This window comes from Camelus bactrianus, chromosome 21 (genome assembly GCF_048773025.1).
Source record: "Camelus bactrianus isolate YW-2024 breed Bactrian camel chromosome 21, ASM4877302v1, whole genome shotgun sequence".
Classification (NCBI taxonomy): domain Eukaryota; kingdom Metazoa; phylum Chordata; class Mammalia; order Artiodactyla; family Camelidae; genus Camelus; species Camelus bactrianus.
The window spans coordinates 6,889,126-7,003,449 of NC_133559.1; the positions used below are offsets into that span (position 1 = coordinate 6,889,126).

The following is a 114,324-nucleotide window of genomic DNA, read 5'->3' on the forward strand; positions in this document are numbered from 1 at the left end:
TTCTAAGATGTGGAAGACTTTATAGCAGTCCTTGAGAAACTGTCATTTTAGAGACAAAATTTTATATGAGAAATTCTTAATATGGACATTTATGAAAAGGTTAAAGATATGTCACAAAGTCTCATGAAATACAAAGTGGCAAAATGGGGGTGACAAGATAAAGGAAAACAAAGGCCCCTCTGCCCTGTTGGTCACAGCTGTACCCCAGTGTGAGAAGAGTGCCTGGCACACGGCAGCACCCCCAGGGATGATTTGCTGAATAATAAGATGGGAGAAGGTGGTATAAAATGAAGATATGCTTTAGACCAAAAGAGCAGCATATTTCAAAAAACATTTGCATCTTTACTGAGCATTTGAGACAGGCTGAGTTCTCAGCGGGGCCTGACTTTCTTTTTGAGGGAGGGGTCTCCTGCCAGCTCTGTGGGCGACTTAGGGAAGGGGACAAGGCTCCTGACCCTGCCTGGGCAGTTCATGTTCTGACACTGATACATGCCATCTGGGGGTACCCTGGGCCCCCTCTTCTCTCCACCCCTCCAGTTTAACTTGGGGCCTGCTTAGTATGCCAAGTCTTCTTAGCCCTGATACAGGCAGACCTCAGAGGTAGTGTGCATTCGATACCAGACCACAGCAAATATGGTAATAAAACGAGTTACATTAAAAAAAAAAAAGTCAAATTTTTTTTGGTTTCCCAGTGCATGTAAAAATCATGTTTACACTATACTGTAGCCTATTAAATAGCATTATGTCTAAATAAACAATGTACATGCCTTTTTTTTTTAAGTTGATTGCTAGAATTGCTAACCATCATCTGATAACGCAGCGTTGTTGCATACCTTCAATTTGTAAAAAGCAGTACCTATGAAGCAAGATAAAACGAGATACCTGTACTTACTGCCATAGGACCTTGGGCAGGTAATTTTCTTAATCTGTAAACTGGAAGTAAAACAGCAACCGCTCTGAGGTCTGGTCACTCGAGGACTAGTAGGGGGCTCCAGAAATGCATCCTGGGTGCAGGGGGAGAGTCCGTTTCTTGATCCCCTCAACTTGCTGTTTCCACCTTGCAGTGGGAGCCCCGCGGCTGCTGCAGGAGCCAGAGATCCTGTCCGGGCCACAGAACCTGACGCTCGTGGTGCACCAAACAGCAGTGCTGGGATGCATCGCCACCAGCCACCCACGGCCACTAGTCTCCTGAAGCCGCCTGGGTGGGCAGTCACTCTGCCTCCCAGAGCCCCCAGTCCTTTGCCCTTTCCCAGCTCTGACCCCTTGCCTCCCTGCAGACGGCCGCTCCATCGGCGTGGAGGGCATCCAAGTCCTGGGCACCGGGAACCTCATGATCTCTGATGTGTTGGTCCAGCACTCGAGCATCTATGTCTGTGCAGCCAATCGGCCGGGTATCCGGATCCGACGCACAGCACAGGGTGTCCTGCTCGTGCAGGGTGAGCCCCAAGGGCCAGCCAGGGAGGGTCCTCACCCCATGGGAACCTGGATGGGGAGAGGGGCAGGGGCAGGAGGAAGACAAGAGGCCAGGCCTCATCCACCTGCCGTTGCCTGCCCAGCTCCCCCCGAGTTTGTCCAGTGGCCGCAGTCCTTGTCCAAGCCTCCAGGCAGCAGCGCCATCTTCACCTGCGTGGCCCAGGGCGTCCCTGAGCCCCTGCTGGTCTGGCTGAAGAATGGGAAGGGGCTGAGTCCTGGGAATAACATTCGGCTGACCCACAACAACAGGTACCCGAGGTACCGCTGTCCCACCCCTCCACCCCACCTACACAAAACACTCTACCTCTACTCTCTGCAGCCCACACAACCCCCTGCAATACCCCCACCCACAGGAGGCTCTGTCCTGCCTGTTTCATACAAGCAATACCCACACACAGGTGGTGTGTCCTGTCTCCGGGCAGGTCTGTGGGTCTCGCCGCCCCCCTGGGGGAGGGGGCTCGGCGGGAAGGAGCCCCCAGCGGCTGCATGTGTCTTTCCCTAGCACACTGATGCTGGCGGAGCTCTCAGCCAAGGGCGAGGCCATCTACCAATGCGTGGCAGAGAACAGTGCAGGCTCCAATCAGGCCAGTGCCCGCTTGGCTGTGACAGGGGACCCAGAGCCACCCCCTGTCCCCAGGGCCTGCAGGCAGTGACTCTCTCCACCTCTGCCATTCGGGTGTCCTGGGAACCACCCACCTCTAACGGGGACGTCATCGGCTACGTGCTGCACCTCCAGCCTGTGGGAGGTGGGTGTGGGTGGCTGGATAGGAGTCCCTGGACCTAGTCCACTCTGCCTCCAGCTGGGGGTGTCTCTGGGTAAGTTCCTCTCACTCTTAGTGACCCCCAGACCTGTCTGGGCTCTGGCCGGGCCTCTGGGTATGTGGTCCTCTGCTACTTCCTTCTGCTCATCAGCCCCTTTCTCACCCTCAGCCTTTCTTATCCTGGCTCCAACTTCTGCAGCCCCCTTCCCTGCCCTCCTTGGAGGCCTGGCTGGGGCTTCGTGCCCACTTTGTGGGGGTGGGGGATGTTTGTAGTGAGGGAAAGGGATGCTGGTTGCCAAGCTGCTCTGTTCCTCAGAGCCAGCTGGCCCGGAGCTCCAAGAGGCCGTGGGCAAAGGCACCTTTGAGCATGTCTTCTCCAACCTGGAGCCTGCCACAGCCTACTCCATCCACTTGTGGGCCTACTCAGCAGAGGGTTCCAGCCAGGACTCTGTCTCCATCCACGCCTCCACCATGGGCAGCAGTGAGTGACCACCTCTCCAGCCCTGTAGAGCCCTGGCCTCAGGCCGGCAGGGATGCAACCACCTCATCCCATTTCCTCTGCAGCTCCTGCCGCCCTGGGCTTCTCCACCAAAGTGCTCAATGCCACCTCTGTGCAGGCCTCCTGGGAGCTGCCACCCCAGATGGGGCCCATCCAGGGCTTTAAACTCACTGCAAGCTGCTGGCTGCCCACTTTGAGGGGCCCCTGCTCCCGGCTAGCACTGTCAGTTCCTTCCTCTACACAGATCTGGGTGAGGCCTCCCTCAGTCCCCCTCCTCAGTGTGGTCTCGCCCCAGGCACTGAGCTTCCTGGCCCACACAGGCCTGTTTGCCTCACACTACCCTGCTCCCCCCAGAGCCAGCCGCCCTCTATGAGATCAAGCTCCAGGCATTCAGTGGCAATGGGGATGGTAACAGCAGTGCCCGCTTTGTCTTTCTATGTGATGTGCCTCTGGTCAGCCCTGCTGAGTGGGGTCCAGTAGGAGGGTAGCAGGCCTGGGGTCAGAGCAGGCCCCTCCTGTAGGACCCACGGCTGTCAGTCTTTGAGGAGGAGGAGGGGCTGGGCTTTGCCTTTTGCCTGGTCCTCAGATGGCACTGTGTCCACAGGGTCCAAGGCTGGGTGCTCTTGCAGCCAGGATGAGAGCAGCTCACTGCCTGGGGTTGTGGTGGGCGTCCACGTGGGCCTGGCTGCCCTCATCGTTGCCTCCTCTGCCTCCTTCTGGGCTGGAGACACAGGTAAGGACCAGATGGCTAATGTGGAAAACGGCTAGGAAGACAGTCTGCACTATGGTGGCACAGGCCCAAAGAGTAAGAGCTTTTTATCCATTACTAATCCATTTTACAAAGAAGGAGACTGAGGCAAGGAAGGAGCACCAGTTCTTCTCAGAGGTGCATGGTACCAGGAGCGGGAGGCGGCCGAGTGGGTTGCACGAAGCCGGGTAGAGAGCACCGGGGTTCACAGGTGGCAGAAGTGGCCAGAGCCAGATCCCTGCCATCCTGCACACAAGGCGAGGCCCCCAGGGGAGTGTGGAACAGGATGAAGGGCCGGGGCCGATGGATGCTAAGCCAGAGGGACGCCTCAGACAGGTCGTGGTGCTGACCCTTCCTATCTGGGCAGCCTCTTCTGCAGACAGGGGTCTCGGGAGTGCTGGGTAGTGCCTCAGACTGCCATGGACAGAGCTGCACGCCACAGACGCCAGGCTCCAAGTGGGAGAAAGCCGGGGGAGAAGACTGAACTCATCACCCAGGTGAGGGGATTCAAGTGAGGAGGAGCAGATGAGGGGGAGCGGTGTGCTTGAGGCCGAGGCCTGACCGTCTCCTGACCCTCAGGTGACTGTGGAGCAGTCACCCTTAACCCAGGGCTCTCCAAGTTGGGTCCCTCCCAGATGCCACCAACTCCAGCCCCACCAACGAATCTACCTCCCTCACCTTTCCCTGCCACCCCGGAGTCAGAAAAGAACCAAAGGTCCCTCAGCCCGTCTGGGGAGGGGTAGCCTGACCACAGGGCGAGAGGAAGGTGTGGCTTCTCTGCTTCTAACTTTTCCTCAAGAAATGGGGGAAACTGTCCTCCTCAACAAACCACATAACCTCAGACTAAGCCGTGCTCAAGTGGGCGTTCTCCCCAACCCGCTACTCCTGCCTCATGACTTCACCCAGTAAATCCTCTTGATCCAAACAGGAACCTGCCCAAAGACAGACAGCTTTCAGGGCTCCCCCAACAAGGGGAGGCAGGGCGAGGGGCTCTGTCATCACCTCCATCTTCCAACTCAAACCCCCCTGTCTGAAACCCATTTCTGTCTCCTCATGCCTAAGCTGAAGTGTGACCCAGGGACAGGCGACTGGCCTTCCTGGTGATCTGAAGAAGCAGGTTTGCAAAGGGGCTGCTGAGTTCCTTGCCCCCTTGTCCCAACAACAGAAGAGCACTGAACATCTGAGTTCACATGTGCTGTTCCTCTGAGTGACCAAATGCCCATCTCCCCCTTTCCAGCATCGGTCCCTTTTCAGGGGACATTCCTCCCAATCTGGTTTCTATTTTTGTATGGAGAGAATAGCTTGAGCTGAGGTTTTGGCGGCCTTGAACCCCCTGTCACATGAGCACAGAGGCTGTGGAACACCCCAGCCTCTATTCCCCTCAATTCTAGGTTTGCACAGAGCACCTCTTTCCCACTCTTCCCTCTGCTGACCTATGGCCCCCTGGCCCCCTGGTCTCTCCTCATCCAGTGCTACTATACCCTAGAACCAAAACCCGAGGCTCTCCCTCAATCTGTCTCTCCCTCTAGGGCTGTCTGGTATTGTGCCAAAAGTGGGGGAGGGTCTTGGAAAAAGGAAAACCTAGGGCTTAGGGGACCCCAAACTCTGTCCCCTCTGTGCTCCTGTAGGATGACGCTAGTACCAATGACAAGGCTCCAGCAAGGCTGGGCCCTGCCCCTCCACAAATGCTCCTTCTGCGTAAAGGGCAGAAGCAGCTGTAACTCAGAAATGTGGCAGGGGTTCAAGGGGTTAAGAACAGCCCCAAACTTCAAGTCATCGAGGAGATGGTATCCTCTCCTCTGGGTGGGCCTGGTCTAAGTGCTTTGTTGGAAATAAACCAAATGGAAAAAATAAATTAGGATCTGGTTAATGTTCTAGACTGAAAGGAAAATGTGGGGTGTCGTGGTGGTAAGACAGAGCAGTTCCAAGTTCTTCAGGGGATGCTGCCTTCAGACTAAGAAACTATATTCTGCAGTTTGCTAAGAAAAGAACAGTGTGAGCCATTGTTTAAGGTCCTCACCTGGAGAAACCAGCAAGCTATAAAGGATTTCGTTTAGAGACTAGAGCAGTGTGATGGGAAGAGCCAAGGATGGCTAGGGGACACCTCTCCTTAGTACAGAATGGAGATCTAGCATCTGGGTTAAATGCAGCCTCCTTCCAAATGCCTTTAGACCCCGAGTCATCAGGTAATTAAAGTGGGTTCAGTGGCTTCCAGAACATTGGATCTACATAAAGGTGGACAGGAACAAGAATACAGACGTAGGTAAAGACTTAATCATCCCAACTGAAGAAAAGTGTACAAAGTAAAGGGTACTCCATTGACTGGAGGGAGTACGAGCCATAGGTCATCTCCCAATCACCCCTTAAACTCTCCCACCAAACTGACGCCCCCACCCCTACCAAGACTAAAGCACAAGCCACAGGAAAGTTTAGAAACCATTCCTTTCTTTATTAAACATAGCTTGCAAGTGATAAATATTACAAAGTTTTTTTTTCTTTTAATCCTTTCTCCAAAAATTAGCTTATTATTTGACTCTGTCACTGCTGAAATGCTCAGCAGCATCTGAAACAGATGGGAGTGTATTTGCCTTTTTGAAAACCAGTTTCTATTGGTCTTAGTTTTTTTCATTTTAATTCCCAAACACAATGCAGAAAATTAGAATGAGTTTTTTTTTTTAAAAAAAGGAAACTTAAAGAGAGTTGTGCAAAAGGGTCTTGTTCCCCTCCCACCCACCCCATTCACAGAAGGCCATTCCCCATCCCACCTCCCTGCTCCCCACCCCCCACCCCCAGTCTATCCTTCCGCTTTCACCAGGGCTTCACCCATCATCCTGTTTTCTCTCCAGGCTTTACCAGCCAAGAACCTAAAGAGTATGGGAGTACTCAGCCCAGGCTGTGGGGACTTGGGCCCCTGAAGGTGACAGCTGTGAGACAGCTGCCTTAAGGGGGTTCCGATGAGATCTGAGGGAAGGAGACAAGATGTGGACTCTATCTGAGCTCTCCTCAGATGGGGGAAGTTCTGCATCCTGTAGCTCACAAAGGGTGTGAGTGCCACCGCCTGGGCCTTCACTGGTCAACCACCCTCCAGGGCAGCTGTTTGTGAGGTGGGTTTGCAGCCTGGTCCCTGCTCTTGGGATGACTAGAGGCATGAGGGCAAAGATGTCACAGGTCTGACTGATGTCCTAAACATCACTCTGCTGCCTTTCCCAAATCATAATCATAGCAGGGGCCTGGCAGCTCCCCAAGGGCACTGTCACACACACACCCACTTCAACACGAGTCACTTTGGTTTCCTCCCTGGGTTTTCAGCCCAACACTTTCCTCACCTTAAGTTGTTTTGTTTCGTTTTGTGGGTTGGGAAGGAAGCACAGAATAATTTTAAACTTGGTGGCCAATGATCCCCCCTGTCTGCCATCACTTAACAAATAAGAAAACTGAGACCCAGAAAATTAACTTTACCAAAGGTCACATGGCAGGTTAGCAGGAGAACTTGGGGCTAGACCCCAGGTCCCAGGCTGTGCTACCACCCCACCCCTTTGTGCTATGGTCCTCTTTCCTCTCCACAGTCTGGACTGGAGCCTTAGCTTTCACAGTAACCCAGCCTGACCCCAATTTACAAAGCCTAAAACTGTATGCAGATGGATATGGCTCTCCCTTGAGGAGACTTTCTAAGGATGACTTGTTAAAATGATTTCTATCATCCCCTGACAATCCACCTTCAAAGGCCCATGAAACTAGGTTCTTTTTTGGGGGGTGGGGGAAATCCCTTGCATAAGAAAGCTTGACACTGAATTTTGTTATATAGGTATATTGTATATATGCTGATGCAATCAGAGGAAAAAAAAAAAAAACAGTGCAAATACAATTACAATTCATAATAATACTTGGTTTCAATGCCCCCGGGAACTGCCCCATTCCTCGGCTACCTCCCAACCCCCAGCACTTCCCCACAGTTTCAACCTAATGCTGGGGGATAGGGAGGGTGGGCAAGTTAGGGTAGGGAGTGGGCTCTGCCAAGGCAGTGCTGGTGACCCGGAGGGACTACTCCAGGGTGGGGAGGCAAGGCACAAATTAGGGGTGGGTGGTGGGGGAGGTGGCATCTCTAAGGAGGGATGGGGTTGGAGCAGCTGCCAGTCTCAGTGTGCTGGGCCCGGCCCACTCCCCTACCCACCCTCCACAGCCCTGCCTCCCTACCCCCTCCCCTTCCCCAGAAACCCTTTTGCACGGATCATACACAAACGGGCACATTACAAAATGACGTAACACAGTTTCACAATATCCATGGCTAGGGCTTTTTTTTCTCTTTTTCAGGTTTTTTTTTTTTCTACACAATGTACAATTCTTTTTAAATGGATCAAGAAATAGCTTATATACACGAATGAGTCCTTGTTATAACATCTCGGCAGCAAATATCATAAGCTAATGAAGGTCTTGTTGGAGGGGAAGGGAGCCTAGGACTGGGGTTGGGGTGGGGGGTGTGGAAAGAAGGTTATGCCTTCTGGAGGAGCGGGGAGAAAAGGAAGTGGTTGGGGAAAAGGAACAAAAGTAAAATATCAAGAAGCATCTTTACAAAGCAGTTCTATAGCTAATTCCTTTTAAAGGGGAAAGGAAAGGTAACCAAAGCAGGAAAACATTTATCTCTGTGTCTTAAAAAAAAATTGTCTACCATACATACATCCAAAAATGTGGAAAAAATACTTATTCCAGGGATGAAGGAAGTCCAGATGCTGTGGTCAAATGACAAAAAATAAAATAAAATAAAATAAAAAATAATAAAAAGAAAGAAAGAAAGAAAAGAAAAAAGAAAAAGAAAAAAAATTTGACAAATAAGGACCTCTGTCCCTCACCTTTACCTAAGCCTTACCGCTCATCCACCCCTGTTTCAGGCTTCTAGGGAGTAAGCCACTGTCCATAAACTATTCTTAAAGCCTCTGGGGATGGAGGAAGCCAGGCAGAGCTGGTGGGATGCTCACTCTAGTATCACCTTGAGCTTCACTGCTCTAGGGATAAAGGAAAAAACTCTGAGCAAAAGGTCTTTCCTCCAATCTTTAGGGCATGAGGTTTAGTGTCTATAGGGCCCAAGACCTGGGGATGGACAGCAACAGACTTGGAGGGACACGAGGCAATCAGTGATGAAAACAGTAGAGAAATGAGGAAGACAGAAGGACAGGGGAGAGGGGTGAAGGGGAGGAGGTGGAAGGCTAATACTTTACCATGATTAGGGGAACCTCACCCCATCACTAATCCCTAGGAAAGGTGTGAAAATGGGGAGAAGAGAAGATAAGAAATCAAACCTCAGTGACTGAGCAAAGGGTCATGGAGCTATACTAGCAACAAGCAGCCTCTACGTAGCTGACCCTGAGGGGATAAAAACAGGGAAGACTCCACCCTCTCCCCTCAGTACCCTGGCAGGCACTGACTACAGGCCTTCCTTCCTCATCATCCCCATCTCTACACATCTTAACTTCCAAACCCCATTCAAAGGTGGCCTGGCTCCCAGGGAAGGGACTCAGCTCAGGGCAGGGACAGCCCCCAGCCAGACGGTATTGCACATTCTCTGTTCCTTACTTTTAATCTCAACTGACAAACTTGGGCACCTTGTACCTCTGAGCACCTCTGAGCTGGGGGAGGGGAGACATAACAGAAATGGCACTTCATCATGGGTGGGTGGGGCGGTGAGGAAGAGGCTAGACAGACATGCCATAAGGCAAGATGACTTACAGGGAAAACATTTTTAAAAAAAGCTTCCAATTTCGTGGAAGAGAGAAAAGCAAAACCAAACGATTTCTCCAGTGCTTTCAAAGCACAGAGGGCAAAGAAAAGATGTAAGAATATATCTTTATATATATATATATAATTTTAAAATAATCCCAGACCCAGTTCCATTAACCCCCCCTCCCTCTCCCACCACTTACAGTCAGGGGTTCCACATTCCCCAGAAAAATACTCGAAACGACCCCATCACTACCTGTTACTAGCGTCTCGCTTCCACATCATTTCACCACTGAGGGAGCCCAGACACGGGCTGCATCTCTACTCCTTTTTAAGTGCTCAATGAATTTGGGGGAAGGGAGGAAAGAAAAAAAGCCAGGAAGGCCCGTAGGGCCAGTATAATCACCCACAGTGGCTCTGGAGTATGGGGAGTAGAGGCCAGTGTCAGGGGAACTGAGCCTGATTCCAGCTCCTTCTCCCATCCCATCCCCAAACTTTACGGGGAAGATGTGCAGTTTGTATGTGTGTTAACTTTAAAAGTGCCTTCTTACTTTAAAAAATTATTTAATTTTAAAAAATAAACGTGGGGGAACTTCCCCAGGTGGCTTTCAAGGGCAAAATGTTAAACTCCTCTTCACACCTCGCTGCTGAGAGTATCCCTTACTCAAACTCTGGCAGCTTCTAGAGCTGAGAGGCAGGTGGGTGTATACTATGAGGAGAGCAGAAACTCCTACCTTTAAGGGGCTTCGCTTACCTCAAAAACAGCCTGGTCTCCTCCCCCTTCCCCCACGGTGTGGGCAAATGGGACGCTAATCTCCCCAATCCCCAGAACAGCAACATTGCACAATTCAATTCATTCTCTACATTAGTAGCACTTAATTAAAAAAAAAAAAAAAAAAGCACGATTAATAGAATTCTGGGGAGAAAAAAGACAACTACTTTCATAGCAGAGGTCCAGGACTGGTTTTGACATGACTTGTTTGGCTTTGAGCAGTTGGCTCTGCAGTTAGTGCAGCAGCATCAGGGCAGGGCTTCAACCTGACCAGGTGCCCTCACCCTCATCTCCTGGTACTCAGAGGGTGAAGGGAGAGATGAATGAGAAAGTCTCAATTGTTGGGAGAGAAACCCCTCTTCCTTCCTTTAAGTCTGTCTCCTCCCTTTGTCATCTGACTCATGCCCATTCCAGAACATCCAGCAAAATCAGGCTGGGAACCACCACTCCTCTATATTACAGTGGGCTGTGGTTACTGAGGGCAGGCTAGGAGTTCAAAAAAAGAAAAGAAAGAGGTGCAGGCAGGGGAGAATTTTACAAAGAAAGCAAGACAAAATAATTTTGGGCTACTTGGCCTGTAACATACTTCTCTGTCTCCACTGGGGTTAGGAGACCAATCTTCTTCCCCAGCATCCACAAGGCCAGGACCTGGTCTCAGTCCTCCTTGGTTCAACAGTATGCTCATCGGCGTGCCCCCTTCTCCCCCTTCTTCATGGATCAATTCCAGGGTGGTTAACTTCTAAAGCTTCTCCTTCTAGGCTCTTTCCCCTCATCCTTAGAGAGCCCAACTTCAATACTAAACACTGCCTCCTGAACTGTCCAGCCAAGAGATGCTCCACAGCTGGTGTGCTATTCCTTCTTGTTTGATGCCGCCCCCCGCAACCCTGGGTTAAGTGCATTTAAAATTTCTGCCCCTAAAACTCTCAGTCATGTCTTACTTGGCAGTTGGGGACCCTACTGCAATGCTATCATTTAACTGAATGTTATTTGTGTTTAAAAAAAAAAAAAAAAAAAAAAAGACTAAAGAGAAAAAGAAAAATACTGGGGGGGAAATAAAAAGGTTTAACCGTCCACTGAACAAAGGGAGGACACACAACATCATTAAAAAAGATAATAATTATAGCATAAAAACGAACTTTAGACACACGTCAGAGGGCTTACATTTCTCCCCAGGACCTCATTCTGACCTCTGTCAGAGGCAAGGGTCCACCTCAGTGTTAAAGAAAACTGAAGAGAAGACAGAGCGGCAGAAGAACAGATCGCAGCAGTGTGAAACAAAGGGGAGGTGGCGGGGCAGGGCATGTGTTTTCTTGTTGATTTCTACTTTTTGTCTTCTGTTTTTCTGTTTTGTTTTCCGTGTATGGTAGGCACCAGTACAGGCACTGCATGCGACGGAAGTTGGGGACAATGGGAGAGGAGAGGGGTAAAGGATTCAAGGTTGGGGCAGTACAAGTGGAACAGGCGTTATTTCTGTCCACTGATGGACTGCGATATAGACCGGGGAGGGATCATGTCTAAAAGATATTCCCGCTGTCGGTCTGCCAAACTGGGGGCTTTGTGTCCTCCGATGCCAGTGTTCAAGTATGCAATGTTGACACCTAGACCCAGGAGACAAAAGTGGAGGGCAGGTATTAAAAGAGGAAATGACCCCTTCTTCTGCATTACCCTGGAGCTGCAGAACTGGCAATGAGGAGGAAACATCAGAAATTATCTACATCTGTCCAGACTCAGTTGAGATTTATTTCAGTAGCAACTACCTCCCTGCTCCCAAGCTTTAGGAAAAGAGGTCTTTCCAAAACTTCAGTCCTACCAAGAATAATAAACATGGACTGGATGGTGTAGAAGAGTCAGAGAAAATAGTGGTGAGAAGAAAATAATCAAGACAAAGAGAGAATTACTGAATCCGCTTTGGTTTTGCAGCTGCTGACTGTGGAGGAGCATCCTTGGATCATTCACAGGATTAGAACAGTTAACCCTTCATTATGGCCAAAAGAGATCAACAATCACATGCCCACCGAGAGGGCACACTAGATATTAAATTTATAATGGCAGGGACTATATCATTTTCACCACCAAAATCCTAGTGCACTGTGCCTGGCATGTAATATGGATTTAGCGAATATATGCCGAATAACAGAAATGAAGGGAGCAGGGCCTAAAGAAAGCAGAAAACAAAAGAAAGAACAATTCGCCTGAAGGGGCTGCTAAAGAACAGCATACTAACTTGTCAATCCCTGAGAAAGTTCTCAGATCAGCCCTTCTTACCTGGCATACCAAGGAGGCCACCTGGCACAGACAGCTGGGGTGCCTGTGCGAAGTTGGAGAGCATGGAACGGGCAGATGTGGGTATGCCACGCTGGAGGCTGCTTTGGGGCTGTGGAGCCTGCAACGATGAGGGACAAGTAATCATAACTTTGCCATGATGGAAGGTGAAAAGGGGAGGTAAGGGTGTGGGAGTACAGAAGAACAGTATGATTTCCCACAGAAGAAAGGACAGATTGGAATACATGGCTGACAAACCCTCAAGAGAAATCCTCACCTGCCGAAGCGTGTGATGTCTCATTATGGTCTCTTGTTTACTGACACTGGACACAGCTGGAGCCGTAGTAGGGGAAAGGGCTGCCTGCTGCTGTAATCGCTGTTCAATTTCCTGTTGGGAGTCATCAGGTCAAGTTGGGCAGGACAGCACCCAATTCCCTAACCAAAACCTAGAGGTCTTCTTACCTCTAATGTTGCGAGCTAGTCAGAGGGATATGGAAAAGGCAAGAGTCCGGTGGGGTAGGTGCACTAAGATCTCTGGGTACTAGTAATCTACATGCTTCACTGATTAAGGAATCCCTCTGTCTGAAAAAGCTGGCTCTCAGAAGTTGGCTGGAGACATCTGGGTGGTGGTACCCACCCAGAGCTGACTGATGTAATTAAGCCTGATGAGTTACTGAGGTTTTATTTTTGACTCTTGTCTATCCATTTTCTAGAAGGCCCATGATGTTACCCTAATGGGTCTGATGGGTGGCGGGGTGGGAAATGGGATAGAGGAAAAGGATCTGAGATTCCCAACATATCCTCCCTTCTCCGAGAAACTCTCATTCTATTAATACTATAGGAGAGTTCACACACTCCAGTAGCACTCATCTTCACTCTTCACTAATCTCACTTTTATAATCTACCTTCTCCTTTGTTGTTTCTTTGTCAAATATGGACTGCAGATAATTACTTCTCTCGAAGAGATTTCTAGTACAAATATAAACCCCTTCCACCAAAATCCATTTGTTTGAGGAAATGAAGTCAAGAATAAAGGAACTTCTTGAGCGCTATCAGGGAAAGCCAAGTGTCAAGACTTTTGTCCCTTTCCTTTAACCTCAGCCATTATATGTCACTATGCTCGTACCCAATCAGAAAGAGTCAAATGGAAATGGGAAAGACAGGCTGGTAAGGAGGGAAAAAAGGGATCCCAGGCCTCTAGGTTCTAAGAACTTAGATGAGAAACCTAGATCACCTGGGCTGCGGGGATCACACAGACAACTCTTGTAAACTAGAAGGAACTACGTTTTGGGAAAACCCAACCTAGGCAGGTGGCTGGTAAGAAGTCAGAGTTCTTACCTGTTCCTGCTGTAGGGCTTTAACAAAAGCATTTTTCAGCCGGTTGGTGTGTTCTGCCTTTAGAGCCTTCTTCTGGTTGGAGGTCATACATTGCTCACACAGAATCTTACCATTCTTTTCTTGCTTCCAGTGAGGGGTGAAATCTGTGCGGCACTGGGCACAAACAAATGGTTCAACCCGCAGAAGTGAGGCACAGCTTTTCCCTAGATGCCAAACAAAAAGAATAATCAGCGGTTTCACATTTCCTCTCTACCTCCTGTTTCTCATCATCAGATGAATCTTTTTCTGAGAGTTTATTCTGCTGAATTGAGAAGACAACATCCACTGTCATCTATATGAACCTTGCCTCCCATATCCAACCCATATAGAGGGTTTGGATTTATAAAATACTGTAGTTTATAAAATACTTTTATTTCATTTGATTGCAACAACATTAGGGAATTAGACTGTACCATCCCCATTTACAAATGAGGAAACTAAGTCTAAGAAACACAGCTCCTAAATGACAAAGCTGGGACAAGAACCCAAGTTTTCTGGTTTCCTATTACATTACACTAAGAAAATAAGTGTCAATTCACAGCCAAAGGGTCCATGTAATCCAGCTAATACCTTTGCTTCTTAGCATCTCTTTACCTCAGACTGCACTTACCCCTATTTGTAATTTTTACCTATCAGTGTCTGAATTATTCACTTCACGATCTATTTATAGTCAATACTGAGCCCTTTAGGCACTTTACTATTAGGTGTTCCCTTAAATCCATATGTTTAGAAATTCAGGCTTGGGGGGAGGGTATAGCTCAGTAGTAAGAGTACCTGCCTACTATGCACAAGGTTCTGGGTTCAACCCTCAGTACTTCCACTAAAAATAAATAAATAAATAAATAAACCTAATTACCCACCCCCCAGAACAACAACAACAAAAAAAGAAATTAAATTCAGGCTTAATAACTTCCGTATGTATAGACTGTATGATGTTAATACTCTGTAGTCTGGTTCAGTGTTGTTTTACAGCTTTTATGTGGTCATAGTTATCCAAATCAGTCTATTATCTCAACTATAAGCATTCAAGTGGCAGGGACTGAATATAATAATGCAGCACAATGCCACATAAACACTGACATTAAAAGTAAGTGTTCTAGTCTTCAAATTATGCATGCATCATGCTAGGCATAATTTTAAAGAACAATATGTTGCAAAAAATTGGCAAGATATACAAAATACACAATAAAAAATAATAAGCTTAAAATATACATACAAAAAGGTTTTTGATCTGTTGCTCCCAAACAGCCTCCAAATAAGGGATAGGCGGTAGTTTGGCAATAGTAAGGAAAGATTATTTAATATTACCCAGTGCTCTGTGATCAACTCTGCCCATATCAGTCAGGTTTGGCAACCTCTCGCTTAGATAAAAAGACTGACCAGAAAAAACAGTCTTACCTTGACTGTCGATGACACTCTGTACGACTTCTTCCAAGCCTACCATGTAGATGAACTCGCTATTGGCTGCACTAGGCAGGAAGTGAAGCAAGGGAGCAGGTGGTTTAGGGGGTGGAATCTCCAGGAGTGTCTTTTCCAGCTGTTTGCGAAGGGCCAATTTGGCTGCAGCCTGTGAGTTGGCAGCATCAGTCATGGCGCTGGGGCTAGGAAGTGGTGAGGACACTCTGTTCACGGTCCCTGGCTGGATATGGGAGGCAAGGTTCATATAGATGGCAGAGGATGTTGTGCGCTGACAGGGAACAGAAGAACTTGACTGCTGAAATAGATTGATTATAGGGGTCAGTGATGGTATGTGGGAGAAAGGATCAATTCTTACTTTCATGGCAGAGAATACTATCTGATTCTAGTCGAAATGATTTAGCTTCCCCCAAACTCAGAAAAAGACAGGAGGTAGCCAACTTCTTCATTGAAAAAGAACTCTGGCACACAGGAAAAAAGAATGATACCGGTCATGAACTAAAGCTGTTAAGAGATAACTGAGGATGTAGGCTGCTTTGTCATACAACCTTATGCTACTTACTCCCTAAATTCCTCTCTTTCTCCTAGGCAGATTTTAGCTTACTGCTGCTCTGCTGTATATAACCTCTCTTCACTATTATATTCACATAATTCCTCAATGCTTACACTTCTGGGATCACTATCAACCCACTAAAATTACCTTTGTTGTCCTAGGCTTTCTCAGTGTTCAAAACTTAAAATCTATGGTCCCTTCAACAGGGAAAGCAAATAAAAGACTTCTCTGTTTCCACATTAGGGTTCCCCCTTACCGGCTGGTAATTGATGGCGGGATTCATATTGGGTGTTGTGGTGCGTACAAGGCCAGGCTTAGGTGGGCCCCGCTGACCCTGTAACTGGGCTGGGTTTGGTGCAATCACACGTTGAGACATCAACATGTGTGGGAGGGTGGTATTGGTCGCTGAACGGATGACACTGTGACCCTGAAAGAGACGAGGAGCAAAAAGTACAGTCATAGGTGGTAAAATGCCCCACAAAATGCCAAAGGGAAAATACATAGCCAAATGGAAACACAGAAAAATAGTCAGACTTGGTAATTCTACCTTACTGATCTATGAGATGAATCTACCATCACTGTAAAACCTGATTAGTGGTTAGGAATTCCCTGGCTTTTTTGGTAGAAGCTATCTAACCCTACATGGAAAAGGGCCAAGCTGGAAACCTATAGAGTACAAAGACTAGAGGGAAAAGATTAGTTATTTGTCCTATTGCAGACTAAATCATGCCACAAAGGATCAATAGGACTATCTATAGTAGTAACACCTCTATTAAAGCCAGGTTCTTCTATAAACCTCACAAAAGCCCCAAAACAGAGATAGGATAACAGAGTCCCCTGACACTAAGATTCCACTATGGGTCTCATACCTGTAATGTTCTCAAATTCTGAGGTTCAACCCCTTGGGCCCCGGGCCGAGAGGGAAGCTTGGATAGACCTTGCTGTCCTACATGGGCAGGAGATGGCTGAACAATAGATGCTGCATTCTGTACAACTGGAGTCTGGGAGAGAAGAGAAAATGAGACAGTGGAAAAGGCTAGTAATCACATGTAGCAATCTGGTCTACTTCTAGGCTTTTAAAGCTCCTTGTCAGTCTGAAGCTCCTGTTGACCAGGAGGGAAAATAAGAGTATCAGAATCAAGGTTTTCTCGAATAAGGCCCAAGATTAAAAAAAAAAAAAAAAATCACTGTTCTTGGAGACTAAAAATCATGGAACCAGAGAAGAACGAGCCACCCAGCTCCATCTACCTGGGGCGGCCCATTCTCAAACCAGTTTTTCTTCGCTTTCTGCTAGTCCCTTATTTGTTGGGCATATTACCTTCTGGACCACGTTCTCTTTCTGTAGCTGACTCTGTCTCAGTTTCTTTAACAGCACCAGTCTAGCTTCTTCCAATCGCAGCTCATCCCTCAGCTGCTTGATGAGCTGCTGCCGTTCCTCAATGCCTTTCCCCTGAGGAAACACAGAGACTTATCAGCTATGGTAGCAGGTACTCAGAGTCCTTTCCTGCAAGATGATCTTCTCTTTTAGGTCTGAAACCTTCATCTTCCACAAGCACAAGTGGCCATGGGGTTGTTATCTTTCCGTTCCTACCACACAGTATGGTACAGTGTCTGGTATAGAGTAGGTGCTCAAAAATTGCTTACAGAATGAAAGGAGAGACCACACGTAAATGCTAATTAACCAGATTCCTGGCAAAACAGAAGTAAGGCCAAAGGGGGCTATTGTTTTTCTTTAAAATAATGTTTCTAAATCTTTCATGAAGTTACGTTTCCTTCAGAAACAAATAAAAACTTAGGAATTCTTCTATAAACTGAAACCCAGGACAGAGTGCAGAAGGTATCCTTTCAGCCAAGAGTTGAGTTTACATGATTTGGAAACATGAAGTTTTCATTTTCCAAAGATAAATTATATTGAATATGCTTTTCAAACTCTCTTCTCCACTTAATTCTAACAGTCCCCCTTAAAAGGGCATATCTTTGAGTTGAGAATCACTTATGAATAGTTTCATCAATAAGTAGTTATTTAGATCCAAAACTGGGAAATGGGATTCTCAGCAAATTAAAGAGAATAGCAGAAGCAAGAAATTAAGAAAGAAATCTTTTTTTTTCTTTTTTTTTTACCTTAAACATCTCTAGGTTGGCTGCTTTGAGTCTTTCTTCCATTCGGGAGCTGGAACGGGGACTGGAAGCCTCATTATCAGACAAAACAATGATGTCTGGGGAGGGAGTTAGCCTTCCTCGGTCTGGCTCACTAGAAAAGAAAAGGAAAAATTAAGGTATTTCCAACAGTGACAGTTCATAGAAAAGTTAAGAAAACTTATTCTCTACACTGAACAAAAAAAATCCAAGGGAACTTAAGTCTGTCCTGATTCACCCAGAGAAAGACAGAGACACCCAAATCCTAAAATAAAGGAGACATCAAGATATTGAGTGACGATGAAACCTCAGCAAAAGTACTTTCCCATCTAAATTCCTTACATAGGATGTAGACAGAAAGATACTGATTGGCTTTAGAAATGCAAATTAAGAGATGAGTGTTTTTTATCACATTGATTTTAATCAAAATTCCAAATATCTTCCACACATCTCACTCTCCTTTGGGGTGTTTCATTACTTACACAAAAGCTCAAGAAGGAAAGGGTTAGCTTGACAAGGGAAGAAGGGCAAAGGCAGTAGAGCCTACTTGTCCAACCAAGGTACACATGACACGCTGCTAAGGAACCATTCATGATACTGATATAACAACATGGTACTGGCTATCTGAGGATTTACAACAGAGGAGGTTATGTGACAACTCCAGTGACAGTCTATCTTGTCAAGAGTAAAAGCAAAAGAAGGTACTGCTGTCAGTGGCTTGAGAGAATGGACAGTCCTAAATAAAATATCTGTAACTTCCTGGAGGACTGAAACTCTAAAAATAAATATATGGGACTTGCATGTACTTGCCAGAGTTCTACTTAACATCTTCCTTCAGAAGTAAACTATCTAGAAATGACTCTGAAATCTAAATCTTTCACACTGGCTCCCCCTATGCCCTATCTTATTTACTACACAACTCTAGTTTTGGTCTTTCTGGGACTAGCCTTAAAAGCATCATACTTGTCCCTCTAAAATAATGAAAAATAGCACTCACTGCTTAAGACCTGGAATAATAAGACTCCTGTAAATACTAACTGCATTAGGTTCCCGAAGCAATGACCATATCCTCTAATTCTCCTTTGATTTCTTAACTCAGAGATATCTTCTCAGATCCTATTTCTCTAAGATCTATAATGCAGTCAGGAGCACTGCAGGTCTGAAACAATGTGTTCTTAGGTCTTATTTAAACATGTAACTCAAAACCTTAACTGCAGATCTTTAGTCCTAAAAGCCTCTCTATCATTTCTCAGGGTTTCCTGTCTCAGGTGTTGTTGGGACTTAGATGCCTTCTGAACAAGGCACCCTGGATGGTGGGGATAGGCATTTAATTTCTCTACAGGGTAAAACTGAGTCACTAGAATTAACCAAATTTAGCTCAGGAAATAAAATAGGGAGAGAGAATGATAATGATGACTATCTTGGGAACTATTAAGTTTGTCTGGGTCGCTCTATAACCACTGGTCAGAGACACAGCAAGCTGAGAATGCAGAGCTATAGGAAAAAAAGCCACTAGAGGGAGAAAAGAACCTTTCATTCTCTAACCCCAAGTTCCAGGAATGTCTGAATTAATTTTGGGGGTGATTTTATTTATCATTTCTGTATTCCTTCAAGTCCCTCATCCCTAACACTAAAGTGCGTGAACAACTTTGAGGTCTGGTAGATTTCTACTTCTATTTGATACCCTAATGTTTACATCAACAGTCAGAAGCTCTTTCCATTCTGGTCCTGGCTGGATACATACATCACAGATTATTTCTAAGATATGGAATTCTTCCTTTCTCAATCAAATGAGTGCCACCTACTGCTTATGGATTGTCCAGCAACAGAATAGGGACAGACATTCCTGGATGGAGATTTTGAAACTGAGTGAGATTTATCAGGAAGTTGTATCTGAGGAAAACCTAAGCGGTATTTTTTCCCAGATATAGTAAGACCCACATTAGATAGCTAGCACAGATAAGGAAAAGCCCAAGTCAAGATTCATTCCTCGATTTTTTCAAAAACTTGAAAAAAAAAATTGGGGGGTAGGGCATGGTAATTAGGTTTATTTATTTATTTTTTTAAACTGAGGTACTGGGGATTGAACCCAGGACCTCTTGCATGTTAAGCATGGGCTCTACCACTTGAACTATACCCTCCCCACCCTGATTTTTTTAAACACTTTTGACCTGGGATTCTAGCCTCACTTATTAAACTTTCCAGGGATAAAAATTATGTTGCTACTTTCCCAAACACATATGATTTACAATATTTGGTGTTCTTAAACATGAAACTCTACCTATTAGATATTATTAAAAGCCTGACTTGCTGCTGACATCACTTTGTGACTCAGACTGGCAGATTTCCAGAAACTATAAAATTCCTTATCTTTATCCAGGTAGTAAAAACAAAGCCGGAAGAGAACGAACTGCCATGTCTCACTAGCATTCCAAAACACAAGCAATGCTGGTTTCACATATACCTCATTTCACAGATATCATAACTTGTCCAACTGATGGCACACAGACAAAAAAAAAGATATTTAGGCAATTAGGCAATTATGACTATCATGTCAAGAGCCCTTCCTTCTCTCTACTTTTAAATTATCTCCTCCTTTTATCCATATCAAAGAAACCATTGTTCTCCATATAGAGCAATCTATCAATCTTGTTCACTCTTTTAAAAAGCTTGAGGATAAATGGAAGTAGCCGTCAGTATATCTGGTCTGGTGAAAGGGAAGAAGAGTGACAGGGCCAACAGGGCCTGTTTTCCATGCAGACTGGAGATCTAGATGGTTTACATCAAGCTTCTTTTCCTGTAGGCCATTAAAACAGTTCCCAGTTTCCAAAAGTTCATCCCTCTAATAAAACTAAACACAGTGGTATGGTTGTCAGGGTAGTCTTAATTTTCAACACAGAATTATCTGAGATATAGTACAATTCCAACAGCACTAATCAGACCTTACCAAAGAGTGTAACAATGATTCTATGAAAAATATATTCAATTTCAATTTGGGATGTGAGGAATCCAGCTAACATGCTTCCTCTTCTTTGTCCCCAGTGAAGTAGAATTAGACAGTTGCTCCAGAAGTGTAAGGGTGATTATGGGGCAAGCAGGTTACTCAGGTGCATTATCTCATTCACCCACTTTTTTTCTATAAAGGATCTAAGGATCAATCTACTTTCATAACATTCTGCTGACACTACCTACAGCTCCCAAGGATTTTTCTCTTCTTCCACGACCACTAGAGAATTATACCTGAAATTTCCTAAGGGTTTTTTCATGCTATTACCAAGAATGTTCCCCCATTGGGTGTAGTTTAAAAAAATAATCCTGGTACAATACTAATAAGTAAACATTAAAAGGCAGAGAAATAAACCAAGGTAAGATTTTAACATTCCTTTCTTTTGCCTTCTTTCATCATCAGTCCACCTTAAAGATCCTGCTTTGGATCACTCCTAGGACAAAGTCAGCAAGGTTAGGTGGAGGGCAACTGAACACTGAAGAGTAATTCTCATGTCTATTATCTGTCTCTGAACCATGAATAAACTAACTGTTCTTAAAACGAGCATTGTCTATACTGTGATTCACTATTCAGGTAGGCTCTACCCTCAGCCAGTTCTAGGTACCTCTTCTTATTGCGTTCTCCAGAGCTCCAAGTACTCAACCTTGACAAAGGCCTGTGAAAACGTGTGCATGTGTGAAAAAGAGAGAAAGAGCACAAGCTTGGGGGAGGGTATAGCTCAAGTGGTGGAGCGCATGCTTAGCATGCACGAGGTCCTGAGTTCAATCCCCAGCACATCCATTAAAAAACTAACTAAATAAATAAACCTACTTACCTCTCCCTGCAAAAACAAACAAAAATTTTTTTAAAAAAAGCACAAGCTTAAGTGTACATGTACAAGTGAATGTGTATGCGTATGTGAGGGTTGGGACGAGTGGCACAACTCAAGTAAGAATATAAAGAATTGGCACATGAATTTCTTTGTTGACACAAGGAAAGACAGGCCACCCATGTTCTCTGATGTAATAAAAGCTGGGACTCCATAATAAACAGATCCTGAAACTCCTGGGATGATCTGAAGAAGACTTTTTCCCACCATTAAAATGGCCATAAGAGTGAAAGTGTACATTAACTTACTTCTAATGGGGTATCAACTCTATAGTGCCTCCTTTATCCAGAAATGGCCACTTTATCTTAAGGATAGTAATTACAATTTTCTGTATGCTAGTAAGCAAATTTTGGAGGCACCTAGCATCATTTGGAAATGCGAGGAATTCACGGTCAAGCCAAACAGCACAGGTATGTCTTCCTTCAAGAAGCTTTAGGATGAAAAATACCCTCCTCTCACTGGAATTCATTCCTTTTTCATAGGCTTAGTTTACGAGAACTAAGGAGGCAGCTGAACCAAGCCATACCTCCGTCTAGCACTCATATCCACAGGCTCATCATTGATGTTTTCTTTGCCTGGCCTTCCAGAAGTCCTGCTGTCTCCATGAGGCCTGAGATTCCCATTAAGTTTCTCTTCATAGCCCTTGACACCACTGCCATCCTGTTTGGTGGGCAAATCATGTGGCACCTCCAGATTTGCCAAATCCTTCCGTTTGAGCAGTGCCAACATTTTCAGACGTTCCATGGCCTCATGCCCCTCCATTTTGAGTCGCTTGGCCAGGACATCATCTCGCTCATCGGCTGGGTCCAAGCTCCGCTTCAACAGATTCAGGCGAAGAGCATCTTCTGTCATTCTATCCATTCTATGGAAAGAAAAATACAAGTGAGATCAGAATAAAGTCCCTTAAAAAGTCTATAAGAAAAAAGAGGATAGGGTGGTAAAGGTACTAAGAAGAATCACAGATATATATACATGGAAGTTCAAAATTAACTGAGCTAACATTCTACCCTGTATCTTCCTAGATGATCTATATTAAAGGAGATTTCGTCACTCAAGCTCAGCAGTGAAAGTAACATTCAAATGCTTTCCAGTCATCAAGGTCCCAACTGTATAGATGCTTGAAACCAAACACCATGCTCACCTGGATAGTCTATTAACAGTCTACAGCTCTCAAAAAAATAAACATTCTTTTATGACTGTTGGTTTGTACATGTATGCACAAAGTCAGATGCTTTGGTCTGAACTCTCATATCAAATTCTTCCCCTGGTAAAGACTCTTATGAATGGGAAGTTCTTCAGGTCACTCATGCATATCTTCAACTGGCCTCTTATTGATGGAGAAATATGAGAAAGATGAATTACATAAAGAACATCCAACAGGAACCTCAGTTGTCTAGATACAGCAAGGGTCAGAGGGACCCACCGTTATTGGCTCTTAATTCTATACAGATGCAGCTTTAATATCTTAGGATATTTGGCTTTGTTTAATGAAGAACTCAGGTGCTTAGGATGATAAGAAATAATATGTTCTTTTCTCATATAGCAAAATTATTACAGGCAAGCTAGTTATCATTTTTCCTTCTCATTTTCACACTAACAAAATTTTTCACACTAACAAAATCTAGATGCAGAATTTCTTCAACACTTCTAAATCCAGGGTTGTCTTCCTAGTATGACAAAGTGGCACTGGAAAGAAAAAATTTTGAGTCACAGAAATACAGGATTAAACTGCTACTTACTTTTTACAAGGTCAAATATTTAATAAGTTACTTTACATCCCCAAGTCTCAATTTCATATGTAAAAGTGGACACTCAGAAGAGTCTCAACAAAACTTAATTCCTATATCCTAAGGAAATGACTTCCACACCTAAGACATGAGATCATGCTTGATAACTTGTAGACTCAAGAAGTAGGACAGAAGACTTCCAATGTTAACTGGTGTTCTTGCAAAGATAAATATGTATGTGCTTGAGGCATCTTCCTGTGGTGCAGAGCAAAGCAAGAGCTGTCTGATTCTCTGCTAGTTATAATGAAGAAAAAGAGTAACCAACAAAAGAATTTCCAACAAAAGGAAACAGACCTTTTGGAGACCAGAGAAAAGCTGTAACTCAGATCTCTGAATTTTCAAATAATGTTTCTTAATTCTTTCTTTTTTAAAGAACAGCTCTGTTGAAATATAATTCACATATCATTGTAAACTGACTACACTTCAATAAAAAAATTCACATATCACACAATTCACCTATTTAGAGTGCATAACTGAATGGTTTATAGTATGTTCACAGAGTTGTGCAACCATCACCACAATCAATATAAGAACATTTTCATAATCTCCTCCCTAAAAAAACCATGCCCCATTAGCAGTCACTCTCCCCAATATACTTTCTGTCTCTAAATTTGCCCATTCTGGACTTTTTATATAAATGAAATCATATAGTATGTGTTTTTTGTGACTGACTTCTTTCACTTAGCATTATGCTTTCAAGGTTCACTCATGTTATAGCATGTATCATATCCTTTATGGCCAAATGATATTCCATGGCATAGATATATAGTATTTTGTTTATTCACTTCTCAACTAATAAGACATTTGGTTTTTCCTACTTTTTACTATTATGAATAATGCTGCTACTGAACTTTTATATACAAGTTACAAAACATATGCTACAAAACATATGGACATATGTTTTCAATTCTCTTGGGTATACACCTATGAGTAGAACTGCTGGGTCCTAAGGTAACCCCTCTTTTTAACACTTTGAAGAATTGTTAGGCTGTTTTCCAAAGTGGTTGTGCCATTTTACATTACCACTAGCAGTGTATAAGGGTTCTAATTTCTCCATTTCCCCTTAATTCTCTCGTAACAGCTTCAAATCTGAATCATATTACAGCAGATATAAACATTCTTTAGCTACAGGTCCCTCAAAGATTTGTTATTTTGACATGTGTTACTTCTGAAGTGGTTTACCTTTGAAAAATACCCCCAGTTAAGAGTGACTGTAAAGCTGAATGCTACAGAACATCAAAAGTTAAGCCCTAACTTCACAGTAACAATGTCCTGGGTAACTCTATCAACACCTCATATTGAGAATGACTGAGAATACCATGGTGAGTTACAGAGGTTGAAAAGTTTGTCACTCAACTAATTATACACCTAGATGCAAAAAGTACTTCAGAAAAGTACACAGCAAGATATACAAATATCTATTAACACAGTACAGTGTTCCAAGTTCCAAGATAAATTATATTCATGAGCACTGAAAATGTATGACAAAACGACAAAATTCAATAACCTGGAGCTAACTTGAGTTTGGGATGCCATCATCTTGGTTTTTTCAACTGAGTTTGATACAAATAGTTGAAATCAATTCAAATAAATTCCCTTTATTATACTCTGTCATAAACAGGTACACTGGAAGTTGGAAGAAGCCAGAGCCAGATATGTGAATGTCTGAGGTAAATAATCTTTCCCCATAGATGGCTTGAAAACTTTTGACCAATTTTCCTTGCCCACTCTTGACTTCACTATCTAAAAGGCACAACTTTATGTACTCAGAGCCATGCCTGTCTCAAAAGTCAATGAAATATGGATCAATCCTGAAAACAGCATGCTAAGTGAAATGTCAGACACAGAAGGACAAATATTTTATGGTTCCACTTATATGAGGTACGTAGAATAGGCATATTCACAGAGATAGAAAGTAGAATAGAGGCTGCCAGTGGCTGGGGGTGGAGAGAAGGTAATGAGGAGTTATTTAATGGGAACAGAGTCTCTGGGATGAAAAGAGAGTTCTCAAATGGATAGCAGTGATGGATGCACAACACTCTGAATGTATTTAAAGCTGAACTGTACACTTAAAAGTGGTTAAAATAGTAGATCTTATGTTATGTATATTTTGCCATAATAAGAAAAAAATCCAATGTAATTGAGACTGATTTTAAAAATGGGCACAAGAGATCTTTTTGGGGTGATGAAAATGTTCTAAAACTGGATTGCGGTGGTAAGTTGCACAACTCTGTAAATTTACTTTTAAAAAATTACTGAATCATACACTTACACTCCAATAACGTTGTAAAATTAGTATTCAATGTAAGTGTGTCACATAAAAATTCCTCTCCAAAAAAATAACACAAAAATTCTGTAAAATGAATGTTGCATGTTGCTTTTTAATGTCTAATCAAATTTTTCTGATTCTTCTAGGCTGCAAATAATAACAGCTAATATTTCTTAAGTACCTACTTAAAAGCCAAACATGCTACTAGGCACTATCATGTGTTCTTATTTAAATCTCCTCAACAAGTCACGTAAGTAAGTGATATTATCCCTACTTCAGAGGCAGAAAAAGTGTCAAATCAAGGATCCCAAGACTGTAAAGCTTTGGATTGTGAATCTGGAATTCCAACGCAGGTCTAGCTTACTTCAAAAATCTATTATATAGTACATCTCCTGGCTCAGAGCTAGATAATCTTAAGAAGCAGTGTTGTGTATTCATGTATTTATACATGCATCCAATTCTTCCATCCCCCACAAATATTAAGTATATATTATGTGCCAAGTTCAGGGCTAGGTACTAAGAGTAAAGATTAAAAAAGACTAGGTCAACGTCTTTAACAATTTCATTTGATAGGAGACAGATGTGCATATAACTAAAGTAAGTACTTAGATGTTTACATGAACTCATTTTCTCTGCCTTCCCTATATTCTGCTTTTCTCCTTCCTATCTCAGTGAAGAGAAATCAATTCATCCAGAGGCAAAAGCCAGAAGCCTGAGAATCACCCTTGACTTTTCCAGACTCTTAAATCTAAGTCACCAAGTTCTATCAATTCTATTCTTTTCCTCTGAATGAAAAAATATATAGCCCTGGAGTGTTCCTGCTGGCAGCCACCTTGTGACCATGAGGGAAGGCAGCCTGCAGATAAAGCAGACACTGTACACAGCAGAGCATTTAAACAAGAGCTAATAACATAGCTGTGCCACCAGATCAGACTACTCTGAAGCTAGTGTCTGGATTCTTGCTACACAGGCCAATAAATTCCCTTAATGTTTAAGCCAGTATGAACTGTGTTTTCTGTTACCTAAACTGAAAATATCCTAAAGGATAACTGTCAGAAGTGCTGAAATGAAATCAAGATGGAGATATCCAATAAATAGGCAGATACATGGCATACAAACAAGAGAGCCAGAGTTCAGGCCAGAGTCAGAGATAAATATTTGAACAGGTAAAGGAGGTAATTAATGAATGGGGCTGAGTGAAACTGCCCGGGGGGAGGGGGAAAAGTATATAGTCAGAAGGAAAAGGGTCAAATATAGAACCTTGGGCAATATCTACATTTAAGGATTGGTTGGTCAGAGAAAACTAAGAGTGACGAGGGGGAAACTAGGAAAGCATAACATGTCAATAAATTAAAGGAGAGTTTCAAGAAGAGTAGTTATTTGTGTCTAAGAATTACAGCAGAAGAAATGCAGGCAGCTTTAAATTTTCTAGGACTGTTGTAAAAAAACAAGAATGGTCAGATAGTAACACAGCTCTAGATTCATATTTGTCAAGTTTTTGACTCACTGTTACCCCCAAACCAAATTACAGGTCTGCAACAAAGACAGGATCTTGAGACCAAAGAGGATGAAGGGATAGAGAAGGTGAGCAAAGTGAATTAACATCTACTGAGTTGCCTGCTATTTACTAGGCAATGTATAAGGTCCTTTATATTTATTCCCCCATTTAATCATATTAGAGAATGATTTTAATTTCCAGCTAAGTCTGAAAACCTCCAATTCTCAAAAATGATGAAATTTAAACCTATATATAGTTATATAACATGACTTTTAAGTTTAAAGTAGCAATAGCCTAAAAGACTGTAAGATGGTTTTTATTTAATGAAGAGTTCCTAGTATTTATACTGAATGAGACAGCAGTCCTTACAAAGCAAAACAGTATTTCTTTAACACATAAAAAAAGTTTAAAAAAGTATTCTGGTTTCAAAATTCTAAGTAGGGATGTAAGGACTTTCTTTAAAAAAATACACCTTTCTCACAAATTCTAGTAAGTGTTTACCTTCTTAAAGTCTAAAGACTTTTAAATGAATATTAATAAGTGAGGGAAATTATTTTCATTTCTGTTTCTACTATTTTTATTTAGTGATTTCTCTCCCTCTGACCCAGTCTTCCAAATGGTCAAAATACAGAGCTGAAGAGAATTTTAGTGTTGTACCCAATGAAGAGAGTGTGTTCTCTTTATTATGAAACATCTCAATCATGGATATAAGCATAGAGAATAATAAACAGAAAATATTTTATCTGTATTTAATTTTTATTCAATTTTTAAACTTTGAGGTAATTGTAGACTCATATAAAATTTTAAGAAATAATACAGAAAGATTCCATATATCCTTTACCTAGTTTCCCTCAATGTTAACATCTTGCAAAACTATAAGATATCACAACCAAATTATCAACACTGACATAATCTACAGATTTTATCCAGATTTCCCCAGTTATACTTGTATTCATTTCTGCTAGTTCTATACAATTTTATCACATTCATAGGATCATGTATCCACCATGGTCAAGACAGAACAATTCCATCACCTCAAGGATCCCTCATGTTGCCCTTTATAACCACATTTACCTTATTTCCCCACCATCCCCAGCCACAACCCAAATCCTGGTGAATCTGTTTTCCATATTTAAACTTTTATCTTTTCAAAAATATTATATAATTGAAATCATCCAGTACTTTGGGACTGGCTTTTTTCATTCAGTGTAATTCTCCTGGAATTCATTCAAGTTGTTGCATATACCAATAGTTTGTTCCTTTTTTACTGCTGAGTAGTAGTCCATGGTATGGATGTACCACATTTACTTACCCACTGAAGGACAGCTGAGTTGTTCTTAGGTTTTTTAGAAAACAGTTATTTATTTATTAATTAAATAAGGCTGCTATGAACATTCATATACAAGTTTTCATTTATCTGGGATAAATGCTCAAGAATGTGACTGCTGAGTCATATGGCAAATGAATATTTCATTTTATAAGAAACTGCTAATCTATTTTCCAGAGTAGCTGTACCACCACAACCACATATTCCCACAATGCTTGAGAAGTTCAGTTTCTTCATATTCTGGCTAGTATTTGGTGTTGTCATTATATTTTAGTTAAGCATTCTGATAGGTATATAGTGATATTTCACTGTGGTTTTAATTTACATTTCCCTAATGGTTAATGATATTAAACATTTTTTATGTGCTTTTATTTGCCATTTGTAAATCCTCTTTTGTGGAACTTCTGTTCATGTCTTTTGCCCATTTTCTAACTGAATTGTTTGAGAGTTTTGTTTTTTCAGTTGTGTTTTGAAAGTTCTTTACATATTCTAGATACTAGCCATTTGTCATATATATGACTTCCTATTTTTAGTGAATTAAACATCACAGATAGTTGAAGCACCCCATGTAACCTCACCCCCAAACCATTCTCTACCCTCTTCTTCCCTCCCCAGAGAAAGGCATTATGATGGATTTGTTATCATTCTACTACACACATACGTATCCATAAATAATATATAGTACAGTTTGTGTTTTTATAAATTATATTTTTAAAAGTTGCTCTTGAATATATCTTTTCATTTTGCTTTTCAATATTTCATTTTTTAATATTTAAAATTTATCCAAGTAAATGCACAAAGCTCCAGTTCATTTAACTGCTGTGTAGAACTCCACAGCAAAAATATATGATTTAGTAATCCATTCTCCAGTTCACACTAAGGATCAATTTGTTGATGTTAAGGATGCTGTGAATTCCACTTCTGGCCAAGATGGTGTCAAACAGGCCAAATTTACCACCCCCCAACTAAAAAACAAAAAACCTCCAAACAAAATACATGAAACAAGAGTTTTCAAGATGCTGGACATCAGGCAACAAAGGACAGTGATATCAGAGGGACAACAAACAAACGAGGTGAACTCTACAGCTGCACTCATTTATTGCCAAAAGAGTGTTTCTGGGACATGATGTGGTCAGGGGGAAATGAGGTAGAGCCAGGCAGACTCTTGAGTTGAAGAGATGGAGATGAGAGTAAAAGGGTATAGAGAGACAAAGGCAACTAGATTTCAAAAAGGACAAAGTATCATAGAAGTAACAGCTGCAGAAAAATGGTTATCATAAAAAAGACAGATAGCACTGAATGTGTAGAGAAACTGGAAACTTCATACACTGCTGGAAGGAATGTAAAATGGTACAATCACTCTGGAAAAGAGTTGGCAGTTCCTTACAAAGTTAAACATAGAGTCACTATATGACTCAGCAATTCCATTGCTAGGTATACACCCAAGAGAACTAAAAACATTATCTCCACACAAAATCTGTACAAGAGTGCTCACAGCAGCATTATTCATAATAGCCAAAAAGATGAAACCAAACATCCATCAACTGATGAACAGATAAACAAAATGTGGTATATCCATACAATGCAGTATTATACTGCCATAAAAAGGAATGATGTGTTGATACGTGTACAACATAGATGAAACTCAAAAAGCATTATGCTAAGTAAAGGAAGCCAGTCACAAAAAGCCTTATATTATATGATTCCATTTATATGAAAAGTCCCAAAATAGGCAATCTATGGAAACAGAAAGTAGACAGTGGTTGCCTAGGGCTGAGGAGAGGGGCAAAATAGTGAATGACTGCTAATGGGTATGGGGGTTCTTTTTGGAGTGATGAAATAGTTCTAATCTAGGATTGTGGTGACAGATGCACAACTCTGTGACTAAAACCACAAAACTGTACACTCTAAAAAGGTGAATTTTATGGTTATGTGAAATATATCTCAATAAAAGTTTAAAAATACAATGAATGATCTTAAGAGCAGATTAGATATAGGAAAAAAGGCTAGTGAACCAGAAGACATAGCAATAAAAACTCTAAAATCAAACAAAGATAGAAAAAAGAAAAAATAAGAAGAGCTTCAGGGGACTGGGAAACAACTTTAAGCAGCCTAGTATACAGATAATTGGAGTTCCTCAAAGAAAGGAGAAAGATGAAGTGAGAAAAAATATATGAAGAAATAATGGCCAAAATGAATGAAAACCATAAACCTATAAATCCAAGAACCCCAACAAACCCCAAACACAAGAAACATGAAAACTGTACCGAGAAACATCATAATCAAGGTGCTCAAAACTACTATAAAATCTTAAAAGCAGCCAAAGTGGGAGGGGAAAAGACATCATATGTAAAGATAAATTAGATTTCTTGTTGGAAACAATGTAAAAGAGATGACAGCAACACCTTTAAAATATTGAAAGAAAAAAATCTGACAATCTAAAATACCACACCTGTCAAAAAATGTCTTTTAAAAACAAAGATGAAATAAAAACCTTTCAGTTATTTTAAATTTCCTTATCAATCTTCTCCTTTACAATTTATATTTATTTGCAGATTAAAAGTTCCCCTAATTAATGATCTCAAAGCTTACTTTGTCTGTTATTCATACGGAGACATAACTTTCTGGTCAATATTTGCCTGGAACATCTTTTTCCATTCGTAATGTCAATTTCTTTGACAGTATTTACCTGAAACTGTTTTTCCATTCAATCTGATAATCTGTTTCTTTATCTAGTTTAGCCCATTTATATCTATCATGATTCCTAATATATTTGGTTTTATTTCTACCAGCTTCTGTTCTTTTATTCCTTCTGTTGACTGGATTTAAGTTTTCTTTATTCATTTTTCTCTTTTATTTCAGTCTTAATTTATTTTTAGCTCCTATCAAACTAGTCATTAGAGCATTATATATAGTCAAAGCTAGTTTAGATTTACCCACATTTTTTCCCCTGCCATTCCTACTGTATTCAGTTCTTTCTTCCCAATGCATATCCTTTATGTTCTTTTAATATAATACTTAAATGGTAAACTTGCTCATGTCTGCCTAAAAATGTTTTCATTTCATCCTCTAAAAACAGCATATAGTTCTAGCTGACTTATTTTCTCTCCATACTTTGAAAATATTATTTCCTTGGTATCTTGTTGTTGAGAAGTTTTAAGTATAATTTTCATTCCTTTGCAGTAATCTGTTTTTTCCTCTCTGGTTGCTTTCATAAGTTATTTGTCTTTATTTATTTATTTATTTTTTGGCAAGGGGAGGTAATTATAAGTTCTTTGTCTTTGATGTTCTACAAAACTATAGTATCATTAATGTGTTTAGTTTTATTTATCCTTTCAGAATTCACTGTTTATTCCTCAAGTTGAAGAAACATACATTAAGCAATTTTAGAAAATTCTTGGCCATTATTTCTTTGAATATTGCTACTCTTTCCATTTTCTCAATTCTATCCTAGAACCCCTGTAAGAGGTATCCTGGACCATTCCATTCTGGTCTCCATGTCTCAGTCTTTTTTTTTTTTTTTTTTGTATTTTCCATTTCTTTGTATCTCTATGACGCATTTTGCATAATTTCCTATTGCTCTTTATTCTCTCTTCAGTTATGTTGAATACACTGTTGAAAAAACACATCTGGTTGTTCTCTCTTCTGAGACGGACCGCACTCTGTCTATGCAGCATGTAACTCTGTAAATAAATCTACCTTCATTCAAAAAAAAAAAAATCTACTGAGATTTCACTGATATACTGAAGAACAGATAAACCTTGGATGTCTATTAGAATCATCCGAGGAAATATATACATTAAAAAAATTCATACCATAGGTCCCACTCCTAAAGATTGATTTAAGTGGTCTGCCATGGGACTCAAGCCTCATACTTTAATGAATTCCCCAAATGATTCCATTATTCAGCCAATGTTGAGAATCATCCCATTTTCATATTAACTTGGTATATTATTTCTCACCTTGAGAAAAATCTTCCTATGACCTCCTGTCCTATTCCATTTACTGCCCCATTTCCCTGTGCACTCTACAGCAAAAGTCCTCAAAAGTGCTATTTATGCTGTCTCCACTTTCTCTATTTTCCTCTTGAAACTACTTCAGCTAAGAATTTGTCCCCATTAATATAAAGAGACCATCTTTTTCCACATCACTAATTAACTTCATGTTGCCATATCCAATAGCTTTTTTAAAAAAATCAGTTCTCATTTTACTTGAACTTTCAGCAGCATTTAACTAAATCAATATTCCTTCCTTTAAATACTTTCTTCACTTGGCCTTCAAGACTTCACACATCTGGGGTTCTCATCCTATATTCATGACCCATGTATTCTTTCTTATTTTTACTGACATAATTGACATACAATATTATATTAGTTTCAGATGTACATAATTATTGATATTTGAATATACTCTGAAGTAATCACCACAGTAAGTCTAGTTAACATGCATCACCATACAGAGTAACACATTTTTTTTCTTGGGATGAGATCTTTTAAGATCTACTCTCTCAGTAACTTTCAAATACACATAACAGTATTATTAAAAGAATGAAAGACTGCCATTTGCAGCAACATGGATGGACTCAGAGAATATTATACTTAATTAAATCAGAGAAAGACAAATACTATATGACATCACTTATATGTGGAACCTAAAGAATAATACAAATGAATCTATATACAAAAAAAAGAAACAGACTCACAGACATAGAAAACAAACTTATAGTTACCAAAGGGGAAGGGAAAGGAAACATTAGGAGTATGGAATCAACAGATACAAACTACTATACATAAAACAGATAAGCAACAAGGATTTACTATATAGTACAGGGAACAATATTCAATATCTTATAATAACCTATAATGGAAAATAATCTGAAAATATATATATAACTGAATCACTTTGCTATACACTTGAAACTAACACAATATTATATATCAACTATACTTCAATTTTTTAAAAAAGTATTATTAACTATAGTCACCATGCTGTACATCTTTGTGATTTACTTATTTTATAACTGGAAGTTTGAACTTTTTGATCACCTTTAGCCATTTTGCCCTGTCCCCCCAACACCTTGGCAACCACCAATCCATCCTCTGTATCTATGAGTTTAGGTTTTTTGTTTTGTTTTGTTTAGATTCAACATATAAGTGAGATCATACTGTATTTGTCTTTCTCTGTCTGACTTATTTCACTTAGGATAAAGTCCTCAAGGGTCCATCTGTGTTGTCCAAATGGCAAGATTTCCTTCTTTTTTTTTTTATGGCTAATAATTCCATTGTATGTGTGTGTGTATGTGTGCATGCACACACATGCATACACATATATATCACATTTTCTTTATCCATTCATCCACCAATGGACACTCTTGTTGCTTCTAGGTCTTGGCTATTGTAAATACGACTGCAAAGAACAGGGGGGTACGTTATCTAGTCAAGTTAGTGTTTTCTTGTCTTCAGATAAAAACCCAGAAGTGGAATTGCTGGATCACTTGGTGGTTCTAGTTTTAATTTTTTTTAGGAATCTCCACATTGTTTTTCATAGTGGCTACACCATTTTACACTCCCACCAACAGTGCACAAGGGTTCCTTTTTCTCCATCCTCACCAACACTATAATTTATTACTGTCTTTTTGATAATAGCCATTCTAACAAGTGTGAGTTATATCTCAGGGGATTTGCACTCCCCTGATAATCAGTGATGCTGAGCACCTCTTCATGTACCTGTTAGCCATCTGTATGTCTTCATGACCATTTATTCTTACTCTCCTTCACTAGTTTCTACTCATCTTCCTAATTCTAACTGTAAGCATGCCCTTGGACTCAATCTTGTACCTTTTCTTTATTTGTACTCACTCCCTACATAATCTCACACATTCCTATGGCTTTAAAGAGCATCTAAATGCTAATTCCCAAATATATATTCCTAGAATTCATCTCTCCTCTAAAATTCTCTTTATATATTCAACTGCCTAATTAACATCTTCATTTGGATGTCACTTTATGAACAGACATTTTATGAACTTATGCCCAAAACTGAATTGCTGAACTCCCTAAATGAAAACTTTCTCTTCTCCTAGTGTTTCCCACCTCAGTAAACACCACCATCTAACCAATTGCCAAACCAAACACTTAGGAGCCATTCTTGGTTCCTTTTTCTCACACCCAACATGCATTCCATCTGTGAATTCTGTCAGCACTACTTTTCAAATATATTTCAAATCTGACCCTTTATCACCACTTTCATATTATTCTAGTCCAAGCTATTGTCATCTCCTGCCCAGACCACAGTAATTTTTGTTAACTCTGTTTTTCCTCTTGCTCCTCTTCAGTCTATGTTCCATAGAAAAACCAGAATGATCTTTCTAACACTAAGTGAGATTATATCATTCCTCTGTTTAAAATGCTTTAATGGCATCTGTGGTGGTTTACAAACAACGTCCCCCTCCAAATTCTCTGACATACCTCACATAATGAGGGTGTGCGTATGGGGGTGTCTATGTTCCCTTCCCTTGTATCTGGGTGGATTTATGACTGCTTCAACCAGTAGAGTACAGCAGAAGTGATGCTCGATGACTTCTGCCAGTGGGTCATAAAAAGCAATGCAGTTTCTTATTCCCTGGAACACTCAGGTCTGGAGCCCTGGAGTGCTTTCTGAGAGGTACAACTAGGCTGAGGCTGCCATGCTGTGAGGAAGCAAAGCCTCAGTGAGAGGTCACATGTAGACACTTCAGTTGGTGGGCCTACTCTCAGCCCAGGCACCAGTCATGTAAGTGATGATTCTTGCCCCCCACTAACAAGTCTTCCCCATTTTTGCATCTTCCCAGCTACAGTCTCAAGACACTGTAGAGCAGAAATAAACCATCATTGCTGTACCCAATTTAAATGAATTCCTGACCCACAGAATCTAAGAGCATTAATAAAACAGTTGTTTTAAGTTACTAAGTTTTGGAATAACTAATTTGTTATACAGCAATATAACCAGAACAGCATTCCAAGTCTTTATCATAGTCTATAAGGTCCCACATAATTTGGTCCACTACTGTTTCTCTTTGACTTTATATCTCGTACTACCCTCCCATCACTCCCTTTCTAGTCAGTTTAGTTTCCTTGTTTCCCCCTGATAGCCATGTGGCTTACTTTCTTATTTTCTTCTTATGTCAGAGAACGTTTTCCTAATGCATCTGTTACGGAAAACAAAAAAACACAGCATCTTCCATCATTACTCTGTCACCCTCTTACAATGCTTTTTTCCTATTCTTGGTAATTATGACTACCTGGCATATTATGTTTATATCTGTTGGTCTGTTCCCCACCCAGTAAAATGTAAGCTTCTTGGGACAGGTTTTTTGTTTTGTTTTTTCCTATTTCATTCAGTACCTGGCCCATAATATGTACTAGATAAATACCTGCTGAATAGAAGACCACAATCTGCATTTTTTTGATATTCTATTTACTTTTTTTTCAAATCTGTTTCCTCCAAAGTATATTTTCTTATTTCAAGTCTTTGTATTTAATAGTTTAAATATACTTATTTTATGGACTATAGTCAATGGATACATTACCTGAAGTTTTCAGTTTCTGCTGCAGGTTATATCTGTGACTCTTGTTGATGGTAAATGACTGTTTTCTTGTGCTTTTTGTCAATTTTTTAAGGGTACTTTGTCTTTATTGAGACTTTATCTGTAGGAATCCTGTGTGGTTTGGATTGTCAACCTGTTCCTCCAGAGTAGTTTTTCATGTACTTCTGCCAGTTACCCCAAGGGTATCAAGTATTCTGAATAATTTTTCTTATATTTATTTCTCAGTTTAGGGATCTCAGACAAAAATAATTTAAACTCATATGAGAGTAGGCTCATACTTCAATTTTCAGGGGGTATTCCTACCGACCCCTAGTCAGAGCCCAAGCTGAGACAGAAAAGTTTTCTTGTTTCCTTCAACTAGGGGATGGAATTTTTTATGGTCACCTCCTTTCCCTGAGCATGAGCGTTTAAGGTTCCTGGCTTTAGGGGATTTAAAGGGATTCTCACCTCCAACTCTGTTCCATACTGCCCTACAGCTTTGTTTCTTGGACCCCTCATGAGCATTAAAACCAAGTCTTTCAGTTACTGAAAGTAGAAAAGCCCCCAGAACTGTCACAGCTTTAAGTCACGTGCACACAGCTCATTTTCAGTTCCCTTTTCATTTGTGTGGTCACTGAGAATCTTCCTTACTTCTTTCAGACTCAGCTATGCATTTAAAAGGAAGCTTGTTTAAAAATAAAAAATTTTAAAGTTTGTTTTATTTTACCCGGTATCACTAGCTGTTCTGAAATGGAATTGCAAAGGGTTTTAATGTTATATGGTCTGTCACACTCCAAAGCCAAAAATGATGGTCTAGAAGAGGGAGAGTATAGCTCAAAGTGGTAGAGTGCATGCTTAGCATGTATGAGGTCCTGGGTTCAATCCCCAGTACCTCCTCCAAAAAAAGTAAATAAATAAATAAACCTAATTATACCCCCCAAAAAAACCAAAACTAAAAAGAAATCTAAAAAAATTTTTTTTTAAATGATGGTCTGGAAGTTAAAATTTTATTTTCATAGTAACTACTTCAGTATCCTTTCAGAGCAGATAGGCCTCCCAGCTTCTAATAAACAAAACACTACCACATACTACTAACTGCAAAGGGAATATACCTTAACATACCTTAACAATAGAGAGATCTTGCTGTCATCTTAACCCAGGGATAAAACTTAGCAATGTAAACAGTAAGACAATCAGATATTATGAGCTCCCTGATGGGATATTGCTTGAAATATACAGCCTCTCCCATAAAGTATTTTTCCCCAAAACATGAACTTTACATTGAAGTCCAATTTGTAGGAAAAACAGAATTAAAGAATAAGCTAAATGAAAAACCATACAGAAATAATCTAAGAAATCCACAATGCAGAATATGCTGCAAATCAATGAACCTGGTCTCTTCAAAAGTTTATACAAAAGATGGGGGAGTATTGACTGTTCTAGATTAAGAGACACTTACAGACATACCAAATGCAAGGTATGGTATCTTACTGGATCTTGGTTTAAAAGGAAAATCTACAAAAGATATTATGGGGAACAACTGGGGAAATTCCAAATGGACTGGGTATTAGATAATATTAGAGAATTATAGTTAATTTTGTTAGGCGTGATAATGGTACTGTGGTTGAACAGAAAACTGTCCTTCTTGTTTGGAGAAGCAATCGTATTAGTTTTCTATGGCTGCTGTAGCAAATTACCATAAACCTGGTGGTTTAAACAGTACAAATTTAGTATCCCAGTCTGGGAGTCAGAAGTCTGAAATGGGTCTCACTGGGACAAATTCAGGGCAACAGCAGGGCTCCTTACATTCCTTCTGCAGTCTCTAGAGGAGAATCCATCTTCTTGCCTTTTCCACCTAGAGACTACCTGCTTTCCTTGGCTCATGGCCATTTCTCCATCTTCAAAGTCACTAATATTAGGCCCATACCTCCTCATGCTGTCATCTTTCTGACTCTCTTCTGCCTTTTTCCATTTTAAGGACCCCTGTGATTACACTGGGCCCACCTGGATAATCCAGAATAATATCCATATATTAAGGTTAACTGATTAGCAACCTTAATTCCACCTACTGTCTTAATTCTCATTTGCCATGAAACAGAACATATTCATAGGTTCTGGGGATTAGGATTTGGCAATCTTGGGAGAAAGGGCATTATTCTGCCTAACACAGCAATCTTAAGTAAATACTTAAGGTAATGTCTAAAACTTATTTTGAAATGATTCAGTAGAAATATGTATATGTTACATGTCAATGAAGCAAATATGACAAAACATTCATTGTTGATTGAAGATCCAGTTACAGAGCTATTCATTATACTACTCTTTACATTATTCTATATATTTAAACACTTCCAATTTTTTAAAAAATTGAAAAGGTTTTAAACTGTTTTAATTTTTAAAAAAGGTAAGCAGAACAGACTTTTCAAAAGAAGGCCTTTAACCTGACCACAGAGAACAGGAATGTAATGTGGATGTATGTAACATGGATAGTGTGTGACATTCAACAGAGCAGCACTACTAAGGTGAAGCGCATGTAGCTCTTGACACTGTAGATATGGTTACTGGCTGGGCTTGTTAGGGATTAAGTTGTTCTTTACATGCAGATGACAGGGTCCCACCTGAAGAGCAGGATCATTCTGAGCTAGTTGTCACAGTCCTACTAACTGCCTTGGGTAAAAAGACCCATTGGATGAGAAACCTGGACTCCTTATGTCTTGCTTTCATATTTAAAAGGAATAAACAGTATGCTTTATAATTTTTTTATAAATATAACTTAAAAAAATATATACATAAGGTAGCTCTGGCTTAGCTTTGGTACAGTGTTCTTTCATAGAACAAAGATTCCCTTTTCAACTGCAGGCACTAATAAAACTAGTTGTATCTGATAAAATTTTCATGTTGATAAAATATGTACAGATTAGTCATCAAATCCAGTAGATTCATCTACTCAAGTCTAAAAGTAGAGTGGTGAAAAAGAGGGCAATATAAGGAGAATTTAGATTACAGAAGCCTATGGGGCTCAGAATGGGACAGTCTTGGTAAATAAATACTTGAGACAATCATAAACAGGAAGTGTTGGAATCACCAACTCTTTACATCTAGAGAAGAGGCAATTCCTGGTTTGCTTTCTGCCACTGGGAGACATCAACCGAGGCCTACCAAGACCTCTTCACTCCCATGTAATATTATAAATAACTTCAAATTAGACAATCCAACAACACAGAAAAAGGTTGGAGATGAGGGGGTCAAGATTCAAGAAATCACTCAAACAGTTTTGAAGCACCTAGTATGTACATAGTAGTAAAAAGAAATACAAGTAATCTGAGGATGAATACAAGGATCACACAATAATTGAGAAATCTGGAGATGTGTTTATCCTCAGAGAAGTGGCCTGGTAATAAAGAGTGTTATAATGTGGATAACTTGAAGAATAGAATCCAGGTCTCAGACTAGATAGTTCTAATTTCTTCCCCATTCCTGCAAGATTCTTCTCGCTTCTCCCTCATGAATTATACAAATATGAAGAGGTATCCTTTCCGGTATCAATCTTATTATGTCTCTTGTATTCCATATTTACAGGATACCATCATTTCTTTGATCAAGTTAGAAACCCTAAAGTCATGTGAGATGATTCCTTTCTACTTCACTCATTTAACGAATTATTTTTTCATAGATTCTAATATACACATTTTCCTCCATTTTAACCTCTGATATCAGGGTGCATCTTATCATCAATGGCACCTAACAATGGACAGTATTTTTTCTTTCTTATTGGTTCATAAAATATTGATACCTCTTAAAATTAATGGCATCTTAGAGTCCATGAAATACAATATTTATGAAATGTCTAATATTTATTATTAGCATTTTTCTAGCACTGAGGGTACAACTCTGAATAGTCACTATCCTCACAGACTTAACATTCCAGTGGGGAAAAGAAACAATAAACAAATAACATGCACACACAAGTAGTGATAAATACCTTGAAAAAAGTTAAGTACGAAAAGGGGATAGAGAGTGTCAGATGAGGGGGAAGAGGGTATTCTTAAGAAGCACAGTTGGGAAAGTCTCAACTAAAAAAGATAACATTTGAGCTAAGTCCAGAGCTAAGTGATGAAGTGAGCTATGCATGTATCTGGGAGAGAATGTAACTTGTAAAGAAAAAAGCAAGAATGCTGCTTGAAACAGAATGATGCTTAGTATATGCTAGGAACAGTAGAAAGCTAGAAATGAAGTGCACATCCAAGAGGGAGAGTGGCAGAAAATGAAGTAGGAGAGGTAATTCAAGGGCCAAATTAAGTATCAGGACATACCTTGAAAGAAGAGCCAATAAAAATGCTGGTGTGCTGGATGTGAAATATGAGGGAAAAAGTAGTCAAGGATGACTCCAGGGTGGATATCTCTACAAATGAGTGAATAATGATGCCTTTTATGAAAATGGTGAATTATGGTATGTTTGGAGTGAAAAATTAGAAAGTGTAGTTCTAACACGTTAAATTTGAAATGCCAATGAGACACAAGTATAGAGTTAAGAGTAGATGTTTGGCTGAAGATACAAATTCAGGAGTCATAAACAGACAGACAGAAATTAAAGTCATGGGGGTAGACAAAATCATTTAACAAGTTAGTGAATGCAAACAGAAAGAGGTCTGAGAACTGAACTCTGGGGTACTCCAACATTTATAAATTGAAGACATCACCTAGCAAATACAATTGAGGAGTGGTCTGTAAAGTAAGAAGAAAACCAGGAGAGCATGGGGTCCTGAAAGTCAAGTGCCTTTTCCCCTACAAGTCTAAATATCTCTAAAGATCTAAATATCTCTGGAGTCTCTCAATTCTTTCCAACTGTCTTCCCATTCCTCAGTTTGGAATACCATCTTTTCTTTCCTAATCTACAGCAAATATTTTAAATGATTTTGTGGTCTCAGTATCTAAGGTCCCCCACCTTACCCCATCTTCATCTTTCATATGGTGTAGAGTGATCTTTTAAAAAAAATCTAATCTTACCATCCCATCCTTAATATCAAAGACTTGCCATTAGTTACAACAGTATACAAAAGTCCCTACATCATCTGGTCCTAATTTACCTTTGCAATCTTACCTTTTACTATTTCCGCCCTTAAGTATTTTATGGGCTAGGCACACCTACATATTATTTCATGCTTCTAAGCTTCTCTGTGTTATTTTATTTACCTAGTAAATCCTCCAACTCTTACTGTAACACTACACAAAGACATTTCTTTTATAAACAGGGTAACAGTATGTCCCAGTTTACATGGGACAGTCCCAATTTATACCTGTTGTCCCCTCCTGATGATTAGTAATGACTCTTTCACCTTTAACAATGTCTCATTTTGGAGGGTAAATTAGATGGTCATCCTATCTATGAAACCTTCCCCAATTCCCCAGGGCAGTTTTTCCTTTCTCCATGTTCTCAGAACATTTTGAACATGTCAGTACCTGTCTCATTACTGAATTCTTTGTCTTTTTCCCTTAAAAAATTATGAGCTCCCAGAGGTCAGGAACCTTATGTATTATTTTCTTATCTCTTGCACTTAATCTGTACAGAAAAGGCACTCAAAAATTCCCAGATTCAAGAGTCTCTATCTCCTGCAAACACTCTGAGAAGAGGAGATAGGCAGAAAAGAGAAATGGCATGGAGTTGGGCAGCAAGCCTGGCAGTGGGAGACAGTTGGAGAAGGGGTTATCTGCTCCAGGATCAACAGGAAAGGACCCATACACAAGGAGTACCACAAACTTCAACTCAAGAGTGCCTGACTCCAAAATGCTTCCAATCTATTTAGAGAAATATGTATACACTTTTAAAAAGTTCTTATTTCAAGCATTACAAAGAAATACCCCAAAGTTACATATTTTAAAAATATAAGCATGCTACTGGAGTTCAGAGAAAGGTTGTACAAGTCTAGAAAAATTTTTATGAAGCTGGAATTTAATCAGCTCAGCATACTGCCAACCTTATGTAACAAATATGTAACTGAATAGTAAGCTCCTGGCCATCTCTCTCTATATCCCTAGTTGCTAACAAAGTCCTTACACAAAAATATGTTCAATAAATGTTTCTGATGATTAACATAACTTCAGTTAGTTTTTCAGTTTGCAATATACTTTCACAAACATTACATTTTATATGAGGATAACAACCCCTACAAGACAGACACAGTAGTAAAACTGTCTCAATTTTATAGATGAAGAAATCAGGCTCCCTGGGATTTGTAGAAGAGACTAGGTTTCTAGCTCGCCAGTTTCAACACAAACTCATCTTCATTTTCTGAAGAGCAATGCTACTCAAAGTGTGGTCCACAGACTGGTGCTAGTCCATCAACCACTCTGCAATGAGATAACCAAAGAAGCTGAAAGTAAGCATTTAGAAACTTTTTCTTTAATTTGACAAAATAATTTTATGCCTGTTGAATCTAACAATAAAAAATATTGGGCTTTTTTAATCTGGGTATCTTTTTTTATCCTTCTTTTCCAGTAATTCATTTCACTATATTTACAAAAGTACTGATCCATGCTATATTAGAAAACAACAAAAAACTGGTCCTTCATCACAGAAGGTTTGGAGAAGTATTGCTGTAGAGGACAGTGTAGACCAATGTGTGTGACTCAAGGATGGAACTCAATAAATTTAGTCAATTTTATTTTACTTTAAATTCATGTTTCTCTTAAGTATCATTTTAGACCACTTCATCAGAATTACTTCAGATATGTGTTTAAAATGTATCCTTTCAGGACCATCAAAGTAATGAACTGGAATTTCTCAGGGAGAAGCCAAGGAATCTACATTTTATAATGTTTTCCTGGTGATTATTAGGCACTGTATAGTTTAAGAAAGACTGCCTTATTAAACTTTCACAAAAGAAGCAGGTAAGTATGTAATCTAGGGAGTATATAAAGTAATAGGAGTTAGCCATTTTCCCAACCTCCTTCAGAACTTGTCTGTAACACTCTGTTTTACTTTGGGCAAAGTAGAAAAAATGTAGGCTTTCCTTAGAAATATTATAAAAATAATACTTAAGAAAACAAAATTTTTTTTTCATGTTTTATACCAGGGCACTAATAACAATGGGTGGTAGGAGGAGTTTTGAACAGCTGTGATCTTTCATACTGTCCTGAAAAACATGATTTCGTAGATACGTATCTACACACATGCTCAGAAGAGTCTCTTCTCAAATAAACCATTTTTCAAGTGATATATTCATCATACAAATCTAAAAACAGGGGAAAGTGCACTTCAACACATGGTGCAAAGGGGCAGGAGAAATAGAAGAGAGTAACATTTGAATGATGACTAAATATCAAAACTGAGCTAAGAACCACATAAACAGTATTTCATCTAATTTTCAGAACATTCATATGAAGTCCATATTATCCCCATCCTATGAATGAAATAACTGAGACTCAGAAAGACTAAATAAACCTGCCCAAGGTCACACAATAAATTGTAGAGTCATGATTAATAACTTCCATCACACCAAGGAAGTAGATTTTAACTCTCACATGCCAACTTCATTTTACTGATGATGGTCACCTGTAACATTCTGTTCCATCAGTAAAGACTTTTGTTCAATTACTGTCTGCTAGAGGTATAACATATGAAAACAGTAATATAAACACAGACCAAATATTTACCATATCCACACTCTCATAATCAGACTAGTAAAATCAGAGGCATTTGAATTCAGTGGCCTATAAGGGTAACCACATTTTTGTACTTTGGGGAAACAAGAGCTGGGAGATGGTCATGAAAGAGAAACAGCAGAGATCTGTAAGCCTTATGAAAGTCTCACAAAAATTTTTAGCCTCACAAAAATTTCTCCAGAATATCATTCAAGGATATTCATAGCTCTGCATAATAAATTACTCATAACAGAAAAGGGAGAATGTAATAAGCAGAAGCCTAGCTAGATATTTATTCCACAAAGAGCAGGTCTAATAAGTTTCTTTAATGAAAATTCTTTTTCAGGCACAAACATAACCATATAAATAAATTCAACCCCAACAGGGCATTGGAGATTAGTGGGCTCATGCTTTCTACTTGCAAATGTAAACTGAATCAATGGCCATTTGACTTCCATCAAACCGGAAGCAAATGGTACTTCTAGGTCCTGGCAAAAATCACAGAACAATGGTTCTGTTCTGCACATCTCTAAACCATCCTAATGCAAACCAAATAGCTGAGCTCCTTTCAAGCTATCTCATGCTTCCTACTGCCAATCATTCCCAGCATTTAACTCTGTACTTTCCTAGGATGGAACCTCTCTATTTCAGTTCCCTAAAGGAATTTAAACACATACAAACCAAACTGCAAAACAAATTCCACAAATGGAGGTAAAAGCACCTAAGGAAAAACAAAACGGCTACAAAATGTTAGATGCTACAAAGAGTAAAATTATCTCCTAACGTACCATTTTATTGGATCATCTTAGAAGTTGTTTCCATACGGTCCTAGAAGTAGCAATCTCTGGAATTCAGCAATTGGTGGACTAGAAAAGGTTATGGACAAGGGCTTGAGAAGAATATGCATCAATGTGGATATCTGAGCTCTATTAACTATTTCTCATTAAAAGGAAGTTTAGATAATAGGGAACCAAAAGAGACCACCCTGATCTCTGTATAGGACAAAAACACACAGGACATATCAGACTCTAAAGTGTTTATTATACAACAATATATCTAGCAATATTACCAACCAGAGGAAACAAACCTGGCAAATCAGAGAAAAGAACCTGACACAACTATAGAAGCCACTGGAAGATTACCACAAATATCACAAAAGCCGCTACAAAGCATCAAGCCTGCATAGAAAGAAGCTGGGATCCAAAGAGATCACAATTCATTTTTATCAACTTTCTAAGCCAAGACTTACTTCTCCAAATTAAAGTTGCAAAAATTACACATGACACATGTAGAATCTGTCCTAAGCCTTTCTTAGGTAGGGTATCATGGGTCCTACTTAAACTGATCCACACTGAAAACAAAGGCACACTAACCTTTTCACCTAAACCCTGATTTGTTTTTCTGACATAGTATGAATTTGGTTATTCTCTATCTCGTTCCTCCACTAACTTATAAACTCTAGGGAGTGAGGGGTTTGTCTACTTTGTTCACTGCTTTATCTCCAGTTCTCAGATAAGTTCCTGGTACTTAAAAAAAAAATCACTCAATAATTATCTGTTAAATGAATAACTGGACTCCTCATCTGCATGTTGTTTTGGTAGGGGACAGGGGAAGGGCATAAGACGGAGCAAATGCTACACAATTCAAGAGCAGAACTGATTTATTTCTGCTATTTCAGGATTATTCAGCCTTCTTACTAGACGGAGATTTCTGATGATTATTCTTTGTATAAAATCTTCCCATTTCTAAAGCAAGAAGCCTCAACCCAGGTAAATTATCCCTACCCTATTCCAGGTGGTCAACTAAGTTTTGGCTTTCCGTTTTTCATTTGGGTTTGTGGGCCAATGAGGTGAGGGGATATATCACGCAACTGCCATTCTCAGGGTCACATCAGAGAAATTTATGGATCAGATACACATATCTGGGTACTTAACATCAAGGCACCAAAAGGCCCTAAAATGACTTTTGTGACTACAATTTAGAGTGGGAAAATAACACAGAGCATCATCAACAGAGAACCTTAAGATCCTAACAGCAGTAGAGAACAGATTTTCAGTTGACTTCTTGCTGTTCAATTTATCATATATATCTGATAAGCCTTCTTGCCATATAATACTTTCCACTATTACTACCTGGTCTCCTGTACTCTGCCCTGCTAATCTAGCTACTCTGTTCCAATCTTCCAAAAGACAGTCTCACTTCTATATTTTCATATACCACTCTCCTAGACATGCCTTTGCCACAATTCTAAGTAAACTGTGAAGAATTCTAAGAATCCTTGTTCTTTATCTGATAAAACATATTCCTCAGTTACTTAATCCTATCTAAGTATTAATTTTTTCAGTGTCTTGATATTGTTGCTCACTACCCATCAAAATTAATTCACCCCTTCCTCCATAGTAATAGAAGTTCTGGCCACATGGCGGTTCAGCTCACAACATTTCCTAGCCTTCCTTGCTAATTGTTGTTAGGCTAAATTCTTGCCAGTGGAATAAAGAGGAAGTGATGTGTGCCACTTCCTGCCTAAGAACTATAGAAAGTAGGTAAACTTTCATGCTTTTCCCCCTTTCCTATTGGGTGCAACCCAGTTTCAAGCCTGCAGAGGAGGACAATATCCTAGAAGTTGATCTCCCTGCTAGCAGCATCAGCACCTCTTGGGACTCTGTTGGATATACGAACTCTTGAACCCCATTCCAGACCTATGAATCAGAAATTCTGGGCATAGGAACTAGGAACTGTGTTTTAACAAGCCTTCCAGGTGATTCTGATGCACACTATAGTGTGAGAACCAATGGGATCAGCAGAAAATCAGTGTAAGAGAACCTGAGTTCCTGAATTACATGGAACAACAGAGCAACAGGAACCAACCACCTCGGGCAACTACATGAAAGAAATACTTTCTACCTTGTTTGAGCCATTGCATTTTTGGATCTTTTTTGTAGCTGTTAGGCAAGCTCTCCAGGCCGTCAAAACTTTTTGGTCTCAGGATCCCTTTAAGAGGACATTCTTAAAAATCGAGACTCCAAAGAGATTTTGCTTGTGGGCTACAGTTAACATATTAGAAATTAAAACAGAATTTTAAAATTATTAATTCATAAAAAAAATCCACATTCCACATTACCATAAATGACATAGTCTGGCTTAATAAAACACAGTTGGATTCTCATAGCTGCTTCTGCATTCAATCTGCTGTGATACATTGTTTTAGTTGAAATATATAGGGGAAAAAATCTGGTCTTAAACAGATACGCAGTTAGAAAAGAAGAGTAATTTTTAAAAATTTAAAGTCTTTCATAAACTCACCATTAAAAAAAACTTTAAGCTTTGAAATAATTTTAAACTTACAGAAAAGTCGCAAGAATAGTTTAGAGAAGTCCCACATACTTTTCATCCTGTTCTCCCTAACGTAAACATCTTTTAAAAAGATTATTTTTTAAAGTATAGTTTTTTCATTAATTTTACTTTAAGTATAGCTGTAATATCAACATCTTATATAACTATAGTACAATTACTGAAACCAGGAAACAAATAGTGTTGATACAATACTATTAACTACTTTACAGGCCTTATTCAAATTTCACTAGCTTTCCTACTGATACCCTTTTCAGATCCAGGATACAATCCACAATCCCAAACAGTACTTATTGTCATGTCTCCTTGGCCTCCTTCAACCTATGGTAGTTTATTAGCTTTTCTTTACCTTTGCTTTTCTGAAGAGTACTGGCCAGTTCTTCTGTAAAATATCTCTCAGTTTGGGTTTGCCTGATGTTTTCTCATGATTAGACTGAGGCTATATATTTTTGGCAATGTCACAAAAGCAATGTTGTATCATATCAGGGAGCACATGATGTCAATATGTTGAATGTTAACCTTAATCATTTGACGGAGGTGGTGTCCCGCCATGCTTCTCTACTAAAAAGTTATTATGGGGTGATACTTGGAGGTTATGCAAAATGCCATTTTGCATCAAAATTTCACCCACTAATTTTAACATCCACAAATAATTTCTGCCTGCAAGAATTATTACTGTAGTATCTGCCTAATAATTTTCATCATTCTTACATGTTAATTAATCTAAATTTTACTATAACAGACAGCTGTCCTCTCTCTCCCATTCATTTATTTATTCAAGTTTTTATTCATAGCAGTATGGACTTGTGGATATTTATTTTATACCAGGGGTTATAATCCATTACTCTCATTACTTATTTTGTTCTTCAAATTGTCCCAGATCTGGTCATTGGAAGTTCTTTCAAGTTGGCTCCCATCTTTTTTTTTTTTTTTTTTTTTTCTTTTAGCATTTCATTACTTTCTGGTACTACATGATGGTTCAGACTCACCTGAACTGTTTCTCTGCCCTAGTCATTTCTCCTAGGAGCTCTGGTTCTTTTTATTGGAGATTGGCATTTAGAAACCAAGAATTGGTGTCACATGTGCTCATGACTACAGTGGTGTCCTCTCAGAACAAGGAAATACATATTCCTATCTATTTTCTTCCCTTTAACAGAGGCACTGGGGATGGAACCCAGGACCTTGTGCACACCAAGCACACGCTCTACCACTGAGCTCTATCCCCCATCTCCATCCATATCTATTTCTATATCCATCTGTATAAATCTATGTGTACATAAACATGTACATAGATTAAAATTCATTCATTCATCTTGATACCAGAGAAGGGTATTCTCATACTCTTTTCAAACGGTCAGAATTGTGGATATCTTCATCTTTGATATACTCAAAACTCAACACATGTAGGCAAAGGACTTGAATAGACATTTATCCAAAAAAGACACACTAATGGCTAAAAAGCACCATGAAAAGATGCTCAACATCATTAGTCATTAGAGAAATGCAAACCGAAACTACAATGAAGATACCAATTCATACCCACTAGGATGATTATAATAAAAAAGACAGAAAATCAGTGTTGGCAAGAATGTGGAGAAAGTGGAATCCTAGTATACTGCTGGTGGGAATGTAAAATGGGACATTTACTTTGGAAAACGGTTTGGTAGTTCCTCAAAAAGTCACAATTCCATTCATAGGTAAATAGGCAAAAAAACCCCACAAAAACTGAAGAGAGGTATTAAAACAAAAACTTGTACAAAATGTTCATAGCAGCACTATTCACAACAGGCCACAAAGGTAGAGACAACCCAAATGTCCATCAACTGAAGAATGCATAAGCAAAATGTGCTATATTCCTACAGTGGATACTATTCAGGCATAAAAAGGAATAAAACACTGATACATGCTGCAACATGGTTGAACCTCAAAAATATTACGCTAAGTGAAAGAACACAGACACAAAAGGTCATGTATTGTCTAGTTCCATTTATGTGAAATATCCAGAATAGATAAATAAACTAAGACAGAAAGCAGACTAGTGGCTGCAAGGTGCTGGGGGATGGAGAAATGGGGAGCAATTGCTTAATGGCCACAAGTTTCCTTTCAGGGTGATAAAAATGTTTTGGAATTTGATTTAGGTGGCCGTTGTACAACACTGTGAATGTACTAAATTTCACTGAATTATACAACTTAAAATAGTTAATTGTTATGTGAATTTTACCTCAATTAAAAAAAATTAACACAGTAGTTTCAAAGGTTAGCTACAATGTGAAATGTGCAACCTTATCAATGAACTTTCCATACTGTTACTTTAAAATCCATTGTCTATCTTACACTCTGAATGGATCTTTTACCCAAACATAATTTTGTTACATCATGCATTAATCATTTGGAAAATTCTGGTCCACTAGGTCATGAAGTTTCAAATGTTGATACAGTTCATTATACAACATCAAAAAAAAAAAAATCCCACATTTGTCAATAACACCAATAATCTCATCAGAGAAGTATTTAAGTCCTGGGAAGCTGTTAAACTCATGGTTTAATTTTTATTTGAATTTTATCACTGGGAATAAATACAGTAAGTTGTTTTCTTCGAAAAATTCAAGAATATATCTGCCAAATACCCAAATCTAAAGGTGATAATCCATTGATTATTCTTCCATCAAGTAAAAACAATGTTCTAAGAAGAAAGCAGCTAGGTTGCTTGCAATTCAGTTGTACTTTCCCTGAGAAAGTCATTGTATTTCAATATGCAAATATTGAAATATTACACAAAATAATCAAAAGCCATGTTCTGAAAGGTCAAGATTAGATAAAACTCATTTCTACTGCTTCATCAAGAACATTCTTAAGTGAAACTGGATTTTTTTTTTTAACTGCATGTTTAAACTGCATGGCAATGAAGAACACAATGACTACTAGTACAGTTTGGCACCACTGCTTTGATACACACTAAGGCATCAGAGCAGTTTTACTCACCATTGCTTTTGGATTATCAGTGCAAACGCCAACAAAGGGAAAAGGCAAATAATGTCTTTGTAGTATTATGAAGATAGTTTTCATCTCAAGATTTCCCTGAAAGAATCTCGGGGATCCCCAGGAATTCATAGATCCCATTTTGAAAACTGCTAGCCTACTTTAACACAGTAGTTTAATAGGTAAACTACCAATTCATACCATTTTTCAGGCTTAATGCAAACTCCTCGGCAGCAAATCACTCTTTTTTGTACTTCCCTTATTACTCACTACTATGAAATGCCCCAACAGACTACATAAGTACTATTACTGCCTAACCAACTCCAAATGGTACTTTCCTTCATCTAACCCGTATCAGCTATGTCAATGGACCTCTTCTCACTATTCTCCAGGCTACAAAATCCCATTCCTAAAAACCTGAAATGATTAATTCCTTCTGGTCCACTTAAATCTACTCTATTTTAATTACTTCCCTTTTGATTTCTAGAACTTGCTTTCTGGCTCACTTTCCTAGGGGGAAAAAGACTCTTGATCTAGACCAGGAGTCTGCAAACTTTTTCTGCAAAGGGCCAGAGAGCAAGTATTTTAGATTTAGTGGGCTAACTACTCAATTCTGCTGTTGTAAGCAAAAGGGTATGGCTGTGTTCTACTAAAACTTTATTTACAAAACAGGCAGCTGTAGTTTGCTGACTCCTGATCTAGACTTTTCCAACATATAGGTCAATCAACTCAGTCTAACTAAAAAGATGCCAAAAGTTAAAAAAGGAGATAGCCACAGACAGACTGGCTAAAGAAACTAACAGGAACACTGAAAACAGTAGGAAACAAACCCAACAGATAAGAATATTAGTAATAGCCGCCAACATTCACTGAGCTCTTTTTATTTGCTAAGCACTGTGCTAAAGTGCTTTACAATGCATTACCTCATTTAAGCTCTTTAAAGGAGGACTTTAATAATTTAAATAATTCTCCTTTTACAGAACAGAAAACAGAAACAGATAAGTAACTTTCCAAGGTCTCACGATCTGTAAATAGCCAAGCCTAACTCAACCTCAACCGCAGGTCTTTCTTACTGCAAGGTCCATGTTCCTGATCAAACTATATGTTTATACTGTCATTTTTGGTATTTTAATCTAAACTGTTAAGACAGTAATTCTAAATAAAAATAGGCCATCATTGTTCAGTTGTTTTTACAGTGTCTTTTCTATATCATTGAGTTTACTATACAAACCTTGGCTCATATCCATGAATAGAAGAGCCTAGGTGACCTTGCTTTAGATGACACACTGTTTTGTTTAATAATATGCACCAAGGATCAGAAAGGCCCCCATGCTTAAATGTGACAAATTAGGGTGTGTTGCTAATGAATACGAGGTAAGCAGTCCTCTCCTCCCATTGTCACCTTATAATAAATCAGCATAAATATAACAGCATATACTAATATATTTTACAATAATATATTATAATGAATAATTATAATAAATCAGCGTAAAAGTTTTGACATATGCCAAAGGAAAGCTGCCCGACATTATGTAAAACAGGTGATATTAGAATGAAGGAGATACATATGGTCAAAGGACAGATTTCACACATCCTTCAAAACTACTCTACAGTCACTCTTAAACAGTAACTAGGGCCTATGGGAATTAAGGGGGAAAAAAAAAATCTGTCCATTCACAGAATGTGCTGACTCATGCCTCCCACTGATTGTAACTACCTAACCATAATCAGCTTTCAGGTACGAAGAGAAGAGTTAAAAGTAAAAGGCTGCAAAAGGTCTTCTTTGAAACCTATCAGTCTAATAAGCAAGCATCATATAGACAGAATTAAAACATGACAATACTATATATACACACCTGTGAAATGGCTGGTTCCTATGGAGAGCATTATCAAATAATAATATAAGAGGATAATAACAACTTAAAATGGTAATTATTAATTCTAAGAACTAGGGAATCTCACAACTCTGAATGAATCTCTATCTAGCCTCTAGATTTGAGCTATACTGGTCTCTGTTGCTGTTCCGTCATCTAGTACTCAATTGACTGAGAAACAGTGTCCCTTAATTCATTTATAAAAGAAATTTGGAAGAATGAGCTACAGCTACTTGTGGTGAAGAAATAACTGAAGGCAGCCTAAGAAATGAGCAGACCAGTCACTCTCTTAAGTCCCGATCAGAAACCTTTCAAGTATATAACCTCCTATGCACTTCCCAACACTTTCACCAAAATTCACATATCAAAGAGAAAAATATACACAGTATATTCAAAGACTGTTGCTTGTGAAATGTGGCAAGAACATATATTCATGGGCTATAACACAAAGATACAAAAAGACTGAATTAAGGAACTTCCTCCAGACTGCGACCTGACAAACCGTACTATAGGATGAACTAGTTCAGAAGTTCCCTCCCACTTCAAACACTCCCTACCTACATCAGCATCATTATCATAAATGATCAGACAGGAGCAAAAATAAACTCACATAAAGTAACTATAACAGTATGGCCTTCTTTTAATCAGTAATACTCTGTATTCACATTTCCACTTAACAAGAGCTATTTCATACATGTAACACACCTAGAAAGCACATGCAGAGAAATTAAGAAACTAAGAAAAAAAGACCATGGTAACTGGAGGCAAACTGAAATACAAAAAGACCACTGAAAGAGACAGCCATTCCAACTGAATCCTAAAATTGTGACACTTGCAATGTCTGGAAGCTTAGATTTTTCATTTTTCCTTCCTTCCATGTGCTGTCTGAGTTTCCCTTTGCACAACCCTAACTCTGCAGCAGATGGCAGGGGGAGAATACTGCATTTTTATACTATATTAATAGAACAACAACAAGAAATTAGAGAAAGGAGGGGGAGCTCAAAAGAGTAGCTGATAGATAATATTTGCTCTATTATCTGGATTTTTGCTTCTTCTTAAGAGCACCCCCCAACCCACACCCCACCCTGGACCCCTGACAATCCCAAATATTAGAAACAGTTCGGGAAAAAATTTTAAAGTATCTGACAAATTATAGCTGTTAAATCCAGGAGGCATTTCTCTTCTAGTCACCCCTCTTCATCAAGCACACACCTCTGAATGGGGGCAAGACAGAAGAGACTCAGAACAAAGTGCTTCACCTCCCAAAACAGTTACTACTTCACTAGGAACATGGTCACTATCACTTGGACAGAGAAGCTCTCTTTCATTTTGCCACAACAGAAATACCTGTTTTGTTTTAATTTTTTAATAAAGACAGGAAGGAAAAAAAATGTGTGTGTACATATATGTGCGTGTGCGTGTGTATCTCTAAAGGGTATTTTTCTTGCTCTAAGCCTTCCCCTTTTCCTTGTCCATCAGCCTAAATAAGCAGAGATGACGCAGACTTCCTTATATAATAGCCTGTGATTTCCTAGACTGCAGGCCTTTCCCTTTGTGTTCTGTATACACTTACACACGCGAGCGCGCGCACATTCTCATTGCTTTGCAGCCCCTGGCATGATGCCAGCACTCAGTCAGCTGGTTGACTCCATTCACAGAGCAGGGCTGGAGCTGACATGGAAAAAGGGGGGTGGGTAGTGAGGGTAAGGAGGAATTAAAACCATCATTTCTACAGACAAAAGAAATTTTTAAAAAAAAGAAAGAGAAAGAAACCCTTAGCATAACATTCCTCTCACAGCTTCAGCTCGAAGAAAACTAGAATCCACAGACCATTACAGCAAAAGGATGAAAGCAGAAGGGTTGAGGATCCAAACCGAAAGGAGCTTTGTATGAGAAACAATTATTCCGCAACAAATTTTAAAAAGCAACAATATTTATTACTTCAATCCCATCAAAAACCTCAGCATTATCACCTTCTACACATAGTCAGGAAAAGGTTGTGAAGAACTGAGTTTCTGCTTTTAGAAAAAGAAAAAAAAGGGAGTGGGGGAAGACAGTTAAATGTACTTACAGGTATACATTTTTCTGCTCCCTCCTCTAGCTGCCAGGAAAGCTGGAGACAAGAAAGGGGGGAAACAGAAAAAGGAGGAAAAGAAGGAATAAGAGATGGGTTTAGGTTTTTGTTTGTTTGTTTTTTTAGGGGGGAGGAGGGGAAAGGTTCCCTTTCTCTTTTCTATCGTAAGAGAAGCTCTTTCTATAGCACAGGAGCAGCCCCATACGTGCCAGCCCCCTTGAGAGACCTGCACAAACCCAGTCTCCAAGCTCTAAGCGGGCACTGCCCTGCCAATCACATGGCGTACTGTTATATTAAACAAAAGAAACAGGGGGATGCTTACTTTTACCCATGATGCCTAGCGGGGGCAGAAGAGGGGGGAGAAAAACCAGTTGTAGCCGGTTTATAACCTCAGGACATGGAATTATCTCTTAATTTTTTAAAGTCTGTGGTACAAAAGTCAATTAGTCTCCCCACCCTAACTATCACCCCCATTATTCTGGCCTAGTGCCAAACTTTGCCTTCATTCATGAGAGCTAGTTTCCTCTCAAATCATGATGCTTTAACCGTTTCGTTTCCAAAGCCAACATTCAAGACACAGCATCAATACCAAAACACACTCCAAATTACCAAAAAACAAAGACGTATTGCCAACCAAGCTCCTTTTCTTTATTTCTTATTGCCAGTGCTAGGGAACAGACACTGATAAGACAGTAAATGTGTTCATTAAAGATTCTTTCCCTGAAGCTGACCCACAGGTGTCTGATTTAGCCCTATCAATTCACACCACTCAGGGAAGTTGAATCCACATCTAACAAAAATCATATAGCAAGGTTTCACGGTGAATTAGTCATGACAGCATATGCACACTATAAAAATCGCTTGGGCCCTTACAATGCGTATTTTACAAAATTTAAGGAATAATAATAATTTTTAAATGGCTTAAGCCCAGCCATAGTATAATTGCAATATTATTTCATTTTTCTGTGTCTCAGCTAGACCACTCTTTCCTCTTCAAATTCCAGTAAATTCCTCACCCATCATGTACCATTTACCACACACATCCTATGTCATTGGATAGATCAAGACTCCGGACAGATCTGAGTCTGGTCTCCTGATTAACGTCTTTTCTTTTTCTTTTTTTTGAAGCAAATGTCTCCAATCATTTTAAGTTTTTATTTCCCAAGAGTACTGATAAGGGCTCAGAAAGTTGGGGAAGAAATCCAAGCAAATCAGAGGAGGTAAGGCAGTGGTAATTGTTTTGGACATCTATTGGCTAGGGGACCTTTATTCTAGGATCTTTGAGGAAATAAGTTCCTTATAAACAGTAACAAGGAATATGGGTGGGGAGGAGAGTTCATTAATTTTCAACAGATTTCAACTGGTATCACTCAAATACCTGCCTCGTTTGGGCCTCTGAAACTTGAATTATAACTGCACTTTACTTACTCCACCAGAATCTCTCACAAAACCGTTGTTTTTCCCAAATATTAAAGCTTCTAGAGTCTACAGAATATAGAGAAAATAATCAACACCCTTTCCAAAGATATTAATTTGTGAATAAAAGTCTTCCTGAGCAACTGAGTATTAACTTCAATTTTCAGAAAAGGAACACTGAGCTAAATCTGAAATAGGAGGTACTGACCACTGGCATAAGGCATTCAATAACTTATGAACTACAAAGGAAAACTACATCTACATCAAGCTAATTAAGCTTCAAGTGGCTGATGCGGTACCATCTCAGTCACAATAAGTTGTACTTAATAGGAGCCCATCAGAGTTCTCCAGATCTAGAAACTGCTATCATTTTAGAAGATAAAGGAAAACACGATGTCTGTGATAAATGGGGCAAAGAAAAGAATCCATTTTCCTCTTAGTCAACACATTTCCACAAGAGAGTAACTATAAATTTCAAATTGAAGCTTACTAGTTTCATGTTTAATCAGAATAGGGAAGATTGTGTATCTTTTAATAATCATTCAGAGCTCCTGCCCATTTAAGTCCATACATCTGACTGCATTTAAATACTGGTCAATTTTTTTCTGCCTTTAAGATAATATAAAAGGCTTAGATACAATTAAGCTGTCAGTAGTGATTATCATTTGCCAAAGTTAACTCTCCAACATTATACAGGCTAAGACAGTACACAATGTTTACTACTATATCTGCCTCTATATTAACTTGATTGGTAGTCAGTAGTTCAGAAGTACCAGAGATGCTCTCAAACCAACAAGTACTTTTCTTCAGGAACCCTGAAAATTAAGAACTACATAGTCGCCAGTGTCTGCGCTCTTTTCAGCTAAATCACAGTCATCCAAAACCAAAGGTATTTAATTGTGTGAGCTGAAAACTCTAAATTTAGAAATACTGCTTAGTAAGTTATCCAAGTGTGATGCTCTGAAGAATATCAAATCCTTTAAGAAACGAAAAAAATCTAACATTCACTGAACATTTACTGCATTAAACAGTTATTTAATCCACACAACAAACAAGAAAGGTAGGGTCTTTTTCTTGTTTTATAGATATGGAAAGTAACTTGGTGAAAATAAGAAATTTGAATGAAGTCACTCATTCAAGCTAAAAAAAGTAGATGCTGGCTCCAATGCCCATACTGGGTCCACTACAGCACAATGACTTGAGCATTTCTTGGCCAAACTCGAGAGACCAGTTCACTGTGTTTGCTGCGAAAATCTCCATTCTAAACCACTGGACTAAAGAAAATATCAGCTAAATACTCATGAATTCAAAAATACAAACTCTTTGGCAGGCATGCATGATTTCTACTCATATATTTCATCCAGGACTTCTTTTGAAAGGCTTAATAAGCATATACAATCTACATATGTACAAAAGAGACCTGATAAGACAAATGTCTGGGAAGGTCAAGTCATAAAGGGTAATCATCATAAGAAAAGAGGTTATTATCTATCTGGACTCAGTAAACAGGATTCAAATTAATTATAACTAAAAGCCTGAAGGTACTCCTAAAAGACAAATATGAACTTTATACAATCAAACACTTAAAAACACCTCAGGAATACCAGAAACATATTTGCAAAAACTATATAGCTATCCATCTTTGCTCTTCACAAATTTTATAACTAATTTGCTAAATTTTTTGGTACCAGTTTTAATACATATCCTTGGGCTCAGAAAACAAGTGGATCAAAATTAGAATCTCTGCTAAGGTTAAAAAATAAAGTCTACCTTTTTCAAAAGCCAACTTAAAAATGTTAAACTACACTTAGATTATTTTGTATAAAATTTGCAAGCTATTTATTGGTGTCAAAAAAAAAAAAAAGAAAAAGAAAAGAAACAAGCCAAAGTAACTAGCTGTTAGCCCTCCCCTCTCCTGCGAACTCCCTATAGCTGTTTTCAGTGGGTAAAGTCTATTTGGAGAAATCAGCTCATTACATTTCAAAATTACTACTATTACAACAACAATCAGATCACAGAACAGCACAACCCTATTCATATGATCAATAAGTGTCCATTTTTTATTAAGTATAAAAAAGCTCAACTAGCCAAAAGGAGACTTTAACTCTAAGGAGATGGGAGTTTTTCCACCACATATTTAGAAATAGTACACCATGCAATTAATCAGTACTACAAAGAAAACTATCTTGTTTCCCAAGCCCGACACACAAATTGGGAATTAAATCCAAAATAACACACTGATTTAGTCTCCAGAAACAGGTGATTTATGCTCATTAGGGAAAACAGAATTAATTTCTATTTTAAAAAAATTTTAATGTAGGTACTGGGGATTGAACCCCAGATCTCATGCATGCTAAGCAAAAGCTCTATCACTGAACTATACTCACCTCCTGAAAAATTACTATTTTAAAGGGGAAAAATCAGTCTTCAGTTACTTGGGAGTTATAAATTAGTGATAGATTGATATTAAAGTGTCTATCAATAACAGGAAAATGTATTTATTAAAAATTTGGTTAAAATCAAATAAAAACTAAATACAATGCCTTATAAAGCAGAATAATGATTGGGTCTTACACAGGTACAAAGGAAATGAGAACGAGACTCCCTATTTGGAGGTAGCATTTAAACTAAGGAGTATCATTTTTCTCAAAGTAGTATTCCTCAATGTGTTCACACCTGGGTTTATAGAAAATAAAATTGTTGTAGAGGCTAAGACCTCTACTAGCTCAAGTATTAAAAATAATCATAAAAAATTACTGTCATATCCTAATCTCAATGACTTAATCACCATATAGAAATACAGGGAGTAAAAATGACATCAACTATTTCCTCTTTGATGAGACACAAAATGTTCCTAGACCAATCTTTTCTATGAGGGTGATTTACCTTCCCAAGGGCACTGGAGAATTTCACCTCCTACCCTGAAGAAATTAAAATATAAAGATCATCTATAGCACTAAATTCGTATTCAGCACTTAGAAAATTATAGTTCTTCTCTTCCAAAAGACTAATAAGCACTTCTAGCGGGGGGGTCCACAAGGTACACAACTAGCATAGTCTTGAATCCCTAATTTATTCTTATCCTTGTATCAAAAGCATGCAAATGATTCCTTGTCACCAAACCTGAGAACATCTCATTTCTCAATTCTTGACTGCTGACTTTTCATTCTCTCCTATTTGTACCTTCCCTGTATCTTTCCAGGGGTACCAAATTTTCAGGCAAGGCAAGTCACAAATGTTCATATCTATCCAACAATAAAAACTCAACTCAAACATTTCAATGTGCTAACACCTGTCACCAACTAAATGCCACAGAGGAAATAGAGAAAAGTTGTGTTTCAGTAGTCAAATTAATGTTTTGCCCCACATTTTCTAAGCACTTGGATTCTTTTCCACCTGGCTTTTTTCTGTTACTAAGTATCCACCAGTGTCTCTCCCTCTCTAGCTTCCCAAGGGTAGAACTCCCAGTCTATCTATGAATAGCTTCTAATGGAGCTTCAGATATTTTACTTTACATTAAGCTTCTCATCTCTCGCTTCTGTTGACACGATTGCTCTTATCTTTATCAGTAAGGCATGAACAATGCCCCCCAAATATATATATATGTGTGTATATACCTTCTATATGCTGATGTTCCACTCAATCTGACTCTAAAAGAGCCTCCAACTATGAAGAAAAAACAGAGAATCTAACATAAGAAAATAGATTATCATAGCTACATAATAACTGCCATAAACTTTTAAAATCTATCCTCCACTTTAATAATTGCCACACTGGATTCCTATCCTCTACAGACTTTGCTAGAACTAGGTCTATCTATCCATTAATGATCAGAGTTGGAGAAATCATTTGGGAATCTAGCCTACGGTCCTGACTGGGCAAGTCTGGAATTCACTTCGATCTGTGACAATCTTCGTAGATTTCTGAGGCATCGAGTTACTAGAATTTCTGGACAATAACCTAGTGTTACACTAATAAGAAAAATGGAGGCTGATATAAAAGAAAAGATCTAGAAAAAAAAAGTAGTACATGTGTGATTGTCAAATTTAGAATAAACTTTCCTGTATTAAAATTTAAATACCTTCAAAACATGTTCTCTATATTTTCAACATTAAAATTAACTGTGGCAAAATGTTGAGATTTTTGAACTTCAGTGGTAGGTACATGGAAGTCAACTACTCTATACTATTTGGGTGTTCAGTTTAAATTCTTCAGAATAAAAAGGTTAAAAAAAAAAAGAAGAAAAGTCATTTTAAGTTTGTAACAGCTAGATTATCCACAGAAAGATACCAAGAAACAGGTAAGTTCTTCTCCAGAGAAGATGTCCTTTTTTATTTAAATCCTTTTTCCAACTATGAATAGTATACCATGTTATATATTACCTACCCAAAACTAACTTAAAAAACAAAAAAATACTAGTTGAGTTTAACATAGTTTCTGAAAGATACATATGTCCAACAAAAGAAAGGAACAGAGTTCCCAGGTCTAGCCATCAGCAAGACTCAATAGGAAAATAGGTAGTAAGACAATTATAGCATACAAAACACTAGTGTAGATACCCTAAAGGCTAAAGATCAGAGATGAAGGAAGATCTAGCTGACCAAATACTAAATATATTGGTAAATTAAAGGAGTCTTTCAGGGTCAAAGCAGCATTACTCATATCTGCGCAATTAACATGTAAACGGGTCAAAAGTTTTTCAGAATTGATAGAGGAAATACTCCAATGGGGCATTCTGAATGTTCACCACCTATATACAGCAATATATAAAAATATCAACCTGGGTATCAAAATCAACTGAGGATTAGATGTATATTTTACCCAGTAAGCTTGCAAAGAAACTTCTTTACTGAAATAAGGGATGAACATATTCATGCAAGAGTGAATCCAGTGCTCTGAAATTGTACCTAAACACAGGTCAAAGTAGAAAACCTGCCTGGTCTGGATTTCACCCGGGGGAACTTCTGGAAGTTCTATTAGCTGAGATTTGCCTATCAGCATCAACAAGCACATGAAGCCTACAGGACAAAAGGTGTCATTTTTCTTCAAGGGCAAAGATCTGCAATGGTTGGTAGGATATGATATAGTAGACAGACATCTGTTATTTTACCAGGCAGTAAATATTCTCTTTAAGAGTTCCCTGCAAATAGGGATTTTTTTTTTTGATGATTTCTCACAGAAGTTTCAAAAGCAGAATAGATTTTCAACAATTTAAAGTATCACTTATAGCCATAATCACTTCAGTAGGCTCTAGCTATCAGAACAAGGTTTCTCAACCTCAGTACTGGACCTCTGGGCCACATAATTCTTTGTTGCAGGGAGCTATCCTGTGCACTGTGGGATACTTACTCTCCAGAGCAGCACCACCCCCACTCCAGAGCTGAGTTTTAAGAACCAAAAATGTTCCCATACACAGCCACATGTAGGGAGGGGGCAAAATCTTTCCACTTGAAAACCATTACATTATGAGTAAACACCACCAACATGATTTTACCCTCAAGGAGGTCTGTGGCTATTATTACCAACAACCTCAACCCGGCAGTTTAAGACAAGCACTATCAGAGAAGTAAGAAAAGTAAGAATAGTGTTAACAGTTACCTTTGGGGATGGGGAAGGATAATTACTAGGAGAGAATATGAGACAGGCTCTTGGGTGGTGGTGATCTTCTGTATCTCTATCTAGGTGCTCATCTTACAAAACATTTCCAGTATGTTTATACCTCAGTTAAAAAAAAGAGCATACCAAAAAGCACAACAAAACAAAAACTGATAGATCAGAAGCTTGGTATTATTTTCTTGCTTCAGTGCTGCTAGAAATCAGGTGGAAACGGACAGACCAAAGACATCTGAGGGGTAGGAAGACGAGTCCCTAAATATTTCTGACGATACAATGATTTACCCTTGAATTCAAGATAGCTGACAGTATTCGGCTCCTTCTTTCAGCCACACAGCTCCAATTACCCATTCCTCTTTACCTATAAAGCGTTCTAAGATTGATAATCACACTGAGGTTAAGGTCATATATTCTGTTCACTGAGACTTTCATACTTTTGACTTTGGAATTTAAGAAAGGCTCTTCAAAAGCCCCTCTAACAAGAAAATCTCTAAGGAGCATTAAAGATGTTTCATGAGATCAGGTATGAAACATACTGGCTCCTAATATCAAGACAGTTGCCTATCTCCAAGCAAAAACACCATCGAAGAAGAACTGGATTCTCTACTCCAAGAAGTAAGGCAGTTTTAAAGGGGATAATCTGAAACAAAAAGGAAAGGAGAAGAGACCATAAAAACAGAATGGCTTGTGAGCCTGTAAGAGTGGAAAGGAAGATTTTCAGACCAAGAAAGCAATCCCTAATACTGACTGAAAGATTAACTACAGAGGAGTTTAGATCTTCCTATATGCTACTTGTACATCCATAATTTTCTTAGAGAAAAAAATGTCATCAGACTAAATGTTTATGTTTCATTGCTTTTTATATCCAAAGTAACTATATTAAGACTCTTTTTTGAAGGGTCTTTTAAAAAAGAAATAATGGTTAACCAAACATTTCCAATTAATTAAAAAATATCATAAGATACTACTATATATAAAATAAACAACAAGGTCCAACTGTATACTACAGGGAACTATACTCAACATCCTATAATTGACTATAATGAAAAGTATGAAAAAGAATATATATATATATATATGTATAACTAAATCACTATGCTGTACACCAGAAATTAACGTAACACTGTAAATCAACTATACTTCAACAAAAAAAAAATACTGTAGCTATGGCTTTGAAAACTAAAATCTCTTAAAACACTTTATAAGGAAGAAAAGATGAAGAACACTCAAATCATCTCATTTTGTCTTTTCCGTTTCTTCTAATATAAGCGCACAATAATCTTATGTAACCTGGGGAGAATGTGAACCAAATACAGTTACCTCAAATAGGATTACTTGACTTTTGATGCTAAATGTCTCAGACTACACAACAGAGTGCAAAAGAAAAATCAGTGCCTCTCAGGGAAATACTGACTATTATTAAGTCATTATTTTTCTACAAATAATCAAAATTACATCACGTTGCTCTGAAGTCTAAGTATGTGCCTTAGAACGGTTTCTTCTTTGGGGATTCAGCACTACATCTTTAAAAAATATCAACTGTACTGTAATGGATTCAAATCACTACACCTGCTGTATAGGTTAAGTTCCCAAAACTAAGCACTTGGCCAAAGTTTAATACATTTAAAACTAAAAGAAGGATTGCTGAATAAGATGCCCTTACTTCAGTGACTTTGTTATGTTTGCATATTTAAATATTACATTCCTTTAAAATGCTGCTTCTTTGCTGAAAATTCTTGGAAATAAGAAACAATAAGCTACCAAAACACCAATCCCAAATCACAAAGCTCTAGTAGGTATTTAAAACTCAGGATGGGGGTGGGTGGGAATAGCTCAGTGGTAGAGTGCATGGTTAATATGCACCAGGCCCTGGATTCAATTCCCAGTACCTCCATTAAACAAAAAAATTAAAAACAAAAACAAAAAAAATACAACCTGTCAAATATTCAAGATTAAATGACAATCAGGAATTTTAATAACAAGCAACTTAAGGAGTGATTCAAAGGGGGAAAATGCATTAACTTTAGACTTATTCAACAAGATGAAGACTACTATGGGGCAACTATTTAAAAACTTCCATAAAAGTCAGTATCTGGATGACTTTTCTTTGATTAAAATGTTCTTTCAAAAGATACAATCTGGGGATAACTACCTCCAACTTATTATAAGTACTCACCAAATAACAGCTCATTTGCTCAGTTATACCATCATTAATCTAGGACCAGAATTCACCTATACCATAGATTGGCTTTTTTCTGTAAAGGGACAGGCAATAAATATCTTAGGCTTTGGGGGCCTAATCTTTGCTGTGAGTAGTAACTCTGATGTTGTAGGAGTGTGAAAGCAGCCATTTAAAGAATGAATGTGGTGAGGGGAGGGTATAACTCAAGTGATAGAGCACATGCTTAGCATGCATGAGGTTCTGGGTTCAATCCCCAGTACCTCCTCTAAGAATAAATAAAGAAATAAACCTAATTACCTCCCCTAGCCAGAAAAAAAAAGAATTGCTGACAAACATAAGCAAGAATTAAAAAAAAAAAAAAGCAGGAGTGTGGTTATTTCCAATGAAACTTTATTTATGGACACCAAAATCAGAATTTTGCGTAATTTGTGCGTACCACAAAATATCCACCTTTTGATTTTTTCCAACCATTTAAAACTGTAAAAAGCACTCATAATTCTTCGTTCATAGGCTGGACAAAAACAGGTAGCAAAATTTGGCTTATCAGCCCTTAAGTTTGCTGACCTCTGATCTATACCCTCTCATTTAGTTTATTTAATTTCAAATTTACAAAAAAGTGTAGAGAATAATATAACAAACAACACCTTATTACCTAGCTTTAGAAATATAACACTATAGAGGGGAGGGTATAGCTCAGTGGTAGAGTGTGTACTCAGCATGCACAAGGTCCTGGGTTCAATCCCAAGTACCTCCATTAAATAAGTAGATAGATAGATAGATAGATAGATAGATAGATAGATAGATAGATAGATAGATAAGTAAGTAAGTAAGTAAATAAAACAAAACCTAATTACCTCCCCCTCCAAAAAAAAAAAAAGGATAAAATATTGGGCTTTAAAAAGAAAAAAAAGAGTAAGAAAAATAAAAGTTAAAAAAAAGAAACAACTATAGACTGTCAAATTAAAAAATATTTTAAAAAAGAAAAGAAACATAACATTACAAATAAAATGGAAGCTCTCTGACTATTCCAATCCTATTTCCCTCTTCCTTTTCTCAAACGTAATCACTACGCTAGGTTTGGTGCTTATCTCTGCCATTTCTTTTTTTGTACTTTTGTGTGTACTGCTATATCTATATAAAAAGTATTATATTGTTTTGCAAGTTTAAGATTTTTATGGTATTATACCTCATAGACGTATGTGTATCACTTTGCAACTTACTTTTTCTTAACATTACCTTTGATATTTATCCAAGATGACATATATAACTAGATCATTCATCTTAAATGGTATACAAAATGCCAACTATGAGATATCATAATTTTTCTATTTTCTGTTCACTCAACAAATTAATCACCTATTACATGGCAGGCACTGCTGCTCTAGGTGCAAAGGTTACAACAATGAATTAGGTAAAATTCTTCCCTCCATCAAGTTTACTCTGATGGACACTAGCACTTTCTCTTTAATATTATCTCTGTCCCAAGTGAAGTCTCAAAAGTGGCACTAACCTAATTTTATCTAAAATATGGAAGAAAGTGAAGGGAAAAAAACCCATTTATATAAGTAAATGGAAGAGAAATGTTTCCCCCTTCACTAAGGTTTGTTTAGAGATGTTTCTTGTCAAGCTAAAAGAGATAAAAGAGAACTCCAGGAATAAATTTCGCTTCAAATATCACAATCATTAAGCTTTCAACATTTTAAAATTAGAATCCCCTTCACAGTTGCTTTCATTCAGGCTTATGCTATAAACAGGTAGTACTGATACGACAACTGAAGCTTCCGGTTTCTTTTCCTCAAACCAGTGAGGAAAACCAGTGAAGAAACCACTTCCAAAAACTAGTGTCAAGCAATAAGGAAGATAAAGATCAGCAATGGATCTAAATCTTTTGGTCAATCAACAGAAGGAAATATCATAGTGAATCCAAAACTTAACAGAACTGATATTAACAGGCCCAGAAGACAAGTTTTTTTGCTCCTTGGAAATAAAAGGGAAGACTTCCTGAATAGGAATTAAATAAGACATCATCACCACCAACAATTAATCTATGAAACAGTCTCCAATGTTCTTTTAATCCCAAAGGAGATGGTAACTTTGAACATCTCTTACCCTTGAATTAGTCAAATTTCCTGTCACTCCTTAAGGATATTTACAAAAACTAAGTCTGTTTTCATTTTACTTCTGACAGTGTCCTGAATATGGGATAACAGAATGTATGTGAGGTCATGGTACCAATAAAGGTAATTCCTCTACTCTAACCCTACTCTGGGCAGGTGAAGGCCTACGAATAAATTCTAAGTTCACAAAACAAAATTTAAATCTATTGAATAAAACAAAGCACCTTCACCCTAAAAGCAAAGAAATGGGATGAGGGGGAAGATGAGTAAGTGACTCATTGAGGAGCACAACTAGTCAGAAGGAAATCTAAGTTGTACAAGGCATTTGGTCTTATTCATCTTAACATCCCCATTTCCTGAAAACAGTATGACCCTGCCAACATGGCAGTGTTTGGCTCTCTGCCTCTGCCTACTGGGAGCTCAACAAAGTTACCTGAAGATGGTACTCATCACTGTCCAGCCATATTACTTTCCTCAAATTAAAATTTTTTTGTAAATTTTTTTGTCTGGGGAGGAGGTAATTATGTTTATTTCTATTTTTAGAGGAGGTACTGGGGATCAAACCCAGGACCTCATGGATGTTGAGCATGTGCTCTACCACTTGAGCTATACCTTCCCCCCTCTAACTTAGATTTAAATTGAGTTGTTTTAGAAATTCTCAGAGCCTGTTGGTGTGAATGTAAATTGGTACAAATTAGTGGAGGATAATTTAATAATATGTAATGAAATTTTAAATGTGCATGCTCTTCTGTTTCAGTAACTGTATTTTTAGGAATTTTACCTATAGATATACTAAAATGTACAAAGGTGTACGTAAGACGTTTCACTGGAACCCTGGTTATGACAGTACACACACACACAAAAACTGGAAACATCCTAATGTTCCTCAGAGAGAATATATTAAGTAAATTAAAGTATATCTATACAATGAAATGTTACAGACACTAAAACAATGACATAGTGTGTAATTCACACACACACACACACACACACACACACACACACACACACACACACACAGGAAGAATACAGCATAATGCTCAAGAATTTCAGCTTAAGAGTCAGACTTCCTGATTTTGTATCCCAGCAATTTTACCTGCTAGATATGTGACCTTAGGCAAATTACTTAATCTCTTTGCACCTCAGTTTTTTTTCATTCATAAAATAGGAGTGATTAACAGTATCTACCTTTAGAGTATTGTGAAGATTAAACAAGTTAATCAATGTGAAGCGCTTAAAATAGTGCCCACACATAGAAAAGCCCGGTAAGTATTAGTTATTATTAAAAACATGTCCAAAGTATTAAATAGATATGGGCAAGCAATCACAATGGCTAAAACGAAAACAACAGAAGTTGGGATAGACACAAATAGATGGAATAAAGAGAGGTTCTAAAAGTAGAATTTTCAGGATTTGGTAATTTTAACCCACACTTTAGACCCAAGTTGTAAAAGGTGCTGATATGTTCTTCCTAATACGTTTGTTACTTAATTTATAAACATACTATATCTAGTATTATAGTTAATTTTAATACATGTCTTCTTCTGGACTATTTATCTTCTTGAGGAATAACGTTGTATCACTTACCTTTATATAATCTACACCACCTGTGTGTATGTCTTTTACATAGTAGATGTACAACAAATGTTCATACGAATATATGAATGATGGTCAGGCTTTTTCAGTTCCCCACAACCAGTGGATTTAGGTGGTTATAAAGCAAATAGAGCTCTGACACATAAGAAAAGAAACTCAAGTTTTCTCTTTATCAGAGTGATTGATTAACTGTTATTTTCCTAGACTGAACTATTCTAGAATAGAGAAAACCACTTGAAGCCTATACTCCAGGAACTGGAAAAATAACCCTATGTCACTGATCAGAGCCTTGGATTTTCTGACATAATTTGGGATTTAGGACTATAGGTGAAATTATAAAACAGATTTTATGAACTAGGTAATCAGCATTCCTAAATTAAGTTTAGGTGGTGCTCAAATTATGTTTATTCAATACCAAGAGAAAAATAGCAATGAAAGTCATTAAAAAGCAAGACTTGTAGGCAACAGAAAAGGTATACAGCCATAAATTCAAATATTCTTTCCCAATGAAGTTCTGATATTCATGAAAAATTTTTCACCCTTAAAATTCTCATTTAAAGAATAAGTAAATTCTCTACGTACAGATTTGAAAAAAGTATCCTCTATAATTAAACAAAAAAAAGGAAGATGCAGAAAACTATGCTATCTTCTACGTAAAAAGAAGTAAAACTAAAAATAAATTCACACTTGCTTGCATATATATAAAGAAACTGAAATGACAGAAAAGAAAGGAGTAACAGTGATAGGGCTTAAAACTAGGCAGGTGAGAAATGAGAAACTTTTCACCACATATCCTGATTTTTTTTAATTAAAAAAATTTTTTTAAAAACCCTATGACAGGAATCAGCTGCCATATTGTAGGAAGAGGATCCCATTCAGTTTAATTTTATATTGTTTAGCTCAATACAAAAAAGGATGTGAACAAAAAAACCTAGCCTAAAAGTCATACAGTATCTCAAGGAATCCCAAATAGCCAAAACAATCTTGAAAAAGAGGAGTCAGAAGACTTACACTTCCTGACTTGAAAATTTTACTACAAAGTTACAGTTATCAAAACAGTGTGGTACTGACATAAAGACAGACATAGAAATCAATGGGACAGAATAGAGACTCCAGAAACAAACCTCTGCATATGTGGTCAAATGATCATCAACAAGGGTGTCAAGACCATTCAATGGAGAAAAGACTGTCTTTTCAACAACTGGTGCTGGAAAAACTGGAAATCCATATGCCAAAGAATAAAACTGGACCTCTACCTTACAGCATATACAAAAATTAACTCAAAATGGATCAGAGACCTAAATATAAGAACTAAAACTATAAAACTCTTAGAAGGAAATGGGCAAAAGCTTCACGACATTGGAGTTGACAATAATTTCTTGAATATGACACCAAAAATATAGTCAACAAAAGAAAAAGTAAGCTGGATCTCATCAAATATAAAAACTTTTGTGCATCAAAGGACACTATCAACAGAGTGAAGAAAAATAACCCACAAAATGGGAGAAAATATTTGCAAGTCATTTACCTGACATAAGATTAATATCCAGTATAAAGAACTCCTACTACTCAACAATAAAAAAACAAACAACCCAATTTAAAAAATGGGCAAGGACTTGAACAGACACTTCTCCACAGAAGACATACAAATGACCAATAAGCAATAAAAAAGATACTCAAAATCACTAATCATGAGAGAAAAGCAAATCAAAACCACAATGAGATACAACTACTTCACAGCAGTGAGGATGGCTTTTATAAAAACAAAAATTAAAAAAAAACAAACAAACAGAAAATAGCAAGTATTGGTAAGGATGCAGAGAAACTGGAATCCTCCTACATCACTGGTGGAAATGTAAACAGTACAGTCACTGTAGAAAACAGTATGGCAGTTCCTCAAAAAAATTAAACATAGAATTGCCATATGATCCAACAATTCCAATTCTGGGTATATACCCAAAAAAACTGAAAGCAGGGATTCAAACAGATATCTGTACACTCATGTTCATAGTAGCATTATTCACAATAGCCAAAAGGTAGAAACAACCCAAACATCCATTGACAGATGAACAGATATACAAAAACTGGAATATTATTCAGCCTTTAAAAGGAATGAAATGTTGACACGTGCTACAACATCGATGAATCTTGAAGGCATCATGCTAAACTGAAATGACAAAAGGACAAATATTGTATGATTTCACTTATATGAGGTACCTAGAGTGGTCAGATTCTCAGAAACAGAAAGTAGAATGGTCGTTGCAAGGTGCTAGGGGGAGGAATAATGGGGAATTATTTTTTAATGGGACACAGTTTCATTTGGGGAAGATAAAAACGTTCTGGAAATGGGTAGTGGTGATGGCTGCTCAACAATGTGAATGTACTTAATGCCACTAAACTGTACACCTAAAAATGATTAAAATGGTAAATTTAAGTTATATACATTTTACACACACACAAACGATGTGCTAGGTTTACCATTATCTTTTGTAAAAATGTCTAACGCTTACTGAATTGTTACTATCTGCCAGGCACAGAGAAGTTAAGTTAAAGGTCTTACAACTAGTAAGTGGTAGAGTAGAAATCTGAACCCAGGACTTTCCGACTGCAGAGCTATATTCTTCACAGAGACCAAAAATTATTCCAGTTTTACCAAAGAAGGAACGGTTTCAACTAATTACATGAATAACGCCCCCTAAAATTAGTACCAATACTAGACTATTTTCTCATATCCAGACACCAGAATTCAATTTATGCATAACATTGAGAATGGCTGGTTCTGAGAGAGAGCAAGAGAGAGAGAGAGAGAGTGCATGAGGAAGTGCAACGCTTTCACAACAACCAGTAAAAGCTAATGTGGCACAGTCTAGGCAACACATGCAAGGTGTGCTAAACAGCCCCAATAACAACAAAATTAAAATGACCACATAAAGGCTTCTTCAGTTAATCCCTACAGCTATAAAACAATGAGTAAAAATCTCAACTGTCCTCCTCTAATAACCTCTCTGTACCATAAAAGTGTCCCTTATACAGTCCTTTTCACACTCTCAACACAACTGAATCCAGAAGACAGCACAGAAGTCACTCATAACTACAAACTTTCAAGTTTTATTTTTTGATACAACTTTTGTTTGTACACACAAAAAAATCATATTGTATTTTACTCCTTCCTGTGAATATGATCAGGTATTCAGCCTGCCAGAATAGAAGATTCAATTTGGAAATGAAGACTGCTCAGATTCTAACCTTGGATATACTCTTCCGAGACATCTACCACTCTATCTTTGACAAAATTGGGAATGTACAATTTAATACCAGATATACATCAAGGCTTTGGTAGTACAAATACAACAAGCAAAACAGTTAATAAGAGGTGGTAACTCTATGTATAGTAGTTATTAGATCTCAGACAAACTTTTACACCACTATTTAAGCTACAGAGATCTTACTCCACTGAATCCTCAAGGTTTTTCAAAGATGCAACTGCCCTTTTTAAGATGTTTCTGTCCACTGCAAACACAGCTGCAAAAGATTCTTTTCCGGTCACCCATGTTCCTTGAAAGCTTTCAGTTCAATATTAATGCATTATACAGAACTCAACTGGGAAATAGCTCTCAAGCAGAAGGTGAAGAGTTAAAAATGCAGGCTAATGAAAATTTAGGACTGGATTTTAGTGCAATAAGAGACCCATATTCTAGTTTCCATTCACTTGGCACAAAATATCTAGATTTAAAATACTCTAAGGAAGCAAAACTTTCAAATTCACAATTCACTCAGCTAAAGAAATGAGCATTCTTTATTAATGAATCATAAAATGAGAAAAGAATGGCACCAGAGTAACATAATAATTTATTCATGGACACTTATTAAAAGCCAAACACTAGTACATGGGAAGAGTGTCATGCTATTCACATCAAATTTCCGACAGAACCTAATATAGGGTCTTCTAGCCAATTTGTCCAGGGCAGTAGCAACAGACATGACCAACTGCTAATCTCGTTGATAGCAGCACATCAATCTAGCCTTATAAATGTTATTTAGAGTGGTTAGAAAACTGCCCCTCCCTCCAAAAAATGTTATCCTATTGGGGAAATATTTTCAGTATTTTTCACTGGTAGCTCAAACCATGGGATAAAAGTTTGTAATTCAGTGGTGAACACCAGTTAGGTAACCTTTATGCCTTTAAACAACGTAAGACAAGTTTCTCAAAGTTTTAATTTCAATACCAACATATCACCTTTAAAGGACTTTGTTCCTTCTCGCCTCTGATCTCCAGGTCTGTCTGCATGCCTCACAGAAGACAAAGAATCGTAGGCTTTACAGATTTCTTAGTGTGATACAACTATCTTTACAGAAAGAATTTCTTGCTCCTGGCTCAGAGATTCCACTCAATCACAAAGTTGAAACCTTACTCTCCTACTTTTTAGCACATTAGATGAAAGAAGGTGGGGGCAGCAGCTCAGTTACAGTTATCCTCCTGGGAACTCATTGAAGGTGAAGGCCAAGCTGGATGAGCTGTGCCATTTGCCTTATAAGATTCATGGGGGGAAAAACTGCAGCCTCCATACCAGTGAAGTTTCTAAAAAATATCTGGCCTAACACTACCATACTTGTTCTCTGGAAAACCAGCACACAAAAGCAGTTAATTCCCTCATTCAAGAATGACAACCCTTTAAAAAATATTTAACCCACAGAGGAACTACTGGGAAGCATAACAGCAAAGTGCAGTACTGTCTTCTCAAAGTATTCAGTGAGATCACTAGTACCTTAAGATGCTCTTTCATGGTCAAATAATTTTCAGAAGCTCTGCATCGTTCAGCCATTCTTTTACCACTCCTAATGTACAATGTTTATTTAGACATGTAAGGCTCTGGGAAGTTACACTGTTAACAAATCTGTGTTAATTTAACCCACAATTTTCCAAAACTGTATTTGAATTTGACCATGTAACTTTTTTCATATAAGACCTATTAACATTGAGGGGAAAAAAATTTTTTTAAGGCAAAACAAAACCCTATGAGAAGCGTTAGGAGAATGGTAAGATCACAACTTTTGGAGTCAGGCACAGTTGTGCAAATACTGGATTCACTACTTTTATTATTAATCTTTGAGATTCCAGCAAAAGACAACCTCCCTGAGAATTGAGCTTTTTTATCTGTAAAATGATTATAGCATGTTCCTCACAGAGTTACTGTAAGAATTAAAATAGCACAAAGCCTTACACAAAGAAAGTGCTCAACAAATGAGTTTATATTTACATTTTAAAAATTCCCTTCAAGTCCCAAAAGCTGCAGAAATGCAATTTTTTTAATCTGAGAAAAAAAACTACAGAATTCCTGACTGAAGTACTCCTTGAGAAGTATAAACTCTCAGGATTTTACAACCTTTTTAATCCACTGGACTGCTAGGATAGCCTTTTAAACTTGCCACATTTAAGATGATATTCAGGAGCATACTACATCCACTGATGAAAATGGATATGAAGAAAACACATGCTGTCAAGTATTTATGGTTTCAATGACAGAAAGAAAGGGCCTTACATCAATATAAACAAGAAAAAAATAAGTTGTGAGAAAGTCAGCTTGTGTCAGCACATAATAACATCTGTACAGTGCTTTACAGTTTATGAAGTATCTTTACATGCATAATCTCATTTGACTGACATAGAGACCTAGTGAAATAGATAAGGCAGCTATTGATCCTCATTTCTAATTGAGGAAACTACAGCTTAGAGACTTCAAGTGACTCAACCAAGGTCACACAGATAAATGGAACCAAGACTCCACCCTTGTTCTTTTGACCTCAGAACAAAAGGGGCATCTTCTAAATGTATGCAGCATTTTCTCAACCCACAGAATTATTTATATTTGAAAAAATCTTTTAGGTGACAGGCACCATTCTAGGTACTGGAGACATAATAGTAAAAAGACATCGTACCTCTTTATTTTAGAATGTTTTGACAGTCCACTGAGGGGAGACAAGTGATATTTATAAAACAGAGTGAGATCAAATTAGAAAGCATATCTAAGTCTCTTTGGGCAAGTCAAAGGAGACTTCCCAGAGAAAGGAAAACTTGACAGGAGATTTGAAAGCTGATCTGGGCACCAAAAGAACTGTATTTACTCATATATAAACTGTAAGGGAGAAAAGTAAGATTGGCTAGAAAGGCAAAGGCCAAGATTATAAAGTGCCTTTGATACTATGCAGAGTTTAAATTTTACCTTTAAATGATCTGAAACTATTGAATACTTTTGAGAAGGGGAAGCAGAATAAACAGATCTCTAAGTTAGACTACTTTGAAGACAGTATGATTGAGAGTTTAAAAGGGAATAAGACTAGGCTCACACAGGCACCTCTCTTCTGTGTAGCCCGCTGTTGTCTATGGCAGTGTGACCTAATAAACTCCTTTTCTATTCTCAAAAAAAAAAGGGGGGGGGTAACACTAAAAACAGAGACACCTGTTACAAGATTGCGGCAGTATTTGAAATAAGAGTTGTTGTGATCCGGAATTAGGAGACCAGTAACAGAGATATAGGAAAAGGTAAAGATTCAGAAATATTTAGAAAGTAATGGATAAGAGAGAGAATTGACAGTGATCCTCACATTTCTGGCTTAGGTGACTCAATGACTCACGAAAGAGGAATAGATGATGATGTTGAGTGTCAGGTACCAATGGAAGACAGAGATGGATATGTCTAGCACACAGTAGACAACTGGAAACAAAGAGGGCTGGAATTTAGGAGAGACGTGATAATATATGCGAATATATTTAAACTTTTTTCCAATAATCAAGTATTATTTACCATTTCAATGGGAAGGCAATCGTTTTACCATCATTATTTGTCTAATGTTTCAAAGTTCAAAAGACATTTTAAGATCCTGTATCACACTTACCACATTTCATAGTTTTGTTATAAACAAACATGAGGTTAGAAAAAGTTATAATTCCTATTTGATCAAGAAATATTTACTGAATATTAACTATATGCCAGACACTGTACTAGGCATTAAACAAAACACCATAATAAATTCATGCCTTCATAGATCTTATACCAGGGGAACCAATAAGCAATGAATGTAACAAATAAGTATGTTAGAAAGTTGTAAGTACTATAAAAAAGGAAAAAAAAAAACAGAAAAGGATTAGGAGCGAGGGGTGGAAGCTGAACGTGCAATTTGAAATAGGGGTAGAATATGGTCTCACTGAAAAGGTGACATTTAAGCAAAGACTTGATTGAAAAAGGTATGAAAATTGGTCATATGTATTATCTCTGTGGGAAAACTCAGCTATTTCCCACTAGTGGGAGTAACGAGCGCAAAGGTCCTAAGATAAAGGACATGCATTTGAGGAACAAGTCAATGTGGCTGGAATGGAGTCAGCAAAAGGGAGGATGACAGAAGATCAAAAAGAGAACGGATGAGGAAGGGCAAACCATGTAAGACCTTAGAGTCCACTGTAAAGACTAGCTTTTACTGTGCAAGAAATGAGAGTTAAAAAATTAGGAGGCTTACCAAAGTCATATATCTAATACAGAAAAGCTAGAATTTGACCCAGAATTTCTAGACTCTCTATACCTGTGTTCTGATATTCCAGTTTGCCACTTATTAGCCCACAAACTCCCCCTTCCCAAAAGTCTGAATTTAAATACTATCAAAAAGCTAACTTTATAAATACCTTCTAGGTAAGAGATGCACAACCTGTCTGGTTAACATTTCGAATCCCTCACGACCATAATGCGAATTTACTAATCCTAATGTCTAATCTAAATCCTAACATTCCAGCCTTTATTTCGGGAGATTACAAATTCCATCTTCCCCTAAAATGAGACAAGATCAAGAAAGCTTTATCAGGAGGTTTATGGCAAGATTTTCAGGTTCAAGTAATGGTAACCTGAATTATTTTTTAAAATGTACATTAGCCAGATGTGAAAAGAAACAAGAGAATGACTCAGAAATATTGAAGTACTGGCATTTTCATTAAGAGTTTACTGGTTAGTATTAATAACAATTAAGTTCACATGCTGCCCAAGAAGCTTCTGCATTGACTATGTCTCTTTGATGTCTGGGATTTGACCATTTCATACCTCAAAAGCAACAAAATATTTGTTCTTATTCATCCGTTGCTTCTGATACTGTAACCCAAAACTCTTGATAGCTTCTTGCCAGTTGATGGCAACTTAAGGGAATGGCAAAGATGAGTGGATTTTCAGGGAGACACCACACGTTACTGAGATACCACCTAAGAAGTACATCAGACTGGTGAAACCCTAATGACCCTGGATCACTCCTTTCCTACTAGATAAACTCAAACAGTATAGAAATATTTCATATAATCATAAAAGAAAAAGTAAAAGATGGAACATGAGGAGGGAGCATTCAAATCAAATCTACTCTTCAGAGGCTTTCAACACTACAATTCGAACATGGGAGGCTCTCTGCTTCATGGACTCTGGAGCCGCCAAAATCCCTAACCAGTACCTACAGAAAAAGCATCACAGGGATTACTGAAGGTAAAACCAACAATATGCCTAATAGAAGCTCTTCCCTCAAAAGCCAGCTCTTTTCAACAGAAACTGAACTTCCTTATGTATCTTTTCCCAGCTCTAGCCAATGCAGGAGAACTGTAACTTTGTGTGGCACTGCCTGATAGGTTGGATTTTTCCTGAGCAAGAGGTGGACAGCTTTATGCCACCACTAGATTTATAGTCAATCTGAGTGTGTGTCTTTTTTTCCCGTTCCTCTCTAAACTGTCTCAGAAAATGCCTGGCTATTATGTCTTAATACATTAGGATACATGCCTAAGCACTGCACAGGGTCTGGAGAAAAAAGTCCTTTGGTTCCAGTTATGGCTCAAATCTTACAATTTCTCTAGCAATTGCTTCAATCAACCAAAGCTGGTTTGGTTTTTCTCAATGAGCTAAACAATATGATCATTCTGAGCTGAGGGGCTGCTTGTCAGCATGACTCTCAATGGGGTGGCTAACATGGAATATGCTCCACAGTCTAGAAACCAGGACAGCACAACTGCTGTTCCCCTATACATGCATCTCCAGCTTGGTGGGTAGGGGCGATAAGGAAGTAAGAATCAGTAAGTTGAAACAAGAGGCCTGGTTTACATACAACATACATGATAATGCTTAAAGCTAGGATGAATCCAGAGGCCCCAGCATATGATTAGGATACTATAATTGACACATTGACTCTTCTTCCACACTGCTGTTTTCTGATCAAAACCCAACCTGGAGGTCTGGCTAGACCCAGCCAAGGGAAAAAACAAGGGGGGCTGAGCAGCACACAGGCTTTTGAATGCACTTTAAGACTATAAGAATCAGAACAAATTTCTCACATTTCCCTCCCTTCTCCACTCTGTGGCCTTATGCTAAACACTGCTGTAAGAGTTACTGCCAGAACTTAGATCTCAAGTGCTGATCAGGGAACCTGGTTAACATTGTTCCTAGACAAGTATTTGAATGCAGCCTCTATTCAGACCGCCTCTAAACAGGAAGTTAACAGACATCACACACAGTCAGGGAAGGCAAACCACAGTGCCATAAAGATGGATGCTGCTGTCAGCTACAAATCACTCTCACCTCATTCAAAATGTTCTCAAGCAAGGAACAGGCAGGACAAAAGTCCATAAGCCTCACCTCCTCTCAAACTGGGTTACTCAGCCTAAAGGTCCAGTGTTCTGATTCCCGTTGATTAATACTTATCTACTTCATTCCTTACCATGACTATCACTGCCACTAGACTAAAAATTATACTCTTCTTAAAACTGAAGACAAGAGGGGAGGGGGGTGGGAAGGGACAGACTGGGAATTCGAAATTTGTAGATACTGACAGGCATATGTAGAAAAGATAAACAAGATTATACTGTATAGCACAGGGAAATATATACAAGATATTGTGGTAGCTCACAGAGAAAAAGAATGTGACAATGAATATATGTATGTTCATGTATAACTGAAAAATTGTGCTCTACGCTGGAAATAGACACAACGCTGTAAACTGACTATAACTTAATAAAAAAATAAAAATAAAAAAACTGAAGACAGTACTACCAGATCAGTTATTCCCATTAACTCCTTATTTATATAGCCTATCCAAGGAAAAAGCCCAAGGAAAGACTATCCTTGACCCAATCCATTCCAAAACAGTCAGAGACTGGATATCAGTCACCAAAAAAGCACCATTTCCAACAGGTGTGGATTTTCCCTCAAAATACACAGAGCCCCTCCATGGCACCACCTTTAGCAGCTCCAGAAGTAGCCTCCTTCCCAACCAAGCACCAATGGAAATGCTACTCTAGGACAATATTCCATCAAGACTGATTCAGCACCAAAAATATGAATCCAAGTGGTTATCAGACCTCAAGGAAGAGTTTAGTTCAGTGTATCAAAGAAAGAGCAATACAGTTAGCACTGAACTCCCAAATAAGTTAATCTCTAACATACAGAAAACAACATATAGACTCCATGCTGCTGCAAGAAAACAATCAGGAGTCATCTGCACTGGGAGGAGGACTGGATGGCTGGAGGAAACAGGTGAGAAGATTTCTTTTCACTTTGATTCTATGCCTGCATTGTCTATTCAAAAAAAATAACTAAAAATTTTCAGAGAGAAATGTTTTAAAAACTCAAAAGCATCAGCTCTTCTCCTAACACAGATCTGCTAAACCTGCCTTTACTCGTGCTTCAAGTCCAGATCTCTCTGTTGCAGTCTGGCCTGAAAGCACTGCTCTTTTCCTTTGCTGAAATACACTAATATTAAGTATCTCCCAGCTCTCTTCGCAGACACACACACACAAGCCCTCTAAATAATCGTTTATCAGAAATGAAAAAACTGGTTCTCGGAAGGCTACCTGATTCTCCAGATGACAGCAGAAAAAAAGCGTGCTAGCTAGCTCAGTTAGCAGCCGCATGCCTCCCACCCACCAGCAATGCCTCCATCTCCACTTCAGTGCCAGCCCTATGAACTAACATCTTATGTCTGGAGAGAAGTTGATGCTGGGGAAGAACCCAAAGAGGCTACCATATCTTTGTGAGGGGGAAAGCTGTCCTGGGCTGGAGAATGGCACCCAAACCTCTGCACTCACAGGAGTGGCTAGCTCCTTAGTGTAATTTAGCTCAGAGAGGCAAAAACTACTCTAAGTCTGGGTTTGGTTTAGGGAAGGGTAAGTTCTGACTCCATTGACCCTCAGGCACTGAACTAGGATACAGATCCAGTGGGTCCCAGAAGCTCAGCTGAAGAAAGCGGTGGTTTAGTTGCTAGAGAAGTACCCACACAGACGAAGACAATTCCCTTCTCCGGGAGGACGAGGGAACGGTGCACGATGAAATAAAGGGGTAAGATTCTGCGCTCCTGATTCCTCTGCCTAAATCAAGATAATTATCCTGTGCTTCCTTCACCCGTAAGGATCCCCCATTTGTCCCAACCGCCGGCAAACACAAAACTGAGAGTAGGGAGCGGCCCCCGCACCCTGAGGGCACCACTGGGGGTGGATAGAGTTAAGGGGGGGCTCGTTAGAGAGGAAAGGAGGGGAGCATGGCGGGCATGAGGCAGTGAGTGAAAGCGGGGAAGGCGGGGGAAACGGGGCGCGAGGAAGGGGAGAAAGAGTAAAAGGAGAAGAAATGAAGGGACACGAGCTGGGGGCGCGCGAGGCCGAAGTGAAAGACCGGGGCGCGCGCGCGAGGAGCCGGGGGAGGGGATGAGGTGAAGGGGGAGCGCGAGGCGGGGGCGCGCGGTGCCGGGGTGGGGGGAGGGGGACGCAAGGCGGGGGCGCGCGGGCGGGCGTCGGCTCGCGGGCGCTTCCCCTCCCCCCGCCCCTCCACCTTTCCCTTCCCCCACCTCCGCCACCACCGCCTCCTCCCAGCCTCCCTTCCTCGCTCCTCACCGCCCCCGGGCGGGCGGGCGGCCAGGCCGGCCTAGGCCAAAGCTCCTCACCTGGCGGTGGCGGTGTAACTCCCGGCTAGCTCGCCTCCTCAAGCGGCGGCGGCGGCGGCGTCGAAAAAGGAAGAGGCGACAGCACAGTGGGTTCCGGACCCCGCTGACGGGACCGGGGGCGGGGGTGGGGGAGGGGGGCGGGCCGGACCGGGGCGGGCGGGCGGAGCAGACACTGCGGTACAGACGGGGGCAGCGGCGGCGGCGGCGGCTGCACCGGCGGCGGCGGCACCACACAAACAAGGACGCTGATTGGGCAGCTGCCAAGCGCCTCGGCTCCGCCTTCCCCACACGCCACGACGCCCATTGGGCGACCTAAGCCGGCCTCCCCGCCCTCCTCTTCTCGGCCATACCAATAGGGGATGGGATGCCGGGACTACACCCCACCCTTGAAGAGTGAGTGGCTGGAGAAGTGATGATTGGCGTTCTTAAGACCCAATCCTAAACGGAGGAGGGGGATGGTCTAGCGGGGGCGCGTTAATGGGTACCTCGGCCAGTCCCAGACACATCCGGGTCTTCAGCAGCCCATTAAGTGTCGGGGGTCAAAAAATCGCTTCAGGCTGCAACTTTACCTCAGAGACGTTTTGGTCCCCAGGCAGCCGCCGTACCCCAGTATCCCAAAACCGGGATTCCCCTTTGGCCAGCTCTCATTCTTCCAATTCTAAAGATGGAGACTGGCGAACGGCGCTGGGCTCTGCGCTGGGTGGTGTGTTTCATCGCGACAGAATCCAGGAATTTCACGATAGAAGTAGCTTGAGGCGCTTGGGCCTTGCAGTCTATTTGGGGCGTGGCCTGTCTCCGTCTGCCAAAGGCCTTAAGCTTCCCGGTCTTCATTGTATCTCGGCACGGTCCTCTCGTGACTAAACCACGACAGGAGGAAAAAGGGCTCGCCAAATTGCTGAGAAATTACGCCGTGAAGAGCCCTCGCAGCTCCTTCTCTCGGGATCTCCTGGTATGGTTAGGTTCACAGTGAGGGAAACAGCCTCCCACTCCACCGACTCCACCTAATCAACTCAAGGCCCAGCTCCTGCTAGCCTCCCTACTTCCCCGAAGCAGTTAGGGCCCACCTAACTCTCAGCGTTGCTCGAGCAACTAACCACAAGTATTGCTCTTGAACATCTTGACGATAGGGACCGAGTATCACAGAGTCAGTGTGTTGGGGAAAGACTGTAAGGCACTGTGCTATGTGTGCAGTCTTATTTATTCGTTTAAGAGGTTTACGTGGATTATTTATTCCTCGTAACTCTGTAATACTGTTATCTCCATTTTACAGATGAGGAAAATGAGGTACTGATCAAATGATTTACCCAAAGTTACACATAATTGGCAGAGCTGCAATTTGAACCGAGGTAGATCAAGAAAGGGTCTCAGAGAGGCTAAGTGACTTGCAAAGGTCAGACAGCTCATTAGTGACTAAGCAGTGGTTTAAACCCAGAAATAACTGGTTCCAGGAGGCACTAGAATGTGCTTTCTGAATCACTTAGAAGTCATGCTGTGCAATGGAAATGAAACTAATACAAACTACAATATACAAAGTAGAGAAACAACTAAGTCCTACTTTATAGCACAGGGAACTGTATTCAATAGCTTGTAATAACCTATAATGAAAAAGAAAATAAAAAAGAATATATATAACTGAGTCACTATGCTGTACACCAGAAACTAACATAACATTGTAAATCAACTCTACTTCAATTTAAAAAAAAAGAAAGAAGAAACTAATGAAGGGCATAGCCACAAAAAGACACAGGTAGACCTGGAACACACACAACATACAGAGACATGCCACAGTTCTTAAGTGGGTAAAAAAAACCTCATTCAAGTATAATGTCCTGGTAAAGAACATGGTATATGGAGTCAGACTGCCTGGGTTTGGATCTCTTACCAGTTGTGTGATCTGGGTGCAAGTTACTTAACCTCTCTTCTCTATGTCCTAGTTTCCTTATCTTTAAAATGGGGAGGATTGGTAAGTACCTAGTTCATAGGGTAATTGTGAGGATGATAAAATAACACATTGAAAATGCTCAGGACAGTGCTAAGGGTACAGTAAGTACTCAGCGAACATAATAGCAACTATTTTGAGAGTTTTCCTCACTTTTCCAAAATTTCACCCTCTTAAGTTCAAAATTCAGCTTCAGTTGTTATTCTACCTGTAGTACCTACCTTGTACTGCACTGAAAATTATTTCTCTACTAACCCTTCAATTTAATGCCTTCGCTGACTCAGTTATTTCCCATACATGATATAAGACCTATTATGTGATCAGACACTCTTCTGTGTGCTGGGGATATAGCAATAAATGGGACAAAATCACTGCCCTCATGGAAGGTACAGCCCTCTTTCCCAAACGTGCTGTTTTGTCTGTTATCAGTCCAATGCATTCTCTGCGTCTGAAGGGCCATTCTTCAAGGGTTGCAAGGATATGTGAGAAACACAGTGGTGGAAGATACCAGCCTGAGGAAGATACTAGTGAGGACTGAGGAAATGGCTTTCAACAAACTTAAAGTCAGGCCATGGAGGGGGGACTTTCAATCTGGAATGATTAAGCTCCAAGGAAGACAACTAAGTGAGGCCACTGGTGTAATGGACATGACCTTTGCCCCATGCAGGCTCTGCCTGTTTGTTCATTTTCTTTTTGGGGCTAACATTTATTTAGTGTGCTTAGCACTTTATGTGGATTATATAATTTATCTTTAAACAACCTCCCCAGTTTGCAGATGAGGAAAAACTGAGGCACAGCATTTAACTTGTCTGATATAATAAAATTAGTAAATGCCAGAAACAAGATTTAACTAAAATTTGTCATATTCAAACCATGTACACTCTGAAGTCTAGGAAGATAAATTGGGCCAGGTAATTTGGACATATCCTTTCCCCCATACAGCTCCCTAGGCCAAGGACGGAGATGTCAGATGCCATATGAGTACTTTGCTATTGGAATTCCCAGATACTTCTGTGGTTAAAGAATTTAGTAGTTCCACCCATCAGACTATACAGGCCTCTTGAGGAAGCCCCAAAATGTGAAGCATCAGCTGGGAGGTAAGGTTGATTATTGTTTGTGAACTGAGGGATACTCTAGACCAATAAGATTGTATGCTCTATTAAGGTAGGGACAGCCCTAAAATTCTCTCTGTAATTCCAGACAGTTCAGTACGTGGCTGGGCATACTACACTCAATAGAAACTTATGATTTCAGGAAGGCAGTTGCTCCCTTGCAGATGGCCCTTGGGGATGATACAGGGAAAGTCTGGTTCTAGGGAGTGGGTCTGATCAGAACCTGGGGTAACATGAGGGTTTCCTTCTGAAGAAGGCATCTCCTAGTCCCTAGCAAAAACAGATGGCATTTGATAAACAACAAGGACCTACTGCATGTTACCTACAGGGAACTATAGTCAATATCTTGCAATAACCTAAAAGGAAAAAGAATCTGAAAAAGACTGCATTTGTGTATGTGTGTGTGTGTGTGTGCACTTTGCTATGCACCTGAAACACAGCACTGAAGTTCAAAAAAAAAAAAATTAAAACAAACAAAACAAAACAGATGGCATTTTCTAAGTTCCTGCTTCCCTCCTGTGCAGCTCAAGATAGGATGGGGAAGCATCCTCTGGCTTGAAGTTCCCAGAATTCAGAAGCAGTACTGCTCTCTTCATCCCCTGATCACCCCTAGGAATCTGCACTGGGGCTCATGTAAGTTATTTCCTCCATTAACACTGCTGCCCTCCCTCCTTCCCCAAGGCATTTCTCTTTGGTTGGCTAATTCCCTTTGGTAATTGGTTTTGCAGCTCTGTTAGGAGTTGTTTCCTGTGTTTATTTCATTATACAGGAAAGAAAGGGAGAACTCGGAGTGGGCCAAAAGGATTAGAAAAATGATGCCTGGCTCCATGATGCCCACATGCAGTGAGCCCCTTAATCCTTGCCTCTGTCCTCCTGGTGCTGTCCCTAGGCTGAGACCCTGGCTGGAAGAGTATTGCCCGCAGCTAGAGCAACTAAGGAGGCCTAGGATGAGTGCCAGGACTTCCAGGATGCATGAGGGCTGCCAATACCAATGACCGGGGAGAGGGCTGTCATCCCTGTGGAGGTACTAGAGAAGCTGGGAGGGGGGAGCTGGGGGAGAGGAAAGAAGGCAGAGATGAGCTCAGGGCCCCCAGAGAATGGAGCCTTTGTGTGGGGTACAGATGAGGGACAAGGGGGTGATTGTGTGGGAGGGCCGGAAGTGCCACACAGACTGGCACCACCATAGCTAGTACTGGATTCACCCCTCTCCTGCCCTGAGAACTCCCTATGCCCCAAGGGACCAGTACTAGACCTGGTCAGGGAAAGCAGTGTGTGCCTGAAGGCAGCAAGGGATGGAAAGGTGGAAAGGAGGATGTGCAGCCAAGAGAAAAAGAGAGGTATCCCCCGCCATTACCCCAGACCCAGGGAACAGGAGGCAGAAGAAAAAAGACAGAAGCAGCTTTTACTATATTTACATCCAACAAAACTTCGCAAGGAACAATCCTTATTGCACAGTCAGGGCCCTGGGTGGGTGAGGCATTCCCCAAAGTGGAGTGGACAAGAAGGATCAGAACTAGAGGGGGCACCAATTCTCCCTAAGGGGAGCCTGGGACTCCTCTAGCTCCCATCTCCCGAATTTCAAGGAGCTCCAAACCACTGGACCATGGTGCCCCCATTTCCCTTCTCTTTCTCACCATCCATGAGAACCCCATAAGCAAGGGGGCTGTGGCTCCAGAATAAATAACTTAAAATAAAATACAAACACTTAAGGTAGAAAGGCATGGAGAGCCTTGGGCTCCTTCGACAACTCTAGGGAAGAGGGACCATCACTGATGGGGAATGACATCCCTCCCTCCCATTCAGGGCAAAGGCTCAGTAGCTCTATATCTTGCCAGTTGTTTTTTAAAACAAAAACTTATAAAAATGACCAGGGCACTGCAGATCTGTGGGTACCCTGGAGGGGAATTCCTGGTATAGGATGGGGAGGTACAGAGATGTGCCAGCTCCCCCCACCCCAGCCCCCAGGCCTCCTCCAACATCAGCATGAGCATGTTGGGCAGATTGGAAATAGGGGTTTTGTGACTTTTGGTAACAGTGGGTCCCTCTTCCTGCTGCCCCTGCTCAGAGCTTATGGCTGGGCATGCTTCCCAGCCTGTTCCCAATTCCTCTATAAAAGGAACAGGGAAGCAGTTTATCTCTAGAATCCTTTCTCCCTCACCTCCTCACTCCAGGCTGGATAAGGAAGCTTAAGGGTCCCTAGCATTCCAGAGGTGCTCCAAAATATTTTCGGCAATCAATGGCCTTTGGGGTGGGCATCTGTGCCCGCCGCTGCCTCAGCTCCTCCTTGCCCATGCTGCTGGCCAGCTTGTTAAAGGCGGACTTGTACTTCTTGTCGAAGGCCACTAGGGAAGAGGGTGGGGGTAAGTTAGTATATTAGGAGTCCAGCCTCCCACACCTGGCCCCAGGTCTCTAAACTCCTCAGCCCCCTGCCTGCTCCCTCACCTATATCCACATGGTCCTTGCCCAGAGCAGCCATCGTCAGGAATAAGATCTCACGGTAGATGCCCCTGGAGCAGAGGCAGGAGGGTATGAGCGAGGGAAAGGGGGCATGGAGCCGGGACAGACCAGTGGGAGCAGCATACCTCTGCAGGTGCAGGCCAGCGGGAGGGGGCCCTAGCGTTTCCAGAAGGAGCCCTATAGCCTTGTGCACCTCATTGAGACCGACATGGCGCAGCACCGACTCCAGCAATGCCAGGCTAAGGGATACAGGTACTGGGCCTGGCCATACCACCCGCTGGGGGATCTGGCCTAGGTGAAAAAAAAAAAGGTACCCAGGATTAATGAGCCCTCTAAGCGTGGGACCCACCCCTTCCCACCCTAGGCCAAATACCAGACTCACTGTGGACCCTCCAGAGCACATAGAGAGGTGGGCAACTACTGGGGTCAGGGGTCAGGACATCCCACAGCAGCCGCACCTGCACAGATGCTGGATCGGGCATTAGCCAAGGAGATGGGGCCTGCAGGGAACCAAGATAAAGGAGCCAAGCTCAGGGAATGGGAGGCAAAGGACAGGAAATGGACAGGCGATGTTCCCAGAGACAGACGGACATCACAGGACATAGCCAAAGAGAAGAGGAAAGGAACTCTTGTTCTCCACAGGAAGGCAAGCTCTGTGAGAGCAAGGACTTTGTTTTGTAGTCTGCTACATCCCTAGTGCCTAACGCTCTGCCTAGAACCTAAAAGGTGCTCAATAAATATTGGTGCAATGAATAGACGAGCATTAACGAATCATCACCGAGGTACCGGGCACTATACTAGGTGTCCAACAACAGACCAGTGAGATGAGTGCTTACACCTTTTTACAGATGAGAAAATTGTAGCTCAGAACAGTGAAATAAAAGGGCCAGGAGTCAATCCAGGTACAAATGACTCCCAAGCCTGTGCTCTTTCTATAGCACCAAGGACACAGAGGACTGAGAAACAGAGCTGGGAGACAAGGAGGGGAAGCAGGGACCACATCAGGGCACTGACCGGGGTGGGTGGGGGGCCATCACAGGAGGCCAGCACCAGGCATGGCAGAATACTGGGCAGGCGCAGCCGCTGGAAATACCACAGAAGGTTCCAGAAGATGATGGGGTGGGCAGCGGGCAGCTCAGGCAACGCCAGCACCTCACTGCCCTCGTTCTCTACCAGTGACTCCAGCTCCTTACGCAGCACCAGGGGGCTCAGGTATGCCCATGCCCCACCCTCGACCCGCCGGGAGGCAACCTGTCAGGCACAAAGGGGAAGGGCAGTGGAGGGCATGTACCATGGCCCCATCCTCAGAGCCACGCTTCCCACTGAGCCACCACAGCCAGCAGCTTCTGGGATGCCCCTTGCCCTCGATGCCCATCTCTCCCCAGCACCACTGAAGCCAACCACAGGGCAACACATACACACACAGCCCTTACCCCCATGTGGCCATTGCAGAGCTGGGGTTCATCCAGGGCAAGGCAGAGCCTGCGGTCACTGAGCACGGGGCCTGGGCCCCCAGGGACAGGAGCGTCTCTGTTGCCACTGGCACCAGCAGGCTTGGGGCCGGGGGCGCTGCAGGAAGACAGCGGGAGGGGTTAGCCCTTGGACCTTCACCTCCCTGGCCCACCCACCGCACTTTCCCCGCTTTGGGCACCTGGGTCGGGAATCAAGGGTCTGGACACTGAGCAGGGGCACAAAGGGGCAGGCGCAGAAGGGGCAGGTCGTGTTAAGGTTGGAGTCGTCAGGTGCCCAGCCGGCCATGATCTCCTCATCGTACACCAGTGAGTCACAGGCGCGGCACAAGGAGCAGCTGGACAGCAGAATCTGCAGGCAGGGAGACCCCAGGAAGCAGGCCCTTTTGGCATCCAGGCTCAGGTGCCCATGCTCCTTCTTCCCCTGCCCCTCTCACCTTCACATCCCAGCCCAGCCTCCCCACCTCCTCCCAGCCCCTGCCTGTGACAGAGTGAATGGGAGTGGTGTGTGTGTGTTCAAGCACATCTGTGTAGGAGGGGTTATCCTCACTTCCAGGGAAGGTGGTGGGAAGGATCCAGGGGTGTCGCTGAGGCGCTCTGAGGAACGGTGAAGGCTCACACTGCTGAGAGAGGATTCTGAGAGGTCCCACTCACTGCCCAGAGAGGCTGAGCTCTGCCATTACATGAGAAAGCACAGTTAGCCCACCCCATGCTCCTCTTCACCCAGGATGCTGGCTTCAGCCGCCCCTCACGGCCCTCTCTGGGCACACCTGGTCAGCAGCCCTTCCCCAGGCCTCCTGGTGCTACAGTGGCTGGACCCTCCCCTCACTGGCTACCTCGGACGCAGTGGATCCAGGGCGCTCCCGGGGGTGCAGAAGGCTGTCCATGGGGCTACGGCGGGCTGGGGGAGGAAGATCAGGGGGCAGCTCAGGCGGGGGAACGCGAGAGGCAGGGGAGCGGCGGGAAGGAGTGAGCAGCTGTTGGAGGCGGGCACCCAGCCCTCGTCGCGGTGTGCTGGCCTCATCCTGACGCCCACCAGTCTTGGGCACCCGCCCACTTGACCCTTCCAGGGCTTCAGTTGACTGGGTACTCAGGGCTGAGCCTGAGTCCCCTGGGCTGCCTCCAGCTGCTGGCTCCTCTCCGGTCAGGCTCAAGTCTGAGAGGCTTCCATCATGCCAGGGTACAGGTGATCCCCGGGGTTCCAGTACCCCTAAGGCCTCTATCACTGCAGGGCAGAAAAGAATCAGGGAAGATGGAACTCAGCCCCTCCTCTAGGAACTGAGTAAACACAATTCCTGGCCTCACGAACTCTGGCACCACAACCCCCACCATGATGGCATTCCAGGCAAGATTCCCTCAGGGTCTACCCAGCACAAAGCGCCACCCCTCCATCCTGGCTCTAGTCTTCCCCTCTTTCACTGGCAAGTGGTTAGGAAAGCTGACAGGACTGAGGGGTGGGGGGTAGGACAAGGGTACTCACTGTGGGCCACGCCAGCCTCCACGGTGGGCTGTGCCCCTCGGGCACTACCCAGGCTGCCGCTTTTCACCAGACGCCCCGTAGGTGAGGCGGGGTCCCGCAGGCTTCGCCCAGCCCATGTAGTCTGGCGCTGAAGGGGGCGGGTTGGGGAGAGGCGCCCCAGATAGGGCTCTGTAAAAGACAGGGAGGGGGTTGAAGGCAGCCGGGTAGAAACCCAACCCCGGATTCCAAAACAGCTCCTTGCGTGGACCTGAAATCATAGGGCTTCTCCCAGGCAGAACTTCATGTCTTTTGTCACCAGCCAAGTGTAATTTCAATACCAACCACTAGGCCAGCCCCAGTTCTCTGTGACTGTCCCTGCCTGAGCCTCCCTAGTCCATCCCGAGCCATGTCACCAGTCCCTACCCACCTGTCTGGGAGCTGCCTGCCTCTCGTTGTGCTGCTGTCTCCGCCTCCTCCTCCTGCTTCGGCTGCTGCCGCCGCTGCCGCCGCTCTCTCAAGGGCTGGCGGAACTGAGCAGCCCCCATGACGACGTTCCGGAGCTTGGCCCAGCGCAGGCGCCCACCCGGTGTACCAGACGGCCACTTGCTTTCCAGCACCGCCTGCCAAGCACCATGCACATCAAGATGGCCTAGTTCCACACCCTGGCCCAGCCTGAGGCCCACTGTCTGACCTGGAGCCCCAAGGACCAGCTTCCCCTCCAGATGTCCTGCCTAGGACTGTGCTGCGTGGCTCAGCCAGGAACAAGAGCCCAGAAGAGGCAGCTGACAGGAGCCACCCTGTGGGGTTCTAGAGGAAGTCAGAAGTGATGGAGACAATCTGTATCCAGACTCTGCTGTTTATAAACTACAGTCTTTGATGAAATCAGTTCATTTTTGGTCATTAGTTCCCTCATCTAAAAAACAGGAAATAGTTTAGCATCATGGTTAAGGGCCTAAATTCAGGACACATCGCTATGCCTGTGTTCATACCTGAACTCCCTAACTTACTGTGGGACCTCAGACAAGTTACTAACTCTCTGTAACCTCATCACCTCATCTGTAAGATGAGGCTAATAATCATTCCACTTCATGGGGCTGTGCTGAAGATAAAGTGATTTTAAATGGGTAATGTATCTGGAACAGTGCCTGGCATATTGGCTCACACTATCGGTGATTACTGGGCGGTAGCAGTACTTGCCCAACCTCCTTGTCAGGGCTGTTGCGGGTGAGAATCAAAGCAGCCAAGTATGAGAAAACCCTCTGGAGGCACTAAGGCACTAGAGGGGCACAATGGATGACAGTGGTTATGGGACCTGGTTGGACTGTCTGGAGCCTGATCTCCAAGGACGGTGTCAGGGAGCAGCATCCCTCCCATAAACACCCCTGGCACAGGCTGCCATCCCACCCCTCACCCCAATTAGGTACCTTGTTATAGTAGCCATAGGTGATGGTGTTGGGCACAATGCCTGCCCGCCGCATGTCCAGCATGACCCGCACGGACAGCACAGGCTGCCCATAGTGCGAGCAGAGCTGCATCAGCACCCGGTAACACACCTGGGCCAGGAGATGCGCAGGATGAGAGCGGACTCACTCCCAACCCGAATCCTCCAGGCTCAGCAAGCACCGTCTTCCAGCCTCCCCAATTCTCAGACTCTACTGGCCCCTGGAAACTCCTGGGGTTGCCTCTGAGCCACCCACCCTTCCGGCTGACCCTGCCACCCTGCAGGCTCCACTTCTACACCCTGAACATGCTCATTAATTCAGTGAACGTAACGGAGTATCTGCCCAGCTCTCTGGCCTGTGTCCGTGCTCCCCATCTGCTTTCCCTGGTCACCAAGTCTCCCTCTCAGAGCCCCCACAGCTGCATGAGCCTTTGCTGGGGCTGGGTGAGGGTGCCCACCTCGTCAGGCAGCACCACCTTGCGGCTCTCCATCTGGCGCAACACCTGGTAGGCTGTGTGCAATGCCCGCACCCGGGAGGGCGCCGACCGCACGTAGGCGGGCAGACACAGGAACCACAGGCCATAGCAGTGGCCCAGCAGGCACCGGGCCCACAGCTCAGGCATGGCTGCTGACTTCTGCGCCATCCGCTGTGCGACCTTCATCTCCTAGGTAGGGCAGGGGACACACCGGGGTGAGTACGATGCCAGAGCAGGGCAGGTCTTAAAATAGTGTGGGAGAAGCAGTGCCCTCCCTGAGGAAGGGGCTGTACGCTGCTGAGGCAGGACACACAGCCCTGAGCCCCAAGGGAGATGTCCAGCTTGAGCCTGAGCAGGTGCCCAGGAAGAGGCAGCAAGCCCCTGGCTTCCCAGAGTTCTCAGAAAATGAAGATGAGGAAGGTGACAATGGTAACGAGTGCTAATGTTTCCTGTGCCTTTATGTGCCAAGCATGATGAAACCTCCTAACAACCTTATGGGGTAAGTACTACTAGATCCATTTTACAGATGAAGAAACTGAAGCAGCAGCCCTTGGTGTGAGCCAGATGCCTCTGTGGGGCCCACCTGCTGGTTACCTGTTTGGTACGGCGAGGGGCAGGACTGCTGGGGGCACTACGGGATGGACCCGGCACAGGCAGAGCCCCGGGTTGCTCTTGAGGAGACTCAAACAGCTCAGCCCGGAGCTCTGGGAACCCATCGTAGCTGGAGGGGCAGAGAGTTGCAGCATCAGGAGCAGTCAGCACTGTCAGCCTGTGGGGCCTTGGAACAAGTGAGGGGACGAGAGGCTCTCACCAGTACTGGGGAGTGGATTCACTGCCCTCTGGCACCGGGGGCTCCTCAGGAGGTGTGATAAAGACGGTGAGCTCACTTCCTGACAGCTCCTCCAGCTCCACCAAGGGTGTCGGCTCAGGCTTCTCCTGCTCTGGGTGGACCTGGAGCAGGATGGTAAGAGAGTGAGCATCAAGACAGTGGGCGTGACTTTACAATAGCTAAGAAATGGAAGCAACCTAAATGTCCATCCAGAGATGAACAGATGAATGGATAAAGAAAATGAAATACTACTTAGTCATAAAAAGGAATGAAATAATGCCATTTGCAGCAACATGGATGGACCTAGAGATAATCATACTAAGTGAAGTAAGTCAGACAGAGAACGACAAATATCATATGATATCACTTATATGTAGAGTCTAAAAAATGATACAAATGAACTTATTTACAAAACAGAAACAGACCTGCAGACATAGAAACTAAACTTATGGTCACCAAAGGGGGAAAGGGGGTGGGGGAGGGATAAATTAGAAGTTTGGGATTAGCAGATACAAACTACTATATATAAATGAACAATAAGGTCCTAGTGTATAGCACAGGGAACTATATTCAATATCCTATGATAAATCATAATGAAAAGAATATGAACAGGAATATATATATTGCTTTATATTTTTAATGTAATATATTAAATATAATACATTTATATATTTATTTATATATAACAAATAACATAATTATATATAATAAATATACAAATATATTTAAATATATTTGATTTTTATATTATATTTATATTATATGTTTAATATAACATATATTCACATATTGTAAATCAACTATACTTCAATTTAAAAAAAAAAAAAGACTGGGCATGGAGCAGGGCCAGGGTGTCCTGAGGATGGCATCCCCCCAGGAAAGCACATCCATAGAGAAGAAGCAAATGGGCCCAGACTCTACCAAGGCCCTGGAGATGTCGCTTGAGATGGAGTAAGGAATGGGAAGATGGTTTAGGAAGCCCGTCATGTATGGCTGCAAAGGCTGTGCACTGTATAACTCCAAAGGCATCATCTCCACCACAGAGGAGATACAGAGTGTGTTTATAGTGACCCTGGGGTAGCAGAGACAGCCAGGATAGAGCAGAGGACAACAGGCACAAAGAGAAGGGGTAGTGCCCAATACCTTGTCAACACAAGAGTCAAAGAATTCCAGGGCAGCATGCCGAGCAGAGCCAAAAGAGCATTCCTCGATAAACTGCGAGAACATCTGTGTGTGCAGCAGCTGGGAGTACAGCTTGTGGCTGGAGCGTTCCCGGGATTTGAGGAAGCCTGAGGGATGAGAATGGAGCAGGGGAGGTTACCAGGGGTCCCTATCACGGCCACCCCCTTCTGAACCTTTTTCTTGGCTCCCTGCCAACTTGGCATCTAAGGCCATCAAAGCCATCCTCTCTTTGGCCCCTCTGGCACCCCTACACCACATGCCAAGCTGACCCCCTCAGCTCCCCCAGGACCATGGTCCCATGGAATCCTCTGTTTTGTCTGTCTGCATCTACTGCCTCAGACTAGGGGTTGTCCAAAGACAGGGTACCTAAAGAGAGTTTGGCCAGTGGGGGTGGCTCACCACAGGTGTCACTGTGTCCCCCAAGCCCAGGTCTTCCCAGAGGACAAGGCCACAGCCTGTTCATCTTTGTACCCTTATTCCCCCAAGCTCCCAAGAGCATATGGCTGAAAACTGATGCCCATAAAAACGTATGCCGAGTGAGGGAACAAGCAACTGTGTGGTTCCCAGTCCCCTCTGTCTTCCCCTGGAAGCCCAGCCCCTGGCCAACCCTCCCGTGTCACCCTCCCTAAGCAGAGACAGGCCCTCTTTACCCTGCAAGAAGAAGAGGTTGTCCACATCACGAGACCCCTCAGAGGGGGCCTGGGTGAGCGGGCGCAGGAAGTCCCGGTAGCCCTTGAGCAGACAGGCCATGAAGCGGAGGAAGGCTCCCTGGACTTCACGCTCCAGCCGGGCCCGGCGGCCACACACTGCCTCGTAGTCTGTTAGCAGGAATTCCAGGGAGGCCTCCTCCTCAGGTCCAGTATATGCTGGGGACCAGGGCAGCCGAGAATCAGGGCCAGCACCTGTAGGGCTTGCCTCAACCCTGCTCGTCACCCGGGAGTCCCCGCTGCCGCCTCACCACCTCCAGCTTCTAACAGACCTGGTGCCAACAGTGACTGAAAAATTACCTCCAGGTAACAGTTTCAAGCCTTCCCAATGGTAAGCTGGACCTTCCTGGCATATTTAGGTATATCCATATTACATGTCCCTCCCTTTTGCTTAAACCGGAATTTGAATTCCTCTCACTTCCACCAAATGAAATCCTAACCCCTCTAACCTCCTCCAGTAAGGTCTAACTCTGCACAGGCCTCCCTCCCCAAACTGGAGGTTTAAGGTCAAAGACAGTTTCCAGCCTCCCACCCCCAATCCAGGCTTCTCACTCTGATCCAGCTGCTGGTACAGGTTTGTCAGTGTAGCCAGCAGAACCTTGTAGGGTTTGCGGGGCAGGGTCCGAGGGGAGAGGGGCTTCTTCTCCGTCCTATGAGACAACAAAAGGAGAAAAGAGTCATAGGGCTCCTCGCCAGCCTCCTCTTTCTGCCTGAGGCTTCCTTCCCGCAGGTAGCACTTCATACACCAGCCATCTCCTGCCCAGCTCCACACAGCCCCCCGGATGAGACCCAGCCCTCTTACTGGAAGAGCATGTTGGTATCAAGATCAACACAGATGACATCAGCAGGCGGGTCATGCAGATCGAAGTAACTGGAGTGGATGCCCACGATGAAGGGCACGGGGGCGCTCAGCACGTCTGCCAGCACCAGCGGGCACAGCGGAATGTAGGGGCACTGCCAGTGCAGCGGGAAGATCATCTAAAGCATCAGGAGTGAAGACCAGTGAGCAGGGGGAGAGGGGGCATCAGCCTTGGCGGGTGGTGCCTGTTGAGAGAAGCTGTCTGACTTGGGCTCCAAAGAAGTGCTCCTGACAGAAGCTGTGTGTCCCGTAGACTGTACCCAAGGATAAGGCTGAGGAACCTTCCCCAAGGAAGGAAAAGTAAGGAGAACCAAGGCAGGGATGGGGGCACCAGAAAGAACATTCTGTGGAAGGCAGGCTAGGGAGGGTGGCACTCACAGAGACGAGGGCCTCGCAGACGCTGGTGAGCAGGTCCGGCCGCAGCGAATGAACTAGTAGTTTGTGCTCCGTGAGCACAGCCAGCAGCAGCGTGATAGCCAACTCAGGGTCCAGGCTCTGCAGCAGCTGCAGGAAGCTGGCACCACTGCAGGCAATGCCAAGGTGGGGGAAGGGTCAGCAGGAGGCCCTTCCCTAGCCACGGGGCGCAGACACCCCCGGGCCCAGCCTGCACAGACCTCAACAGCTGTGCCCATCTGCCTGGCTCCTACCATGGCCTTGGTCATCAAAGCCCCCCCAACCTGGGCACATACCTGAGGGGCAGGGGCGAGGATACAGGCTGGCAGAGGAGCAGGTTGTCATAGGGAGACATCTGGGAGGCAGAAGGGCCATGGGTCAGGGTGGTGAAGGCTAGTCCCTGCCAACTCCCCTCCTCCCATCCAGCCCCTACCTCGGCCTCAGCTCTCACCTGCACCAGGATGCGGGGTCTCTGTGGGGAAGGGAAGGGGACATTATGAATGAAGTGGGAGATGTGCCTGGGGGAGAGAGGGATACAGTCAGAGGCAGACTCTCAGTCTACTTCACCGCCACATTCACTCTTCTCCTTCACCTGTCCACAAGAACCTTATTCCTCCCTGAATACCGCCTTGAGACCAATGTCAGCCATCAGAGTCTCCATTATATACAACATTTGTACAGCTCAGAAAGAGATTCCCTCTGGGCATGCACAGCCCCTGGCCAGGACTTAGTTACCAAGCGTAGAGTGGATTTCAGGCCCTGCTCAGCCCCTTTGCAATGGACCAACCATCCAGCTACACACTACAGCCCCATTCTCCACCCCCAGCTCCATCCTAATCTCTTCCAGCTCTCCTGGTCTCCTGATCCTCTTGTAACCCTTCCCGGTGTCAGGGAAGCCGTGCTCACGCTTCCAGGGGCAGGCGGTGGGGGCCTGAGACGGAGTAGCGGTAGAGGAAGGTGAGGAAGGCGCGGAAGGCAGGGAAGGCGGGCCAGCGGGACAGCACGGCAATGGCGCGGCGGGTGCGCACGTCTCGGCCCCCCAGCGCCCGGCCCCGCTCCACAGCGCTCAGCAGGCCCAGGGCCCGAGCTTGCCGCTCCGACAGCCTGGCCCTCGGGAATGCCTCGTAGAACTGCAAGGCAGCACCGTACACCTGGCAAGGGCAGAGGAGCAGTCAGGAGGGCCCTGTGGAGCCCGGACCCCTTACCACACTCCACACACCCACCTTATCACCAGCTGCACCCGTGAGCACAAAGGTGGAGAAGACGGGCACGGGGTACTTGGTCTGGGTAGGCCAGCACTCGATAGTGGCCCCCATGGGCAGGCAGAAGACGGGCACTGACTCGGGCAGCGGGAACGCCTCATTGTCCTCCTCTGGGTAGCGGCCCAGCAGCTCTGCACCCCCGGCAGAGTCGGGGATACCCAAAAGGAGTAGGGTCCATCAGACTCCAGGGGAAGGAACCAGAGGATCCCAGAGAAGGGCCAAGTGGCAAAGGGGAAGTGAGTTCTGGGGACACTGAAGGTGCCAGCCAAGAGGCACCAGGGCAGACAGACACAGAGGTTCAAGGGGTTGGCTACTCACCTGCCTCATACACGAGCGTGTTGGCCTTGGCCAGGCCCACCTTGTAGCACAGGTACACTGCTGGGCCCCACTGCCCCAGAAATGGCAAGAGACAAGCAGACACACGGCTAACAAAGATTTCTGGGGTCCATTTTCTCCACCACCCCTAAGTAGTCTTGGTGATTAGAACTTCCACTACTCACAGTCCTCCAAGACCAGACTCCCCTCTGGGCCCACCCTTGCCGATAGAGGTCTCAGTCCTAGGCTGCCCTTTGTGCCCAGGGTCCACACCCTCACAGGGAGATGGTGCAGGTCTCAGCTCTTAGCCGGGGCCCCCACTCACCATGCCAGGGTTGAGGTTGCGGGGCAATCGGCAGTAAGTATGAGGAGTGTCCTCGCCCTTGCTGGGCAGTACCAGGCAGAGGTCAGTGATGCCCAGGGCATGCAGCCCTGCCCCCTCTGCTGCCCGCCGGTAAGTGAGGTAGGTGCGGGGGTGCCCAGGGCCTGGAGGGGCCAGGTTGGCTGAGTGACTGTAGGGTGTCGTATCTAGCACTTGGAAGCCAGGCTTGGGACGTTCTTTCCCCTCGTACAACACCCTTGGCAGAAAGAGCAGAGAGATGTCAAGAGTTCAGGACAGAGAAGAAAGACCCCAGTCCTGCTAGATCTGCCTACCTAGTCCTATCCTACCTACTCAGCCTCGTCAAACCCTGACAGCACGATCGCTCTGCCCTCCAGATCCCCTCTTCTGCACTTGGCTCTACTTCTTGATCAGTAACAACCCCTCCAAGCCTTCCACAGCTCTCAGGCCCATTAATAAATGCTAAGAATAAAAGCTACCATTTATTGACTCTGTGCTAAGTCCCTTTACATGGATGATCTTATTTAATCTTCTCAACTACCCTATGAGGAGGTATTATTTCCCCCAATTTACAGATGAGGAAACAGGCCCAGAGGGGCTTCATAGCCTGCCCAAGGTCAGAGCTAGCAAGTAGCAGCACCAGTACACAAACCCAAATCTGTGAGAGGACTAAGTATATATAACTTCAGGCCCTTCTCCCTGACCCCCAGACCGCTCTCTTCCCATTCTCACTGTCCATTCCTCATCCCATACTCCTCCCTCTCCCTGCCTCACCCCGGAGCCCTTCCCGCCCTCCCTTGGTGCCTGCATGGGTAGGTGCACACACCCCAGCTCAACGAGGGGGGGCTTGTCACGGCCCCTGCGGTAGCAGATGACGGGTTGAGTTCCACCCAGGAGCCCAGCACTGAGTTCCAAGGGGTGGCCCCCAGCAGAAGCCTGGATGCAAGTGTAGCCCTGGGGCACCTCCTCGCCCAGTGCTCTAGCGATGACAGCCACATCTGTGATGGGCTCAGCTGGCCGGGGAGGGCGCAGGAGCCCACTGGGTTCAGGAACCCATGTTTCCTCAGGGATGGGTCCTCCGTTCCCTGCAAGCCCAGCTATCACGAAGTAATCCACCAGCCGGGGGGGCCGCTCCTCCGCCATGGCCCCCCCCTCACTCACTGCATCTGGAATGGTCAAGTAGGGCAGAGATGAAGCAAGGAAGGCTGGTGTTGCCATGGCAACCAGGGTGCACGCCCCCTCTTCCTAGTCCTTTCAAGGAAAGGCAGAATCAGTGGTCAGCCAATCCTGAACTCTCCCGCCTGTGACATCACCAGGCCCCCAAAGCCCACCACAGCTGCTTAAAGAGACCAGGACACTCCTTCAGTGGTACCGGCCCTCTCCCTAGAAAACCCAAACTCCACTGCACTGCACACAGCTAACCTGGGCTCTGACATCATATAGTTTCTGTATCCCTTTCAAAGGCCCCATCCCTCTTCACTCCCTAACAGAGAGCAGTCTTTTCGGTAATAGCCTGCAACGACAGCATTCATTCTGGCCATGACATCATGCCAACTTTAAACAGTCTTTTTATGGGTTCTGGCCTTCCTACTCTAGTTATGACATTCTAAAACCTCATGAGCCAGCTAATATTCTTAAAGAGCCCACCTCTAGGTTTTCATGAGGACCCCACAAAACCCAAGCTTTAAGTTTCTTTTTACCAGACTTAAGTGTCCTTTTTCCTAATCTAACTCCATTAATCTGACAAGAAAATTAGTGCCCTCCTACCTCCAGGATCCTTAGGTATCCCCAGTTAGGTCCAAACTGCTGTGGGAGACAGTCCCCGCCATCCCCAAGCCCTCCTCCGTGGAGCCCAGAGATGGAAACAGGCCCACAACAGCCCTTCAGTAACTGTTCTCACCTGCCTCCATGGCCCAACCCCAGGGAGTAGGAGCCCCAAGGGTCCCTGGGTGCCCCAGGGAGCAGAAGCTGGGAAAGCGCTTGGTGGGTGGCTTGCAGCAGAGGACAGAAGGCGTGGGGACTGCTTCAGAGGGGAAGGGAGGTGACTTCCTGAAACAGTGGAGGGGAAGCTGCAGCTCAGCGGAAGTCAGCCTATGGGTGTGTGCAGTGATGGTGGTGGTGGTGGTGAAGATAATGTTGAAGGCTCCAACACAGCATCATGACAAGTTGGAACCTTAGACTAAAGGACCTGCAACAAGGCTTAGAAAGCTCAGACTGGATCCAGGATGTACAGTCCTACCTAACCTCCCACTCCTCCCCAGGGAAGATGGGACGACGGAATCTCATGGAACCAGGCTGGTTGTCTCCTTAACCTGGGCTCTGGCCACCCCCCCCCCCAACTCCTGCTAAATTTAGTCTCCACATCTGCGAGGTGAAGCCAGGAGTCAGCGTCAGCCTCCTGATTTAGCTCTGGGACACAGCCCCGTGTCTCGTCCAGTGCAGGCGAATGGGAGCCCTATGCCCCATGCCCCAGGCAACATGCGGGAGCCACGAGGTGGGACCAAGCTGAGGGGCGCGTGGTACCCATCGGCAGGACCTGGGCAGCCTGGCCTCCTCACCGAGCCAGGAAGAGTCCTGCAGAAGGCAGCCCTTTCTCATTGGGGAAGGCAAGGGGCAAGGGCGCCACTCTGGGTCCCAACGCCCACAAGCCAGGCGACGGGAAGTTCGGGTTGGGGCAAAGGGCGCGCCTAGCGGGAGGAGGCAGAGGAAGGAGCAGGAGGGCAGAGAGGAGCGGGTGCGTGGCCGCTGGGGACGTGACGGCAGCAGCGCCGGCCGCCGCGTGACCCGGGCAGGAGGGAGGGGTGCTCGGGCTCCGGACCCACGGGAGCAGGAGGGGTGCAGGGCGCCGGGGCACGGCTAGCTAACTCCCGGCTGCATCCTCCCCTCCACTTTCACTTCCCCAGGGGAGAGGAACCGGAACCAGATGTGCAGCGCCAGAGAACAGCTGGGGGAGAGCCCCCGCCCTGCCAGCGCTCCCTCCCTTCCTTCCCCGCCCGCTGCCCCGCCCGGTCCAGCCCCTACCTGCCTGCCCCGCGACGCTCCGGCCGGCCGGCCCGCGGGCGGGTGGCTCGGAGGGCGGGTGGGCGGGCCGGCGGGCGGCTGGGCTACCCGGCCCCGGACATGGCGCAACGGACTCGGGCGCCGCTCCCGCCGGGGCGGCGAGTGAAGGAAGAGGCGGCGGAGGGCTCCGGGGCGCGGGGCGCCGTGGAGGGAGATCCAGGCGATCCCAGCGTCCCCGCCGCGCTGCGCCACGCGGGGACTGTGCTTCCGCGCCGCTCGCTTGCGCCGCGCGATCGTCCCGGCTCCCGCCGCACTGGAGACCGGGTGCTCCTCCGCGCGCCCCGCTTTCTCCGCTCCCCCCACCCCCCTACCGGGCCGCGGGCGCCGCCGCTCCCCCCAACCCCCCTCCCCGGCCGGCGGCCGTGACCCTGGCAGCGCCTGCCCAGCGCCCAGCCGCCTGCAGCGCGACCCCTGGCGGCTGGGAGGGCCCCTTGCACCCAGGCGGCTTCCCACCACTCGGCCATTGCCGCAGGACACTGACCCCAGGCGGCCCCTGAAGTCCGAGGTTCGCTCCCATCCCGCCCTGGGTCCTAGTCAGATGTGGCTTGCCTGCCAGGGGGAAAGCCCTGAAAACCTGGTTTGCGGAGACCCTGGTAGCTCCCCCTACTTTCAGATTTAGGGTACACTGCATTCCCTTCTAGCCTTAGCCAGAAGCTCTCAGTTCTCTTTTCTGAAAATGACAACAGCTTTGAAAAGAGGAAGAGCAGAGGCCAGGACTGTAGGGTGTGGAAGAGCAGCAGAGGTGGGGGTAACTGAGGAAGGGCACTACTCTTCTGACTGTGCTGTGTGGGGAAGAGAAGAGGGCAGAAGCTCAGCTGGTCAGAGGGCTAGCAACCCAAGCCAGGAAAAGGAAACTATCAGAACAAGGTTAGCACTCAAGCATCTGTGAATCAATGAGTGGAGAGGATGGGGGAGGATGAAGTGAATTCACACATAGCAAGGGGTCAGGAATGAGCCTTAGGAGAACCGGGTCAGAGGCTGGCCAGGTAGATGTAACCAGGCCCTCTAGGCTTAAAGGCCATAAAGAGGGAGCCAACCTGGGGCCTACCTGGCATCAGCAGTTTTTAAATCTTCTCTTTGGAAGCCTTAACACTGAGGCCAGCTACCCTGGGGAAAGCTGGGGTCATTCTACCACCAGAAACATCCAGAGCCAAGAGCTCAGCCAGCAGTTGCTCCTCACCTCCCAACTCACTGCCAGGCCTCAGCGTTGAAGAAGGGCAGTAGCTTGCCTCGCCAGTCAGAGCCCCATCACCTGATACTACAGCAAAGCCCTGGGCAGATGAGAGGGCACGTGTGCTGCTAAAGGAGGCTACACCCAGCCCGGACCCCCATGTCCAATGCTGAGTACAAATTCTGAGGCTGGAGGCCCCTCCACAAACCACATGTTGAGAAGATGCCCAAAACTTAACAGATAAAAGGGTCCTGTGCCCCAAGAACTCCCCCAACCACGCCAAGGGTTTGATAATGATTTTTTTATTAACATATAATATATTTAATAAAAAATAATATCCACTCTGGCTCTCTCCTCCACTGCAAGGGGAAGAGTGGTGAGGAGGGGCTGGCACTGCCCACCCCAGGCATCCGGACAAGCCCTGCCTCTGGGGCTCCCCTCTGCCCCCTGCTTTCCAACAGGCTCTGACCTCCAGACAGACGGTTCAAAGTTACAAGTGCTTTAGGCCCTCCCTTGAGCTCCCCCAGGCCCGCCCCCTGTGCAGAACTCAGGGGCCACCTGGACAAACCCCTTGCTTTTTCTCATTCTTGGGATCCCTCATTCATGTTAGAAAGAGGATCTGGGGGCAGAGAGTGGAGTCTCTACTGGCCAGGGGGAAGGGAGGAACAGGACAGTGACGGGGAACAGGCCCCAGAAGAGGGATGGCGATGAGGAGCCCTCACTGCAGCCGGTCACTGCGGAACGAGTCCTCCACAGCAGGGTCGGGCAGCAGGGCACAGGGGTCGCTGAGCATGTTGAGCCCCTCCAGGCCCAGTGGCTCCATGCGCAGCTCCTCCTCCAGCCCCAGCCCCAGCTCAGCCGCTGACACCTCAAAGCCAGGCACTCCAGCCAGGGCCGCTGCAATCTCCTTAGAGAAACCGGGGGAGGAGTCTCCTGTGTGGGCAGAAGAGATGAGTGAGGACCCCACACCCACTGAACTCTTCCAAGACCCCCTCAGTCCCCTGCTGCGCCAACCAATGTATCACACCCTCCTTCCACCACTGCCCTCCTGCCCCTGTCACCATCCTCCCCTCTTACCTGTGAGGATGATGTTAGGCCCTGAGCCATGGCGGGAACAGTGGGTTAAGTTCTGGTGGTTGAGGGCATGGGGGTCCTGGGGGCCACTCACTGGCCCCTCACCCCCTAAAAATCCAGGCCCTTCAGAAAAGCTGGGGGGATCCAGCGCCAGGCTGGTGGATGGGTTCTCCACGCTGAACTGCTCCAGCTATGGACACACAGACAGACCTTGAGGAAGCAGGCTTCAGAACAGGGTGTTCCTGCCTGCCTTGGCCGAGCCCTGGGCTAATGCATCCCCTATGCCCAGTAATCTGCACACCCCTCCCCCCACCACCCCCACCTCGGGAACAAAAGCAGAGACAGAGGGAGACGGCAGCAAGCAGAGCGACGCAAGTGAGCACGGGGCCCAAAGTAGGTGTGGGCACCGTACCTACTGGGACAGAGCATGTGCGTGCCAGGAAGACAACAGGTCAAAGCAGTAGTCACCAAAGAGCAAGCTGCGCAGAGATAGCTGGGGAGAGGAGCAGGAGTGGGGTCAAATGCAGGAAGAGGGGGACCCCAAGTTGGCAGTGCTCTGTTAGGGGGTGGGGGGGAGGATCTCCCCCACTTAGATCTCCCAATTCAGAGCATCCTTGAGATACCACTCAGGCTCTTCTGACCCACCCCCATCCCCTCCCCTGCTTCCGAGTAGGGACCTGGGTACTCACACTCCCCAGGCTGAAGTCACTCATTGGCCGGTGGTAAGACTGCTGCCCATGCCCGCTGGAGCTGGGTGGGTACAGTGTCCCGTAATGCAGCTGTCTGCCCGGGGGCTGCCCACCTGACGGCTGCACTGAGCAGGCCTGGGAGGGCAGACCTGGCTGCTGTAGAGGCTTTGGGGTGGGTGGCTGGGTGGGCAGAACCAAACTTGGGGGGCTGTATGGGTATGGAGGCAGTCGCTGGTCAGTGGGCAGCTTACTGGTGTCCAGGGGGACGCCCTAAAGAGAAGCAAGGAAAAGGGGGGGCTTAGCCCTCAGTGCGCTCCCTAAAAGGAAGTCTTCATCAGGGCTTCCCAGCCTCTTAAGCTCAACACAAATCTGACAGCATTCCATTGGGCATTCCATTGGGCATCCCTGGGGTGCGATTACTCAAAAATTCATCTCAGAATGAAAGAGACTGAGTGAGGCTAACACGAGAATAATTTGGAATCCACTCCAGAAGTAAACTGTTCCTAAACCTTGGTACTTCAACTACTGCTAGTAATCAACCACTTGTGACAACTCACAAGCGACTGATCACACAAAAGTGATCTTGAGAACTACTGTTCTAAAGTCTTGAAGAGGCCAGAGGGAGCTGGAGAGGAAGGAGGGGAAAAGGAGGGAAGGAGAAGGGGAGTGAACCTCGCTCCAAGAGAGCAAAGCCCTTGCTGGCCTGGCCTTAGTCTTTCCTACAGGAAAGGGGACCTATGTAAAGATGGAGCACAGAACACACATTCCAGGGAAGAGCGAACAACAGAGAAGGAGAGGCGAGTAGGGCAGAGGAGAGGGAATGAGAGCATTAGGGTAGAAGGAGTGGGGAGCAGAAAGAGCAAAACAGAGAAGGATGGGGACGGAGGGAAGAGCTAAGGATTTGAACATTGAAGAAAAAATGCTAAACTAAGAAGCTTTAATTCTGGTTCCAACTGTTCTTAACGTGCTGTATAAACTTGGGAAAGTCACTTTCCCTTTGTGCCCCAACCTCCTTGTCTGTAAAATGTCCACAATCTGACAGTCTCTAACTCTCTGAAATCTAGGAAAGAAGGAGGGGAGATGGAGAGGAGATGGGACAGGAAGGAGGCAGGAGGGAAAAACAGGCAAGAAAAGAAGGACAGGAACAAAAAAGGGAGAAAAGGGAAAGGACAGGCTACCATCTGCTGAGCGTGCGACCAGGCTAGGTACAGGGCTGAGAACTTCACTTCCTTCAGTTCTGACAATACCAGCCTTGTCTTCTAGATGAGGACGCTCGTAAAAGTTAAATAACTAGCCAAGGAGACTGCTAGTAAGAGGCGGGGCGAGGATTTAACATCAGAAAGCTTAACCCCAGGGTTTGTACTCTAAAGTCAAGAGGAAACAAGATGAAAGGTGGGGCAGGAAGAGGACAGAGGAATGGAAGGGAATGGGACACCAGGAACATAGGAAGTAAAGAGAAGAGGGATTTGAGGAAAACCGGGTGGGAGGGAGAGAAGTTGGCAGGAGAAGAGAAGGGGAAGGGAGACAGACATGTAGGGAAGGCAGCCACGCATACCTGAGTGATGGAAGACAAGGTGGGTGACACTGTTGGCGAAAACTGTTTGGGCAGTTGCTGTTGGGACCTTCTGGCGTCGGCTGGGCCCGCGGGCAAACTCAGGGGGCTGAGGGGCACACGGCGGTGGCGGGGGGAGGCCCCAGGGGTAGAAGCTGGGAAAGGGGGGGCACCCAGCACAGGAGATGGAGCAGAAGAGGAGGAGGAGGAGGAGAGGGCCGGGGCACTGAGTGAAGGGTGACCCAGGGAGGTGGTGGGCAGTGCATGGCGGGCCAAGGAGGAGGCAGGCAGTGAGGGGTGACTGTGGGAGCCCTGGAGCTGGGGCTGAGGACTGCTCAGGGAAGCCTGGAGGTTGGGATTGCTTAGGGAGGACTGCAAGGATGGGTGGCTGAGAGGTGAATGAAGTCCTGTAGGCACAGACAAAAAAACCAGAGATGCCAACATTACTGATGGGAACTGGGCCCGTTTCTGCCCAGAATGGGGAGCAGTGACCAGACTATGGAAGTGGCAACACAATGTCCTCCCTACTCTGTCCCTGACACTGAGGTTGGCATTGCCCGCTTGGGAGTTGCTCTCCATCTTCTTTCTAGGAGAAGCCACACCTACCAGTTCTCCCTGGCAGAAAACTGCAGGGAGGGAATCCTGGGTTGGACAGGTGAGGGGCTGGTGTGGGCAGTCACAGGAGGATCCCAGGTGCTCAAGCCTCCCACTCTTTTGTCCCTCCAGCCAGACAGCACCCCATGGATACCTCGCTAGGACAGCCACTCACCTGGCGCATCATAGCCTGGGCCCAGGCCCAGGCCCCCACTGATGCCCAGGTGGGTCATGGTGTGGGTCAAATTGGAGGTACTGTTGCCCCCACTCAAGTTGGGGTAGGCTGTCTCCTCTGGGTCCAGAGGGATGGGCAGCGGTGGGGGAAAGTGCAGGTTGGTGAGGTCAGGTAGGGAGCCTCCCGTGTTCATGGCAGGTGGGAGGACAGGCACAGTGGCAGGCTGGTCAGGAGACGGAAAGATGCTGGGAAAGGAGAGGACAAGTTGTAAGTGGGAGGGGGCAGTGGACAGGGAAGAGCGGAGATCAGCCGCCCACATTTCCTGTTACTTCCCTCCCCCACCCCTCAGCCAACTTCATAGAGGTACTTACTTAATTCCAGGGACTTCACAGGACCGGGGTCGGGAGGAGGAAGAGGACAGCTGAGGAGAGGGAAGAATGTGGCAAATGAGGACAGGACTCAGTGGCGGACCCTGAAGACTTGCCCCAGGGAAAGAGGAGGGACCACGGGCCACGCCTACCTTCTTAGCATCCCATGGCTTCAGCAAATGCTTATCATCTAGCAAGTTCTCCTCAATAGCAGGGACTTGAAAGAGAAAGATTGGTGATGAGAGGGCTGGAGAAGCCAGTAAGGCAGGTCAGGGAGCAGAGGCAGGCAGGAGGGAGTCCCATTCCGTGGCCCTGCACTAAACCCCCAGCACCGGCCCAGAAGTTCTCTGGCATGCAGCTCCCACCTGCTGAACGTGCTGACAAACACATACCTTTGGAGTCCATTTCACCATCCAGAAAACCTGCAAAGGAGGCAGTGGAGTTGGCTGCTATGCCCACCTGCCTACCTGCTTCCAACAAAAGCTCCATGGCTACCCGGGACCCTGGGACGTGGCCACTTACCTCCACGGCGGCTGGGCAGGACGCTGGGAGGGGCAGGGCCTGGGTAAGTGTCCTGAGGGCTGGGGTTCATCACGCTTGTGTGAAGGGCAGAGTCAGAGCTTGTCCTGTTGGGGGAACAGAGATGAGCTGACAGCACTGACAGGCTTCCTGGTCCTCATGCCCTGCTCAGTTGGGGAAAACACTAGCTGGGCTGGGACAGGGTGGGTTGAGGGAGTAGGGCCCCAGAAACTACAGAGAAGAAGAGATGTGGCCTAAAGAAGGCGAGGGCCATCACCTGTTAAGTGCAGATGGTAGTCGAAACAACTGCCCCTTCTCTGCAGGGAAATTGCCCCAGGGCATTGTCCTGGGATGGAAAAACAAAGTCATCAGGAGGAAGGCTAGCAATGGACCAGAGGCAGGGATGGGGGTTGGAAAATGTGGGGCAGCCAAGGTAGAGGGGGCTGGGCACCCAGGATCACGCCTCTTTCTGGTTCTTCTGAGATCTGTGATCCATGAACCCTCTTCCCAAACAACCTAGGAGACCAGGAAATTCTCAACTTCTATCTGCCAGGACAAGCTGAATAGGAATCTTGGAGCTCAGCAGCTCTGCTGGGAATGAGCATTAGGGATGAGATGGACAGAGGCAGGGTTCAGAAACCTACATGCCAGAATACTACGTCTGACACCCACTCTTGACAGGAGGCAGCCATTTTCACCTGCCACCTTGCCATTCTCCCCTCCCCCTCACACACACACCCCAGCTACCATTGGTCCTGCTCTGGTCAGACTGGGAGGCTTGGCCACCCGTGTCAACATGGCCAAGACCGGACTCTGACCCACCTACTCCACCTACCCCCTCCCCTCCCAGCCCTGGCATTAGGCGAGGAGATACTGCTGGAAGCCTAGCCCACAGGCTCAGACCCAACCCAAGCTCCCGCCAGAGACAAGTCAGAGAGTGGGCAGGAGATTCTGTCTGCCCTGGACACTGACCTCCGCCAGCTGGACTCCGGGGGAGGAGACAAGTAGGCAGGACTGTATGGAGAGCTGTCAATGTGAAGAGCATCAGTTAAGGAAGAGAGTGAGGAGGGGATGGATGGGAGGGAGACCAGATAAAAGTAGTGGAGGCAGCAGATGAGTTGTTTGAAGAAACAAACACCTTTCTCCTCCTCTACAAGGAGCAACAGAACAGGCAAAGAATGGAAGAGAAAAAGGGAATCAGGCCTAGTGGAGTCAGCAAAATATAGGAGAATATCTGGGCAGGGCTTGGGGGAGAGAGGTCTGTGGAGGTCTCAGATTGAAAGCTAAGAACAGAAATGTAAGGAAGAGGGACGCAAACCTCCTTTAGCAGGAGACATATCAGGGAGCCCTGCCTCTACCAGCAAAGAGCAAGCTGAAGTCAGGACAGTCAGCGCCAGCCAGAGATGGAGGGCACAGCCTCAGGAGCCGGCGCCAGCACTTGGGCCAGATGTCACTTTTCAGGGAGGCTGGGTAAAGAACTTCTGGAGGATGGGTCTGGACAGTGCTTCAGGTCCCTCCCTACCACAAGTTCCTGAGGAACACCATCCCACTGCCCCCCAGACTCCCCAGACCCCTGTGAAGGATATGTGGCGGGGGTAGCGGCGAAGTGGGGACACCATTCTTCGGGGATCTCGCTGCACCCGTTCCACCAGCCCGTGGTGCCGAGTGCTCCGAGATGAATCCAAAGGTGAGTGGAGGGGGCTCTGCCAAAAGAGACAGGTGAGTCAACAGGGGGAAGCTGCCTGAGAGCCCGTGTTCTCCCAGGCTGGTGTCCACTCACCTGGAACTCAGCCAGGCCACAGCCAATCTGGTTCACGTTGGGCAGAGAGCCACCATAGTGGGAGCTCCTTGTGTATGCCAATCGCAGTTTTTGGGCCTGTAACTGAGACATGGAGGACAGATGGGAGTGTTAGGGAGGGTCTTGAGCACTGTTCCTGTGGCCACCCTGGCCATCCCTGTCTCCAGGACATGCTACTACTGCTGTGGCTTTTAAGAGATCTACCAGAAGAAAGACCAGCGCCAGGGGCAGGTCCACTGAGACCTGGTGCAAACACTGCCCTGGCTCCTCTGCACACTACCCTCATTGGTGCTATCACTAATTTTTGGCATCACTCTGCCAGGCGGAGCCTGACACTCTGCTCAGGGCCTGTTCCAGTTGGCATCAGTCTAAACAGAGTCCCTGAGGGGCGGCCAGGTGCCCCCAGGCTAGTCACATGGGCTAACTCCTGGGGAAGGGTGCCTATTAGGCACCTCTGCTTTCCCTTCCAGATGCGTCCAGGACTAATTGGAAGACAAGCGGAGGGCCACAGGTGGATGCCATGGAGCCATTACTGCCAGCCTCTTTCCCTCCCACTCTGGAGGGCAGGCACAGGCTTCCCGGCTCTGCCGTTTGCCCAGCCTCAGGAAGGTTACAAAGAGCCTGCACCTCACAAACTCTACAAATAAGGAATGATGGCTCTCCTAGCTGAAAAAACAGTGCCCAAACCAAGAAGCATTCTTCTACCCGGTCCTAAAGCCCCTGAATTGGCAGGGGAGCCTGGATGGGGGTGAGAGAAGGCACGGTAGCCCACTCCAGCCTGGCCCAGAGCTATCTCCTTGGCCTCATCCCCGCTTTGGGGAGACATGTGCAGCAGTGGAGTAAGACACCACCACCCTCAGCCTGGCACAGTTTCAGTCTTCCTACAGATCCCGTGTCCCTCTGTGAGAGGTGAGCACCTACTTCTGAGGCTCAGCCACTGCCAACAGCCAAATAAGCAGACCCAGGGCAGTTGGTGAGTGGTGAGTTCTAAGAGCACACTGTTGTGCCTGGACTGACATCAGAACTGATTTTCTGTTCCAAAAGGTCAGCCCAGTGAGTCTGGTGGGCACTATGCTGACCTTTGGGCCACTTCAGGGCTGCTACTACTACATATGACAACCCCAGCCTCTTAGCAGAACAGGCCCCAAAGGCTACACCTGCCTCAGATGAGCCCTCCCAGATGGCCAGATAATAGGCTGGGCCCCAAGGTCTCCAATTTCTAGCCTTAGACTCTTGGGTCCCCAGGCCCTGACCATGTATGCCCATGAGATTTTTATGTTCAGAAGAGAAGTTACCCAGTAGGGGCAAGGTGGGTGGAGGGGATCTTTTGAAAGACCAAGGCATCACAAAGATAGAATGCTCAACTTTTGAGCCTTTCTTTGTAACATACAAGCCCCAAGGTCCAACTATGCCTCGCTGGAGTCACAGTCCAGAAGGCATGGCCTCAAGCTGCCAGCTGGAGGTCAGTAGTTTGCCTACCTTCTTGCCTCTGCCCCAACCATGATCAAAAGCTCCTAAAAGAGGAGCAGTGAACAGTCAGATCATGATCCTCATGGCAGTGAGAGGGAGTTATGCGTGCGTGCGTACACACACACAGGATTTGCTTCCCCACCTAACTTTCTCTGTTCTGACTCCCACAAACTAGGACACATGGTCTCTAGAGACTCAAAGGGGTAAAAAACACAAAAAAGACTAACAGAGTTAAGGGAGACACACACAAAAATACAACCAGAGTCCCAGTCATAGACAAGCTCAATGAAACGCAGCAGCGCTTTGAAATGTGGTATTTATGTTCCATCATCTCTCCATAAATTCCTCCTAGCTAGCTCCCTGACATGAGGGATCACTGCAATATCTTCACCTGCTGTTTTGAGAATAATGTGTCCCTAAATTAGGACTGCATACCAGCTGGATGACTTCCCACTCCTCACTCTCTCTGACATCCAGTCCTGGGAAGCAAGAAATCAAGGCTAGAGGGGCTTCAGAGGCAACTTTGCCAGGACTTTTTCCCTGAAACTTCTCAGGAATGAATATTTCCTACACTTATAAGACCCTCTAAGGCACCCCATAAGGGACCCACAAAGCAGCTATCTCTCTAATAAGTTCAGTAAACCATCAGGTTCTACACAACCTATAGCCAACTGGTTACCCTCTTTTGCGATTCAAAGCCCTATCTCTTCTCCAAGGCGACCAGGGCAAAACACCAAGCACCAGTCTGTGAGCAATGGACCTCACCTTCATTCACGTCAGGAAACCACAAGAAGTATTTGAAAAAGGAAGCAAAGGGACGGGACGCAGGAGGGGACTTCCTGCCCCATACCCAGCGCTGCCGTTCAAACCACTCAAGGGGCCCTTTCCCGGAGATAGTGAAGTGCCGAGAGTAGCACAACAGGACAGAGGAACCAGGTTAGAGGAGATCATCAACACAGAGGAGCCAGACGAGGGCAAAGAGGCCATCTCTCCACCCCATAACCCAACATCGGAGATGCTTCGGTAGAATCCCGGGGAGAACTCAATCAGGGATGCACGAGGACCACCCACCTCCTACCTCCGCCGGGCTTCGGGGACTACCTTCTCTCTCTGCTCACTCGCCTCACTTACTCGGTCCCAAGTCGTTCCCAAACCCTCAACCTCTCTGGTATTTTCGACCTCCTCCCGCAAAATCCGTCTTCCTGCCCCTCGGCCCTCCACCCGCGCCTCCCAGACGGCTGCGCCCGCTGCCCCTGCCGCGTTCCGCCTCTTTCGCCCCGGCTCCCGCCCCCGCCCCGCCTCTCGGCTCCTGGGTCGGTAACTGCTGAGCTCCGCTCCCGCTCCCGCTCCCCGGCGCGGCCCCTTACCCGGGTGGAGCCGATGTCCATCATCACCTCCTCGAAGGCCGCCGTCTCCTCGGCCTGACGCTGCTTCTGCAGCGCGATCTTCTCACTAAACTTGCGCGGATTAGAAGCTGAAGCCGTGGCCGAGCCGGGCCCGTTCGCCCCCGACGTCGCCATATTCCTCCCCCGTCCCTCCCCGCCACCCCCCCAATACAAGCCACGGCCTCCGCCGCGGGCCCCGGCCCGGCTCTTCCAGCCGTAGCCGCCGCCGCCGCCTCAGCGAGCACCGCGAACCCGGCCCCAGCCTAGCCCTGACCTGTTGCGCGCGGGGACCGCCGGGAATTGTAGTTTGTTTACGTGACTCCTTCATAGCCCCAGTCACGCTGTGAGGGAGAGGAAACGGACACCATTTCCCAACAGCCCTGTTGACTCCGGGAACTGGTAACTTTGCTCCTCCTCCTCAGCTCCTCTCTGCGCGGAGCAAGCTGGGAAAAGTAGTTCTAAACTGGTTCCGAGCCTACAAACGCTAACGGGTGAGGGATTAGAGAGGAAAGGAAACTGGGAGGAAAGGGAAGGGGTGGAGACAGGGAGGGAAGAGGAGACAAGAGGAATAATTTGGTCATCTTCAGGGAAGGGGACCAAAGGGGCCTGAATGAAAACAGTGAGACCAGGGATACTGGAACATCTCTAAACTTCTGGGGCTCAGGCCCTCTCAGACTCGCCACGTGCCCACCCCTTTCCCAAGACAAATAAGATACTGTAGAGATGTATACAAACATATTTTATTTGAGTAACATGTCCCAAAACAGGTCAATTAGTAAAATAGATTCTAGATAATATGGCCCTACACACAGCCCTCCCTCCCCAAAAATAACTATGGGGGTGAGCCTTTCCCTTCCCCCTTGGGATCCTCTGGTATAAAAAAAGTTTTGGCAGCTCAGTGTTTATCATCTGGGCATGGGGCACCATGTTCAGCATTCCTAGGGTGCAGCAGCGGTAGGGGACCATAGCTCTACCAACCTTCCCCCGACCCCAACTCAGCAAACATTTCTGCCCCACCCCAGGATCTGGGACGAAAACAAAGAGTAAGTAGTCACCCACCACTGAGGTGCTGGGCAGGGCTCAGTGCCATCGCTGTGCTTTGAGAAAGAGGGCGGGGACTTATTTGGCACTTTAAAACCAGAGGAGTGAGCAGGACTGGAGAAGCCAGAGAAAGTACCAAAACTGGCAGAAGAGGCTGTTTGGCACTAGTCCCTTGGGAGAAGAGAAGAGGAAAATAGATACGAGGGTAGGAGCAAAGAAAAGCAGGAGAGGTCCCCTCCAAGTGACAGAGGGCTGAAATGGGCTAGAACCAACAGGACTGCTGCCTCTGGGCCTGTGTTCTCTCTATACCTTTGTCTCACAGCAGCTGGGTGCCCACTTCCAGCCTCCTCAGTGTCAGCTTGTCCCTACATGTAGTCTGACCCGATACCAGCACTCAGTGTCTTCCCCAATACTAATGTCCCTTGATCATGTCTCTAGTGACTTGACCATCTTTTGTCCCTTGGGCCTGAGAGCCAGGCTCTTGTCTGTCCACTTCCCTCTCATTGGCCAAATAGTCCCAAAGGCTCTATCCCTACCTCCCAGAGAGCTCTTTGGTCCTCAATATCTCCCTGCCTCACTCCTTCCTATTCCCCACACATTGGGGGAGGGGAGGAAGGTCAAGGGCATGTGGTACCCAACCTCCCCTGCCCATCTTGGAGCCCCCTAGACTTGGATGAAGAGTAGCCCAGTGAGCAAGGCAAAGCCTGTTAGGAGCAGAATGACCTTGAGGATCCTCTGCTCGGAAGTGGCCAGCTCCTGGGGCAGGATTTCCAGGAAGGTGATATACAGAAAGGTGCCAGCCGCCATGCCCTCCAGCACAGACTGGGCCAGCTGGTGCAGTGGCCCAGCCGACTCTGCCAGAGCTGCCCCCAGCCCAATGCCCAGAGGTGTCATGCACGAGAAGAGGATCCCACAGCCAGCCACCACCTGTGCTCGCAGGTGGCTCTGCAGCAGCCGCAGGGACAAGCTAACTGCCAAGATACCCTTGTGGAGCAGCAAAGCCAGGCACAGCTCCATGGCCCGAGCCCGGTCTCGCTGCAGCCCCACCGCCAGGCCCTCGAATACTGAATGCAGGGCCAGGGAGAAGACCAGTACACAGGCACGCAAAGCTGAGGGCGCTGCAGGGGTTCCACCTGGCTGTGGGACCCCCGGTCCATCATGGCAGTGCTGTGGCCCACCGTTCGTTGTTCCCAGCAAAGCCCTCATCTCCTCTCGAGGTGGTGGTCCCGACTGCTCTTTGTAAGCCAGTGTGATCTGCTCCATCACCAGGACCAGGAAGAAGCCCATGGCCAGGATGAACTCTTGTAGGGGAAACTGGAGCTGTGGGCAGAGGGGGCAGCATGGAGTTCAGGAGATAGGTCAAGAGTGGGGAAGAAGAGTCAGATGCAGAGTCTAGGGGAGTCCCAGCTACACAGATTTGGTGTCCCACACAGACAAAACCACTCTCGTTTACACAGAAATACAGAGACACTTGGTGCCATAGACACAGAATGATACACAACCTTATGGATTTTATGGTGTCACTGACAGTGTTACATGTGGACTATGGTTTCTCAGCTTTGGCACTATTAACATCTTGGATTGGAGAATTCTTTGTTGCAGAGGGCTGTCCTGTGCACTACAGGATGTTTAGCAGCATACCTGGCCTCTCCCCATTAGATGCAGCAGCAAGCCCTCCCTCCCTGAGTTCGGACAACCAAAAATGTCTCCAGACATTACCAAATGTTTCCTGAGGGAAGGTGTGGGCAAAACTACCCGCAGCTGAGAGTCACTAATGTAGACAGACACAAAGTGCCACATGTAGGCATATAAACAAAAGGTCACACATTGGCCCATCTTTCCAAATGCTCACACACGGAGCCAAATACTGTCATGGGACAATCAGGGTTACACACAGTCACACAGAGACACAGGTCACTCAGTCACAGGCACACGGAGGGTTATAGTCAGTGTTACTTCCTCAGTTCCCCCAACTGTCTCAGTTTTTCCTGTGGGACTTTCCTATGCCTTGGACTTCATCTTCCCCACATCCTACTTCCTTGGGCTATAGCCTCTTTGGTCAGCAATACGAGGGCCCTGGGAATTGCCTCCTAGCCTTTCCAGGCCTGTAGAGACTTTTATCCCCAGCCCTTCAGGAAAGCAGTGAGAGGGTGAAGATGATTCTTGGAGTGCTATTAACTTCCTGGAGGCTGGAACTAAGGAACTGCCAGAGTAGGTCACACACCTGGTAATAAGGTTCCTCACACTGTCTCAAAGGGTACATAGGGGCACACAGGACTCAGGGTTTGGGGGGGAGGAGAACCCACAGAGAGAGTTAGGCTCTGTAACTAAAAACCACAACTCATAGGGTCACATGCCAAGAGGCTTCCACACACTCATGGCGTGACACATGAAGTGATCCATACAAACCACCTCTCCTAGAAGTATGTGATGGAACACCCACATACACAGGGTCACATGCAGTTGATCAGGACTTACCGTCACGTGCAGGGCCGCCAGAGCCTCATCTATGGCAGCCAGGTAGTCAGGCAGCAGGTCTAGGAGACATGTGGCCAGAAAGACACCACCCGCAAAGCAGCTTACTAGGCTCAGGGCTTTTTGGCGGGAGGCTGGGCAGGAGTGGACCATAAAAGGGAATGAACAAAGGAACCCCCTTTAGACCCCACTATTCCAACCCAAGCAATGGTCACTCCCCTCTTAGGTCGCCTTCCTTAGTCCCAGAGCCTCCCCTATCCCAAGCATCCATGGCAGCAGGGAAAAGACAAGGCTTACCTGAGGCTTCAGCGTTAGCTCCGGGCCGGCGCAGCACACAGATGGGCACCAGACTGCAGATGAGAGTGAGCACCAGCAAAAGCACCAGGGCCCCCAACTTCACCTCCAGTCCCACGGGCACCGGGGGCTCCGAGGCCACTGCCTCGGGGCGCCACACCAGGAGCTCTGGCTCTCCCCAGGGCCCCATGGTGGCTATGGTAGCTCCAATGACTCTCAGACCTAGGAGGACAGAGTGAGTGGGGGAGTGGTCACTTAGGAAAGACGGGGCCAAGGGAAGGGGAAGGCTGGTCAGCAGAATGCAGGTCCCTCACCCCAGCCGCTTCACGATCTTCCTTAACCCAGTATGACTCATCCACTCCTGTACTGGAAATACTCCCCTTTCCTCTCAGACTTTCCCCCTGTCAAGTGACTTATTCAGGGACCCAGCAAGGGGGAAACTGAGGCATGAGGACTGTGTGGATATCTCGTTTTACCCTTTCACCCAGAGCTCCAACAGAACTAGGGAGCTGGGGTGCTCTAAGCAAAGTAGAGGCCAGGCTCTCCTCTCCAGGAAGGAGTGGATGAAGCGAAGGGGGTTGGGGAGAGATGTCGCGGGTAGCTTCATGGACTACATGAGCCAGACGAGTTGGGGTGCTGGATCACTCTCCGGCTCCTATTTCCCCAGCGCCATCCCCCTGAAAGCAGAGTGACCACTTCACAGTCTGGGTCGTCTAGGCAGATGACCAACGAAGAGTGGCCCTAGGGGTCTGGGGTCCCGGGGCGGGCTGACCCGACAACTGAGGGCGGTGTCTGGAAGTCCGGGCTCCAGGAGGCGGGGTCTGAGATCGCCAGCGTCCCGGGAAGCAGAAGAATGTGAGAGCCGGGACTGGTTCGTAGGCCCCGGGAGGCCTGGGCAGCCTACCCCGATCTTGATTTCCGGGAGCCCACACTCACCTCTCGAGGGTCTCACTACACCGCATCCGCTCGGTTCCGGTGGGGAGTCGGGAATTCCCGCCCCCTCCCCATCGTTTCCCCCTCCCGCCTCAGCCGCCGCGTACCCGCCCCCGGCGGCCAATGACAGCGCTTGGAGGGCGGGGCCCGACTGGGAGTGACGTGATCTAGAAGCAATCAGAGACCAGCAGCCGGAGCCGGACGGAGGCGGAGACTAGCCGAGAGTTGGGGAGAGCAAGGAAAAGAAATTCCGAGAGGACCTGGGTGGGGGCTAAGGGCCTGGGGCTCTGCGGTGGATGTCTGGAGGGCGGAACTGGCGGGTCACAAAGGTTCGATCTTTTGGAGATTATAAAAGGGGAAGCTAGAAATCCCGTGGGCAAGGCTGGTGCTCTATATCCAACCCCCTTTCCCAAGTCTTCCGCCTACCACATTTTTAAGGGTATCTGCCGGGTCTTGGGCCAAAGTTCTAAGACCCCTTCTGTGCACCTTGGCGCCAAAGGGAAAGCATTCCCACCTTAGGACTGACTTCCTTGCTTAACCTTCCTCGCTAGCACCCACAAGGGAAAAAAAAAAGACAAGGCAGACTTGGAAAAGGGGGGTAGCAAAGTGAGGGTATTTCCTGAATATCAAACATTGAACTACCAATGTTGTAGTTGGTACATTGAACTACC

At 44.0% G+C, this 114,324-nt stretch overlaps 4 protein-coding genes, 2 long non-coding RNA genes and 1 other non-coding gene across 17 annotated transcripts; 2 read left to right on the forward strand and 5 right to left on the reverse strand.

Annotated features, from left to right (window-relative positions):
• Nucleotides 1–502: 502 nt before the first annotated feature.
• On the forward strand, nt 503–4,292 carry LOC141574361 (uncharacterized). Of its 2 annotated transcripts, XR_012501314.1 has the most exons (4): nt 503–1,436; nt 1,557–2,715; nt 2,799–3,466; nt 3,849–4,292. It is a non-coding gene; the product is annotated as an uncharacterized LOC141574361 (long non-coding RNA). The 2 variants fall into 2 exon arrangements; XR_012501313.1 differs by having other exon boundaries at nt 1,557–3,466.
• A 1,617-nt stretch (nt 4,293–5,909) lies between these two features.
• GATAD2B (GATA zinc finger domain containing 2B) lies at nt 5,910–78,958 on the reverse strand. 3 transcript variants are annotated; one of them, XM_074349465.1, is made up of 11 exons: nt 78,816–78,958; nt 22,111–22,446; nt 17,695–17,824; nt 16,892–17,023; nt 16,443–16,574; nt 15,830–16,000; nt 15,003–15,315; nt 13,566–13,768; nt 12,505–12,615; nt 12,231–12,348; nt 5,910–11,563 (listed from the first exon to the last, which is right to left on the reverse strand). In XM_074349465.1, exons 2-11 carry the CDS (start codon nt 22,443–22,445, stop codon nt 11,430–11,432), a joined length of 1,779 nt encoding a protein of 592 aa, XP_074205566.1. In that variant the 5' UTR covers nt 22,446; nt 78,816–78,958; the 3' UTR covers nt 5,910–11,429. The 3 variants fall into 3 exon arrangements, with proteins under 3 accessions (XP_074205566.1, XP_074205565.1, XP_074205567.1); XM_074349464.1 differs by having other exon boundaries at nt 15,003–15,318; nt 78,816–78,956; XM_074349466.1 differs by lacking the exon at nt 16,443–16,574 and having other exon boundaries at nt 15,003–15,318.
• TRNAT-GGU (transfer RNA threonine (anticodon GGU)) lies at nt 48,175–48,246 on the reverse strand. Its single transcript has one exon. It is a non-coding gene; the product is annotated as a tRNA-Thr (tRNA).
• A 135-nt stretch (nt 78,959–79,093) lies between the features above and the next one.
• On the forward strand, nt 79,094–88,136 carry LOC105068201 (uncharacterized). 2 transcript variants are annotated; one of them, XR_006724588.2, is made up of 3 exons: nt 79,094–79,764; nt 82,391–82,499; nt 87,866–88,136. It is a non-coding gene; the product is annotated as an uncharacterized LOC105068201 (long non-coding RNA). The 2 variants fall into 2 exon arrangements; XR_835221.3 differs by lacking the exon at nt 87,866–88,136 and adding an exon at nt 82,636–83,842.
• DENND4B (DENN domain containing 4B) lies at nt 83,249–98,706 on the reverse strand. 6 transcript variants are annotated; one of them, XM_074349462.1, is made up of 28 exons: nt 98,597–98,706; nt 95,882–96,221; nt 95,041–95,293; nt 94,719–94,788; nt 94,362–94,531; nt 94,045–94,289; nt 93,590–93,656; nt 93,435–93,493; nt 93,124–93,268; nt 92,689–92,864; nt 92,439–92,536; nt 91,830–92,045; nt 91,141–91,286; nt 89,980–90,119; nt 89,763–89,889; nt 89,151–89,357; nt 88,676–88,804; nt 87,679–87,871; nt 87,273–87,440; nt 86,626–87,017; nt 86,343–86,465; nt 85,975–86,144; nt 85,757–85,892; nt 85,338–85,574; nt 84,706–84,823; nt 84,449–84,614; nt 84,309–84,373; nt 83,249–84,208 (listed from the first exon to the last, which is right to left on the reverse strand). In XM_074349462.1, the coding sequence occupies exons 2-28, from the start codon at nt 96,196–96,198 to the stop codon at nt 84,063–84,065; spliced, it is 4,479 nt and encodes a 1,492-aa protein (XP_074205563.1). In that variant the 5' UTR covers nt 96,199–96,221; nt 98,597–98,706; the 3' UTR covers nt 83,249–84,062. The 6 variants fall into 6 exon arrangements, with proteins under 6 accessions (XP_074205563.1, XP_074205562.1, XP_074205561.1 ...); XM_074349461.1 differs by lacking the exon at nt 98,597–98,706 and adding an exon at nt 98,081–98,485; XM_074349460.1 differs by lacking the exon at nt 98,597–98,706 and adding an exon at nt 98,077–98,484.
• An 866-nt stretch (nt 98,707–99,572) lies between these two features.
• On the reverse strand, nt 99,573–109,159 carry CRTC2 (CREB regulated transcription coactivator 2). Its single transcript, XM_074349468.1, has 14 exons — nt 108,893–109,159; nt 106,038–106,139; nt 105,844–105,960; nt 105,230–105,291; nt 104,535–104,603; nt 104,261–104,364; nt 104,131–104,160; nt 103,891–103,955; nt 103,742–103,791; nt 103,371–103,615; nt 102,605–103,008; nt 101,050–101,319; nt 100,364–100,550; nt 99,573–100,219 (listed from the first exon to the last, which is right to left on the reverse strand). Exons 1-14 carry the CDS (start codon nt 109,043–109,045, stop codon nt 100,005–100,007), a joined length of 2,073 nt encoding a protein of 690 aa, XP_074205569.1. The 5' UTR covers nt 109,046–109,159; the 3' UTR covers nt 99,573–100,004.
• Nucleotides 109,160–109,634: 475 nt separating this feature from the next.
• Nucleotides 109,635–113,808, reverse strand: SLC39A1 (solute carrier family 39 member 1). Of its 2 annotated transcripts, XM_010954027.3 has the most exons (5): nt 113,657–113,750; nt 113,335–113,397; nt 112,724–112,942; nt 112,430–112,560; nt 109,635–111,271 (listed from the first exon to the last, which is right to left on the reverse strand). In XM_010954027.3, exons 3-5 carry the CDS (start codon nt 112,908–112,910, stop codon nt 110,615–110,617), a joined length of 975 nt encoding a protein of 324 aa, XP_010952329.1. In that variant the 5' UTR covers nt 112,911–112,942; nt 113,335–113,397; nt 113,657–113,750; the 3' UTR covers nt 109,635–110,614. The 2 variants fall into 2 exon arrangements, with proteins under 2 accessions (XP_010952329.1, XP_010952327.1); XM_010954025.3 differs by lacking the exon at nt 113,335–113,397 and having other exon boundaries at nt 113,657–113,808.
• Nucleotides 113,809–114,324: the final 516 nt, after the last annotated feature.

Bases quoted from the DNA above. Each gene is read 5' to 3' on its own strand.
- GATAD2B (XM_074349464.1), bottom strand. From the start codon at position 22,445: ATGGATAGAATGACAGAAGATGCTCTTCGCCTGAATCTGTTGAAGCGG. The intron at 16,001-16,442 runs GTATGAGACCCA...CGTCTCTTTCAG, and splicing joins AGAATTTGAGAACATTACAG to GGTCACAGTGTCATCCGTTC. The intron at 12,349-12,504 runs GTGAGGATTTCT...TCATCGTTGCAG, and splicing joins GACATCACACGCTTCGGCAG to GCTCCACAGCCCCAAAGCAG.
- SLC39A1 (XM_010954025.3), bottom strand. From the start codon at position 112,910: ATGGGGCCCTGGGGAGAGCCAGAGCTCCTGGTGTGGCGCCCCGAGGCA. The intron at 112,561-112,723 runs GTAAGCCTTGTC...ACTCCTGCCCAG, and splicing joins AGCTAACGCTGAAGCCTCAG to CCTCCCGCCAAAAAGCCCTG. The intron at 111,272-112,429 runs GTAAGTCCTGAT...CTCTGCCCACAG, and splicing joins TGGCGGCCCTGCACGTGACG to CTCCAGTTTCCCCTACAAGA.
- CRTC2 (XM_074349468.1), bottom strand. From the start codon at position 109,045: ATGGCGACGTCGGGGGCGAACGGGCCCGGCTCGGCCACGGCTTCAGCT. The intron at 103,792-103,890 runs GTAGGCGTGGCC...CCCTCTCCTCAG, and splicing joins AGCCATGGGATGCTAAGAAG to CTGTCCTCTTCCTCCTCCCG. The intron at 100,220-100,363 runs GTAAGAGGGGAG...CTGCCCACACAG, and splicing joins GCCTAACATCATCCTCACAG to GAGACTCCTCCCCCGGTTTC.
- DENND4B (XM_074349458.1), bottom strand. The intron at 95,294-95,881 runs GTGTGTGCACCT...CTTTCTGCCAAG, and splicing joins CCCCCCCTCGTTGAGCTGGG to GGTGTTGTACGAGGGGAAAG. The intron at 86,466-86,625 runs GCCAGTGAGGGG...ATGTAATGGCAG, and splicing joins GATCCACTGCGTCCGAGGTA to AGCTCAGCCTCTCTGGGCAG.